Source organism: Globicephala melas, chromosome 12 (assembly GCF_963455315.2).
Source record: "Globicephala melas chromosome 12, mGloMel1.2, whole genome shotgun sequence".
In the NCBI taxonomy this organism is placed as follows: domain Eukaryota; kingdom Metazoa; phylum Chordata; class Mammalia; order Artiodactyla; family Delphinidae; genus Globicephala; species Globicephala melas.
The window spans coordinates 14,976,374-15,078,946 of NC_083325.1; the positions used below are offsets into that span (position 1 = coordinate 14,976,374).

Consider the following 102,573-nt stretch of genomic DNA (forward strand, 5'->3'; position numbering starts at 1 on the left):
GAATCTGCCTGCTAATGCAGGGGACACGGGTTCGAGCCCTGGTCTGGGAGGATCCCACATGCCGCGGAGCAGCTAGGCCCGTGAGCCACAACTACTGAGCCTGCACGTCTGGAGCCTGTGCTCCGCAACAAGAGAGGCCGCGATAGTGAGAGGCCCGCACACCACGATGAAGAGTGGCCCTCGCTTGCCACAACTAGAGAAAGCCCTCACACAGAAATGAAGACCCAACACAGCAAAAATAAATTAATTAATTTTAAAAAATATACAAAAAGGAGGGATCTAAAATGTGGACTGTGGGAGAGTTGGCCATCTTAATTCAGGTGGTCTGGGAGGGCTCACTGAGGAGGTGACATCTGAGCGGAGACCAGAAGGAAATGAGAGAGCCAGCTCCGTGAGTGCTGCGGCGAGAGAATTCCAGGCCAAAAGGACAGCAGTGCACAGGCCTCAGGGCAGGAGCAGGCTGGGGTGTCTGAGGAGCAGCAAGAAGGCCAGCGTGGCGCGAGCAGAGAGGGGGAGGGGCAGGAGGCAAAAGCAGGGAGGTGGCAGTGAGCCAGATGACATGGAGCCTGGTAGGCCGTGGTCAAGACATCAGTGGGTAGGAATATGGCAGCAGGGGCAAGTGGATGTATTGTGGAGGTACAGCCAGGGGGATTTACTGATATATTGACTGTGGAGTGTGAGTAAAAGAAACACATCAAGGGGGCTTCCCTGGTGGTGCAGTGGTTAAGAATCTGCCTGCCAACGCAGGGGACACTGGTTCAAGCCCTGGTCTGGGAAGATCCCACATGCCGCGGAGCAGCTAAGCCCGTGAGCCACAACTACTGAGCCTGCGCATCTGGAGCCTGTGCTCCGCAACAGGAGAGGCCGCGACAGTGAGAGGCCCGCGCACCGTAATCAAGAGGGGCCCCCACTCGCCGCAACTGGAGAAAGCCCTCGCACAGAAATGAAGACCCAACACAGCCAAAAAATAAATAAATAAATTTATTTTTTTAAAAAAAGAAACACATCAAGTCTTAAACTGGTTTTGGTCTGAGCACAAGAAGAATGAAGGTGCCATGTAGCCGTTTTCTGAGCTAGAGAAGGCTGCGGCAGGAGCAGGTTCGGTGGGGAATAGAAGTTTGTTTTTGGAGATTATATTGGCCACGTCTGTCATGGTCATGGCTATGACATCCAGGTCAAGGTCTTGAGTAGGCCGTTGGGTGTTCAAGCCTAGAGTTCAAGGGACAGGCCAGGGCTAAAGATATAAATTTAGGAGCTGTCAGCATAGAGGGATGAACCTTAAATCTCTGGATGAGGTCATCTGGGTGTGAATAAGGACAGAGATGGGTAGAAGAACTGAGTACTGGGCCCTCCAATGTTTAGATGTCAGGAAGGTGAACAGGAACCAGAAAAATATACAGAGAAGGAGGGGCCAGTGATACAGATGGGAAACCATGAAAGAGTGAAGGCCCAGAGGCCAAGTGAGAGCATGTTCACTAGCTGTGAACCCTTGTGATGTAGTTGCTCATATATATATATATATATTTTGCAGTGCGCAGGCCTCTCACTCTTGTGGCCTCTCCCACTGCGGACTACAGGCTCCGGATGCGCAGGCTCAGCGGCCATGGCTCACGGGCCCAGCCGCTCCGCGGCATGTGGGATCTTCCTGGACCAGGGCACGAACCCATGTCCCCTGCATCGGCAGGCGGACTCTCAACCACTGCGCCACCAGGGAAGCCCCTGTTGCTCATACTATTGACAAAGGCCTACTGTATACGTGGGTGATTCTACTAGCACCTTGTAAACAGTTTCTCGGAGGAGTGGTGTCATGGCTAGATGAAAGAAAGGCCACCATTTTTAATGGTCAGTGGTTGAACACACCAATTCCATTCCATTTAATTCAGCAGTCATCCCTTACTCCCAGCCAGGTTCCCCCAGACCTCCCACAGCCATTGTGATGGAAATCCAGAGAGAGGGAAGCACTGGAGGGTGGTGGACTTGGCGGGAGGCCATGGTTGGAATTCCAGGAAGGCAGCTGGGACCTGAGATCCCACAATAGAGCTTTGGTCCCTGGGGAGCCTGGTGAGAATCAGGTGCGATCTGGGCCCAGACCAAGTACCCTGGCCCATCAGGATGGTGACGCCTTGAGCTAGAATGAGGAAGCAGGAAGGGGAGGCAGTTCTCGGAGCAGATGAGTCCTTTTTTTTTTTTTTTTTTTTGTGTGTGTGTGTTACGCGGGCCTCTCACTGCTGCGGCCTCTTCCGTTGCGGAGCACAGGCTCCGGACGCGCAGGCTCAGCGGCCATGGCTCACGGGCCCAGCTACTTCGCGGCATGTGGGATCTTCCCGGACCGGGGCACGAACCTGTGTCCCCTGCATCGGCAGGCGGACTCGCAACCACTGCGCCACCAGGGAAGCCCAGATGAGTCCTTTTGTGAGTACATTGATTTTTAGGTGGAGCCTCCAGATTCCTTCTCTGTGACCCCTGACCTGCCATACCTTGGATTCACCATTTCCTCGCTCATGATTAGGAATCCCCTCTCTGATTCCAGCCCCCTTACCTCCACCTGTCTATCTCCCTCCAGCAGCATGGCCTTCCAATCCTTTTAAGTCAGCAGCCCCTCTGGTCCACGGGCCTCTCTGCCACCCCGCCTCCCAGGAGTCCCTCACTCCGCTGGCGTCCTCACATCCACCCTAGAGCTGAGCCTGAGTTCACAGAATAGCCGTGGCAGATACTGTCTGTTCTCTGAAATAAATAAAGTCTCCCCTTGTTCCTGCTGCATCACTAAACAGGCACAGCTCATACCTTCTGAAGCCACTGTCCCTTCTTTCTGAGCACTGAATCCCTCTGGGCACTCTGTGACCTTCAGAGAGAGACCTGCTTTACCAAAGTGAGCCTTTACATGAAAGACAGACGGGAGGATGGACCAGGGCTCATCCCAGAGAAAGCCCAAGGATCACAGGGGTGGCGTGAGGAGGAATCGGGAGAGATGATCACAAAGGAAGTCACCTGTCTCCGGCAGGAGAAATGTACGTTGCATTTCACGGAGGGACAGTCTCTTTTTGTCCTCCAGTTGTAATCTGTAACACTCTGTACAGTTCATGGGCAGGGAACAGAACATTTTGTCTCAGGATGATTCCACCCCTGGGGAGCCAGCCCACGGCCTTGGCCTTGTGAGCAGGGGCATTAACTGAGCCAACTGTGTAAGAGAAAAGTCAGGAGGCCCGGGGCCTGTGGGGCAGGGAGAGTGGCGGGCAGGGATGTGTGTGTGTCCAGGTACAGACGTCATGGCCTTGGGGGGCCCCTGCAGGAACACCACACCCTCTGCCTCTCTCACTTGATTCAGGTAACATTGTTGGCAGTTGCTGAGAGCACGCAGGGCCCAGCTCGGAGTCCAGCTTGGAGGGCAGAAGAAGAGTCTTCGCCCCTGCCCTTGGGACGTCCATGGTCTAGTTGTGACAATGAGATATTCAGGCACTCAGGGTTGCTTGCAAGACAAAGGGAAGATGTTAGGGAGGTGGGGTGATGGTAGAGGAAAACTGGGGTGCCCCGGATTTGCTGCATGACCTTGAGTCTCCTGAACATCTGGGCCCTTCAGCTTCCCTCTCTAAGAAACAAGGCCAAGCCCGTCTGCCCTTCTTCACCTCTGCCTTGGGCATCCACGAGGTACGGGTGGAGGGTGGAGAAGGGGAGACAGCTGGAACGTGAGTCCCTGTGGAAGTTTCTCTCTGGTCACCTCCTGTCTTGTTCTCAAGGACTGTTCAAAGCAGAGGAGTTGACATACTCTGTAATGACCTATCTGGGAACAGAAGCTAAAAAACAGTGGAGGGGAATTCCCTGGTGGTCCAGTGGTTAGGACTCGATGCTTTCACTGCCATGGCCCAGGTTCAATCCCTGGTCAGGGAACTAAGATCCCACAAGCCAAAAATATAAATAAAATAAAAATAAAAAGGAGTAGATATATGTATAACTGATTCACTTTGCCGTACAGCAGAAACTAACACAACATTGTATACAACAACTATACTCCAATAAAAATTAATTAAAAAAAAAAAGCCGGGAAATTGATCCTTCCTTATCCTAAGTAGAAAAGTTCAGCAAGATGTGACCTTGCAGGGTGAGCTCCGATAATCAAATATCCAATGGGTAATCTAGCCTATCTCCAGAAAGATACATAAAGAACTGGTAACACTGCTTTTTCTTCTGGGGAGAACAAGGCAGCTGAGTAAAAGGGGTGGGAGGACCTTGTTTTTCTCTGGATTATACCCCTCTATGCTGTTTTCATGTAATACCAAGTGATTGTAATATCTAATAAAAGATAAATATACTTCAGACTTGAAAGTGATTGTCGCGGTTCCAGGAATTGGTTCGAGGTTGGGGCAGAACCAGGAGCTGGCTTTGCGTGTGGTTTTCTCCTTTAGCTCCCCCTTCTCTGCCCACGAGGGGTGGGTGAAGGGATGGGACAGCAGACAAATGGAGAGCCCTGCAGGCCAGGTCTCAGGTGGCCCCTGGAACCGGGTGTCTCATCGCTGAAGCCTTCCACCAAGAAGGGCATACATCCTCCCTCTTCCCCTCCGGCTTCATCACAGATCTGAGTCCGGGAGAGACAGGTGCGGTTGGCACAGGCTGTCCTCCAGCTCAGGACACTCTGTGCTCACCGCCCGCCAACTGCGCAGCCTGAGTGCACCGGCCTCAGAAGTTCTGTCAGCAGCAAGAGCTACCAGGAGGGTGGGGAGGGTCATGAAGCTGTGTGTGTGTGTGTGTGGCCACCCAGGGAGGTCAGGCATGGCTGAGGGGAGAGCGCAGGCCAAGGTAGGAGGGGGCAGATGACAAAGACAGCTTCATTCAACCCTGGCATCAACAGGGAAGCTGGAGATGGCCACTGCCACTGCTCCTGGGCCAAACCTGGAGGGCCTGGTCCAGCATCCCCAGCCCAGCAGGTGCCCGAGGCCAGCGTGGCCGGTGAGCCTCGGTCTGAGTGAGCCGCTGAGGCACAGGAACTGCAACTCCCATGTTGCCCTCCCCGCAGAGGGAGGTCTCCAGGCCCTTCCCAGGCAAGCCTGGCCCCAGCGTGCCTCTACCCCAGACCCACAAGCCCTGTTCTCCCAGCCTCCCCATCTGCTCTTCCTTTACCTGAAAATAGTCCCTCTGTCTAAACTGGGTCTCCAGTGACAAGCAAGCCTGCTTCCTGATCGGGGGCACGCCCGGGTGACAGGACCAAGGCAGCACGAGGATGTGGGGAGACCCTGTGGGCGTGGCTCCTGGCTCTGCCACATAACTCTCTAGGCCTCAGCTTCTTCAGTTCAGGCCTTCCTACGTCACAGCATCGTCACCAGGATCCCTTGAGGCACTAATTCGTCCTGAAAGCACTTTGTAAAACGAGGCCTGCATGTCATCCGTTATTACGCGCTAGGTTATCGCACATCGGGTGATTGTCACCACGCTCGTAGCAAATGGGTGCTCGTCCTAAATGGACGCTGAAGGAAGCCTCACCCTGAGCTGATGATGCCGCGAGGGTCCCTGAGAGGGTGGCAGGGCCCCGGCGTTCCTCCCGTGGGCCTGGGCACTGAAAGTGAGAGATGACAGCAGGAAGGGGAGAGTCCACCCTTCTAAAGGGATAAGGGACTTCCCTGGCGGTCCACTGGTTAAGACTCCACGCTTCCACTACAGGTGACAGGGGTTCGATCCCTGCTAGGGGAAGTTCCGCATGCCACGTGGTGCGGCCACAAAGAAAACCAAAAAAACCCCAAAACCCATAAAGGGATCAGGAGGTCTGGAGACAAAGTGGGCTGGCATGGACAGAACCTGAGGACCAAGGGGTGCCCAGGCCCTCTCTTCCCACTGGGCAGCTCCATGGGAGGCAGGGCTCCGGGTCCCAGCACTGTTCACAGATCGCCCATGCAGGGGAGCAGGGCTGACTCAGAAATGCTTAGCGCTACCCTAGCCCCGGGCAGGGCCTGCTCCCAGATCCTTAGGTGGTCCTGCTCTGCTGGCAGAAGAAGGGAGCTGGAGACCTAGGAGGGCTAGAGCAGGGGGAAACGAACGGGTGTGTTTTCTAGGGAGGGGTGGGGCACAGGAAGCTCCACGTGCCAGGAACAGGCTGAGCTCACTCACCCCTGGCCTTGCATCAGCTGCAGAGCTGGCAGCCAGGCCCTGGGAATTAGGCAGGAGGCTCCCAGGAGCCTCCTGGCCTTGCCTTTTGCTCTCAGGGAGAGGGTGACAAGGAGGAACAGGCAGCCTGGGTCTCCTCAGGCCCTCCGCTTCCAGGTCACCCAGCTGCCCCAGCTCCCAGCTTCCCGGGCCAAGAACGGCCCATGTGATCAAGGGCGGGCACAGTTCAGGGCCCTAGGGGCTCTCCCTGCCTGCCCAAGGTCTCCTTGCTGGAAGGCTTCCTAGAGTTGGTGGCATCTCCCAAGTAGATCTGGGGACTTTGGGGCTGGTTCCTCTCTGGCCTCTGACATCACCACGTTAAAAATGACCCTCTACCAACAGCAGCAGGTGCTACAGACAAGGTCAGGATATGTGTATTTCAGTGTGGCCTTCCACCTCGCGCTTGATCTGTTAATGATTCATCTCAGGTTGAATGAGACAGGAATTTCACAGAGGGACTCCTGGTTCTGTTGTTCTCCCCAGGCCCAGCCACAGTGTTTGGGATTTAAAGCATCCCTGACAGCTGCTGACACCTCTTCTGTCCCTGGATTCTCTTGGGGTGCAAAAGTGTACTGGGGGATGGGGGGCGGAGTCTGGTTTTTTTTTTTATTTTTTTGGCCACACCACCTGGCTTGTGGGATCTTAGTTCCCCCGACCAGGGATTGAACCTGTACTCCCTGCAGTGAAAGCACAGAGTCCTACCCACTGGACCGCCAGGGAAGTCCCAGGAGTCTGTTCTAAATGTAAGTGCAATGACAGCTCCACTTCACCTCCCCGATTCCCAGAGCTTCTCAATAAGGGCCTGTGGAGTTTAGGGGTCCTCCTGAGGGTCCTCATCAGCTCTCCAGCTCTCCTACTAGCCTCCTGCTCCTAGCCCATCTGGGGCTGATGTCTGGGGTGTCCAGAGAGCTGAGCTGAGGGCTGTGGACAAAGGAAAGGTGACTTGTGAAGGGGGCCAGAGCAGAGTGACAGACCAGAGCAGGAACATAAGGGCTTGTGGGGGACCTGGATCAGCCCTAACTTAGCGCTTCTGGCCTCCTGTGGACTTGGTTTCTAAGTCTCTCTCCCTCAGTGCCTTTCCATCTCCAGGCCTTATCCCCAGCTGAGGTGGTGCTAGAGAAAAAAATGTACATGCCTGCCCCTGCCACCCCCCGTCCCCCCAATCACAGACCTCTCTGCCCTCCCTGGGCCTTAATCTCATCTACAGCATGAGGACACAGGACAAGATGGCTCCCCAGCTCAGGGGTCCTAGGAGTCTATGACATCAGCCTGCAGCCAGAACTTGGTCTGCTTTCGTGTTTTCCCCCTGCTCAGCCCCTGCATCGGTGCTTGTTCTTGAGTTTTTGCTCCTCAGCAATGACCTTCTGTCCTTCTAGCTTCCAGGTCTGCTTGGAGGCTGGGCTTGATCCCCTCATTATCTCGGGACAAACGTTTGGCTCTTCGAGACCCACGTTTGCCTTTTATAAATTGTATCTCCTGGGTTATCATTTAGTCGAGTGCACTGCAGCCTGGGCACTTCTCCCCAAGGGGCACAAGGAGAGCTCAGCGGGACGGCGAACCTTGTGGGGCTGAGCAGGGAGGGGCTGGCGGGGAGCTGCGCAGGGGGAGATAGAGAGGAGTGGGGAGGCAGCCCAGGTGGTGACAGAGACACGATCCCAGGCAGTGTGTACATGGCCCTGGGCCCTGGAGAGCTCGGGTGACTGGACAAGCCCTGGGAGGTTACCTAGGCCAAACACCCTGTTTCTCCCACCCCATTTTATTTATTTTATTTATTTTTGCAGTACGCGAGCCTCTCACTGTTGCGGCCTCCCCCGTTGCGGAGCACAGGCTCTGGACGCGCAGGCTCAGCGGCCATGGCTCACGGGCCTAGCCGCTCCGCGGCATGCGGGATCCTCCCAGACCGGGGCACGAACCCGCATACCTTGCATCGGCAGGCGGACTCTCAACCACTGCATCACCAGGGAAGCCCTCCCACCCCATTTTAAAGATGAGGCCCAGCAAAATCTAGTGAACTGAAAGAAAATATAATTTAATCCCCCAAAGAAGGAGGAACTTGGTTTCTCTTTAAAGGATGGCCCATTAAATGGAATCATTTTGCTTCAGGAAGAGCTCACTTCTCAGGTGGTGTTTTTCTCCTTTTGTGTCACCGACGGGTGACATCCGCATTGTGGTCCATGGCTGTCTGAAGACCAGACTCTACGTCCCTGAAATCCTTCTGCTCCCAACGCCCCTCTCTCCCCTTAACTAGATTTGCACAGTAAGGAAACATCTGGGACAACTGAGATTACAAGCACTTCAAGGGCCTCCCTGGTGGCTCACCCTCATAACGGAGGCCTCCTGGTGTCATCCGGACCCAGCGCCCCTCCACCAACTTCTCCAGCCTTCTCTCTTACCGCTGTCCCTCACACTCAGGAAGGCAAGAGACAACAACAGTACAGCCGTGCCTGTATGTGGCTATTTGAATTTAAATTAATTGAAAATTGATGACATTATTGTTAAAAATTCAGTTCCTTGGTCACACTAGTCACATTTCAAGTGCCCTTGGGGCTAATGGCTACTGTACTGAACGATGCAGATGCAGAACGTTCCTATCATCACAGAACGTTCTATTGGGAAGCACTGGGTTTGATTTTTCTCTTACAAAGGAAGCCCTGATCAAGGAACGCTATGAGTTTTAGAGGGATCCAGGGTAGACTTGACCTATTCAGTGACTCTTCCAAGAAATATTGGCACCTACTCTATTCCAGGCCCTGGATACACAATAGTGGGCAGTTGTAGCAGTTGGTCCTTTGGAGTGAAAAAGCAACTGCTCTCAGATGTGTTAAGTGCCTGAGCCCAGGCTGGGGCAGTCGGGAAGGTTTCCTGGAGAAGGGGACATGTAAGCACAGACCTGCAGTCTGAGGAGGCACTAGTGAGGCTGAGTTGCTCTCCAGACCATGTTCTTTTTGGCCCTCTGGGTCCCTCATCACAGACTGTCCCCACTGCCTGGACGACTCCTCTCTTTTTTCGCCAGGGAGGGAAGGCATGAGACTAGTCCCCTTAAAGTCAGTCCCCCAGCTGGGACTAAGCAGAGTCCCTGTTGAGCCACTAACTCCCGAGCTCTGCGCTGTGGCCTCTACTTCACCTCCCACAGGCCACGTGGCTTCAGCGCTACATAAATTCAGTACTCGGTAAAAACAGGCTCTAGGGTGGAGGGCTCCTCCAGAGAAGTCGAACCTCGACGTCTGGTGGGGGATGCAGGAGTCTGACTGTCTGCATTACCAAACTCAGGTTCTGCGGCTCACCGCTCAAAAGCCAATAATTTGAGAGGCAGGCGTCAGTAGAAAGGAAAGTTACTTTAATTAGAAAAGCCGGCAATCTGGGGAGAAGGTGGATTCATGTCCAGAGACCAACTCTAAAGATTCTGCTCAGCCATGACATTTTTTAACGGGAAAAATGAGGGGGAAGAATCTCAGTGAATCATCGAGGCAGGAGGTTGGGTTCTGCATCATTCTCCATTGAGTGCAGACTGGCTGACTCTTCAGGTGTCATCTTGCCTGTGTGATCTGCCTGCAGGATTGCTAAGGGGGCAATTGTGGATAGACAGTCATTTTCTAACTGCTTAATTCTCTATTCTTACTTCTTTTAATTTAGAAAAAGAATCAACAAGTTAGACAAGGCATGGTGTGCATTCAGGAGAGATCAGAAGTTCGTTTCAACTGCTTAGTGATCTCATTCCTATAATTAGGTTGTTTTAAGGTTAGAGGGGAACAGAAATGGGCAAACAGGAAAGGGACGAAAGAGCTACTTTCAATTCCCCACTGTCAAATATCATTCCATTTCTACGGGACTACGGGCGACGGTCTATCTTCTGTAACTTCTTCACGCTGACAGAGGGCACAGTATTCTCAAAATGGAAGATGTCAGCCTGGGTCTGAAGCATCTCTTTGCTGACAGTTTTACTTGCCCGCTTACATATACGGGCAGAGCAAGCTACAATCATTTTGACGCCCACAAAGATATAGAACATTATGAGCAATAATGTTAATCCTGTTCTCTTGAGGCCAGTTCTTGGAATTGTACTAGCCATAGATTCAGTACTGCTCAAGACGGAGCAGCTTATGTCATGGCTACAGTATGGTCATCATACAGTTAGCATTCTTCCTCTGGTGGCAGTTACAGTATCTGTAAAACAACTCAGGAATGTGCATCCAACACTGAGTCTATGACACTATTGTCCTAATCATTAACTGCTTGGTTTAGTACTGGGTTGCAGGGAGAACTGTAGGGTTCTAATCAATTCCATATGTACCCTGAGGCCCTCCCCAAGGTGGCCCCCCCCACATTCTCCAGCCCTGAGTTCCTACCTGAGTCAGCCTGGGGAAAGTGTAGAGTGGCCACTCTCATCCACCGCCTAGAGGGAGCCAGGGCTGGCTAACCGAGCAGAGGGAGGCTGTCTTGGGGCCCCATCCCCACATACGGTGCACAGCAGTGCCCACCCTGCTCTTCCTCCTGGTGCCCTGCTGTGTGAACACTGAAAGCGGCAGTTCGTTGACTGGAATTCACATGCATGTTCATTTGGGAAAGAAGGACCAGAGTGCAGCCCATTAGGCCCTGCACTGTCCTCCCCTTCCACATGGACGGCTTCACTCAAGCTTCCCAACCATAGGATAACTCATAGGGACAATTATCTTCACCTCTGTTACAGGAATTAAGGTCGGGAGAGGGTAATTTGCCAGAGCCGGCAGTGGTGAAGGCAACCATCAACGCTCTCACCCCAGCCTGGACCCCATAGCGTCCACCCAGCCTCGTGTTTGCATTGTGTCACCGCTTGTCCGCGGGGCCACCCTCCCTCACCACCTCCCCGGGGCTCCCTTGCTCCCACCCCGGCGCCCAGGGCCTCAGGGGGATCGGGAGCCTCCCCGCCCGGCCTGGGCGCGCAGGATCTGTCGGGGCAGAGCCGGGACCCCGGCCAGGGGCAGGAGTCCGAACCCTCCGTGCCAGCCCGAGCGCCGGCAGCCGCTGAGCCGCCCTTTGTTTCGCGACTTCTGCGGAGTCACGGTCACATGCGCTTCCGGCACGGGGTGTTCCGGGCGCCGCGCCAGGGCCCGGGGACGCCCCCGCCCCTCGGCCCAGCCCGCGCGGGGCCGCCCTCCTCCGCTCTCCCGCCTGCCCCGCCCGCCCCGCCCGCCCGCGGGCCAGCGGCCTATCTCCGAGCCCCCAGCCCTGGAGCCTCCCTCCCCGGCCGCGCCGGTCGCGCAGCTGTGCTCCGATGGCCTCTCGTCTTCTCTGAACTCCGCGTGGAGCCTTCCATAGCGGCCTGGCGCGTTCAATACCCAGATATTAACGGGGGTCCGCCCGTCTTCCCTACTCCAGACACCAAGGGCGCAAAATCAGGCGCCTCTCTCCCCGATGGATCGCTGTGCGGTAAATGGGTGGTGGTCAAGTACCGAACTCCATTCTTGTCGTTTCATGGGGTGGCCGTGCAACACCAAGCCTCTCTCCTCCCCCACCCCGATTCCCACAAACAGAAGGAAACAAAACTGAGCCACCCGGGGCGGCCACAACAGACCATCTAAGGGCCAAGGCCCCAGTCAGGGGCAGAAATGGGGCTGGCTCCTCTGTCCTGGCCTGGCCACCACTGCTCCGGCGCTCCCGGGCCCAGGCTGTGCCCTGGGGCACTTGCGAACCTTGGCGCCTCATGGAGGCCATCTCTGCTTCACTCAACGGAATTCAAGAATTCATTCAACAGATACTTATTGAAAGCAAACTTATGTTCAGGGCGACCAAGTTCCTTCCAGATGCCAGCCCCGTGTTAAGCCTCCTCCAGAATGTGAGAGGATTCCCTCTGTGTAGCAGCAGTGCCCTTACTATCCCCCTGAGGCTCAGCTTCCCAGAGGAGGCCTTTGTTCAGAGCAGCTCGGGAGGCCATGCCTGGGGGCCGGGAATGGAGGCCCTGCCTGTCCCGTGCTTCCCAGTCTTGGAGGTGCAGCAGGGAGTGGCAGTGCCAGGCTCTGGGTGAGCATGGGGTGGGATCTAAGGGACCCCTTCTGTCTCTGGGCGACCCTTCCCAATGCCTCTCAGGGAGGCCTGCAGGGAGGGACTGGGGCACGGGATGGGGGGGCGGGGGCTGGCGGGGTGGAGACCTGGGAGAGGAGAGGGAGACAGCCCGAGGAGCAAACTGTGGAACCGGAGGCCGGGGTGCACGTGCGCTGTGGCGTCAGGGCTTGGTGGGGAAGAGCAGGCAGGTGAGCTGCCGGCTGCCGCTGTGTCTGTCCACGAGTGGTAGGGGGTGCTGCAGGTAGTGCTGGACGAGGCGGCCACGGAGGAGAAGAGCTGCACGGGGAAGCAGGGCATCCATGAGCCTCATGCAGGGAGAAACTTCCTGAGGGAGCTGGGGGGCTCTGGCGAGGGAGCTTGTTGACATTTTTCTAAATATTTTCCTTCCTGTTTGCCCCATGAAGCCCCACTGCATTTTGTTGCCCAATTCCAGGCCTTTCCTGGGATGGCGCCCGTGCGCATGTTGTTGGCCGGACTCCTATTTCCCAGGCCAGATGAAATAACTTTGAGGCCTCTGCCCGGGGCCTTCCGTGTGGGGAGCTGAGTGGTGACTGTCTCTAGTTTGCAGCCTAGCAAGTGCTGGGTGCAAAGTTGAGTCCTTGGTACAGACACGAATCTGGACTACCTGGGCCCTGCCCTCCTCCCAGCTGGGTTCATACAAATGCCCCCACCTGGGCCCCATGCAGGCCGGGCTCTTCAGGAGGGGGTGTCTCCCCCAGAGCAGACTGGGCCTCTTCTCAAAATGCCGGCTTCTGGGAAGGAGTTCTGGGCGCTGGCCACTGAGATTTCCACCCACTCCAGAAAAAGGCAAAAAAAGGGGGTCTTCCCCAGGGCAGTGTTCCCGGCTGGGCCCAGGGGCTGCTCTGCTGTGTCTTGCCCTTCAGCCCCTACCTCTTGCAGTACCCACCTCCTCGTGGTTCCTGCCTTCCTGGCCCAGGGCGTAGTGGCGCCCGCCATCCAGCCGGCGGATGGGAATGTTGAAGACCCGGCCGTGGAGAAGTACTGCCAGGGTGAAGGGCTGAGAACCACGAGGGCCTGAGCTGGGGCGCACGGTGTAGGCCCCGTTCTGGGGAGGAGAGCCCATCGTCAACCTCACCTTCCAGCTATAGCCCTGACTCCGACCCCTGCCCAGCTGCTCCTGCCGGCTCAGCCAGCCTCAGTCCCTGGGCAGAAACGGTTTCCCAAGAAGGCGCAGGGGGCCTGAGGTGCCCCACCTTTTGGCGTCGCAGCAGGGCACTCTCAACAGCATGGCGGTCACAGTTCCCTGAGTACCAAGGCTGGCCCAGCAGATCGCCTTCCTGTACATACACACACAGCGGCTCAGCGATGTGCCAGGGCACCGGATCGGGGGTGGGAAGCAGAGAACCCCCGGGTTGCAGTTATTCGTGCTCACGGCCACTCGAGCAGAACAAAGATGTGTCCGCGCCTGGAGCTGCACACACGTGTTCAGTGGTGGACACCCACCCGAGAGGGCTTCTGGGTAGGGACTTGCGCTCTGCTCCCATGGGCCTCCCCCACCAGCCCTCTCCCAGCCCCTCCTCACCTCAGCAGCTGAGGCATTCTGGGTGGCAGCTACAGAGCAAAGAGAGGCTATCCTTCCTGCCGGAAGAAGCAGATTATAGCCCTGGGGCTGAGAGGGGATTAGGCCAAGGAGGCTTGGGGCCCAGCTGCGAAGGTTGGGGAGGTCACAGAGGGCGTGCAAAGGCCTGAAGCCCAAAGCTGGACACCCAGTGCTTCACTCCCCCGCCCCAGGGCTCTGGTAGGACCCACCGGCTAGGCCACGCGTGACCTCCAAGTGAGGAGTGATTTTAAGGTACAGGTTGGGAGCTTCCTGATTTGGTGCAGATCCTGCAGAATGCCCAGGGGGTCCTCTGAGACCTGCTCTCCGCTGGAGTCAGAGCTGCAGGGACCCCCTCAGTGAAGCGGGATGTGGGGGGCTGGGAGGCAGTCTGAGGCCCGCAGGGGAGGCCCTGCCAGAGGGCTTGGGTTCATGCTGACAATGGCGGTACTCACCTTTAGAGGTGGCATTCGACGCTCCCTGGCACACAGGATGCTGGGTCAGAAGAGCTTGGCCCTGCAGGCCTGCTCCTTTGGGCTGGAAGTCCTACCCTGAGCCTCCCTCTCTCCCTCCCCGCTCAGCCCACCACCAGCCCAAACCCCCAGCCTCTTACATTCCGAGCTTCCTGGGGGGCTGTGCTGGGCCTGTGGGGAGCGAATTGGGGAACAGAGCTCAGGGGCTTTACCTCCTTCAAAAGAAAAAGTCCAGTGACCCGATCCTGGAGATCCCAGGGTCAGGGCTGGGAAGCCTGGGTAGGCCCTTCAGGCCCCCAGCACACACCTGCGGCACTCACCTGGGCCCCACTGATGTCCTTGGTAGAGGGACTGGGGGCCTCAGGACTTGGGAGCTCAGAGTCTGAGGCAAGGCCGGGACTAAAACAGAGAGGGCAGGCTGAGCTGAGCACCAAGCGGGGAAATCCGGGTGACCGGGGCGGGGCAGGGGACAGCTTCTCTGCAGCCTGACTTTTGGGGAGCCCTTCCAACCAGGCAGAGCACTGTCCTGGCTGCAACAGCTGGGAAGCGCCCCCCCACCCCCCAACCAAGCCCTTGCTCTAAGGGGGTCCCCTCCTTGTCAGGCACTGTGTGGGGCAGCCCGGACCAGAGGCGTCCATGTGGGTGTCTGAAGGCAGATGTGTGATGGTAGGGGTGCTGAGAGAGGACAAGGGCAGGAGATGGAGCCAGGAGACTGCATCGTGCTGCCTCTGGGCAGCAGAGGGCCTCAGGGCAGGACGGGGCGGGGTGGACGGAGGGAGGGAGGGGTTCACCTGGACTGGGCTCACAATCTAGGTAAATGTCCTCCTCGGGCTTCTTTGCTGGGCCCGGCACCTAGGGTAGGAAGGGGCGTATGAGACCCAGGGTTTGACCAGTGAGTGGGAGGGAGGACGAAGCCATCACTTGGGGGAGCTACTGGCACCTCACCCCCCACCCCCACGGCACCGCCCACAAGGTGGACCTGGAATGATTGAAAATGCTCCTTTGCCCGGAAGGGGGCGCCCATGAGCACCTCCCCCGTCCTGTGCTCAGAGAGAGTGAGCACCCAAGGGGAGCTCTGAGCGAGGCCCTCCCCAGAAGGACACTAGCGGACGCCCTGCCAGGGCCTGTGGCAGAGGGGGAGAGGCTCGGCTTCGGGCCTTTTCCCTGGATTTAGGGATATTTCCTGGCCCTTCCAGCTCACCCATCACCACCACCACCAACAACAACAACTTCCTAGCCAGAATCCTAGAGTGAGGGGCCACTCACTGCCCGGTCTGGTGCACCCAGCTCTGGGAGGAAAAGGAGAGACCCACCAGCCAGCAGCAGCAGGGAGAAGGAAATTCAGTGAAACTTAGGCTGGAAGAGTGGTGTATCCTTGGAACTTCTCTGAGGGGATCCTCAGAGCCAGCTGTGAAGTCCCAGGAGAAAGCCATCCTCACCCCCGATCGCCTTACTTCACACCCCCGGGGTGCCCCCTGCCTGACCCAGAGACCTCAGCAGGTGCAGAAGGGGCCCCGGAGTCAGGGACTCTGTGACTTCAGGCAAAGCATTACGTGTCTCGGGGCCTCAGTCTCCTCCCCAACTGCTTGCCTGGCGGTGGGGGGGGGGGGATTGGCAGGTAAAAATGAGGAACAGCTGTGGCGGATGCAGCGACCGGACAAAGCATGAGATCAATGTAAGGCCAGCTCAACTTTCCCCCAGCCCCGACCTCATGGAGGTCAGGATTCCCCTTCTCGGGGTGGGGAGTAGGTGGGCCTCGGAAGGAGAGAGGACATCCTCATTACCTCGCCTCCCAAAGGGCCAGCTCTGCTTTGTGGCCTCCGGCGGGCTCCATGCTGCCTTGGGCTGTGGGCCCAATGCGGTGGCGTGAGGGAAAATCGGGTGGGGGGCTATGGAGGGGAGCTGCGGCATTGGGAGGGCAAGGCTGGCCGGGGTGGGAGGCAAAGGGGCTACGTATATCTGTGCAGCTTGAAAAACACAACACAAGCGTTAATGTGCAAAGGAGGCGACTCTCCTCTTTGCCTCTATTCTGTGGCTCTTTCTTTGGTGTGAATCTCTCCCAGTTTTACTTTTTATTCCAATAAAATATACGATGAAAGTGGTAGCTCTCAAAGCCCACAAACGGGATCCTGGCGGGGGTGAGAGCTGGCAGCGGCTGGCAGCTGAGTGAGGGGTTTCTCCCCTCTGTAGGCAGGGAGGGCTGCACAGGCTTTAGGGTCTGGGAGGGGCAGCGGAGCTTCAACCCCCCCTCACCCCCACCCCAGCCCCGCTCCCCTCTCCCGGCTCAGGCGAGAAGGGTGAGTCTTTGGTGATGCTGATGGGGAGGGTGCAAGGACCAGGCCAGGCAGGTGGGAGGAGCGACTGTTAACAGGGCTCTGGCTTCTGACGCAGCTAATTTTTCAGGGGCCTCCTGAATGCAGACGTGGGGGAATCTTGCAAATGAGATGCCTCTTAGATTTACTCACTGGGAAATGGTAGCCTGGGGTGGGGCAGGTGGGGAGGTTGTTCATCATCTCGGGCTGGGGCTGCGGTGGCGGTGGTGGCGGTGGTGGTGGTGACATGGGAGGGCCCAGGGGGCCAGAGTGATCAGGAAAAGACCCCTGAGCATTGTGACCCGGTGGGCTCCTCCCACGTAGGTTCCAAATTTCCTCCTGCCCCCCACCCAGCCTCTGTTCCCTCCTCCCTCCCTCACTCCCCTCTGTGCTCTCTGGCTTCCCGACAGCCCCGTCTCCATGGCAACTGGAGGCGGCCAGCTTCCCTGCCCCCACCTGGCCGAGCCTGGGAGCTGTCGGGGTGGGATGCCAGCAGCAGCCGGGGCTCTCCTGGCATCCCTACCCTTGCTCCGAGCTGTGCTAGGATCTCAGAGGGGGAACGCCAGGCCCCAGGGACCCTGTCAGGCCTCCTGCTTTCCCATTGTTGCCTTGGTTACACTGCCCCTCCAGGCTCCTCTCCCCTTCCCACTCATCCTCCTTCCCTTCTCCCCTCCCTCCCTCCCTCCCTCCCTCCCTTCCTCCATCCCTCTCTCTCTGCCCAGCCAAGAGGCCTCAGTGACTGCCAGCTGAGGCCTCCCCTCGCTGCCCCAGGCCAGACAGAGGGAGATGAGGCAAGGCCTGGGCCCTCTTCCCTTGTGGGGACCCTCCCATCCTGCCTGACCACCTGACCTCCCTGCCTCAACTTCCCAGCCCTCACCCAAGTACAAAGAGTCCTCCTGAGTGCCAGGAAGGTGGGCGGGGGCTGGGTGGCGGAGCACAGCCTCACAGGGGAGCAGCTCATATTTATCCTCCTCTTCTTCCTCCTCCTCCTGGGCTTCTGGGAAGGGATGCTGAGCACAGGGAGGACGGAAGAGATGCAGGAGCCGTGGTGGCCGCTGCCTCCCCCCACCCCCACCCCAGCTCCGCAGCTGAACTTACCCTGCGTCTCCTGGTCCCTAAGGCAGACAGAGGAGATGGGCAGGGGTCATCTTTTCTCCAAGCAGGGGAGTCTGGATGGGAGACTGGTGAGACTGTCCTCATATCCTCATGGCCCAGTCCCTCTCTAGCACAATGACTTACTCTCTCTCCAAAATATAATAAACCATCTGCACTCTTACAGTGGCCTCAAAGGAACCATTCACGGTGGGCCTTTCCAACACTGCAGCAAGACCAGTGAGGCGTTTTGGAGATAGGGGGGTCTCACAGCCTGTTCCACCTATGCCAGTCCCCTACCCCATGCATCCCTAATTCTGACCGAGACAGGTGGAAGAGCTAGGGCCCAGTGACTTAGCAGCACCGGACTATAATGGGCAGGAGGTGTCCAGAGTCCTCAGGGGAGACTCGACTTGCAGGGGCTCCTACGCATCTGGGGGTTGGTCACTTACCTGCACATCTTGGGGGTGGAAGGTGTGGCCCCAACCTGCAATCAGACTCCAGTCAGCTCTGCCCAAGGGGCCCTGCATTTGTGTCAGCCAGACCATGCACAACCCTGGGACGTTCACATCCATGACGGTATGAATGGCGTCCCTGGAATTGTGACGGCAGCCTGGGACCAGGGCAGCAGGAGGAAGCGTCTGGGGGCAGAGCTAGTGCCTGTGGGAAGCTGGCAGTGGGGGGCCCTAGTGTTTCCAGGGGGTGGAGGTGCATGAATAGTCTCACTGGGCATGGAGGGCCCAGGCAGAACCAGCACCGCTCTAAGGATGCTTGTGCCCAGGAAAGGGACAGCGAGGTGGAAACAAGAGAGGAGGGCAGAGGAAAGAGAGGAGCCCAAGGACTCACCTGGCCTTGCTCCTGCTGAGCTTGTCCTGGAAAGAGTCAGGGAGGAAAATAAGGGGGTGGTCAGTTCAGGTGGGATGTCTCTCCCTGCCCGGAGTCCTGGGCCCCAGGGGTGGGCAGGTCTGTGCACCTGGGGCTGCCCCCAGAACCAAGTCTCACCATGGCCAAGGTAAAGGAGCTATGCCTCCCCAGGGTCCAGGTTCTGCCACAAATGGCCTGGGGACAGGGGCCCTATTGTTCCCATCATTTGCATCGTGCAAGCACCAGGAAGGTGGGCCTGCTGTGGCCTCCAGCCCCAGACCAACTTCGTCCATGCCACTCCCAGGGCCCAGCCCTAGCTCCCCCACCACTGCATCCCACAGCTGCAGCTCCTGCCCCCTGCCCCACGGGAGGAAGAGCTCCCTCCTCAATGCCCAGGCCCGCAAGGCTGGACCAAGGGCCCCAAAGCTGCCTGGTCAATGTCGCCTCCTCCCAGAGACTCAGACTCTACTCAGGATGAGCCAGACCAAGCCCTTTCCCAGTTCACAGAAGACAGGGTATTAATGGCAGATCCAATTAAAAACAGGAGACCATCCCTGCAGACACTTTTCTTAAATCCTTTGTGCCTGCTGTTATTTGCTGGTGAGTGATGATCAATGATCAAGGAGATGGAGGTTAGTGAAAAGCTCAGAAATACACACTTATATTGAGTCTGACAGCTTCCTTTCTTGGTGGATGTAGTTCAGTAGGTAGTTATTGAACATCCACTATACACCAGGCACTGTTCCAGGTGCTGAAGGTGCTGTAGGAAAGTTAAACAGGCAGGCATTACACATGAATTTCCTCACTGGATTCTCACAATAGCTTCATGATGCAGGTCCTAATTTTATCCCTGCTTTGCAGACGAGGAGAATGAATGTATTAGTCAGCTCAGGCTGCCATCACAGAGTACCACAGGCTGGGTGGCTTAAACAACAGAAATTTATTTTCTCACTGCTCTGGAGGCTAGAAGTCCAAAATCAAGGTGCTGTCAGGGCTGGTTTCTGGCGAGAGCTCTCTTGCTGGCCTGCAGATGGTCAGCTCCTTGCTGTGTCCTCATATGGCCTTTCTTCTGTGCATGCAGGGAGAGAGAGAATTCTGGAGAGAGAGAGATTTCTGATCTCTTCTAATAAGGACACCAGTCCTATTGAATCAGGGCCCCACCCTCATGACTTCATTTAACCTTAATTACCTTCTTAAAGGCCCCATCTCCAAATATAGTCACACTGGGGGCTAGGGCTTCAACATATGAATTTGGAGGGAGACACAATTCAGTCCAGAGCACTGAGACTCTGAGAAATGGAGTGACTTTCCCAAGGTCATACAATTAGTAAGTGTTGGAGGTGGAATTCAATCCAAGGTTTGCACAAACCCACAGCCTGTGCACTAACCACTGAGCTTCCTGTACCTCATCTAGGATTGGGTCCTGACCCTCCTTTCCTGTGATGGAATTAGAAACATCAGTAATCACTGGTTTCCTTAGGGAGCCCATAACTTCCCGGTGCTCTGTTAGCCGGGTGAATTTTGGAACTCTGACTTCTGAGAAGTGTTGAGGCAAAAAGAAAGGGCAGGGCCTGGTGTCTGACTCTGTTTAGACCAGGGAATGAGGGAACACAGAAGAGGATCATGAATATAAGATCCTTCCAGGACACTGTAACTTTCCTGTGGTTATCATTTTGGTGATGTCCTGGCTGTTGGCACAAAGGAAGAATGAAGGCCATGAACTTGCATCTTTGGAGGCCATGGGGCTGGGGGAACTGGGGACAGGGTCCAGGGTTGGAGCTGGCCACAGTCTTCAAAGGCCACATGATTCCTGAGACCTGCAGGCAAACGGACACTTAAGAAGCTATGAACTCAGCCATAAAAAAAAAAAAGAATGTCATTTACAGCAATGAGGATGGACCTAGAGATTATCATATTAAGTGAAGTAAGTCAGACAGAGAAAGACAAATATCATATAATGTCATTTATATGTGGAATCTAAAAAATAGTACAAATTGGGAGTTCCCTGGCGGCCTAGTGGTTAGGATTCCGGGCTTTCACTGCTGTGGCCTGGGTTCAATCGTGGCATGGCCAAAAACAGAAACAGAAAAAAATCTTTAAATAAATAAATAAAACTTAAAAATACTATAAATGGGGCTTCCCTGGTGGCGCAGTGGTTGGGAATCCGCCTGCCAATGCAGGGGACGTGGGTTTGTGCCCTGGTCCGGGAAGATCCCACATGCTGTGGAGCAGCTGGGCCCGTGAGCCATGGCCACTGAGCCTGCGCGTCCGGAGCCTGTGCTCTGCAACGGGAGAGGCTACAACAGTGAGAGTACAAGTGAACTTATTTACAAAACAAAAACAGAGTCATAGACATAGAAAACAAACTTATGATTACCAAAAGGGAAAGAGGGGAGAGGGATAAATTGGGAGTATGGGATTAACATATACACACTACCATATATAAGAGAAACAACAAGAATTTACTGTATAGCACAAGGAACTATATTCGATATCTTGTAATAAACTATAATGGAAAAGAATCCCCTAAAAACTATATATACATACATGCACACACATATATATGGCCAAATCACTTTGCTGTACACCTGAAACTAACACAATATTGTAAATCAACTATATTTCAATAAAAAAGAAGCTATGGGGACTTCTCTGGTGGCAAAGTGGTTAAGAATCCACCTGCCAATGCAGGGAACACAGGTTCGAGCCCTGGTCCGGGAAGATCCCACATGCCACGGAGCAACTAAACCCGTGCGCCACAGCTACTGAGCCCACGTGTCACAACTACTGAAGCCCGCGCGCCTAGAGCCCATGCTCCGCAACAAGAGAAGCCACTGCAATGAGAAGCCTGCGCACCGCAACGAAGAGTAGCCCCCACTCACAGCAACTAGAGAAAGACCGCGCACAGCAACAAAGACCCAAAACAGCCAAAAATAAATAAATAAATTTATTAAAAAAAAAAAAAAGAAGCTATGAAAAGTCATTGGGGTGGCTTAAGGGGGGCCCATTTGGTGTCATGGGAAAAACTGTGCAAAGAAAAACAAAGAATCCAGGCTTGGCGTCAGGGACAAGAATCTCCTCCCGACCTCCACTCCCCAGCTGACCTTTGTTCCACATTTGGGCCATAAGGCAGGGGGCAACTTCCCTCACCAAGGGGACCTGCTGTCAAAGTCAGCAAGATGCTCTAGACACCACCCCGCTGCAAACTCCAAACTGAGTGGGTTTCCCAGTCCAGACTGCCCTTGCCACAGCCACCTCCTCCTTCTGTTCAGGGCTTTGCATAGGTAAATGCCAGGGCCTGGGTGAGGGAAAGAGCCCCAGGCAGAGGGTGGAATCCATGCCTTCTGGGTGGGGGCACTGACCTGGGCAGATCAGGGAGAAGGGGATGGAAGGAGGCTTCCTCACAGCTTTGTGTCACCGCAGCCAGCCCTGTAGCACCGTGCTTCCTGCTGATGGCACAGGCAGATTTGGACAACCTCTTTCTCCATCTTTGGCACAGGACTGTTTTCTGTACAATCATAGCTATTCCCTCGGGATGAATTCCTAGAAATGGAATTACTGGAAACTCACATTTCAAAGGTTCCATTGCCCCATTGTCTGGCAGCACCTGAGTGCCAGTTTTATGGTCCTTCCATAGCACACAGTGATTCTCCACATTTTCCAGAGCTCAGCTGCTGATCTCCAGTAAGAACAGGCCATCGTTTTCAGGCCCAACATAGTCTAAACCCACCCTAAGAAAACAAACAGCTCTCTAGAGCAGTGTTCCCCCACTTGCATGATCACAAGAATCAACTGGAGGGCTTGTTAAAAGTCTTAGACTCCCAGACCCTCCCTGAGAGCTTAAGAATGGGATGTTCCAGGAGGGAAGTGGGAATCTATGTTACTTTAAACAAGCATCCTAGATCAATCTTATGATCAGTCAAGTTTGAGAAACGCTGCTCTAAGGGAAACGTTCTGAGAAGATGCGACTCCTAGGACATCTTTAGAATCACACTCAGCCTTTAGCTCATGGGGAACATGGGGGTGGCCAGCAGAGAAGAAACATGACACAGACCCTACGCTCCAGGGGACCCTCCGAGTGATGGAGAGGCCCCAGGAGACATTCAATCTCTCTGTGCTGCAGTCTCCCCCTGTGTAAGTGGGGGTGGGAACAAGGCACTCCTTGCGGTGGAGGCGCTTCTGTTGAATGAGATGAAACACGTGAAACACACAGCACATGTGTGGTAAATATCAGCTCTTCCTGAGTAGGTGGTACCACGGTCCATGGAGTTGCTGCCAGCAGACAGGGAAGGTGGCCAAGGCTGGCGGGGGTCCCCGGTGTGAGCGACGTGGGAAGCATTGTGAACAGGAGGGGGTGATTTCTGAGGACCTGATGGAGGACAGGTAAGCAGGCTGTGGCCAGAGGTCTCAGAGGTGAGAGAGTGCAGGCTGCGGAGCAGGGGATGCTGAGGTGTGGTGGCTGGACCCCTAGAGGCTGAAGGTCTGCCATTCCCACTGGCTGTGGATCACTTCCTGTGTTTGGGGCCACTTCCACCGTATGAATCCTTGCCTCCATTCACAGAAGCCAGATGAGGCCTTCCCAGCCTCTCTTACGGCTGGGGTGCAGGCATTCTGCCAGTCAGATGCCCCCATGCTGGGCTTTGTATCCAAAGCAGGCACCAAGAGGCATCCATCCGGGACTTCCCTCGTGGCGCAGTGGTTAAGAATCCGCCTATCAATGCAGGGAACACGGTTCGATCCCTGGTCCGGGAAGATCCCACATGCTGCAGAGCAAATAAGCCCGTGCGCCACAACTACTGAGCCTGCATGCCACAACTACTGAAGCCCACGTGCCTAGAGCCCGTGCTCCGCAACAAGGGAAGCCACCGCAATGAGAAGCCCATGCACCGCAACAAAGAGTGGCCCCCACTCGCCGCAACTAGAGAAAGCCCGTGCGTAGCAACGAAGAACCAAAGCAGCCAAAAATTAAATAAATAAAATAAAATAAATACATTTATTTTTAAAAAAAGATGAAGAGACTCTGTCTCTTATTAAAAAAAAAAAAAGAGGCATCCACTCTAGGGAGGAGGTGACAGCTATATCCTGTTTCCAGAGGCCAGGGAGGCTGAGATCCCAAGTGGTACCACCCAGGGCCAGGATCAATAGTGTTGGCCTAGAGGTGCCTCCACTAGGCCAGCTTGGCTGTGGCCTTTGAGACATTGTTCCTGGCTGGTTCTCTGGTTCTCCTGGAGATGTGGCGAGCTACAGAATATTTTTAATAAATTATTTTCCAGCCTAAACTAGCTAAGGTTGGTTTCTCTTACTTTCAGTGAAGAAATCTAACTTAGGGACACAGCATCAGTGGGATCATCACATGGATACCAAGAAGGCCAAACTGTGAGGCCAGGTACAGGTGTCTCATGGGAAAGTGGGACCAGGTAGAAATGAGTATCATAGCTTTACATTTCTATACTCTTGGGCCTTTTATATGACGAGCATTAATTAATTTTATAATTTAAAAATATCAGTCAGTACAGATTAAAAGATAAAAAGAAGAAGGAAAGAAGAGAAAGAAGGAGGGATGACCTGGATTTCAACCACGAGGAAGCGCCAAGAGAAGGACAGCCTGGGAGAAGGTAGGGCCCTGGGAGTGGGGGTCAGGGCCAAGGGGAGTTCCGGGGTGTGGGCTGGGGCCACCACAGGACAGCCAGGTCCCCTAAGCCAGGGAAGTAGGGGGAAGAGTGGGGGGAAAAAAAGAAGCATGCTGTTAAGACAAGGCTTCTTCTCCGGGGAGAATGGGAATCCATCGGGGCAAGTGGCAGGGGTGGGGTCGAAAGAGGGAAGGAGAACTTTCTGACCATGAGTTCAGGCCTCAGAGGATGGGGAGGGGAGAGCAGGTCCTGTGAGGGATGAGGGAGAATGAATGAGTCCTCAGGCTATTTTGACCTGAGCAAGTAGTCAAGTTGGAGGCCCAAGAAGCTCCTCGGGAGGGGCCTGAGGCCAACCGAACTGTCTGTGACTGGCTTAAATTTAAAGTCGAGGACCATCTTGAAGGAAGGTGGTTGAGAGGAGGGAGAGAAGGGGTCCCCCAGTGCTGAGAAGCGGAGGGCAATGTTGGGGCTGCTTTAGCGCAAGCTGGCAGAGGTCCCTCCTCCTCCCCGCCGCCGCTGCCCTCGCAGGCCTGCTGACTCAGCTTACTCTGGTGGCAGCTGTGACACGCGACGGAGGGCTGAAGCATGGACGACACAGACCAGCCTCCTAAGAGGGGTCTCTGGCCCCTGTCCCCCCTGGTGCACGATCATGGATTGCTGCAGCTTCAGAGGTTTGTGACAGGCTCTCCTTCCATCTCTCTGAAAGCAGATACAAAACTTGGTGTGTGGTTTGTGTTTTTCTGGGGGGCAGTGCACGAGATTTCTACAGATTCGCCAAGGGTTAGGGTCGAGGCTGAGGCTGGTTTTCCCTGGCCTCTAGGGTACAGTGCACAAGCCGGCACTGCCCTGGTCCCCTCTGCCCCTGCTGGGGTGCTCCGTCTCTGTCCCACACAGCCTGCCCTTCCCTGTTCGGGAACTTGCTCACAACAGGTTTGTTCAAGATGTAGCTCTGCCTGGAATCCTTGCGTGGCCCTCCCCACCATGGCTCCTTGAATGGAGACAAAGGCTTCTTGTTGCCTGGTAAGATCAGCCCTACCTACCTCTCCAGCCCCAGCCCTTCCATTTTCTCCCCACAGACTCACTCACACTCACCTTCTCTCTGTGGTTCCACCATGACTAGGCCCAGTTGGCCCATTCTGCACTCTGTTGACTTAAGGAAATTTCAGGTGGAAGGAATTTAGATATTTATTGTCCTTACAGAATATGACAGAGAGAAAGCACTCTTAAGTATAGCAAAACACAGAAATTCCCTGGTGGTCCAGTGGTTAGGACTCTGCACTCTCACTGCTGAGGGCCTGGGTTCAATCCCTGGTCGGGGAACTAAAATCCTACAAGCCACGTGGTACAGCCAAAAAAAAGAGAAAAGTATAGCAAAACACAGTAAAAAAAAAAAAAAAAAGAGAGAGAAGAAAAGAAAGAAAAAAGGACTCTCTCATAGGTATGTTATACTTTAAGATTTTTTTTTTTTTTTGGCGGTACGCGGGCCTCTCACTGCTGTGGTCTCTCCCGTTGCGGAGCACAGGCTCCGGACGCGCAGGCTCAGTGGCCATGGCTCACGGGCCCAGCTGCTCCACAGCATGTGGGATCCTCCCGGACCGGGGCACAAACCCGTGTTCCCTGCATCGGCAGGCGGACTCTCAACCACTGCGCCACCAGGGAAGCCCTACTTTAAGAATTTTAACCAACCCCCACGAAGTCCACTCTCATCGACTCTGCAACTGGCAATCTTCACAGATGGTGCAAGCACCTTGTCCCCCCCCAGACCCCAGCCCTCTCCCTCCACCTCAACTCCTTATCTTGCAGATCACCAGAGCTCCTTTAGGTGTCTTTAAACGTGATGCATCAGCCCACTGCTGAGATTCTGCCCTTGGGAGAACCCAACAGATGTCCCAGTAGCAGGAAGCCTGGGTAAGATGGGGGCAGGATGGCTGCAAACACTTATGATAGTTCCTGGCTCTGTTCATCTCCTTCTAGTCTCAAACAGTCTCCTTACCTGGGGGCTGTGCACTTGCCTTTCTTCTGCAGGAACACTCCCGCCCCTTGCCTCCCTCTTCCTTCAGGCCACAGCTGAAGTCACCCTCAGCAGGGGTCCCAGACCACGGCAGTCTGTCCCCACACACTCTCTGGGCTCCCACCGTAGTTAAATCTATGGGTACATTTCAGGGCTAGACTGTGGACTCCCACTCAGCTGTAAGAGCTCTCAGTGGGTAGCAACTGTGTCTGTCCAGTTCACTGCCAAATCCCAAGTGCCCGGCCCACAGCTTGGCACAGAACAGGCTCTCGAAAAATATTTGCTGTAGCTGCACATTCAAACCTTACTCATTCTTCACCGCCTGCTCAAAGACCCCACCTCCCGCCGAACAGCCTCCGTCTCTCTCCTCTGAAAGGCCCATGGCTGGCTCCTAACCCCCCGCGCCTAGGCTGAGCAGTGTCCTGAGGCCCTTTCCCTGTTTATCTGCTTCTCTAAATGCAAATGGTTACCAAGGACTCTCCTCTGGGTACCTTTGACCCTGCCCTCACTCTACTGGATCCTTTCCTCTATTTACCTTAATGAGTGGAGTGGGGGGCATCTATTCTTCCCCCCCACTCTCCCTGCACTCCACCCCACCCCACCGCGCCCCCCCCTTGGCCAGATGTAGTATGGCCCTGCTTAGGCTTCTTCCTTCTTCAGCTCATATCCGGAGAGCCAGGCATCCCCTGTTGCCATTGCTTCCTTGTTCCTTTCTCTCAGGACTGATGAGCAGAAAGAGTATGGACAACTGGCCTGCCTTCTACCCTCCCCCTAGGAGAGACCTGGCGCTGCCACTCACGGATGTGTCTTCATCTGCACATCCTTCCTTGATAGGTGTGGAGAGCCCTGAGATCACCCTCCCCACCTTTACCAACGGAAAAGCTGAGACCAGAGTGGAGGTGGATGCTGGGCCTTGGGCCAGAGCCATCTAATTATGTACACAAGACCAAAGCCCTCAGTGCGTCCCACCCCGTCGTCCCGGCGGCTCTACGGACCTGAGCGGTTGTTCCATCGCAAAGGGCGGCCCCTGGTGGTGAGAAGAAGCGTGGTGGCCTGTCCCTCACCCCCTAGACTGGCTGCCAGAGGAAAGGGTGTGGCCTGCAGGACCACCGGCAAGGGCTTCATCCAGTTGTCGGTGCAAGAAAAAATCAGCAGAAATCTGTGAAGTCCTACGCAAATGAAAGATTAGAAAAATATGTACAAACAGTATTCAAAACCTTAAAGATAACTTCAACTATAATTCCACTATAGGTGGAAGGGGTTACTAAAACAATGAATTTGTTTATGGTTTTTAAATGCCAGTTTAAACAAACTTTTATTGAAAGCATTCGTGCGCTAAGGCTATCTCTCCCCAAATGGGAATCTTGCTGTTGCCTCAGGATGTGTAACCAGTATAGGTGCAGGTACTTTCAAGTATAGAATATGTATGTTCCTGAGTTGCTCCCAAGGCCCTGAGGGGGAAAGAACCCAACTTTTGGGGCACCTTACCCTTAGACACATTTTCCGTCATGACTTCATAACACTGCCCTGTTACTTTAACTGCACCCTGCTGGCTGGATCTTCAGGAAGCAGGGATAGGCATTAAATGGCTTTGGCATATCCTTGGGCAAGTCACACAGGCTCTTACTGATTCAAGAGTCTGGTGCTAAGTCCTGGAATGCAGGAGAGAATGGGCTCTTATAAAGACTGCACTGATGGGGCAAGGGCTGTCTCCAAGTTTCTATGGTAACTATCTCTCGTCTCTAGGGGCAGAGGGGCTACTTAACAAAAAGCTGGTTGTCTAGTTACTGAACCCAGGTTTGGCTGCTCCCTATTCAGAAGCCAATAATTTGAGAGGCAAGTGTCAGTAGAAAGGAAAGGTGCTTTAACCAGAAGAGTGGGCAATCTGGGGAGAAGGTGGATTCATGTCCAGAGACCAACTCCAAAGATTCTGCTCAGTCATGACAGTTTTTAAAGGGAAAAATGAGGGGGAAGAATCTCAGTGAATCATCGAGGCAGGAGGTTGGGTTCTGCATCATTCTCCATTGAGTGCAGACTGGCTGACTCTTCAGGTGTGATCTTGCCTGTGTGATCTGCCTGCAGGATTGCTAAGGGGGCAATTGTGGAGAGAGAGCTAGTCATTTTTTAACTGCTTAATTTTTTATTCTTCTTTTTATCTAGGAAAAGACTCAACAGGTTAGAGCATAAGTCAGGAGTTAGTTTCAATTGCCTAGTGAACTCACTCCTGTAATTAGGTTCTTTTAAGGAACAGAAATGGGCAAACAGGAAAGGGGCAAAAATGCTTTCAGTCTTTTTTTTTTAAATTTTAATTTAATATTGGAGTATAGTTGATTAACAATGTTGTATTAATTTCAGGTACAGCAAAGTGATTCAGTTATACATATACATGTATCTGTTCCTTTTCAAATTCTTTTCCTATTTAGATTATTACAGACTATAGAGCAGAGTTCCCTGTGCTCTACAGTAGGTCCTTGTTGGTTATCTATTTTATATAGACCAGTGTGTACATGTCAATCTCAATCTCCCAATCTGTCCCCCCAACCACCCTTCCCCACTGTTTTCAGTCTTAACAGAAATACTTGGAAAACCAAGCCTTTGAGAACTTCCCAGGCAGCAATGGACATGCTTAGAGACCACCTAACCAGTACATATGACCCCTACTCCAGTTACCAAAGGGAAATCTGGGCGTTCTACTTTGAATATCCTTTCTAGAGTTGTTTCTAATTTTTCCAAGATTAAATTTAGGAATATGTCTAGGAAGCAGCTGGTCTCCACCCAACTACAGAAGAAGAAACTCTCACTGACATTACAGGGTCGTGGCTATACCGTCATAAACTAAGTATTTTCCTATCTACCTTGATGATCAGGGTCACAGCAGTATATGGCCAGATCAGAAAGTGTAAACTCTGAAAATGGGGTTGGAGACGGAAAGGCCACTGTGTTGCTGGCCACTGTGGTGTCACTGCTCCTGATACAGGTGTAACCTGAATCCTCACTTGGGAGCCAGAAATCAGCTGAGAAGAGGCTTCAGGAGAGAGACTGCCCTGGCCCCGGAAGGTGGGTGAAGTGGGGCCTCAGCACTGCTCATCCCACCAGACAGGCTGGACCCTTGAGCTCCTGACTGGCACTGAAGGGCTTGGGTAAGTCCCTGCTGTACTGTCTCAGTGGATACTTACGCGACCCGGGAAGTTAGGACAAGAGTCCTGGCGCTCGACGCTGAGGTGTGAGCACTTTGGGAGCCAGCATACTGAATGAGAGTGCCCTGGTTATTACTTCCGGTCGGCGCCTCACTGTTACCTGCCTCTGCCATATAAAGCTGATGCCTGGGCGCAGGGCGCTGAGAGCGGTCACACAGCGTGGACCGAACATCCTGACCTATACCCCAGAACTCGAAGGACCCTGGCCTTCCCTGGGCTTCTCCAGGAGACCTGCAGGCCACACAGAGACCCCAACAGTCTTAGTCCTGCCTCAAGGTCCGGGCTGCTCCTCGCTCCAGGAAAAGGGAGTTCGCTCCAGGCGATGGAGGAGAGGGTCAAGGAGGCAGACTCTGCGTCCCTCCAAGGCAGCTGGCCCAAGCGTCCACCGGCCATCCCCTTCCCCGGCAGTCCCAGCCTGGTAGGGAGGGCGGGGCTCTGGATCGCTGAGAAGTGCTCGGGCCGGCGACCCCACGGTGGAGCAGTGTGTGCGGGGGCGGGGAGCCAGGCTGCGGGGAGAGAAGGGCCCTCTTCCCCACAGCAGGGGAGCCCACATCCCGCACCGGTAAGCCCACCTCGCCAGACGCTGACTTCCGGTCGTGAGCGCCACCCTCCCCGAAGCCCCGCCCCGCACCCACTGCCTGCTGGGATCTGTAGTTCGTGGGGGAGGGACCAACGCGGCCGGTGCGCGCGTTTGTGTCTGTGTGTTTGTGTGTCTGTGAGTGTGTTTCGAGGTCCGCTGTGGCGTCTCTGTCCTCCTGATCTCTCCCCCGAGGACCCACTGGTCCCGGGCTTGGCGCAGGGATCGCAGGCCACCGCTCCCGAGGTCCCGCCCCGCGGCCCACTCTTGCTGGGATTTGTAGTTTGGGCCTGGGTGGGGCCGCAGGTCGGGGGTCCCACCTGGGCCCGGCGTGGTACCATCCTTATTCCTGCTTTTTCCCGCGTGCCCTGGATCTGGACAGTAGACATGGCGCGGTGTCACAACTCCAGCCGAGCTCCCCCTGGCCCTTCCCCCGGTCCGCCGCCCCCGCGATGTACATGCCGGCGCCTGGAGGACAAGACGCTAGATGCTAAACTGAGGCACGAAGATGGGCGCGCTCTGGCCGGGTAGGAAGGTAGGGAAAGCCAGAGTGAGGACTTGGCCTGGGAGGCCCAGCCCAGGCCTGCTGGGCAAGACTGGACTAGGCGACAGTCCAGGGCCCTTTCAGTTCTTAAGAGTCTGCGATCAATGGTGTCTCAAAATGATGACCAGACCCGCCCAGGACCGGCTGGACACATTAGAGATGATTACCCTATAGAGCTGACAGATAACATTTTTGTCAAATTTAGCAACCCTACAGAAGGAGGCCAGGGAGGGAAAAGGACTCTTTTGACCACGAAAACCAAGAAATGGAGCGACACTGGCCCACGGGTTTGCTTTGAGGATCAAGTTGGGGGGTAGGGGCTGTGTGTGGAGGGGGTGTTTTGTAAACTGTAAAGCCCCGGGCATGGGTGAGGTGTTATCTGAACTCTGAAGCACTGGAGAAAAGGTGCTGGGCCTTCAGGAGCCACACTTTAAAGGAGAAGTTACACTTACTGTAGTTAAGTAAGATGTCCCATTAGGAGAAGCTGGGTCGTAGGTACGTGGAACCTTTCTATACAATTTTTTTAAGTGGGGTGCAAATGGGTCGAGCCAGGACGTAACCATTTATAGGTTACAGAGCCCTTTCATTTGTTGACAGCCTTATTGAATGTGCAATTCAGTGTTTTTAAATATATTCTCAGTTGTGCAATTGTCACCACAAACTAATTTGAGAACATTTTCATCACCCCCAAAAGAAACCTGTACTGATTAGCAGTCACCCCCTAAAGTCCTCATCCCCTCGGACCCTAGGCAACCACTAATCTACATCCTGTTTCTACAGATTTGCCTATTCTGGACATTTCACATAAATGAAATCATATATGTGGTCTTTTGTGTCTGGCTTCTTTCACTTAGCATGGTATTTAAAAAATTCAGGTTGTAGCATGTATCAGTACTCTGTACTACTTTTTTTTTTTTTTTTTTTGCGGTACACAGGCCTCTCACCTCTGTGGCCTCTCCCATTGTGGAGCACAGGCTCCGGACGCGCAGCCCCAGCGGCCATGGCCCATGGGCCCAGCCGCTCCGCGGCATGTGGGATCTTCCCGGACCAGGGCACGAACCCGTGTCCCCTGCATCGGCAGGCGGACTCTCAACCACTGTGCCACCAGGGAAGCCCTGTACTATTTTTATAAATAAAACTTTTTTTAAAATTTTAAATCCCAGTATCTAGAGGATGAGCAGGGGTAGCCCCTTATGTGTGAAGGACTCAGAGCTGGCACTAGCATTCAACGCCGAGAGCAGGATGGGCCTTGGGAGAGGAGGCGGGAGAGCAGTGATGTACAGTGATAGTTGGGAGGGGAGGCCGGGGGTCCTACCACCTCGCTCTGCATTTACTAAGGGAGTCCCGGAGCACGTTATTTTGACCCCACTTGGCCTCCATTTTCTCATCTGTAAAATGAGGATAATAAGAGGGCAAATGGGAGGATTAAATGAGAAAATCATATGAAGGACAGTGCCTGGCATACAGTGCCAACACTCAAGAGCGTTAGCTCTTATCATGAACTTACAATGCCGTGAGGACCCAATGTGACCCTGGCCTTGAGGGGGTAAACCTGTCCTCTCGTGTCCTCCCTGGGGACCAGTCCCTCCTGCCCCAGTCACTCGGTACCCTCCCCGCCACCACAATGCTACACCAGAGCTTCTCCTGGCCCGCTCATTCATGCTGTACTGGACAGTCCTATTTTCCCAACAGGTCACCAAGGAATTCTGGGGTGTCACCATCCAGGACGCCTCTGAGCACCCAGCAGTGATTGAAAAGAAACTTTCTAATCATGAGCTTTATTCAGAAAATATGGCCATCCAGACCCCCAACTCTTCCTCAGAGAAGCTGAAATGATTTAGAAAAATTCACTGCAGATCAAATTTAAAGCCTAGCAGTGGGCTCTCCTGGTGGAGCAGTGGTTAAGAATCGGCCTGCTAATGCAGGGGACATGGGTTCAAGCCGTGGTCTGGGAAGATCCCACATGCTGCAGAGCAACTAAGCCCGTGCGCCACAACTACTAAGCCTGCGCTCTAGAGCCCGCGAGCCACGACTACTGAAGCCCGCACACCTAGAGCCCGTGCTCCACACAAGAGAAGCCACCGCAATGAGAAGCCCTTGCGCTGCAACAAAGAGCAGCCCCTGCTCGCCACAACTAGAGAAAGCCTGCGCACAGCTACGAAGACCCAATGGAGCCAAGAATAAATGAAATAAAATAAAATAAATTCATTAAAAAAAAAAAAAGACTCGCAGCATCCTGAGTTAGTGCCTTCAAAGGAATATTCTGGGGGAGCTGTGATATTGGAATTTTCAGGTATTGCAACAGATCCCTGCCATCCCGCCACTGCCCCGCCCCGCCCAGGCTGAGGAAATGCAACAGGTCAGCCTGATCTGCCCCTCTGGACTGGAGTCAGAGGAGCCAGAAGGGACTCCTCGTCTAGTGCTGCATTTTACAGATGGGAAGCAGGCTCAGAGAGGGCCATATGGCAGGGTAGTTAGAGAAGCCAGGTTGGGAACTCACTTAGGGAGAATCCTTTGCAATTTCAGGAAATGCTTAGCCCCGGAAATCAGTCCATAGCCTGGGTCTATGGGCACAGAACCAGAAAGCTGGCCATCTTGGGCGGCTGCAGACCTTGGCCAGAGCCCAAGTAGCCAAAGCCTGGAAGTCAGTCTCCGATGCCTTCCTCTCCTGGTTTATTTTAGCCAGATGTTTGTTTTAGAAGTAGGAGTTTATTAATCATAATGGCAGGCTGCACGTGTCTAGGCCTTTATTCTTTTCAAAGAGGCTCCCATAGGTCATCTCATTGGATCCCCACAAGCCCTCAAGGTAGGAGGGCTGGGGTAATTGTCCTTGCTTCACACGTGAGGAACCTGTGGTTCAGAAGGTTTAAGTGACTTTCCCAAGGTGACAGAGGTTAGGGCACTGTTAGAATTTGAGGAGTTTGCTCTCTGTTAATTCAGTAAAAAAAAAAGAAAAAATTTTTTTTGGAGTGTCTCTTACCTGCTGAATGCTCTGCTGGGTGCTGGGGTCACAAGGATGACCTGATATGGCCCCTGGGCTGGAGGAGCTAACAGTGTGATGGGGAAGGCACACATGGCAGATGAGAGAAAGGGGTGGTGAGGGGACTTTCTGGTGTGGTAGAAGTGTTTTATATCTCGGTAGGGATGTGGGTTGCATGGGTGTTTGCATATGTGAAGACTCATTCAAATGCACACTTACGAGTTGTGATTTTCACTGTAAATTTTACCTTAAAAATGCAGAAAGTGGAAGTGCTCTGCCTAGCATAGCAGAGCAGAGCATACACTATGCCTAGTAGGGTCCTGGTGGGGCTCAGCTGTCCAGAAGCGGGCCAGGGGTTGACTAGGTGGCCCATGGATATAATTCCATCTTTGCTCCCAGGGTATGGCTGAAAAGTTTTCCCACGGAGTCTGAAGACTCAGATGGCCCAGTGGCCTGATGCCCAGAGCACCCAGGGAGGACTAAGGAGGAGGTCAGGGATTACTGCACATTTCGAGGAGGGATATTTAGGCTGAGTCTGTAGGTGACCAGTTGGTCAGAGGAGGGTGGACACGTGGGGCGGTTTCTAAGCATTACTCAGGAATGGAGTGTAGTCGCTCAGGGTTGTCCAGGTGGAAAGGAGTAGAACCAGGCTTTGAATTGCTTCCCTTACCCCAGGCCCCATCAGTGGGCCTTGGAGAAAGTCATGCTGGTTGGAATTTTCCAAGCTGCTTCCCAAGAAAGGAAAAGTCCTCTTACCACTGCATCAAGGGGCCACGTCCTAATCCTGATGCCTCTTGTCAGCTGACATTTGCCGGGGTTTGCCTCCTGTGCAGGGCTCTCTGCATTCAGAAGCAAAAATGGAAGTGTGGACCACTTGCTGTCCTCACTTCCGGAAGGCCTAGCCTCTGGGCGGAGACACTGGCTGGCCTGTTTTCCTCTGAATAAAGACAAGAAGGGTGGGACTTCCTTGGTGGCGCAGTGGTTAAGAATCCGCCTGCCAATGCAGGGGACATGGGTTTGATCCCTGGTCTGGGAAGATCCCACATGCCGCGGAGCAACTAAGCCCGTGCGCCACAACTACTGAAGCCCGCACGCCTGGAGCCCGTACTCCGCAACAAGAGAAACCACTGCAGTGAGAAGCATGTGCACCGCAAGGAAGAGTAGCCCCTGCTCGCCACAGCTACTGCTCACCACAACTAGAGAAAGCCGGTGTGCAGCAACGAAGACCCAATGCAGCCAAAAAAAATTAAAAATAAAGAATAATAATAAAAAAACCGAGAAGGGTGAGGAGTTCCAGTTCTAGCACCGGCTTTGAGGCCAGACCAGCCTAGATTAGAATCCTGGTTCTGCTACTGAACTAGCAGTGTGACCCTGGACAAGTTACCTACCCTCTCTGAGCCTCCGGGAGACTTCATCTATTAAGCGGCATAATGACAAATAGTTGTGAAGACTGAACGAGGTCACGTTTACAACACTGAGTACATAGTAAGCACTCAAGGAAGAGTAGCTGTTACAGCTTAATCCAGGCCAAAAATCCTAACAGTTGAGTGGGTTGTGAACGCTGCCTTGCTCTCGCCAAGTTTTCTGCAGAGTACTGTTGTTAGTTTCCCGAATACCCGCCCCACTTCCAGGTTCGTTTCAGAGCCGAGTCTCCACCATGGCGGGGGTGGTGGGGGGAGGGGGAGACGACTATTGCGAGGGGCGGGCTCAGCAGCGGCCCCAGCCAGCTCGGGCCCCTCCCTCTGATTCACTCTGGGCGGCTTTTAGCCGTTCACGTCGGGGGCAGGAGCGGGGAGGGGAGGCAGGGCAGGGCAGGGCGGCAGAGACAGTGGCCGGAGCAAGTCAGCAGGGCGCAGGCAGGCAAGTAGCGCTTGGGGTCTGACCACTCGGCGCCTGGGCTCCCCCTGTAGGGGTCGGAGGGGCTCAGCTGGTCGCGGGCCCCCTCGTCTGCGCGCCCGGCTCCCCCTTCTTCTCTTAGGGGCGCAGCCGCGTGTCTAGTCAGGTCTCCTCGTTTCCCGTAAGGAAGGGCGGGAGGGGGTGAGTCAGTGCTAAAGAGATGCTTTATCTTCCTCCATTTGGGACAAATTGGGCGTACCTGCTGGGGAGACCGGAGAGGGAGGAAAAATGAGCCTGTTAAAAAACAACTTTTAGAGTCTGGTTACCAGATAATGTGATTAATAACGTTAGTTATTGTTAGAGTTCCAAGGCGCTAGAGAGTCCTAGACTCTTTTAACTGACCTGCTCTTCTGTTTCGCTGTTAGTTTGCAAACGTCTCCCCCGCCCCCCCGTACCCACCCCGTGGTGATGGGGACACCTTTTTAGCCAGGTGAGGCTCCAGTGTGGAGAGAGAGCAGTGACTCCCATTCATGCTTGTGCCCTGCGGAGTCCAGAGCCCTAGAGCCACCCGGGTTTTGCCCCAGTGCAGACCAGAGTCGACGAACCTCGCTGGGGCGGGGTGGGGCAGGGCGAGGGCGGGGCGCGGAGAGATGATCTGGGGTTTAACTTTCCATCCCTTCCCTCTGCTAAACCGTGAAGGGAGAGAGAATTCAGGCATTGCTTCGGGAGGTGCTGGGGTCCCATGGTAAATTCAGTGTTGGCAAGAGAAATCCATCTAGGTTTATTGAGCGTCTATAATTTGCTCATTAATTATACCATTTCATTTAATCTTCACTTTTGTCTTCATGCCCCTTTTACAGTTAGGGCACAGGGAGGCTCCAGGAAGTTAAGTCACTTGCAGGAGGAAGCAGAGCCAGTAAGTAGCCAAACTGTCCAACTCTTTCCATTCTGCCACGTTATCTGCCCAACCAATGGCTCTCGTGAGGACAAGACCCTCTTTTTAAGGCCATGGAGACACTCAGGTGCCAGCTAGCGTTTGTGTTCTTTGAAGAAGACATTCAACTTATCTTGTTCTGGTCCAGAAGTTCTAACACATGCATTGATTCGGTTCCACTGCTGCCCCCTGGGTGGGGCCTGACCCTGAAGGCTGAGCCTTGTCTCTAACTAGCCTGTTGATCAACCCTGGGCCAGGCCTGGCCTGTGTCCAGAACAGGTGGGACAGATTTCTGGACTCCGCTGCATCCTCTTGCACAGATTCCACAGGGCGTGGAAGCTTCCCGGGCTCTGTCTCGTGCTCCCTGTGTAATCACAGGCAAGTCACTTGTGCTCTCAGGGCCTCCATATTCTCCTCTGGAAAGCGGACAAACGAGTTGGACCAGACTAGCTCCAGGGCCTTACGACGTGATGGAGGCAAGATGGCCCCTGGGTTGAGCCAGAACCAGGCTTATTTTTATTGCTGTCCCTCAGAGCACCCTGGGCCGAGACTGTGTGACAGTCAACATCTGGTGAGTGAGAAGCTGAGCAAGGGTAGATTTGAGAGGCATCCAGCATGCGGGACACAGCAAAGAGTGTTTTCCCGGCCTCAGCCACTCCCCGGGAACAGAACTTTAACAACGGCAACAAAAAAAATCAAATGTATGCATTCAGGCGAGGAGAAAGGCAAGTCGAGAAGGAGGAAAAAGTGGTTCAGAGCCAGTGACCCTACCCAGGAAATGTGACTAACCCAGCAGAGGCTGGGGCCAGGCAGACGTGCCTGCCTCAGGCCGGCGAGCGGGGAACGTAGGCAGTCTTGGCTTTCCTGTGGTTTCCCTCGCAGGTCCCAGACTCAGAGCTGCCAGCCCTGGCTTGCAGCCGGTGGAGGCCACTGTGATGGGCCTCCAAGCTGGCGTCGCCTCCACCTCCCTATGGGGGTGTCTGAGGAGCCAGCCTGGCCGCACTCCCTGCTAGTCCCCTATGTCGATCTCCTCCGTCAGGGACTGCCTGCCCGCCCAGCACAGTCTACCCTTTCCTGCCCTAGGCACCAGCTGGGGAAGGAGCCCAGGGGTGGGGTCGATGGGTGGGAATATCAAGAGATAGCAGAGGGAAGGGAGAGGCTGTGGTGTGTGTGTGGGGGGGGGGGCTGGCTGGAAGGAAGCAGAGCCTGAAAAGCAGAAGTGGGAGGAAGCAGAGCTGCGCGCAGAGGTGAAAGTGGAGGGAGGCTCGGCGGGGGATGAGCTGGCCGGGACTCTCGTAGGTGGGCAGGCGAGGGCAGAAACAGAGGCTCACGTTTCTGGAAGCCACTTTGTCCAGGACTGGTGTACCCCACCTGCCGTCCTTTCCAGTCACTGGAGCCTCAACTGCCCGGGCATACGGATAAGGAACTCCTGGGCCGGGGCTTGTCCTGGCTTGTGGTGCCCAACCTCCTGACAGAGGCCACCGCACTGAGTGACCAGACACCTGAAGGTCCTCAGCCAGCCTGGAGGTGCATTCAGATTTGAGGATACTTGTTCCTAAGACAGGATGGTGGCGTGATGGTAGATAGGTGGGCTGGAATGGCTGGGGTGGGGGTGGGCAGGCCTCACATTTGAATTTAAACTGTGTGGCACGGTCCGTTTTTTTTTTCTGACCAGGATCGAAGCCGTGCCCTGTGCAGTGGAAGCGTGGAGTCTTAACCACTGGTGGCACGGTCCATTATTTTGCAAATTCAAGAAGACCCCAGCCCACGGTCCAGCCAGCTGCCTGGGGTAGGGTAGGGGTGGGTGCAGGAGCGAAGGTGGAGCCAGGAAAGGGTAGGAGTCCTGCTTGGTGTCAAGGGAGAGAACACTGGCCGAAGAGCTTCCAGGCAAGGCCTCTGGACCCAGCAGCTCCTGCAGATGTCCGGGTTCCAGGCTGGGAGGAGCTGGTGTGATTTCAAGTGCTGACACTCACCCCTATCTCTTTCTAGGGGAGAAGGGTAGGGGTTGTTGCATTTCACACCTAAGGGCAAACCGGGACTGTGCGGTGAAGGGACCTGTTGGGAATCAGTGGACTCGGGATCTGAGGAAGGCACAGATAGCGGGGAGGACCTGTCATTCTGACAGCTGGCAAACACTGCCGCAAAGGTCTGCATAACTGACCCCCCCACTTCACAGTGTGTCCTCAAAGCCCGGCTCCTTCCTGAGTCAGGACCTTGGGACAGCCAGCAGGGCAAACATCCTGCCCCTACCCCTAGCCTCTGCTTTCTGCCTCCAGGGCTGCTCCTGCCTGTTGATTTTCCTGTGCTATCTTTTTTTTTTAAATTTATTTATTTATATTTATTATTTTCTTGGCTGCATTGGGTCTTCGTTGCAGCACACAGGCTTTCTCTAGTTGCGGTGAGCAGGGCTACTCTTCGTTGCGGTGGGCAGGCTTCTCATTGCAGTGGCTTCTCTTGTTGCGGAGCACGGGCTCTAGGCGCGCAGGCTTCAGAAGTTGTGGCACGTGGGCTCAGTAGTTGTGGCTCGCAGACTCTAGAGCTCAGGCTCAGTAGTTGTGGTGCACTGGCTTAGCGGCTCCACGGCATGTGGGATCTTCCCGGACCAGGACTCGAACCTGTGTCCCCTGCGCTGGCAGGCGGATTCTTAACCACTGCGCCACCAGGGAAGCCCCGAGAGTCTGGTTTTTTTTTTTTTTTTTTTTTTTTTTTTGAGAGTCTGGTTTTAACTGGCCTTGGCGTTGGGATTTTTTTTAAAGCCCCCAGATGACTCTGATATACAGGCAGGTGTGAGATGCTGGTCTGGACAGTTAACTGGCAGCATAAGAACCACCTAGAACATAGTTCAAAATGCAGATGCCCATCCTCACTCCAGACCCGTGGAATCAAAATCTTCAGGCTTGGGCCTCGATGTTTTTATAAGATCCCAAGGTAATTCTAACCAGCGGCCGGGCTGGAAAGCCAAAGTGATGAGGGCCAGGCCGCCAACCCCTCTCACCTAAACACTGCACTGGTTCTTGGAGGCCTGTAGCCCCGCAAGTGGGCTGCCTGCTTTTGAGTTATGGCCTGAGCTCTCAGGTCGGGACACAGAACAAAAAAATATGGGAATCCTCTGGCAGTCCAGTGGTTAGGACGCCACGCTTCCACTGCAGGGGCGCGGTTCGATCGGTGGATGGGGAACTAAGATCCTGCATGCCGTGTGACACGGCAAAAAAAAAAAAAAAACGGTAGACAGCTGACAGTTGGCCCACTTGTTCACGCCATCTCTGTCCACGAGCTCTCCTCACTGGCTTGGTCTTGGGGGTGGCCACGTCACCACTTCAGGCCTGAGTCGCAGGCTGAGCTGTCCGTTACAGGGGATGTGGGCACAGCATGTGACCCTATGTGGGATGGAGAACCATTAAAGTTTCCCTCCTCCAAGCCTCCGCCTCGCTGCCTCCCCTCTACCTTGGGGAAGTGTGGTTCCAAAAAATGCCTTCAGCTATGTTTTAAGTTAGGAAGGAAAAGGAAAGTCAGTTTCACCTGGTATTTTACACCCATGGCCACTGCTCCTGTTTCCCCCTCTGTTTCCTACTCAGACTCAACATCCTCTTCTCTCCCGTCCATCCCCCAAAGATCGCCCTTTGCCCTTCCTGCTTCCCCAACCCCCAAGAGTCTCCTAATGGTGCCTTTTAACCCTGAAGTTCCCCAGGTCCTTCCCTTGCACCACGGGGGCTCCCTGTTAGCGGCACAGCATGAACTGGGTGGCAGTGCTTGCTGGTGTGGGCTCTGCATTTGCAGCCAAAGAAAGAAACCCTCTAGTCATGGGAACGTAGGAAAGAGAGTGAGTGAAGCTATGGCTACTACACCTGTGAAATTTTTTAAAAGATAGTATTTTTTTAAAATGCTTGCCTTTAGCACTTTGTTTTTTCCCTGAATAACTTCTGTCTAAAAAAGGTTGCTCTTACTGACCTACAGAATAAAGATGATATTCATCATCCTGGCATTTGAGGGGAGCTGGGCATACAGAAGTGATACCTGAGACACAGACGTAGAGAACAAACGTAGGGACACCAAGGGGGAAGGGGGGGTGAGATGAATTGGGAGATGGACGTATATACACTATTGATACTATGTATAAAATAACTAATGAGAACCTACTGTAGAGCACAGGGAACCCTGCTCAATGCTCTGTGGTAACGTAAACGGGAAGGAAATCCAAGAAAGAGGGGATATGTGTATACGAATAGCTGATTTCACTTTGCTGTACAGTAGTTACTAACACAACATTGTAAAGCAACTATATGCCAGTACGAATTAATCAAAAAAAAAAAAAAGAAGTGATAGCTGATGCCTGGGAATGGGGGGCGGGGGTGGAAATTCCCTAGGGAGGGAGTTTAGTATTAGAGAAGGCACTAAGTCTAATGATAGCTGTAGCTTTTTTGGTTTTTCTGAGATTTTTTTGTTTGCTTTTGGTAGATGCCTTTTATCAGGTTAAGGAAGTTCCCTTCTATTCCTAGTTTGCTAAAAGCTTTTTTTTTTTTTAATCAAAAATGGATATAGAATTTTTCTAAATAATTTTTCTGTATCTACTGAGATGATTTTATGTTTGTTCATATGGCTTGATAATAGGGTGGATTACATTGATTTTCAGATGTTAAACCAACTTTGCATTCCTGGAGTAAACCCTGTTTAGTCATGATGTTTTATCTTTTTATATATTTCTGAACTCCATATGCTAAAATTTTGTTAATATTTTTTTCCTGTGTTCATGAGGGATCTTGGTCTAATTTTCTTTTCTATAATATATTTATCTGGTTTTGTTATATCAGGAAAATGGTGGCAGCATGGGATGAGTTGGGAAGTGCTCTCTTGTTTTCTAGAAGAGTTTGTGTAGAATTGGTATTATGCCTTCCTTAAGTTTTTGGTAGAATTTATCTGGACTTGGAATTGTTTGGAGGCGGGGGAGTTTTTAAGTACAATTTCAATTTCTTTAATAGATATTAGATGGTCATCTCTTTTGTTTCTGTATTGGAAATTTGCATCTTTTCTTAATCAGTTTGTCTAAAGGGTCATCAATTTTATTGATTTGTCCAAAAACCAGCTTCACTGATTTTCTCTGTTGTTTTGGTTTTTGGTTTATTGATTTTAAGTCATTGACTTTAGACTTTTCAAATATAAGCAGTTATTGCTTAGAGAGATGTATCCCAGCCTCATGCAATGCCCAGAGTTAGGAGTCTGGAAGCAGGAGAGGTCACAGCAAGGGGAAGACACTGGCCCAGGGCCAGAGACTCCTAGTGCTTTTTACTAGTCACTGCATGATTTGGGACTTAGACTCTCTGAGCCTGAGTTTCTTTGCCCGCATAATGGAGCCAGGGATAACCTCCTCTTGAGCTCTTGGAGATGAATTAGTTGAGTATGAAAGTTGGCCACCCGGAAGGACCTCCCCAGACCAGTGTGAAGGCTGGTTGTCATGGGGCTTCCCTGGTGGCGCAGTGGTTGAGAGTCCGCCTGCCGATGCGGGGGACACGGGTTCGTGCCCCGGTCCGGGAAGATCCCACATGCCGCGGAGCGGCTGGGCCTGTGAGCCATGGCCGCTGAGCCTGTGCGTCCGGAGCCTGTGCTCCGCCAACGGGAGAGGCCGCAACAGTGAGAGGCCCGTGTACCGCAAAAAAAAAAAAAAGAAAGGCTGGTTGTCATGACATTTGTAATAATAATGGCTTCTTCTGTCTTTCCAGATCCGGAGACAGCATGTACTCACCCATCCCCCAGAGGTAGGCTATGCACCCCGTTCCCTTCACCCCTCCCCTCTTCTCTTCCGAGGGCTGCCCCTCCTCACCCCCACACCGCAGTCCCCAGGCCTGCCCAGGTCTCTCTGCTCGTCTCCTCCACCACTTGTGGGCCTCGGCCACCACCAACCCTCCCCCCTCCCGCAGTGGCTCTCCGTTCCCAGCCTCGGTGCAGGATCCCGGCCTGCACGTATGGCGGGTGGAGAAGCTGAAGCCGGTGCCCGTGGCCCCTGAGAACCAGGGCATCTTCTTCTCGGGAGACTCCTACCTAGTGCTGCACAATGGCCCGGAAGAGCTCTCCCACCTGCACCTGTGGATAGGTAAGTAAGAGAGGGCTGGGAGGACTGGTGGGGGGACTGGCCCGGGCAGGGGTCGGGGCTGGCAAGGGTCTCACGGGCTGTGCCCTGCCACCTCCCACTCGCCCCAGGCCAGCAGTCGTCCCGGGATGAGCAGGGGGCCTGCGCCGTGCTGGCCGTGCACCTCAACACCCTGCTTGGGGAGCGGCCTGTGCAGCACCGAGAGGTACAGGGTAATGAGTCCGACCTCTTCATGAGCTACTTCCCACGTGGCCTCAAGTACCAGGTTAGAGCCCACCTCCCGTACCCCAACCTGCGGCTGCTCTCAGAGTCGGGACCCCTTCCAGCTGGTCCTTACCTTGCAAAAGTCCCAGACCCACACGGGGCTGGGTCCTCCCCACCTTTCTGCCTGCCTCCCAGTGGGATGGGGTGTGGAGTGCTCGGGCCTCCATTCAGGCTGGCCATCTGGGCTGCAGGAAGGTGGTGTGGAGTCAGCATTTCACAAGACGTCGCCAGGGGCCACCCCAGCTGCCATCAGGAAACTCTACCAGGTGAAGGGCAAGAAGAACATCCGTGCCACCGAGCGGGCACTGAGCTGGGACAGCTTCAACACAGGGGACTGTTTCATCCTGGACCTGGGCCAGGTGGGTAGGCAGGGTTGACTAAGCACCCACCTGTGTTGGCACTGTGTGTGTGTGTGTGTGTGTGCGCGCGCGTGTGTGTGTGCGCGTGTGTGTTTTGGCCGTGTCTTGAGGCTTCTGGGATCTTAGTTCCCCAACCAGGATTGAACCTGGGGCCACAGCAGTGAAAGCGCTGAGTCCTAACCACTGGACCCCCAGGGAACTCCCTGGCATTGTGGGGTTTTTTTTTTTAGGCAGAGGTCTTCTTAGAAGCCCATATGATTTAAATTTATTTATTTATTTATTTATGGCTGTGTTGGGTCTTCGTTTCTGTGCGAGGGCTTTCTCTAGTTGCGGCGAGCGGGGGCCACTCTTCATCGCCGTGCACGGGCCTCTCACTGTCATGGCCTCTCTTGTTGTGGAGCACAGGCTCCAGACGTGCAGGCTCAGTAGTTGTGGCTCACGGGCCTAGCTGCTGCACTGCATGTGGGATCCTCCCAGACCAGGGCTTGAACCCGTGTTCCCTGTATTGGCAGGCAGATTCTCAACCACTGTGCCACCAGGGAAGCCCCAGCATTGTGTTTTAAAAGGTCAGGGACCAGGAGGCCAGGGCAAAGGGAGAGGGGCTGAGAAGCTATAAGCCCATTCCAAGTGGGGTCACTGCAGCCATTACAAGACATCCCTGTATTTCTTAGGACAGAAACCTCCCTCTGCTGTCTGGCCATCGCCTCTAACACTGGAGCCTACTCTCTCCTACTCCTGGAGCCTTGTAGCTCCGAGTTAAGCCGCCTCCCAGCCCATGCGTTAATCACTTCGCTCATCCCTTCCCTCCGTGAATCTATGTGTCTGCTCTGAGCCAGCACGGGGACCACAAATTGCTCACCCAGGGCAGGCAGCCAAGACGGGCCTGTCACTGGCTGTAACCCATGGCAGGAGATGATGAGGGCCCTCTTAGGAGCAGTGGCCTGTGCTGGGGGCAGGGAGAGGCCTTCTAGCCCAAGCCCAAGCCGTTGTCCCAGGGAGGCGCCATTTGACTGGACCCTCACGGAGGGGAAATGCCCTTCCAGGCGAAGATGATGGGTAAGCCGAGGCACTGAGACAGATAAGGGTGCAGACATGCATGTGGACAGCAGGGAAGGATGTAGCCTGACCGGGACCCAGGGTGGGAACAGGAGCGGCGGGAGTGGAAATTGCTAAGGAGCTGAGATCCAGGGCGGGAGGAGATTGATTCTCTGAGGGTCTGGACCGCATCTGTCGTGCTAAAGATTTGGGACAGGAAGAGCAACCCAGATGCTCTTTGGAAGGAGGACTGGAAGCAGTGAGATATAGAGGCAGGGGACCCGCTCAGGAGGGGTGATGAGGGCCGTGCCTGGCGGGGGTGCAGAGGTGTGTGAGATACTGGGCCCAGGGATGTCATTCACCCATTCATTCATTCAATAAGTGTTTATTGTAGGCCTAAAGATGTGCCCATTTCTGTTTTGGCACTGGGCATACAGCAGTGGGCCAAGCCAAACAAAACAAAACACTCATGCCCTAAGGAGGCTTACTTTCTAGTCAGGGAAGATAGATTATAAACAAGATAAAGATGTTTCAATATATGACCCAAGTAATGTGGAGAAAGATGCGGGGCAGAGAATCGCTCTTGCCAAAGACTGTCATTCCCGTGCCCGGAGAGGCCTTGGTTCCCCTCTGCCTTCCTTTTTTTTTTTTTTTTTGTGGTACGCGGACCTCTCACCGTTGTGGCCTCTCCCGTTGCGGAGCACAGGCTCCGGACGCGCAGGCCCAGCGGCCATGGCTCACGGGCCCAGCCGCTCTGCAGCATGTGGGATCTTCCCGGACTGGGGCACGAACCCGTGTCCCCTGCACTGGCAGGCGGACTCTCAACCACTGCGCCACCAGGGAAGCCCCCCCTCTGCCTTCTTGATTGTCTTCGATCGTCTTGCCTCAGAGGGCAGTTCTGCGGACCCTGTGAAGGGCAGGATGCAGGCAGTTGGCTCTAACCCGTGCCTCCCCACTTCCCTCCAGAACATCTTCACCTGGTGTGGTGCAAAGTCCAACATCCTGGAGCGTAACAAGGCACGGGACCTGGCGCTGGCCATTCGGGACAGCGAGCGGCAGGGCAAGGCCCAGGTGGAGATCGTCACCGATGGAGAGGAGCCTGTCGACATGATCCAGGTTGAGAGATGTGGGGAGGGTAGCTCTGCTTGGAAGCCACCGAGAGGGGCAGTGATCAGCTGGGGGCACGAGGGTGATGGGTGGAGGGCTGTGAGGGCATCTGCGGTGCTGCTCAGGGCTTGGCTAACTCATCGGGTGCCTTGGTGGGATTCAGAGTCAAGTACCCCTCGGGACGGAGGGACTGGTGGCCAGGCAGGAGGACCTAGCCCTCCCGACCTCTGCCCGGCGCTCTTGTGCAGACAGAGTTTGTCCCACTGGGGCGGTGGCCCTGGCTGTGATGGGTTGGGAAGGTCCAGGCTGAGTGCCCAGGAATCCTTGGAAACGTGGCCTGCCCTGACCCCTGCAGGTCCTGGGCCCCAAGCCCGCTCTGAAGGAGGGCAACCCTGAGGAAGACCTCACAGCTGACCAGACAAACGCCCAGGCTGCGGCTCTGTATAAGGTGGGCGCCCCGGGCCTGCCCTAGGACCAGGCGGGGTACGAGCCTGGGTGCTTGTGGGGCTGAAAGGAGGGGAGAAAGCAGTGGGAGGCTGGGCCAGGCACCAGGGTGGTTTATCCAGGGCTTGGAGCGAGGGTAGGATGGGAAGTGAACGGATGCTGGAGGAGATGAATGCCACTTTGCTTCCGGCCCGCTCTTGGAGAAGGAGGTTTGAAACAAGCCCACGCTGAGCTTTACTTTGTGGGATTCTTTACCTTCGCTCGTAATTGGGAGTCTACTTAACTTCCATGAATTCTGGGGCACTGTGAGGCGGTGGTTGCGCCTGAAGTAGGGCTGGGGGTCGCCCAGGATTTGCCTGTTGTGTTTCCTCCACCTCCGGTCTGCTGCGTGGCCTGGGGCAGTGGGTGGAGCCGCAGCGGGGAGGAGGTGACACGGCACTGCCCATCCTCCCCCAGGTCTCTGATGCCACTGGACAGATGAGCCTGACCAAGGTGGCCGACTCCAGCCCCTTTGCCCTCGAGATGCTGATACCCGACGACTGCTTTGTGCTGGACAACGGGCTCTGCAGCAAGATCTACATCTGGAAGGGTACGTGTGGCTTCTGCAGCCCAGCCTGAGACCCCTGCAGCCGCTGACCGGGCAAGGCTTCCCGCGGGAGGGCTCAGCCGACCCAGAGACGGCTGACTCAGGGAGCCTCCGCGGCTGTGGGTTTTCTCAGGGTTTCCTGCGCCCAGCCCAGGCAAGGGTTCTGCACTTTTAGCCTGCCTCCGAATCACCTGAGGGCCTGTTAACACCCATAGCTGGAAGCCACCCCTGAGATTTTGATGCACGAGGTCTGTACCAGAGCCTGAGAATTCGCACGTCTAACCAGCTCCCAGGCCTTGCTGCTGGTCCAGGACTGCGCGTTGAGGGCCACTGTCACAGAGCTCTCCTAGGCCTTTGGCTGCTGGGACCCCAGATCCTGCCATTCTGCCTTGGGGTGTGAGAGATCGATTTTAGATATGAAATCCCACCTTATGCAGTGGGTAGAGAACTGGTAGAACTTGTTTTTCCAAGAGATTGGGTTGGCTGGGAATGAAATACTGTTGTGTGGAAGCCTGTTTGCTAGATCCAACTCTGAAAATGTAACAAACCTCTGAGTCTCTGAGCGGTACCGGGAGCCTCCTCACTTCTCTGTGCTTGTCTTTTTTCTTGAACGTGTCTCACCTCCCTGCCCACATTATAAAGCTCTTGAAAGCAGGAACCATATGGTCTCGAGTGTCCTGACGAGATAGCATGTGCTCAAGAAATATTTGTGGGGTCAACCAAGGCCAAGAGAAGTTCCCAGCCAGGAGGATGGAGAAACGTTAGGTGTTCTAACTTCGCAGCTACAAGGCAGGAACACTCTTGCCTCAGGGAAGGGCCAGGAGTGGCAGGCAGTAGGGCAGCTTTCTAAGAAGTAAGGCGGTCGGGTGGGGGAGCATTGTGCTTCTGGGGCTGACTTTTCCTTCCTGCCTCTGGGTACCTTCCCACAGACCCAATGGGGTGGGCGTGGTGCTCCCAGATGCCCACGGAAGTGTATTTAACCCCAAGCAAAGAACCAAGACACCGGGACTTCCCTGGTGGTCCGGTGGCTAAGGCTCCGCGCTCCCAATGCAGGGGACCCAGGTTCGCTCCTTGGGCAGGGAACTAGATCCCGCATGCGCAACTACAGAGCCCGCACGCAGCAACGAAGATATCCAGCCAAACAAATGCATATTTAAAAAAAAAAAAAAGAACCAAGAAACCAGTGGAGAAACAGGAAACTTGGGAGCAAGGAAGAGAAGTATTTCGTAATCACAAAGGAAGGATACAGCACATTAATTTCAGACACGTTGTCGCTAACTAGATTTTCATAGCCTGGCTGGAGAGCCAGCCACAGTTCACAACATTGTCTCTTTGGAAAAGCACCTCCAGCTGGAGCGCAGTTTGGTTAAAGGGACTGCCTGCAGGCAGGAAGGGAGGACGCTGCTCTCCCTTTTTATCGGCTCTTAGTTGGCATAACTATTAGGCCGATGTTGGCATCTGGCTTTGTGGGAGTAAGATTACAGTCAATCACATCCTTTTTTTTGTCCAGTTGCATTTTGCAAAACAACAGTTGATAACAGTGCAGTTGACAGACTCAAAAGGCGAGGGGCCCTGGAGTGGGAGAGAGGGGCCTGAGAGTCTGATGCCCGGGAAACATTAGTTCTCCCTGAATATCCCTAGGGCCCTGGCCCTAGCAGAAGGCTTTGATGATTGGAGCGGGCAGAGGGCAGTTTTCATCTGGAGCTGCCAGGTTGGGAGGGGCTAACCTCCCCCCTCCAAAGAGCCCCGTGAATGTTCTTAGTGCCTCCTGGTCCATTTATTTTAAAAGGAGCCAGCTATTCTCTGAACCCCCTTAAGTCTCCTTGAGAGAAGTGGGGTGTGGGCTAGAGAGGGTACCTTCTCTTTTACAAAATCTCCTCCTGGGAATTCACTGGTGGTCCCGTGGTTAGGATTCTGGGCTTTCACTGCTGGGGGCCCTAGTTCGATCCCTGGCCAGGGAACTTAAGATCCTGCAAGCCTTGCGGAGCGGCCAAGAAATAAAAAAAGGTCTCCTCCCTACGATCCAGGGCGCAAAGCTAACGAGAAGGAACGGCAGGCGGCCCTGCAAGTGGCTGAGGACTTCATCGCCCGCATGCGGTATGCCCCAAACACTCAGGTGAGGAGCCTCCCTTCCCCCCAACGCCCTCCTCCTGGGGCTCTTCCCTGGCCTCCTGCCTCTCAGACTGGACAAGAAGGGCGGGAAAGCCTGGGGCACAGTCAGAAGCAGTCAGGCCTCCCTCCCAGACCCACCCAGTGGGAAAGCCCTTCTCAATCCTTCCAAGCTTTACATACATGATATTTTCTAAGAGGGTGTTTGGGCAATGCTCCCCTGGGAGCCCAGCAAGTCAGGTGCACCTCTGGGGCTTGTGCATCTCCTCTGGGCCGAGGTCCCTAGCTGGTTCTGCCCCTGCTCATCCCAGCACGGCGACACCACAGGTCAACCTGATGGGACCTGATAAGGCTCATGTATAATTGGTGCCTCTGTGAAACCGCACCTGAGTCCTCGAAGCAATCTGTTTTCTCAGCCCGCGTCCCTGTAATCTTTCTCGTCTCCTGGCTTATCTGGGGAAGCTTCCCTGGCCTGGATGGCATATGGACTTGGGCCTGGTGCCCATCACCCTCCTCCCTGGCTCCGGCCCTCCCCGGCAGAGGCAGAGGTGGCAACCTTGTGAGCCCGACTCCTCCCCTGCTGATCCCACAGGTGGAGATCCTGCCTCAGGGCCGCGAGAGTCCCATCTTCAAGCAATTCTTCAAGGACTGGAAATGAGGGCGGGCGTCTCCCTGCCCCCACCTGCTGCCCGCTTGCTTCTCCTCCAGCTTCCTGGTCAGTGCCGAGGTGCCCCCGCGGATGATCAATAAAGGAGACCAGTGCCCTCTGCCTGCACTGCCTGCCTTGGGCTAATTCTTCCTGCTCCACCTAGTCATGCTGGGCGGAGTAGGGCCCAGGGGACAATTCCACCACCCGTGAGAGGCCAGAGCTGGCTTTGCGTGACGAGGCAGAGGGGCCAGGAGTCCCAGTGGGCCTGGCAGGCACTGCTGTGAACCCAATAGGGAGGTGGCACAGGGCCAGGGCTCAGGATCACTTTCCGCCCGAGGTTCGGTTCAGTCTCACATTCCCGACGGGGAGAAGGTTGTGGCGGCGGCTATGGGATTCATCTCCATTCAAGCCAGTATTTCCTCAGGGGCCCCAATAATCCGCTGCAAGGCAGCTTCCAAAGGATGTGTGCTCACCAAGCAAGAGCCCAGCTCTGCACCTCTGTGCGGGAGGCTGGCTTGTCACGTCGTTGCGTCGGGCATTCGGCTGATGAGCTCAGGGCCACGTGGGGCCGTGGGAAAAGCACCCGACTAGTGTCCGAGGGTCATGGGGTCTGGTTCTCACCTGCCTCTGTTTGAGCCTGGGCAAGTTGCTTTTCCTCCTCTGGGCCCTAGTTCATTCTCCTGTGTAACGGGGTAGTGGCTGGAAAAGCAGAGAGGCTAGGTAGCTAAATAGGCAGAGAATGGAGTAGCCCCAAAGCAGTCCCACCCTGGGGGACATGACCTGGCCGGGGTGGGGGGCGTGGTATGAGCAAGGCGGGAGCTGCGTAAGCCCAGACCAGAAGGACCGGAGTCCACGAGGCCTGGCAGGGTTGCAGCCGTCCTGACCCACTCTCACCCCGGGCCCTCCAGGCTAAGTGGCTTCTGAGCTCTGACATGCTGGATCTTCCGTCCCAAACAGAAATTCTGATCAAGTTCATCTCAGTGATTTTTGTGCTGAGAAGCATAGAGAAATCAGCTCCCCGTGCATCCCCCTGCTGTTTTCTCCACACAGAGATATCCCGGGAGTCCACTGGACAGCCTCTGCAAAGAGCGTGTTCCAGGGATGACTTTGAAAAGGGGAAAGAGTAAGGGTTGTGCCAAATCCATGGTTCTGACCTTTTTAGGGTTGTGAAGCATTTTAAGTCTCTCATGAAAGGCCTTGGAAGGCCTTTCCCAAGAAAAATGCATAGATTAAGATTTTTGCATCTACTTTCGGAGCATTTAGACGTCCCCCCCAGCCAATCCATCAACAGAACTGCAACTTAATCCCTGGACTGTTATTGCGAATGTTCCCAGGTCCGAAGTTGTCCGGAGAGCATCCCACCAAGAGTGATGTGGGACAGGCTTCTGCAGAGGCCATTGGCCTCCCCTCCAGCTAGAGGCCCACGAATGCTGGTCCCGACTGTGCTGTGGGCTGAGCACTCACGGTCGAGGTCTGCTGAGCTGGCCTCAAGGTCTGAGCGAGGGAAAGGAATCTGCAGGAAAGGAACCGTTGAACTTGACATTCTGAAGTGGAGTCTGGGCTGCGTTCTAACCCCACCAGGCCCAGTAATCTTGCTGCCATCTCTGCTGGTCAGCTAAGCGCCTCGTCAGGACGAAGGAGGTAGAGGATTAGTTTAGGTCAAAGACGGCACAAGGCAAGCAGCAGGGTCCACTACCAGCCCCGCCCCTGAGGCCTCCTGCTGACAGGAGCCCCTTGCATACTTGGGTGGCCATCTGTCGTCTCTATCTCTGCGATGGGCCTCCCCCTGCGTGGGGCGGACTTGGAGAGGCCTGCGGGGCTGGACAGTTGTCTTCCGTGACTCCACTTGAGGGAGGTCAGAGGACGGGAGAGCAGCCCAGTGGGGCTCTCACCTGCCCCCTGTTCCCCAGCGCCAAAGCCCTGGAGGCCCTTTTGTGAGTGAAGCGACAACAGCTAGCTTCCCCAGAAGCAAATATAGGACAAACACCAGCCAACTTTAACAAGAGCCAGGGCCGCCTTGCCCACTGGTTAGAGCGTGCAGAGACTCCGGGTCTGTAAGTGCAGCAGGGTGAGGCTGGACAGTGTATGAACTTGGCGGGAGTGTGGCCAGGGCACAGCAGCCTCTCCTGGGCCCGTGACCAGCACCAGAGACAACCAGGACGTCACCCGGCCGAGTGCCTGGCTCTAAAGGGGACCCTGGGATAACAGGGCCACAGGAAGGCACAAAGCTTGTCTGGAAGGAAAACACTTGAGACTCTTAACCCAGAAGAATTCTTTTATTTAAAAACTGCTGGTACGTGAATTTCCTCCTTCCTTCGCCCAGGCCAGAGAACCATCCCTGATGGGACCTGCACAGCCTCCACGGGGGTAGCCCAGCTGGTGGGCGGTTAGGATGGGCGGCAGCAGACACCTAGCCCAGTGCCTGGCTCTGTGTCACAAGCAGTGGGGAGGAGGGATGGGGAGAGGTGAGGGTGGGATAAGTGCAAGGCCAGAGACCTCAGGGGATGGAGAGGAAGGCAGGCCCGTGTGCACTCTCTGGTTCATGCTGCCCCCTGTCAGCTGCTGCCACCGCTACCATCTCCCTTCACATTCTAACTACTCAGCCCACGTCTGGTCCCTGTCCCGTGGACCCGAGGCCTGAAAGCCCCGCTGCCAGGAGTCAGAACTCCGGCACCTCTCCTCGGGAATACCTTTGATGTAGGGCTGTGTGGAACACCCAGACGGGGTCTCCCACCTCATGATCTGTCACTGAAATGACCTGGAACCCAACTCTGGAAGCTGTAGCCCAACTAAGATTATGGCAAAGTGTTCCTTGCTCTGGAGGCAGGTCTGCGGGGAGTGGGTCAAATTTAACAGCCCCTAATGTCTCATGCAGGTGAGGGTCCTTGGCTCCCCAAACAGGCTTCCTACATCCCTTCTGCTAGGACTGCAAGGGGCAGAACGGCGCCAGGGCACACCCTCCGAAAGCCCCTTCAAGGCTTTTGATCCGGTGGCCGCTCACTGGGGTTGGTCAGATCAGCCATGTGCCTTCAGAGGAGTGTGGTGGCAGGTCACACACTCCTGTGAAAGTGAGATCCTTGGAGGGAGGGGCTTGTGGCCCAGCACACTTCCGCGCCCCCAACAGGGAGGCCTGTCCCTTTGACACTCCAGCCAAGTAGATCTCCAGGGTCTTGAGCAGCCGTCTGGGGCTCTTCTTGGCCAACACCTCCAAGTCTGGAACAGAGAGGATTGGGGAGCAGAAGGCTTGTGGGGGCTGTGGAATGCACAACCCAGAGGCTCTGGAGAGGAGGGTGAAGGAGTCGTCTAAGATGGAGAGCTCACCAGAGAGGGAGACCCAGGAACCAGATTCGGCCACAGGGACCACACGCTCTACCCTGTCCAGGACAGTCTCAACTTTGAATAGCCAGTCCAACTGCTGGGCCCAGCTTTTGATTCAGAAAATATAGTCACCGGATGTACAGGGCCAGGAAGGGAGAAGAGTGGCGGCAGAGGAAGGAGAGTGGCAGGCTCTTGAGGGTGGGATTGGAGGCCCGGGGAAGCTGGAACTTGAGAAGCCGTGAATGGGGGGTGGGGGGAAAGGAAGGCACCCCAAACCAGTCCAGCAGCCACCCTGGGGTCCCTGAACCCGGGGACGCCAGGAGTGCAGGAGCTAGGCCTCCCCAGAAGAGCGAGCACACCTCTGAGGACAAAGCCCGAGTCAGAGATGGTCTTGTGCTGCGTCCTCCAGACGTGCGCGAGGCGGAGGAAAGTGGCGGCGTAGAAGCTGTTCACCACCGGGACCACCTTCTGCTGCCGGTTACACTCCCTGCAGGACGAGGGAGGTCACCCGCTCAGCAGTGGACAGAGGCTGACACCTGGGGCCCTCCCGCCCTGTCCCCAAGGAGCCTTCACATCTGAGGTCAGGGTTGGGGAGGAGAGATGGGCTGCGAGGCTGGTGCACGGGGATCTCTCCAGGTACCCCAGAACCAGCAGGTGAGGGAGAGCTGGGAGGATGAGGCACGGGGGGGTGGGGGGTGGGAGGGAACCAGGCTCTGCTGGCCGGGGAGGGCAGGGTGACCAGCGTGGGGACTCACCTGGAGAGACATCCCTCCCTTAAGGCCTGGATGGTGATGCGGGTGATGTTCACGGACATCAAACAGAAGGGGAATTGCTGGAATGGAGTGGGTACTGGGTCAGTGGCAATCTAGGCTCTCACCTTCTGTGCTTCCCGTCACCCACAACCCGACCTGGCCCGCAGGAGATAACAATCACAGCCAGAGGCAAGCAGCTGGTAATACTGATGCTTACATTTAATTTTCACAATAATCTTCCCATTTTACAGAGGAGGAAACTGAGGGTCAGTGACCTTAAGTAACTTTCCTAAGGTGTTGGAACCAAGACTCCTACTGAGGTCGATTCACTCCGAAGCTGGTGCACAAACCCCTGTGCTAGTTCTCCAGCCTCTTCAACATCCGACGCATCAGCTCTCCGTGGCCTTCACCAGGCCCGCCCCGTGTGCTGCCTGTGGACCACATCACCCCCTGGGGTTGGATGGACACAAGAGGAGTGAGGCTCAGTTATCTAACCAATTCTATAGGTTCTTAAAATCTCTTCTCCCCTTCTCTGGGCTTCTGGTTATTTGCTCATAAGCTCTTCACCCAAAAGCAGACAGAGAAGGTACAAGTAGGTAGAAAGTCAGCATTGACTTAGGGCGCACCCCATCTCTTAGTAACACAGAAGCCTGAGAATGGGCTGTGCAGGTCCCACTCCCGAGCGGGGCAGACTGGGTCCAGCAGGGCTGCTTTACCAGGAGGGGCCTCCAAATTCCCTATAGCATCCACCTGAATGCTTTCTTTTTGGAGGGGCCAGTTCCTTCCTATTCTTTAACAACAAAAACCCAAGCAAATGAAAAGAGGCTTTCCCCAGGGGATCTGCAAATACTGCATGTTAGTTTCCGCTCTTGAACCCACACAAGGACATCGGCTGAGAGGGACACATAGACCAGTGCGTTCCTTAGCTTAGAACAAGAGCCAAAGTCTATTTATCCCATCTGCTTCCTTGAGAAGAAAAATCCCTTACATTGTGATGGAGAACTGTGCTGTCCAGTACTCTAGCAACTAGCCAGGTGTAGCTATTTAAATTTTAATTAATTGAAAATTAAGTAAAATTAGAAATTCAACTCCTTAGTCATACCAGCCGTATTTCCTGTGCTCTATAGCCACTCTTGCTTAAGAGCTGCTACACTGGACAGTGCAGATAGAGAACATTTCCTTCACTGCAAAAAGTTCCAGTGGCCAGCACTGAACTGTAGAAGGTCTTCTGGCTCCACAAGGATTTTTCTCAGGGCCTTCCATGACACCTGGATTCCAGGTCTTGGCCTGGCCACCTGCCAGCTGTGTATACTTAGGAAGGCCACCCGAACTCTGTGAGACTCGGCTCTCCTGTCTCTCAAGACCAAAAAGGAAATAAATTTTAAGTGCTGTGCAGAAAAGAGTGAACACATCTGAAGAACCTAGGGGCAGGGCAGGAGTAAAGACGCTGACATAGAGAATGGACTTGAGGACACGGGGAGGCGGAAGGGTAAGGTGGGACGAAGTGAGAGAGTGGCATGGACGTATGTACACTACCACATGTAAAATAGCTAGTGGGAAGCAGCCGCATAGCACGGGGAGATCACCTCGGTGCTTTGTGACCAGAGGGGTGGGATAGGGAGAGTGGGAGGGAGATGCAAGAGGGAGGGGATATGGGGATATATGTATATGTATAGCTGATTCACCTTGTTATAAAGCAGAAACTAACACACCATTGTAAAGCAGTTATACTCCAATAAAGATGTTAAACAACAAAATGAACACAGCAGGCCTGAGATTGCCGTCCTTAGAAAGGCCTGCTTATAAGGCTGGCATCTGGGAACTTGGATTTTGAGAGGGTTCCCACCATCCCCTCAGGCTGACTATTGTACCCAAACTGTGCAAACCATACGGTTTATGCTGAACACCTGCCTTCGCTCTGATTCTGGAATTTTGGTACGTGCTGGACAGATGGTGCTGCGTGACCAGCCCCCAGTAAAAACCTCGGATACTGAATCTCTGATGAGCCCCCTGGTTGGCAACATTCCACGTGTTACGCAATTCGATGCTGGAGGAATTAAGTGCGTCCCGTGTGACTCTACTGGGAGAGGACTCCTGGAAGCCCGCACCTGGTTTCCTATGGATGTTGTCCATGCACTTCTTCCCTTTGCTGATTTTGCTTTTGCTGCAGTAAATCACAGCTGAGAGTACAACTATACACCAAATCCTGGGAGTCCTCCCAGTGGTCCTGGGGACCCCCACACAAGGGCCATGCTCAGTGGAGTCAATTCGCTAATCCTTACAAAAACTCTCCAGGGTAGCTTTTATTTTATTTTATTTATTTATTCTTTTTTTTGCGGTATGCGGGCCTCTCACTGTTGTGGCCTCTCCCATTGCGGAGCACAGGCTCCGGACGTGCAGGCTCAGCGGCCATGGCTCACGGGCTCAGCCGCTCTGCGGCATGTGGGATCTTCCCGGACCGGGGCACAAACCCACGTCCCCTGCATCGGCAGGCGGACTCTCAACCACTGCGCCACCAGGGTAGCTTTTACTATCCACAGTCTACATTTTCTATTATCCCACAACCTACCTCACAGAGCTGCTCTAAGGAGTAATTTAGATCACATGTGCAAAATGCTAAGTGCAGCACTGGCCTGAGGAGGTGCTAACAAACGTTCATAATTATTATCTGCGCCTCAGTGGGTAGCTGAGGTCAGCAGCAATGCATCTCTACCTTCGGGTATTGCCTATTTAATTATAATATTTGTATAATATCATCCCTTCCCTTGCTTCCTTTCAGTCTAAAAATAAATATGGGAACAAGAACATGGTAGCAACATAATTAACAGAGGATCCGAACTTAGTGTTCATTCATTCTCAGGAATATTTTTATAAAAGCCTACTTACTAAAAAGCAGTGAAAACTGGAATTCAGATAGAAATATCTCCTTTCCTTCATCCCCCCAGGTGACTCTGAGGCGGGCTGCTGGCTGTAAGGAGCCCACGGCTGGGCGAGCTGTCAGGTGATGGGGGTCCTCGCCCCAGCTTCACCACTTAGTAGCTGCCCAGTTTTGTATATGCCCAGGAGTGGGATTGCTGGGTCATACGGTAACTCTATTTTTAAGGAACCTCCATACTGTTCTCCACAGTGGCTGTATCAATTTACATTCCCACCAACAGGGCAAGAGGGTTCCTTTTTCTCCACACCCTCTCCAGCATTCGTTGCTTGTAGATTTTCTCATGATGCCCATTCTAACTGGTGTGAGGTGATACCTCAGTGTAGTTTTGATTTGCATTTCTCTAATAACTGGTGACGCTGAGCAGCTCTTCGTGTGCCTCTTGGCCATCTGTATGTCTTCTTTGGAGAAATGGCTATTTAGGTCTTCTGCTCATTTTTTGATTGGGTTGTTTTTTTAATATTGAGCTGCATGAGCTGTTTATATATTTTGGAGATTAATCCTTTGTCCATTGATTCGTTTGCAAATATTTTCTCCCATTCTGAAGGTTGTCTTTTCATTTTGTTTGTAGTTTCCTTTGCTTGGCAAAAGCTGTTAAGTTTCATTAGGTCCCATTTGTTTACTTTTGTTTTTATTTCCATTACTCTAGGAGGTGGATCGATAAAGATCTTGCTGTGATTTATGTCAGAGAGTGTTCTTCCTATGTTTTCCTCTAAGAGTTTTATAGTGTCCAGTCTTACATTTAGGTCTCTAATCCATTTTGAGTTTCTTTTTGTGTATGGTGTTAGGGAGTGTTCTAATTTCATTCTTTTACATGTAGCTGTCCAGTTTTCCCAGCACCACTTATTGAAGAGACTGTCTATTCTCTATTGTATATCCTTGCCTCCTTTGTCATAGATTACTTAACCATAGGTGCGTGCGTTCATCTCTGGGCTTTCTATCCTGTTCCACTGATCTATATTTCTGTTTTTGTGCCCATTCCATATTGTCTTGATTATTGTAGCTTTGTAGTATAGTCTGAAGTCAGGGAGTCTGATTCCTCCAGCTCTGTTTATTTCTCTCAAGACTGCTTTGGCTATTCGGGGTCTTTTGTGTCTCCATACAAATTTTAAGATTTTTTTGTTCTAGTTCTGTAAAAAATGCCATTGGTAATTTGATAGGGATTGCATTGAATCTGTACATTGCTTTGGGTAGCATAGTCATTTTCACAATAGTGATTCTTCCAATCCAAGAACATGGTATATCTCTCCATCTGTTTGTATCATCTTTAATTTCTTTCATCAGTGTCTTACAGTTTTCTGCATACAGGTCTTTTTGTCTCCCTAGGTAGGTTTATTCCTAGGTATTTTATTCTTTTTGTTACAATGGTAAATGGGAGTGTCTCCTTAATTTCTCTTTCAGATTTCTCATCATTAGTGTATAGGAATGCAACAGATTTCTGTGCATTAATTTTGCATCCTGCAACTTTACCAAATTCATTGATTAGCTCTAGTAGTTTTCTGGGGCATCTTTAGGATTCTCTATGTATAGTATCATGTCATCTGCAAACAGTGACACTTTTACTTCTTCTTTTCCAATTTGTATTCCTTTTATTTCTTTTTCTTCTCTGATTGCCGTGGCTAGGACTTCCAAAACTATGTTGAATAATAGTGGCGAGAGTGGACATCCTTGTCTTGTTCCTGATCTTAGAGGAAATGCTTTCAGGTTTTCACCATTGAGAATGATGTTTGCTGTGGGTTTGTTGTATATGCCCTTTATTATGTTGAGGTAGGTTCCCTGTATGCCCACTTTCTGGAGAGTTTTTATCATAGAGGGGTGTTGAATTTTGTCAAAAGCTTTTTCTGCATCTACTGAGATGATCACATGGTTTTTCTCCTTCAATTTGTTAATATGGTGTATCACACTGATTGATTTACATATATTGAAGAATCCTTGCATCCCTGGGATAAATCCCACTTGATCATGGTGTAGGATCCTTCTAACGTGTTGTTGGATTCTGTTTGCTAGTGTTTTGTTGAGGATCTTTTCATCTATATTCATCAGCGATATTGGTCTGTAGTATCTTCATGTTCCTTTGCCAGGAAATGAAGATTTACAAGGATCATCTCTGCCCTACCTTTATGCAGGCTTGTCATGTTGATGGGATGAAATAACAGACGGAAATTGCAAGGAAAGCTAAACAAATTGTTGTCTGTTTGTAACTACTGTTGCGAGGGGCTTTCCTTCCTGCCAGCAATCAGCCAGATGCGGCCTGTGTCTCGGCATCTGAACTGTTAGCACTCCTCCTCCTCAGGACAGCGTGGGCCATGCACTTTCATGGAGTCCTGGGTTCCCCCAGCATCTGTACTTTCTGGCCAATTCCCCTTTAGTAGGATGTACCACAGGTACCTGAGACCTCAGCTCTCTCCTTAGAAAAGAGACAGGACTGGCTTCTGGCAGGTCTGAGTCCCCCAACTGTTACTCTGGTCTCCTACGTGCCTCCTGGAAAACTGTATTTTCAAGATCCATAAGGGCTTGAGGTGAAGTTTTCCTTTAAACTTTGGAGTTACTTAAGAGTTCAAGGAATCATAAAGCCGGAAGGGACCTTAGAATCTTTTAGGCCAAATCTCTTATTTCATAAAACAGCAAAGGGAGGCCCAGAGAGGCTAGGTGACTTGCCTCAAATCATAGCTAAGTAATGATACTGCAGATGGAACTAGGATCTAGCTTCCTGACACCTACACCAGCCCTCTTATTTTATTATTTTAAGCTGCTATTCCTTCTTATTGTCTGACATGCATGTTGTGGAGTAAGTATAAATCCACAATAAATTCCACAGAGGCCAGCAGGTGAAGGGATGAGAAACAGATTGGTCAAAGTGGCCAGGCTGGTCTGGACCCAGATCAAGTACCCAGGGCTTCCTCTCTCGTCTTGCTCTTCCCTCTGCCTGGGACATTCCTCCCTCAGATATCCAATGACCTACCCCCTCACCTCAGTCAAGCCTGTCCTTGAAAACGAATGAGGGATGCTGAATTGGCACTAACCCTCTACCCTGGCTTCCATATTTCTGCAGGAAGATCTTACAAGAGAGCCTTCAAAACCCACAAGAAAGGGAGGCACTGAGGTCAGAGATGATTTCTAGGAAATACTCATTAGCTGGGGGACCTTGGGCAAGCCATTTCCCCTCTCTGGGTCTTCACTGTCTCTACAACAAGGGGCTGGCCCAGTGACTGCTAAGATATGCCTCAACCTCTGGGCCTCCTATAACAAAGCAGCGTCGCTACAAGAGACTGCACTGTTTCACAGGCTAACTGGTCCGGTTCTCAAACCTGACCTAGACATTACCTCCCCGCATCGTGAAGAGCACAGAATACGCCCACAGTCTCAACTCATGGGTCCTGATATACCTCAAGACCAGATCCTCACGAGGTCCCCTCTTGCCTCCTCCAGTGTCTCCTGGAAGAGATGGGCGTATGTGAAACCGTCAGGTTTAATGGGTACTTTTCCTCAAAAGGTAACAGAGATATGCAGTGAACGAAATGAAAAACTGCCCAGGTGGCAGGAACTGTGTGACTATTTGTTTTGTAGTCAAGAAGTTTTAGATTCAAAATGGATCTATCTTACCTTACAATGGCTGTGTGTATATGTGTGGATGTATGTGTTGTGTCTGTGTGTGCAGGCGCGAGCGCAGATATGATTTTGAAAACACCACATATATTTACGTATGCGTGTATTATCTATAAGATGTATATAAAATGTATTTTTGCTCACAGAAATCGAAAGTTACTTTGATAACTAACACTCCTTGAATGACTAATGTGCTTAGCACTTTACACGGTTTTTCTCCAACTCAGAATAAGTCTACGGAGTTGGGATTATTTTCTCATGTTACAAAGGAAGAAGCTGAGGTTCTGAGAATTAACTAATATGACCAACAACACAGTTACTGGAACAGTCTGTTTTTGCAGTGCAGGCCGGCCTGACTCCAGCTTGAAGACAAAATGATCTGAAGAAAATGCTGCAAGTCTGACCTTCAGCCACTCATTCTCAGCTCCTCTCCCTCAAGCAGCATCACACCCCCCTTCCTGTTCTCTGTGAAGTGCTGCTGGCCCCTGGGCAGGTCTGCTCACCACTGGAGGCCACTCCTTTCAGAGTCAGGAGGGAATCAGTGACACATACATATTTTCCAAGCTCTGGACACTGAGAGGGCCTAGAAGCAGTGAGATCCTAATACCAGTGAGAACACCCAGCACTCAGATCTTGGTTTCCAAATATCATTCTCCAACTAAAGAACAAGAGCTCTTTGGAGAAGTGGTTGATCTCAGGGCTGGGAATCATGCAGGGAAAATACAAGAGCCTAGAGCATCTTTAGGGTCCAGAAAGTAGAAAAGTGCTAAAAAAAGGACAGGGCATGGTGAAAGGGCACAGGTACCACCTGAAAGAGCTTTTTTTGTTTTTGAAAGAGCTCTTAAAATGGTCGACATGGGACCTAGAGGGGTGGGATAGGGAGGGTGAGAGGGAGGGAGACGCAAGAGGGAAGAGATATGGGAACATATGTATATGTATAACTGATTCACTCTGTTATAAAGCAGAAACTAAAACACCATTGTAAAGCAATTATACTCCAATAAAGATGTAAAACAAAAAAAAAATGGTCGACATGGGAACAATTTTAGCAACAAAATAAATAATAAAAGTGTTGGGTTATATCCCATAGAATAAAATAAAAATCTGAGTCCATGTGGATATAAAAAGTACCTGAATCAATAAATAGCAAAGACAATTCTTTCTTACAGAAGAATTCCAATTAATAAATTTAAAAATTAATAAATGTAGGAGGAATGAGGGAAACAAAATCACTATTAGAACCAAGTTTGAGGAAAACCAGGATATTTGCATAGCTTCAAAGTATCTTCCTCCAAGACAGTGATTAATTACAAAGGGAAAAATAGTAACTTTACAGCGTAGAAACCTGGCTGATATCCCCTTAACCATGTGCCCAAGGTTAACTTCACCAGTAATAAGACACGTTGACATGGGTGCGCTCCTGACATGAGGTACATCACTTCCGTAGTTGTCAAAAACGCATAACCTGGGGCTTCCCTGGTGGCACAGTGGTTAAGAATCCGCCTGCCAATGCAGGGGACACAGGTTCAAGCCCTGGTCCAGGAAGATCCCACATGCTGCGGAGCAACTAAGCCCATGCACCACAGCTACTGAGCCTGTGCTCTAGAGCCCGTGCGCCACAACTGCTGAGCCTACATGTCACAACTACTGAAGCCTGTGCGCCTAGAGCCCGTGTTCCGCAACAAGTGAAGCCACTGCAGTGAGAAGCCCGCGCACCACAAGGAAGAGTAGCCCTCACTCGCTGCTACTAGCGAAAGCCTGCGTGCAGCAACGAAGACCTAACGCAGCCAAAAATAAATAAATAAATAAGTAAATTTATGAAACAAACAAACGCATAACCTCAGTCTAAAATTTATATGGCAGATGGAACCACCCCCACCCTTGCTCTTTCTTTTCCATTTCAGTTGGTGGCCACTCTGTCTTTCCAGCTGCTCAGGCTAAAAATCACCATTGATGCCTCTTTTTCTTACACCTGTACCCAATCCATTCGAAAAATATGCTGGCTCTATTCTCTACAGCCCATACGCTCAAGATTCTACATCCAGAATCGGATCACTTCACAACGCCTCCTCTGAAAATACCCTGGTCCAGATCACCATCATCTCTAACTTGATTACAAAAGCCCTCACCAGAGACTACTCTCAACCCAACGGCTGGCAGGATCCATTTAAGAATGTAAGTTGGATCGTGTCACTCCAGGCTGCTCAAAACCCTCATTTGACTCAGAGTAAAAGCAAACATCCTCATCATAGCCTACCGGGCCCGACACCGTCTGGTCCCCGTTACCCCATCACCTCCTTCCTACTGCCCTCCCTGCCCCTTCTGCTCCAGCTGGCCTCCCTGCCATTCCTGCACATGCCAGACATACACCTCCTTTGGGACGTTTGCTCTAGCTGCCCGCTCTGTGCGGAATGCTCTTCCTCCAAATACAAGCTTGGCTAACATCCTCACCTCCTTCAAGGCTTGGTTTAAGTCTCACCCTCTCGTGAGAGCTACCCTAATACCCCATAAAACTGTAATCCTCCCACATTCTCCTAACCGTGCCTACGTAGCACTTACCACCTTTAACATACTCTATAATTTATTTATGTATTAGGCTTACTGTCTTGTCCTCTCTGCTAGAAGGATCTTTGTCTGTTTTGCTCACTGATGTTGCCCAAACACCAAGAACAATAACTAGCACAGGGAATCCTAAATAAATACCTGTTTAGTACATGAGTGAATTCCAGGCCCCATGAATCTGGGAGAGATGAGTGGCAGGAAACAGGTCAAGTATGTTTTCTAAATGGGGGGACCACCACCTTTTACTACAGGGGAAAACCATCAAACCAACCCTGGAGAGCAGGCCTGAACAGAACCTGAGGGCTACGGGAGCCACTTCTGGCCTTCCAGCAAGTCCATGTGTTACCTGACACTTCGAGGCAAACCTTCTTCTCTGGGCAAATAAAGGCTGACCCCCCTCCTCCAGGGTCAGGAGAACCTGCCAATACTGGGAGGGCAGTGAGCTGAGACGCTGGTACCACAGTTGTGTCTAGCGCTTTTGTACATTACCTCATTTAATTTTCCCAACTATCCAGCTGACGTTTCCAAGATTTCCTCTTTATGGATGAGGAAACCAAGGCCCTGAAGAGTTGAGGCACTTGCTTGAGACACACACTAATGAGTGCTGGAGCTCAGATTCCAGCCAGGTCAGGGTGACAGGGATGCCCATGCCCAGTTTGCCTCAGCTGTCCCGAGGGCCCTCAGCAATTGGAGATCTACCTGCGAAGCTGTCACGGTTACTCAGGAGAGCCCTGTGCCCAGGTCCTAGCCCCTACAGCCCTCTCTGCTGGCTTCCCACCAAAGCCCCACCTGGATATGGTGACGAGACAGGCGGAAGATCTCCTGGGCCATCAGCAAGGTCTTTGAGTCCATCACCAGGTACAGGAGATGCAGGAGGGCAAGGAAGCCTGCTCCTCTCAAGTCTGTGGCTGGATTTGTTCCTAAAACAAAAACCAAGAGGAAATTCAGGGTGCTTAATGAAATCCCTGCTCTGTGAGATTCAATGACTTGGTTACCTTGATCACTGCCCAAGTGGACAGCCTAGACTTCCCCTGCCTGACTGTAACAAGGCAGTCAAAGAAGCAGGGAGCTGGGACTTTTATCCTTCTCTAGTGCTAAGGAGCCCACCACACCCTTCGTGACATCAGTGGAGGCTACATGGGAACAGCAATGAGGCACCCCTGCCCCACCCAGCCAGTGGTATTAGTGGAGGTCAGGTGGGATACCTGGATTTCTATCCCCACCTGGCAGTAATGAGGTGACATCACCCTTCCCCCACTGCCCAGTGTCAGAGGAGGCCTGCTAAAATAGAAGATTTAAAGATGATCAACACTGTCATTACATAATACCCACAATATCTAGGACACAATAAAAAATCACTCATTACACCAAGAACTAGGAAAACCTCAATTTGAATGAGAAAAGACAATCAACAGATAGCAACACTGAGATCACACATATGTTGGAATTACCTGATAAGGAAGGAATTTATAGCAGCTGTCCTAGGCAGAATAACTGGCACCTCCAGAGATAGCCACGTCCTAATCCCCAGAACCTACAAGTACGTTCTGTTGCACAGCAAGGGGGAATCAAGGTTGCAGTTAGAACGGAGGTTGCTAATCAGGACAGGGAGATTATCCCGGATTATCTGGCTGGGCCCAATGTAGTCAGAAGAATCCTTAAAAGTGAGAGAGGGAGGTAGAAGCACAGAGTCAGAAAGAGAGATGTGAGGACAGAATCAGCTCAGAGAGATGCTGCGTTCCTGGCTCTGAAGGATGAGGCACGTGGGTGGACTCTAGAAGGTGGAAAAGGCACAGAAATAGATTTCCTCCCAGAGCCTCCAAAAAGGAATGCAGCCCTGCTGCCACCTTGATCTTGCCCCAGTGAGACTGTGTCAGACTTCTGAACTACAGAACTAGAAGATAATAAATCTGTGTTGATTGAAGCCACTAAATTTGTGGTAATTTTCTGCAGCAACAATGGGAAACTACTATAGCAGCTATCATAAAAATGCCTTTGATAAGCAATTACAAACATGTGAAAAAAATGAAAAAACAGAAAGTCTCAGTAAAGAAATATCAGATGTAAAGAACCAAACAGAAACTTCAGAAAAATATAATACCTAAAATTAAAAACTCACTGGATGGGCTCAACAGCAGAATAGAGACCAAAGAGGAAAGAACCAGTGAACTTGAAGATGGAACAATATAAACTGCCCAATCTGATCAATAGAGAAAAAACAAAACAAAATAAACAGAGCCTTGAAGACCTCTGAGCTATACAGAGATCCCCCTAAAATGAACAGAGCCTCTGGGACCTGTGGAACAGTAACAGAAGATCTAGCATCTGTGTCATCAGAGTTGTACAAGGGAGGAGAAAGAGCAGGGCTGAAAAAAGTACTCAAAGTAATAACGGCTGAAATTTTTACCAAATTTGCCAAAGACATAAACCTACAGATTCAAGAAGCTGAGCAAACCCTTAATAAGATAAGCCCAAAGAAATCCCCACTAAGACATATCAGAGTCAAACTCCTGCAAACAAAAGAAAAAAAACAAACAAAAGAGATCTTGAAAGCAGAGAGAGAAACAACTTCTTATCTAACAAGGAGGAATAATTCAAGTGACAGCAGATTTCTCATCAGAAACCATGGAGGCCAAAAGGAAGTAGCACATTTATTTTCAAGCGCTGAAAGAAAAGACCTGTCAACCTGGAATTCTACATTCAGAGAAATTATCCTTCAGGAGTGAAGGGGAAATCAAGACATTCTCAGATGAAGGAAAGCTAAAGAATCTATTGCCAGCAGACCTACTTTAGAAAATGGCTAAAGGAAGTTCCTGAAACAGAAAGGAAGTGATAAAAGAAGGAATCTTAGAATATCAGAAGAAAGAACAATGGAGAGAGTAAATATATGGGTAAATACAACAGACCTTGCTTCTCCTCTTGAGTTATTTTAATTAATGGTTGAAACAAAAATCATAACACTGATGTCATTCTCAATGTACACAGAGGGAATATTTAGGACAATTATATTATAGATGAAGGAAGGTAAAGGGACTTAAACACATTGTCAGTACCAACAGAGCACCAATTAATTATGAGTATATAAAGTTTCCTTTTTAAATTAAGATATTTTCCTATTCTATACAAATGTAATTTGATAGGATTTTGAAAAAATAGTACAGTCCCAAAACAGGTGAAATCATTTTGTTTCACTCAAAAAAATGAAATAATATAAAAAAAAATTGTCATCGACAGTAAAAGAAAAGAATAAAAAGAAAACACTGGATTCTAAATCCTATCACTCCCATGCTTGCCATCTCACTTAGAGTAAATATTTCACACTGGCCTGCAAGGCCCCGAGCGAACTATTCTCCTTGTCCACTTCAGCCACACTCCTTGCTATTTCTCAGAAAGAGGTACACACGTTTCACCTCAGGGCCTTTGCATTTGCTGTACCCTCTTCCTGAAATGCTCTGCCCCAGATATCCTGTCTCATGGTGCTGACATGACAGGAAGAGGACTGCCTGGGTTCTCACGCTAGTCCTGGAATAAGGAGTCAGGGAGAAGACGAACCATTCCTCTCTCTTACCCTGAAAGCCCAGATCTTCCCAGTGGTCTCCGTGGAGGGCACAGTCAAACTTGGAGCCGGTCAGCTTCTTATAGATGGTCTGGAGGACTCGGCCATGCATTGGGTCTTGGCTATCCAGGCCACCTGCCCCAAAACACACCCATGCTCTGTTGGATTGGCCCTCACAGGAGGACTGAGTGCTTCCCAGAGAACGGTACAGCCCAGACAGAGCTGGCCGGTGCTCCAGACACTCTGCTCTCCCCCCAGCATGGTAAATGCAGGAGCCCTGGCTTAGTCTCAGCAACCGGGTAGGCAAACTGTGCTCTCTGCCTGACCACTCACGCGGCGCCTGCCTTGGGGCAGCCCCCGTGCACTCACACTGAGCGATGGTCAGGACCAAGTCCCTTTCTTCACGGAGGCCCTGGTGGAGCTTGGGAGGCCCGAAGAGGCAGTGCCGGAGGGCAGCAAGCCCGGTCCTTCGGATCGTTGGCTGGATTCTTTTCTGGGGAGGAAGGTGCAGGCAATAGGCAGAGTGCTGTGATCATTTGCTTTAATGAACTTACCATCAGGCTCAGTACAGGACCGGTCTTGCAGAAAGGAGTGGCTCTCCCACTAACTGGCTGGCCTCTGGGCCAGGGAAATGGGGCAGAAGCTGTGAAGCATCTGCGAATCTCTGGAGACAGGCTCTTCCAGCTCGTAGGCTCTTTGTAAGTAGAGAGAGATGTCCCCGAGCACAGGCATTATCATCCGGTTGTCTACATTTGGTCCTCTGGGCTTTTCCAGAAATAGCTATGTCACTGACTACCAAGGAAGCTAGAGGTGGCTGGCTATGGGGGCTGGCATCTCACAGATGCCAGGCCAAGTTTCCCAGCAGGGCTGCTTCTACCCTTTGTATGTCTGTCTCTGTCTCTCTCTGTAAAGGACATAAATATAAAGTCTAACAGCTCTCTCAGCTTCCAAGATAAGACAGTCAGTGGGGGGGGGGGGGGACTTCTCTGGCAGTCCAGTGGTTAAGATTGCACGCTTGCAATGCAAGGGGCGCTCGTTCAATCCCTGGTCGGGGAACTAAGATCCCGCATGCCATGTGGCACGGCCAAACCAACAAACAAAAAGACAGTCAGTGGGCACTTTTTTGGAGCAGGATACCCCTGCGGGGAGCTGGCGCCTTCTGTCCACACCACAGCAGCAGTGCCTAAACCAGCTCCTGCTGACCTCTCCTTGTTCACAGCCATTGCCGCAGGGCTTAGGATACTCTGATTTCGGCAGCCTCTGGATCTCTGGGTCCTACAAGCCAATCTGATTCCTATCTTTTTAGCCTCGCTCCTTGAGCCAGGCTTTAGGTTGAAGATCTGAGATCACAGTTCTCTAAACTTACTACTGGTCACCAAGATTCCCCAGAAAGCTTGTCAGCTTTTACTCTCCTTCATATTCTTTCTTTTTCCAACCCCACATATTTTTTAAATTCCCAAATAACTTCTTGTTCCTCTAGGGGATGGAAGATTTTCCTGCGGTGGCAGTGAATTACTCAGCTCTCTGGACAGGCTGCCCTGCTTCCCCAAGGAACTCCCTAGCATCTGATTGCAGACCTCCCCATCCCTAGGAGGAGAAAGCAGGGAGCAGCTCCACGGGCCCCTATAAGACAGGGCCACTAGAGTTCTGGGGGCACAGTCCCTGAAAGGCCGCCAGGGCCCACATGACATGTGGGTCCTTGGCCACTTGTGATCCTGCGCCCCGAGATTTCTTAGTCGAGACAGAGCCCTCGCCTGGAAAGTTCCATCTTGCTTGCCCAGTGCCCTATCCTGGTGGGGAAGAAACCTGGCTCCTGGGAAGAAAGTGCTTTGCTTGAGACCCCCAAACCTCCCTACTGTCATACCTTGAAGGAAGAGAGGTCCACGGTCTGGAAATGCTGGAGGGCCTCAATGAAAGAGATTAGCTGCCCAGGCTGGTCTGAGCTGGCCCGGCTCCCTGTGGCAAAAGGGAAGACACTCTGGCACTTGTAACAGTAGTCATTCTATCAGCAGACATTTACTGAGGACCGCCGGTTGCCACCTCTAAGCCCAGCGCTGACTTTCAGCTGTAAACGTCAGACACCTACAGTTACAACCAAGCCTCCTCTGTCAAGGGGGTGGCGTTATCTGCTGGGCTGACTCCCTTTCGGACCCGGCTGTGCAGAGGCTGAAGTGAGTGGAGATAGATCTGCAGGGGCCCCTAATGTCCACTCATCTGTGAGCGGGGGCAAGTCACTGCCTGGAGGAGGTACCCACGCAGGAGCATGCTACAGGTTTGTTTAGGGGCCTTTCCTATCTTCTACTTTGCCCCTTCTCATGCCCTGGATACGAATGATCCCCTATCCAGCCTTCGCCACAGGGTACTGACTCATCAGTCCGCAATACAGGTGATGGCTGATACAGTCCACTCTAACATCTCTTCAGGAGCTCAAGTGGGGTTCAGGCTAGATTTGGGTCCCAGTTCTCCCCTCCCGCAGCTCCATCCAAACCTCCTGAAAGGCACGAGAGACAGAGGCTTCCAGCAGATGGCTTCAGCCCCCAGTTCCAGGGACTTGCTTGTATAGTGAACAGCCTGCTCGACCTGACACAGGGGTCCTGGCTGCCTGCCTCCATCCTCTGCCTGACCTCATCACCCTGCAGACGTTGACCCTGATGAAGGTCCTCCCTGTCTTCTCTCACGGCTGGCAGCCCTCTCCCCAAGGCATTCATCCCCATTCCCTCCAGAGGTCGATGGCATCACCTCTGAATTGGGAAAAGAGATTTTATCCTATGTCACGTATTGGAAATGAGAAGACCCAGGAATTCTGTATCCTAATCCCAGAGGCACAGAACATTAGCCGCACGGGTGGCTCGTGTGCTTAGCAGCAGCGGGCTGTGAGGAGGCAGTTACCTGTCTCTGGCTGGATACTGTCCACAGCTTCCCATTCTTCTTGGGCTCGGAGCACCTCTGTATTCATAACTGCAATAGTGAGAAAAGGAGACCGTCTGAGATCGAGGTGTGTCCGGATTGCTGTCGTAGCCCCTGGCCTTCCCTGCCTGCCTTGGGCCTTGTTGCTACCCTCTGACATACCAGAGTGAGCTTTCAAAAAGGCAGATCTGACGGCAGCCTGCTGCTCAGAACCCTCCAGGGCGTCTCCATAATTCTCAAGATGAAACCCCAACTCTTCACAATCGGGAGACTCCTTACCTCTCTGGCTCTGTCCTGGGGCATCCAGAAGTACCTGAAGTCTCTCAACAGCCCCCTTGGGTGCCTCTGCACACCCCGCTCTCCCACCTTCAGTTCCAGCCCCTTCTAGCGCAGTTCCATCTCATCCTTCAGCCAATTCCGGCATCACCCTCACCTGGCGCCTTCTTTAGCCTCTGTAATCTGCGTTAGGAGCTGCTCCATGAGAGACCCCGACACCCCATGCTTACCACCATGTTGCAAACTGTCTTGCCCACTGCACTGGGCGCCACAGGAAGGTAGGGTTCTGAGCGCCTGACACATGACAGGTGCACAATGAATGTTTTTGTTGTTGTTTGTTTGTTTGTTTTGTTTCTGGCTGTACCTCGCAGCATGCAGGATCTTAGCTCCCCAACCAGGGATCAAACCCGTGCCCCCTGCAGTGGAAGTGCAGAGTCCTAATCACTAGACTGCCAGGGAAGTCCCCACAATGAATGTGTGATGAATGAATGAAAGCACAACAAAAGTGAGGGAAACAGAAGAAAAAAGCAGCAGGACAGGCGCTCTATAACCACCACACAGCCCTCTTCTCCACACCACAGCTGCCACTCTCTGGGCCAAACTGCTGGCAGCATGGCCCATCACTGGCTTTTCCCATTTGCTACGGAGGACACTGGCCGACAGTGGGCAGGATGGAGAGACCTCTGTTTGACACCCAAACTCGTGAGCCTTCTAGCCTGGGTGGTGAAAGCAGGTTAGGACAGCTCCCCTCTGCCTCGCAATCCGGGCTGAGGACGTTCACGTGACAGTGAACTGTTTTGTAAGTATACTTGCAAATTAAAGAAAAAGGTACCCCAAAATCAAAACACTAAAGGATAACGAGGACAAGGAGGCTGCTGGGGAGCCGGAGGGCTCAGCTGGCAAAGCACAGCGCAGAGCCAAACTGCTTGTCAACTTTCCATCTCTGTCCCTCACGAGCTGCGCTTCTTCGGGCAGGTCACTTAACCATTGGTAATCACTCTTCCAACTATTGTGAGGAGGACGTAACTCTTCAGATTCTAGGGGAGTGCGTGGCCCAAAGGCCACTCGCTCAATAAACATCAGCTAGTATCACTGACGCAGTTGTGGGCTCGGGTCTAGCAGGGATGTGGACGGTGGGAGCAGATGAGATGGGTCCGGGGTCCTGAATCCTGGACTTCTAGGACATTCAATCTTGCCAGCCCCAGCCCGGGGTAGCAGACTACACCAGGGCTTCCAAACTAGGTAACTTCAACAGAATACAGAACACTCAACCTGGGACAGTGAAGAAAACAAAACTTACTTCCAGCATGCTGAACCCTTGGGAGATGAAAAAGAGGGACAAAGTGGCTAAACAAGAAGAGCGGAGCAGCAGCCATGGATCTCATCACGACGCTGAGAAGCTCCCCACCCTTCACCCCTCATCCACATCCAGCTTCACTGACTTCATGACTTCAGATCATTATGAGCAACTCGATCCATCTTTCACCCCCCACACCTTCACCTGCAAACGGGTTGATCAAAGGTTGTGAGCCAGGAGCACAAACCTCACAGGCAAGGGTGTGGGAGCTTACTGTGACAGCAAGGTAGTCAAGAGAAAGTCCGAGGTCTCAAGCAGCAACGCAATCTGGTGCCCAAACTGGAGACAAACATCCAACCCGTGTAAGAGCATCTCTCTCCTTTCCTGGTTCCTTTAGGACTCCCACCTCTGAAGATGATCCTGACATAAATACTATTTTTCCCCTAAACTGACAGAAGAACGAGGAGCCACAGCACGAATCTCCAGGACAACAAACCCAGGTCCCGTTAGTACGGCTCTTTATCGTTTTTCCTTTTGTCAACTGCCTCCTTTATTTAGGCCCTCTTCTACTTATTCGCATAGTAAACGGCACAGCTGATCTAGTCGGCCTATTAGTTTAAATTTGCTGAGAGCAATCTGGGGAAAAAATTGTAGTTATTTAGTATGATTAAGAATATCTGGGGCTTCCTTGGTGGTGCAGTGGTTGAGAGTCCGCCTGCCGATGCAGGGGACACGGGTTTGTGCCCCGGTCCGGGAAGATCCCACATGCCGCAGAGCGGCTGGGCCCGTGAGCCGTGACTGCTGAGCCTGCGCTCCACAATGGGAGAGGCCACAACAGTGAGAGGCCCGTGCACCACAAAAAAAAAAAAGGAATATCTGGCACATAAATGCCAGTTGCACTGCAATAGAAAATACTTTAGCATTTAAGGCAACATCTCTAATAAATGTTAGGTTTGTCACCACATGGTAAAGACAAAATTCAATTAAAAGATACTTTACAGACCTCCATATAGTTTTTCTACATTGGAATATTTTTAACAGACCCCATATTCTTAGAGATTACATTTTCAGTTTACAGAATTTAAAGACAACAACGCACACCAATGAGCGTTCACTATGATTTACATTCTGTGTGCTAAGCACTTTACACTACCTCATTTAATCCTTACACAACTCCTATCATACAGGTTCTGATATAATCCCTGTTTTATAGATGAGGAAAGTGAGAGTCAGAAAGATTAAGTTACTTGCTCAAGGTCATAGGGCTGATGGGTGAAAGAGGCAGGACTTAAGCCAGAGATATCTGGCTCCAGAACTGGTTCTTCTGAATTGGTGAGTGTGCTTTTCTGTGTAATAAATTAGCAAGTGGAATGAGCTTTAAATATAGTATGGGAAGAGCCATGTCAAGCAGATAAAACAGGATAACTTTTCAAAGGCTTTTCACCCACTCTGTCTCATTTCATTATCACAACATCCCTTTGAGGACAAAGGAGGTACTAATATTTCCACTGTAGACACAGAGATTATATGATTTGCCCAAAGGCGCACAGTAAGCTACCAGCAGGGCTTGTGGGGCCAAATTAGAACTCAGGTCTCTAACTTCCCTTGAAGGATGATAACTCTATGAAGTGCTACAGGAGGGGCGTCCCTGGTGGCACAGTGGTTAAGAATCTGCCCGCCAATGCAGGGGACACGAGTTCGAGTCCTGGTCCGGAAAGATCCCACATGCCGCGGAGCAGCTGAGCCTGTGTGCCACAACTACTGAGGCTGCACTCTAGAGCCCGCGAGCCACAACTACTGAGCCCGCATGCCACTACTGAAGCCCGCGCGCCTAGAGCCCGTGCTCTGCAACAAGAGAAGCCACCGCAATGAGAAGCCCGCGTACCGCAACGAAGAGTGGACCCCGCTCACTGCTACTAGAGAAAGCCCACGCGCAGCAATGATGACCCAACGCAGCCAAAAATAAATAAATAAATGTACATATATATATATATATATATATATATATATAAAATTCTACAGGAAAAGTAGTGAGAGAAATTCAAATGAGGAAAAGCAGACCCACAGGGAGCTCCGCCTTGAGTCCCACCCAGGCTCCGAGGGGGACTTACCAGCCGGCTCCCAGCCATTATTCGCTTCTGCCGTCAGGGCCCGGAGGATGCCGTGGTTCTTCAACTCTGAGATCTGTAGGGGCAGCTGACCCTTAGTGCGAGGGCAGAGTCCACGTCCCCCCACCCACACAAACAAGTCCCACCCGCTGTACTGAGTGTCCTCGAAACTGGAGGCCAGAAGAATCTAGTCTTCCCACATGGGTTGGTTAAAACCAATCTTAAAGAGAAGCACCCGGAAAATGCCAACTATGACGGAGCAGTTGAGTGACGTGAGGACATGAATATATGCTCTCCTTGGAGAGCAAACAGACAAAAATCCACTCAACTCAACTGAGACAGAGGTGTGCTTGCGGTATTCCCGCTGCATTCTATGTTCTGCCTCATTATAACAAGTATCTTATCAGATAGAGGTTGTCTTGCATGCCTGTGCCTTCCCCACACCCCCATCCAAAGTGTGAGCTACTGGAGGGCAGGGTCTGTGCCCTCCTGTGTCCCGGTGCCTGGCACCATATAGCAGCAAGTAACACAAGCTTCTGCCGACAGGAAGCACTGAGGTGTGGGTGATACATACAGGAATTCCCCTGAAAGCCAGAAGAGCACTGTTGTCCTTGTCACATGGTGGAGGGTACCCAGCAGACACACCTTCAACCTGCAAGACAAACCAAAGTCAGTCTCCTGGGCACGTAGTAGTCCCTCAAAGATGACAGCTTAAACGTCATACCTTTTTCCAATAACACACACACACAAAATGGATGAACTCCTGAGAAGTCAACTACAAGGAATACTTGTAAGGGAAAACTCCTGTTTAATCAGTCTTAAGAAAAACCACGAAAAGCTTAATGTTAATATAATCTTTAAAAAAAAAATTTTTAAATATATTTAATTTATTTATTTTTGGCTGTGTTGGGTCTTCACTGCTGTGTGCGGGCTTTCTCTACTCATGGCGAGCGGGGTCTACTCTTCGTTGTGGTGTGCGGGCTTCTCGTTGCGGTGGCTTCTCTTGTTGCGGAGCACGGGCTGTAGGTGTGCAGGTTTCAGCAGTTGTGGCACGTGGGCTCAGTAGTTGTGGCTCGCGGCTCTACAGTGCAGGCTCAGTAGTTGTGGCGCATGGGCTTAGTTGCTCCGCGGCCTGTGGGGTCTTCCAGGACCAGGGATCGAACCCGTGTCCCCTGCATTGGCAGGCGGATTCTTAACCACTGCACCACCAGGGAAGCCCAATGTTAATATAACATTATACAGATTTCCTTGCTCCGTTCAAGGTCTCAAGGCTCTGAGTAAGTAAAGTTGAGTGTAGCACTTTCCTCACTTTTGGCCTTTCTGCTCAGCCAAACCTTCCCCCTACTGGAGCTTAAAAAACCATCTGACCAACTTTTTGCAACTCATATCACCAATACAGGGCTAATTTTCCTAATATGTTAAAAAAAAAAAAAAGATCCTACAAATCAGTAAGGAAAAGAAACAACCCAGTAGAAAAACTGGCATGGATATGATTTACATAAAAGGAAGCACAAATAGTTCTTAAACGTGAAGAAATGCTCAACCTTACTCATAACAAGAGAAATGTCAAATAAAACTACTCTGAGATAATGTTTTTCACTTATCCTATTATCCAAGATCAAGAAGTGTGTTAACACTGTGCTGGCTAGACGACCAAGAGTTATAAGACACTGGAGAGTGAATTGGTACCACCTCTCTGGCTTGACAATATCTGACGAAATCACATATGCTGTGCACATTTGGGGCCTGCAATTTCATTCTAGGAATTTATCTAACACATATAGTCATCCATGTACAAATGACATGCTGACAGTGTCATTCATGGTAGTACTGTTTATAAAAACAAAAAGCTAGAAAAACCCTGACTGTCCACTAATGGACTTTTAATTTTATTTTATTATACTTTATATTTTCCCCGCAGTTTTACTGAGATATAACTGACATACAGCACTGTATGAGTTTAAGGTGTACAGCATAACGATCTGACTTATATACATCATGAAATGATGACTACAATAGGTTTAGTGAACATCCATCATCTCCTATAGATACATCAACAAATAGAAAAAAACACTTTTTTTCCTTGCGATGAGAACTCTTAGGATTTACTCTTAATAACTTTCATTTATAATATACAGCAGTGTTATCTTTATCATGTTGTACATTACATTCCTAGTACTTATTTTCTTATAACTGGAAGTTTGTACCTTCTGACCACCTTCATCCAATTCCACCCCCACCTCTAGTAGCCACAAATCTGATTTCTTTTTCTATGAGTTCCTTTGTTTGTTTTTGATTTTTTTATTTTTGGCTGCGTTGGTCTTTGTTGCTGCGCATGGTGTTTCTCTAGTTGTGGCGAGCGAGGGCTGCTCTTCGTTGCAGTGTGCGGGCTTCTCACTGTGGTGGCTCCTCGTTGCAGAGCACGGTCTCTAGGCACGCAGGCTTCAGTAGTTGTGGCTCGCTGGCTCTAGAGCACAGGCTCAGTAGTTGTGGTGCACGGACTTAGTTGCTCCGCGGCATGTGGGATCTTCCCGGGCCAGGGATTGAACCCGTGTCCCCTGCATTGGCAGGCGGATTCTTAACCACTGTGCCACCAGAGAAGTCCCTATTTGTTTGTTTTTGAAGTATAATTGACCTACAACACATTGTTAGTTCCTGGTGCACAACACAGTGATTTGATATTTCTATACATTTCAAAATGATCGCCATGATAAATCTAGTTGTCACTAATGGACTAATTTTAAACAAATTAAAGCATATCCACTCAATGAGATCCTATACAGCCATAAAAAAGAGTAAGAAAGTACTTTATGGACAATTTGCAACAATCTTCATGATATATTAAGTGAAACACAAAGCGCAGAGTATATACACTATTTTGCCATTTGAATTTCTAAAAAACACATAAATATATTTGCGTGTCTTTACAGAGACTATTTCCAGAATTATATCCAAGGAAGTAGTAACTTTGCCTCCATCAGGAAAATTGGGTAGCTGGGGGACAAGGGTGGAAGGTAGTTTTTTCACTATATGTACATCCTCTGTACTTTTGGATTTTGAACCATCTGCAGAATTATTTTCTCTAAAATAAATAAAAGAAAAAATAATAATTAAAGGAATCATTGCTTATGTCAAGGACCGAGAATCTCAGATTGTCCTGTTACTCTAATCCCTTCCACATATTTTTGCCAACTAACACTCCTTAAACACAGCTTTGACTTTTTTGATTTCTTTTTGCCTGGGACACAAGAATGGACACTAAACACACCACAGCTGAGCTAACTCCTCCATAACTGGCCTCACGATGCCTAAGCACTATTGTCTCCCAATTTGATCCAATGAACATATGTGCTGCAGTTCCTCTCACCTCCAACCCCTGGGTCATGTGATTTTCCTCCAGAATCCGCCCCCACCTCCACCTTCTCAGTGTTTTCTGGTCCCTTCAAGATCAGTTCCACCTCCTCGGGGAGGCCGACCTTACCAACTGGGGCTACAATGGTCCCTCACGTCTCTAAGTCCTATAGCCCCTCTGTATGCGGCACAAGGACCTCTGCAAAAGACCCATCTCCCCAGTCAGACTGCCGCTTTGAGTGCAGGGACCTTCTCGTATACTTGTTTTATATTTCTTAGACCATTTGCACAGCACTAGGCTCGAGATACATTCTCAAAAATATCTGGTAATTCATCGTGCTGAACAGCTCCCTGGAGAAGTCTGTGTGCTCAGGACTCATCGCATCCTTCCTTTCCCTCTCCGATTCAGTCCTCTCTAGTGTCCAAAGATGGATGTTCTCTGGAAGAACAGTTCATCTATCTTAGAACAGTGACAAAAACCTCCCTGGACTCCCAAAGCACAGGCTTTGTCCCCATTCTGGCCACTGAATCCCACAGGCTCCATTTAAGACTATTTCTGGGCAAGGTGGTGAAAAAAGGTAAGGAATGCAGGGTAAGCCACCAGGCTAACACGAAGACATAGCACATTGGGGGACTTCCCTGGTGGTCTGGTGGGTAAGACTCTGTGCTCCCAATGCAGGGGGCCTGGCTTCGATCCCTGGTCAGGGAACTAGATCCTGCAGGCTGCAACTAAGACCCAGTGCAGCCGAAAAGAAAAAAGAAAAGACACAGCACATTGATTCAGGGGTCCTGACAATAACCAGGCCAAAACACGCACTGGAGACAGAAAGGGCCAGTAAGGTAAGCAACCCAAATTGATGAAATACACATTTCTTGGGGGATTCTGCCTGAAATTCTCTTCCCACCCAAGCAAATCCAGACCCAAATCCCATAGCCCACTTAGAAAATAAGCTGTCAGGAAAGGCAATGGACCCAGAAGTGACTAGAAGCTTCTTCTAGTAGAACAAAGAGAACTAGAGTGAGGATTCTTCCTACACATTTCTGAAGGTCCACGTCCTCTTGAGGTACGCTCTGTCTTATTACCATTAACAACGTAACCCAAACCAACGCCTTCTTTCCCAAACAGAAGTGCTTGCTTACCTGTCCCCCTCTTAATTCTTTCTCATTATGGAAAGAGCAAGGGTTTTCATTCATGACTCAAAATCATTTGTTCAAGTGAACTCTGTCCTTGGGCTCAGAAAGGAGTTTAATAAGGTCTGAGACTGAGATTAGAAGCTCTGGGGAGAGCCCTAGATCCGACTGTTCTACCTCTGCCTTCCTTCTTGGCAACCACTTAGACTAAGAACAAGAAAACAGTCCCTGTGTGCCATCACCGGGGTGCAGGTTTCTGTGAGTCCCTGAGGTTTCCGGAGCATCAGCCCTGAAAAAAAAAAAAAAAAAATTAAAGAATAAAACTGGTTTCATCATTCAATTATGCCTCTGTTAAGAACTGACTTGAGGGCTTCCCTGGTGGCGCAGTGGTTGGGAGTCCGCCTGCCGATGCGGGGGACGCGGGTTCGTGCCCCGGTCCGGGAAGATCCCACATGCCGCGGAGCGGCTGGGCCCGTGAGCCATGGCCGCTGAGCCTGCGCGTCAGGAGCCTGTGCTCCGCAGCGGGAGAGGCCACAACAGTGAGAGGCCCGCGTACCGCAAAAAAAAAAAAAAAGAACTGACTTTAAAAATCTTCAAGCAGCTGTAAACATATTCTGAATAAACAGTCTTCTTTGGCCAAATGCCTGCCTCTTACTATCCATGTCACTGGATGGAAAGAAGGGGTCCCTGCAGGAGTCCGAGAGCTGGACCATCAGTACCCAGGAGGCAGCACCAGTGTAAGTGGTGGGGATCTGTTTCTGACGATGAAGTTACTGAGATCTGGGGCAGCATCTCAAAGGGGTGAGGCTGATTTAGAGTGACACGTCGGTGCACGGTCTTAGCTTAAGTGCTCAGGCTTTGCTTAGGTCTCAGACGCAGGTTGGGCCTAATACCAGATTCGGTTCCTACGACGGTAGAAACTCAAAATGCAACACTGTGCCTACCCTTCCTCAGTTAGCACCAACATTGTACATGTGGCAGCTGCCTAGCCAGTGTGGCTAGCTCGAAGCCCTTCCTCCCATGAGTCCACCCTAGGAAGAGGGCTGGACAGGCCCACACCTCATCATGGGGGAAGTGGACACCACGGATGTCTGTCACAACAAGAATGTGGATAAGTATGCAGATGACTGGCAGTCGTACCTCACAAACTTGGTTGACTTTTTTTTTTTGGCACGCTGCACAGCTTGCAGGATCTTAGTTCCCTGACCAGGGGTTGAACCCAGGCCCTTGGCAGTGAAAGCGTGAAGTCCTAACCACTGGACCACCAGGGAAGTACCCAGACTTGGCTGACTAAGGACGGAGGGTGGCACTGCCCTGAGGTCAGCCCTCCAGAGAATATGATCTGGGTTCCCTACAAACTGGCTGCCAGTAACAAGATGGACTCTTTGTCAGGGGGCAGGACGCACTGACTGATTCCTAACACCAAGAGCAGGAACACCCCCCGACTCTAGGGCTAGACATTTGGCTCACTGTAACTGAGGGGGAGGGCAGTGCTCCTCAGGAACTAGCTCTCTCTGGGGTCTCAGCATCTGCCTCCCTTTCCTTTCCCTCCCCCTTGACCTCCATGACAGCATATGACCAAACACTCACACACTGGCCAACCTTGCGAAGGTGACAGGCAAGTATGGTGACGGCAATCTCAGGAAGGCTCTTCTGTTACTGGGCTTGAAATGTATCAAGCAGCAGAGATGCATGACCAACTTTACATGCCTGCTGGCGCCTCAGTTCTGGCTGCCGCCCTGCTGGGGGCTTCAATAGGGACAGTTACTATCTGTAAGAGAGAAAGAAAAGAGCAGAAACTGTCAAACAAGCAAGTACTGGAAATCACAAAGTCACTCCTACCAATATTAGGCAAGTTCCTCATGGCTGGGCCTGAAGAAATGGCCATCCTATAAAGATGGATCCTTTCCAAATTCAGTATTTATGGTGCACCCACTTTACTTTTTTTTTTTTTTTTTTTTGCGGTACGCGCCCCTCTCACTGTTGTGGCCTCTTCCGTTGCGGAGCACAGGCTCCGGACGGGCAGGCTCAGCGGCCATGGCTCACGGGCCCAGCCGCTCTGCGGCATGTGGGATCTTCCCGGACCGGGGCACGAACCCGTGTCCCCCGCATCGACAGGCGGACTCTCAACCATTGCGCCATCAGGGAAGCCCACCCACTTTACTTTTTTAATTAAAAAAAATTTTTTTTAATTGAAGTAGAGTTGATTTTCAATGTCATGTTAGTTTCAGATGTACAGCACAGTGATTCAATTATATATATAATATATATCTGAATACAGATATTCTTTTTCGAATAGCTTTCCATTATAGGTTATTACAAGATATTGAATATAGTTCCCTGTGCTATACAGTAGGTCCTTGTTTATTTTTATGGTGCACCCACTTTAGGCAATGAGCTACATTAAGGGCAATGATTTTAAGTTTAAGCTTGCTGGAGCTTAAACTCTCTGAATAGGTATTTAATCTAGAAATTGGGTCCACACCTTAAATAAAAACGCGCACACAGGTGTGCCACTTCCTTCATCGGCCTTGTCGCTGGGGCCTCCCCGGCCCTTCCAGCCCCGACCAGGCCTCCGCCGCAGGCATCACCATCCCAGGGGGGCGCCGCAGCCAAAACTACTGGCCAATTTGGGGTCACAAATCCCGGTGCTCGCCGGCTGGGATACGCGTATGTTAACAGAGATCTCAGTCCATCGAGACACCCAGCCAGAGAGGGTGGGACTCCGGACAGCAACTTTCTCGGTGGGGAAAACAGGAAAGCAACTTGCCTCAGGTCATCCAGCGAGACCAAAACCGATGTCTCCGGTCTGCCAGTAAGGAGTCTCTCTCTGTTCTGCAACTCTCAGCCTTGTCTCGCCCCAGAGCGACCATTTCCGCCCCACATTCCTTCTCCTTGGACCCCCGGGTCTCGCCCGCTGAGCCCCCGAGTTCCCAGCGCTTTCGCGATTGGGGTGCCTCAGCCCCTCCGGGCCTCCTCCGCGCATGCGCACGGGCCTCCTCCGCGCATGCGCACGGCCCTCCGCGCCTCCAGAGACGTGAGTATGAAGAGCCGCAACGGTCAATCTCCGCCGGAGACTTGGCTTCTGGCCAAAAAGGGCCTGGCTGAGCAGTGGCCAAAGTTGGCAGTGCCTTCCGGGTGCGAGGATAAGCTAACTGGGCAGAGCCGCGGCCGCAGAGCCCGGGCGCAGTCGGAGCGGACAGGTTCCGACGCCAGCGCGATGTGGCTGTTGCTGCTGCCGCTGGCTGCGCTGCTGCTGCTGGCCGTCCTCGGCAAAGTTTGCAAGGGGTTGTTCTCCAGCAGCTCCCCGAACCCCTTCTCCGAGGATGTCAAGCGGCCACCCGCGCCCCTGGTGACCGACAACGAGGCCAGGAAGAAGGTTCTCAAGCAAGGTGAGCGGGAGGGACCCCGGGGTCTGAGGCTGCGCCTGGACATCCTCGCGGGTTAGCGTTCCCCAGATGCAGAGTGATGGGAGGGCTTCTTTGCACGTGGAGGCACCCGCTTTAGAGTCCGCCACTGGCGAGAGCCTTGGTCCCCGCAGGCCCGGGGAATCGTGGCCACACGGGCGCGGGCATCGTCCTCGGCGAGCCAAGTTTTTGGCATAGCCACGCTCAGGCCCTGCCACTTAGTATAGCGGTGGCTAACCGGATAAACAAGAGGTGGCTAACCGGATAAACAAGAGACCCTTCCCCTACTTTGCTTTAAGACCTTAACGTTTTCACTTATCTTCCCCATGGTTTCAGGGACTTGGGAGAGCTGCACAGAAACCTTTATAGGAAATTGCATTTGGCCCATCAAGTGATTTGACTGGTTATGCCTGCTCCCATCTCTTGTTGAAACGAGACTCAACAGGGTGACTCAGGCTCAGAGCTGCTCTTCCATTGACCTGCACTGTCATCTTTAAAAAGTATTTGCGAATTTCCTCTAAGGTTTTAAAGAAAGAGTTCTACTGCTTAAAAAAGAAAAAAGAAAAAAAGAATAACCTGTAAAGAGAATAATCTGTTGATATCCGAGATCTCTCTCACCTGTTCACTTGTAAATTTTAGTATTCTGTGCAACAAGTCTTGCTACACAGTTGGAGACAGTATTGTTCTAAGTGGAAGGGCTATTAGTTTGAACTTCTGAGATCAGAGTTTTAATTGGACTCTGTCACTAATCTGCTGCGAAAACATTAGCAAGTCACTCCATTTATCTGGATTGGTCTAAAAATGAGATGACTAGTTTAACTGTTGCAACTAACAGTTTAAATGACAGTAGAATGGAAAATATCAGAGTGCATAATACATGGTTCTGGTAAGTATTGTGAAACTTCTGTTTCAGGTATTTATATTATATACTAACATATGTTCTGGGATGTGAATATGAAATATATTTTTCACTATAGGTCTTTTAAAAAACATTTGAAAAGTTGAAAGTTTACTGAGTTCCCTAGCAGCTTGAAAAATTCCAAATCTCAGTTCTTCAGGAGTGATCTTTTGTTTAAAAAATATATTTATTTATTTATTCATGGCGATGTTAGGTCTTCGTTAGGTGCATGGGCTTCTCATTGTGGTGGCTTCTCTTGTGGAGCACAGCCTCTAGATGTGTGGGCTTCAGTAGTTGTGGCACGTGGGCTCAGTAGTTGTGGCACATGGGCTCAGTAGTTGTGGCACGTGGGCTCAGTAGTTGTGGCTTGTGGGCTCTAGAGCACAGGCTCAGTACTTGTGGTGCACAGGCTTGGTTGCTCCGCAGCGTGTGGGACCTTCCCGGACCAGGGCTTGAACCCGTGTCCCCTGAATTGGCAGGTGGATTCTTAACCCCTGCGCCACCAGTTAGGAGTGATCTTGAGAGAACAGATCTTGTGTAGGAAGTGCCCATACAGCACCACGGGCTGTCCAGTTTTGTCTTGTTTAGGTGCTTCCTCCTCAACCCCACCTCCACGATTTCTCAGAGCAGCTCTGTCCTGCCTCTGCATCAGGATGTTGAAGAACCATCATCCGACTGGGCTGCTCCACTGCTAACTGCAGACCCTGCATTTTCCAAAGATAACCTGCTTGTGAATGGACCAGTCCATGAGCCAGCAGCCTGCACTGGCCCCGTCCCCCTCCTTGTTTCCTTTCTTCCCTAGCTCGCTCTCTGTCTGCACTTAGGTTTCTCAGCCTGTATTGCAGCATTGTTTTGTTCCTATGATAGTTTGTGGATTTTTTACTTTCTTTGCAAGTAGGAAACATCCCCAGCTACATAGTGGCTTTTCTTAAATCAGTTCAGATCAAACCAAATCACTTTGTTTACCCTGCCTGGCTGGTCCTGAATATTTCCCAGGTAAAATGTTTGAGACATTTTAGTCAGGAGCTCCTTGCCAAACTGCTCTAGAGTTTTCTGGCGTTGTACAGGCTAGAGAATTCTGCCTTGGTTTCCACATCACTGCTCTTTCACTGCCCCCCAAGAAGCCCCCACCTCCATCTCCTCCATCTGCTGCAGCTTTCTCAGCCAGCCGAGTGCCAGAGAAGCTGGATGTGGTGGTCATAGGCAGTGGCTTTGGGGGCCTGGCGGCAGCGGCGATCCTGACCAAAGCTGGCAAGCGAGTTCTGGTGCTGGAACAACATACCAAGGCGGGAGGCTGTTGTCATACGTTTGGACAGAATGGCCTTGAATTTGACACGGGTAAGGCTTCTGTGGAAAAGGGCTGGGAGCTGGTGGTTTGGAGCAGCCATGGTGGGACGATCCTGGGCATTTCTGTGATTTTGGAGGCCCCGTCTTCTCCCTGGGCACCGCTTTCCTTGTCTGACAGCTGTACCCGCCGGCAGCCAAACTGGGCAGGGATTTGGTGGTTTCTGCTGCAACCCCCCTCTACAGAAAGGGTGGGTACCCGCTCTGGGCACAGACTCAGCCCTGCAGGACAACCTCTTTCACCTTGCTTCCTTGTTGGAGCTTTTCCAGGGCTCGATCCCCATATCCCTATGACACTTTGTTTTTCTGTCTCCCAACAGGAATCCATTATATCGGGCGCATGCAGGAGGGCAGCTTTGGCCGTTTTATCTTGGACCAGATCACTGAGGGGCAGTTGGACTGGGCTCCCACGGCCTCTCCCTTTGACATCATGGTACTAGAAGGGCCCAATGGCCGAAAGGAGTTTCCCATGTACAGTGGGGAGAAAGCCTACGTACAGGGCCTCAAGGAGAAGTTTCCCCAGGAGGAAGCTGCCATCGACAAGTATATAAGGCTGGTTAAGGTAACACGGACATGCTGAGGACCCCCTGCTTATTCCCAGCAAGGCTGACCTTCCTCATTAGCGGAGTGATGGGTAAGGGAGGCAGGAAGGAGGAACAGGCCTGTCTGTCTGGAGCTCAGCCTCCACTGGAGTTGGCCTCTGTGCCCCGGGGGCCCTCTGTCTCTGGAGCCTGGGCTCCGCAGCTGCCACTCTCACTCTGGCCTCTGGGGGGCGCTCAGCTCTCCTCCCTGACCACGCTGGCCTCCCTGACCACGCTGGCCTCCCTGACCCACTGGCCTCCCTGTGGTCGTATCACCACTTTTTCACTTCATCTGATTGGGATTATTCACAAGGAATTTGGGCTGGAAACTGAGAAGCAAAAAAGGACTCACCTGAGGGTAGAATGGGAAAAATTCACAGAGTATGGAGTTTTTTGTTTTTTTGTTTATAAATTTATTTACTTTTTTATATTTGGCTGCTTTGGGTCTTCATTGCTGCGCGCGGGCTTTCTCTAGTTGCAGCGAGTTGGGGCTACTCATTGCGGTGCGCGGGCTTCTCATTGCAGTGGCTTCTCTCATTGCGGAGCACGGGCTCTACGCAAGTGGGCTTCAGTAGTTGTGGCATGCGGGCTCAGTAGCTGTGGCTCCCGGGCTTAGTTGCTCCGTGGCATGTGGGATCTTCCCGGACCAGGGATCGAACCCATGTTCCCTAAACTGGCAGGTGGATTCTTAACCACTTTGCCACCAGGGAAGTCCCAAGTACAGAGTTTTTGTTTGTTTGTTTGTTTGTTTGTTTGTTTTCCCAAGTACAGAGTTTTAAAATGCAAATTCAGCCAAGTTCAGCCGGGGCTAAGTGTTGCTGGCCCTCGGGCTATGCAGGCTGTTGGAAAGGTGAGTCAGGAGATGAGATCTGTTCCTCCCTGCTCATTCCCTTCCCCAGGTGGTATCCAGAGGAGTCAGTCATGCCATCTTGTTGAAGATCCTCCCGCTGCTCATGGTTCAGGTCCTCAACAAGTATGGGCTGCTCACCCATTTCTCTTCGTTCCTCCATGCATCCACCCAGAGCCTGGCCGAGGTCCTGCGGGAGCTGCCAGCCTCCCCGGAGCTCCAGGCCGTGCTCAGCTACATCTTTCCCACTTATGGTGGGTACTGGCCTTGGGCCCCAGGCAGCTCCTGGCTCTCAGTCTTCCTTCCTGAGCCTGCTTGGCTGACTGAAATGGAAGAGCACACACCCTCTGGAGCTTATGGAGGAGATGTCTGTCCGCCTCCCTACTGGACACACTGATAAAAATTCCCTTCACCCACGCCCTGGATGACTTTCCTTTCCAACCAAAACTGTCCTCCCTGGCAGCATGACAGTTTGCAGGGAGGACATTCCCAGTGGCCCCAAGACCTGTAAGGTTCCCCGTTCCCCACATTTGGATGGAAACAGGCCCTCTGGCTGCCCTGAGCCCCGGGGATCACTTGGATCCTGGGATGCATAGCCTCAGACCGCGTGTTTTCCTTTTTTTTTTTGGCCATGCCTCACGGCTTGCGGGATCTTAGTTCCCCAACCAGGGATTGAACCCGGGCCCCTGGCAGTGAAAGCACCGAGTCCTAACCCACTGGACCGCCAGGGAATTCCCAAAGGCTGCGTGTTTTCTGATGGGAACCCGTATTCCTTTCTGAACGAAGGTACCGCTGCCCCTCCTGCCTCATCACCCCTTCCTTCCTTCTGTAGGCGTGACCGCCAGCCACACCACCTTTGCCATGCATGCTCTGCTGGTTGACCACTACATAAAAGGGGCCTTTTATCCCCGAGGGGGTTCCAGTGAAATCGCTTTCCACACCATCCCTGTGATTCAGCGGGCCGGGGGTGCTGTCTTGACGAGGGCCCCTGTGCAGAGCATCTTGCTGGACTCAGCTGGGAAAGCCTGCGGTAAGAGCCCTGCATTGTCTTCACAGTCCCTGGCTGGGGTGGGAGAGACCTGGGGTCTCTGGGTGCAGAGCAAAGAAAGCACTGAGGGCAGAAGGTGTAGAAGAACTGACCTCCAAGTCGGGGGTTAAAGCCTGGAATCTGTCCCAGTCTGGGGCTGCCCGGGGATAGCGATTGGCCTGGAAGCAAAAAGGACACGGGAAGGTTAAAGGGTGGCATGGTTCCCAGAGAACAGTATTTCATCATTTATTCAATGGATAAAAATAGTTATCTGGTAATCTAGGACCTCCTGAGTGTAGGGACTGTGTCTTTTTAATCTTTATGTCTATAGACTTTAGCACATAATAGAGTCCAGTAACTGTTTGTTCAGTGACTGATGGAGTGAGTACGTAACCTGGGTGCTCGTAGGGTGGTGTGGAGGCCGGCAGGATGCCCTGCCTTCAATCTGTAAATGGCAGAGTGGGACCCAGACTCTACCCTGGCTCAGGTGTTTGCTGTCACCTGCACAGAGCGTCAAAATCCCACCGTGGATGAACTCTGTGAGGAGAGGCTCTATGCAAGGAAGGACTCTGGTAGACAGAACAGGCCATCCCGGCTGCGGGTGCTTCAGAAGCATCAGCTAAGGGGGCAGAGAGAGGCCTGGGGAAAACAGAGCTGGTGTGACAGTAAATTCACCAGAGGAATCTTTCAAGGAGGAGGTGGTGAGTGGGTAGCCCAGGGCACGCAAAAATCAAGGGAGAAAAGACCGTCAGCGGTCTCCAAGGGCATGTGTGTAGAGGAGACTGGGAAGTTCCCGGTGGTGAGAGGGGGGTGGCTGTCTGATGTGTGAGACTTTCTCTCATGTTCATGAGCAAGTTCTTCCAGCCGTCAGGGGGTCTGTGGACCAAGGTGGGTTTATCAGTTCAATTAAATTCAGTGGTGGATATATTTATTTGTGTTTTTCACGTGCTAGGTGATAAAAGATAAGTAAATCCTAATCTGTAACTCAAGAAGTTTCCAGTCTCACAGGGAAGATGACTGCGCTATAATTAAAGTGCCACATAGAGGCGGGCACCAAGGATGGAGGTGACACAGAGGGTGGTGGAACAGGGAAGGCCTCAGAGGGAGGTCATGAAGGGTGAGAGGAAGCTAGCCAGAGGGGAGGGGTGGTTATTCCAGGCAAGGGGAACAGAATGTGCAGAGGCACAGAGGTATGAAAGAGCTGAGTATTTTTAGGCATCTGAAAATGTTAGGTTGAATCATAAGAGACTGCCACATATATAGGTTAAAAAAACGGTTGACTATCAGCTATTTCATACAGTCCTACCTAATAGTTTAGTGAGAATGGCCAGAGATGAGGCTGGACGCACGAAAGGGACCACATCAGGGAAGGCTGAGACAAGACCTTGGAGTTTAAGTAGAGGTTGAGGTGTCTTTGGAGGATTTTGAAAAGAGCAAGTTGGGACGGGAAGTCTGGCAGCTGTGAAGAAGGGTCTAGGATTCCAGTGAAGGCCTTCAGCCCATGGGCTCTTTCGGGGTTCGTGTGAAGGTTGGTGGGTTGCTCAAGAGAAGCGTGCCCACGCAGGGTGGGGAGAGAGGTAGGAAGCCAGGGCGGGGACCGTGAGCCAAGAGGGCAGCGCTTCAGGATGGTTCCCTCACTTTGCAGTTTGGCCTGGGGCCTGCCCGCTCGGGGTCAATGTGGGAGAGATCTGGGGGGTGGGGAATAGGGACCTTTCTCATCCTCCTGGAGCTTACAGAACCTCAGCCAAGCTCTTGTGCCTGCAGGTGTCACTGTGAAGAAGGGTCAGGAGCTGGTGAGCATCTATTGCCCTGTCGTGATCTCCAACGCAGGATTATTCAACACCTATGAGTACCTGTTGCCAGAGAAGGCCCGCTGTCTGCCAGGTAAACGACTGGGCTGCATCACTGTCCTCCAGGTGCCCCAGGCCTGCCCTCTGCAACCAGCTGGCTCAGCCTGGCTGATGCTTCCCCCAGCATTAGCACTGCCCTTTGACCCTCCATAGGCAGAAAAGGTGAGCACACCGGTTTCTAACATCCGTTCCCAGAAGGCCTCTGTTTAGGGGGTGGCATCAACTTCCTTTGTATCACATCCTCCCCAAAGACCCTTTGGTCCTTATCTCTCATTTCATTCTTGGCATATTTGCTCCCTTTCCCCTTATCACCTCAACCATGTTTCCCTTTCCTCTTTCAAGTCTCCAGTCCTAGTTGCCCATTTCCAGTTTCCCTAGATCTTAGATCATCTCTCTGCTAGTCCATGATGGTGGGTTGAGTCCTAAAGGAACGTTTCTTGGACTTTCACTGAGTTTGCCCTATGAATCCTGCTTCCTTCCTTAGTTTCTCACTTATTTTGAGTGGGGAAGCCTGATCTGACATTGTTGGTAAGGGGAGCCAAGGCTGGCGTGGAGAAGAAGGCCTTGATAATATTGTTGTGGGCCTGCCTCTTCAGGAAGCAGCTCTGTATTGGTGCCGAGGCTGCAGGAGTATCCTCCGCTCCGTGAGCCCTGAACTCAAAATAAGCCTCAGTCTAGTCATCTCCACTGATACGCCGCGTCCAAAACGAAAAGCCTGTTTTTGTTCTTGCCTTGATCCTTGGCCACTGGGTAGAGGGCTCGTCACCCTAATGGTGATGGCTGGGGAAACAGAGGCACACAGGTGAATAACTGCCCAAGGCCACCCAGCTGGAGGTGGCCAAGCTGAGAGGAGAAGGCTGGTGTGTCTGACTCCTAAGCCTGGGCTGCTGGCCTGCTCTGGGCTGGGAAGCATGGGGCTTCCAGAGCGAAGGCCTCACTTGAAGGGGCAGGAGAGCAGGTCGGCCCACAAGGAACAGAGTGGCTGAGCCAAGGTTAGCTGAGACGTCACCATTTGGAAATGTAGCTGGCAGCTCCCCATGTGATTGAGGGGAGGAGGCCGCTGGCTGGGAGGGGACCGGCGATCCTGGAGGGTGAGGCAGAGGCATCTGCGTAAAGGCCTCTGGCTGGGGTGGGGAGTAGGGAGCCACTCACGATGAGTTTGGGGTGGAAACCCCGGACTTCACTGGTGCCCGGGGAGGAGCGCTGTGGAAAGAGCGCTCCGCCCCAGAGGGCGGGCCCAGGGATGTGGGTTCAGTAGAAAAGTGAGGCCTTGGATTTCCTGGTGGGGGAGAGGGTGGGTGGCCGTCATGATTGTCTCTGAGGTACAGGCCATGTGCTCCTGGGAACTGGCCTCCTCAGCCCTCTGCCTCACTTAGCTGGGCCTCGGCCGGCACCTGCTGCCAGCAGGGGCCTCCCCTCTCTCAGGCCGGGTGAGCTGAGTGGGGTGGGGCAGAGACCGCCCGGTGGCCTTTGGTACTTCGTGCCTCCCTCTCTCCCAGGACCTCTGAACCCTGACACTGTCCCCTGACGGGCCCAGTGTTCCCCCAGGCCCGCCTTCTCTCCAGGCAGCCATGCCACAGACTTAGCTGCCGAGCTTGCCTCCCTTCACTGGCGGAAGCAGCTTCCACTGCTCTTACGTATCCCAGCCCTGAAGACAGTCTCATGTGCCAGCCCCTACCTGCCTGAAGGACCAGCTGCCTCTCTCGAGCGGGAGCTGCATGAATCCCAGTTTGAGAGCATTTCAGACAGTGGCAGCAGTGATGCTTAACTCAGAGACCCCAGGTGCTGGGATTCCTACGTTTCCAGCTGTTTGGGGGTAGAGATTCTCACAGTTCTGTCTCCCTCTCAGAGATGGGAACGGGATATCTGGTGGCCTTGGGGACAGGCAGTGCTAGTTGGGGTCGAGGGTGGAGGTGGGGTGGTCAGGCAGGGGGAGCCTTTGTGAACAGGAGTGCCTTTCTTAAATTCCACGGCTGAGCTTTGAGGAGGGTAGTTTGGAGAGGAGGTGTTTTGAGTAGGGAAGACTAGTTTGACAAAATCAGTAGGGGAGCTAAGGCTGGTGTGGAGAAGCAGGGCTTGGTCTCATCGTCGTGTGCCTGATTTGAGACCCAAGGTTCTGTTTTTCTGCCAGGTGGGTGGCTCCTGGACCCCTTCCTTCTAGCTGGGGAAAGGGACAGGAGGGGCTGGGTGGAGGTGATGGCTGTGCTAAGGGGCTTCTGAAGACCTGGGGGTATCACTCCTGGGCCCCTGGTTCTCTCTGTGCCCACCCTGCCCCACCTGGAAAGGGGGTGCCCACAGCTGTGGTTCCCCAACGATGCTGGGACCCAGGGGAGAAGGTGCTCCTGACTTTCCAGGGCAATTACTACTACTCACCACATCCCCTGCCCCGCCTCGGCACTCCCACAGCTGGGCGGCTCGGCTCTCCCACAGCTGGGTGTCATATGCCCGTTGTCCTACTGTAATTGTTACAACGCCCCCTTGACTCTCAGAAGTGGCCTGTTCTGGATGATAAGTTTTATGGTCACCCTCCCCGTAGCACTCAGGTCTTCGCAGCCTCTAATAGGAGAGCCAGCTTCTTCAGGAAAGTGGACAGTGGACAGGCATCACGTCCGATTCCTTGCAGTGTTCCCAAGGCCTCGCAGAGGATCCAGCGCATTTCAGGTCCTCAACAAATATTTGTTACATGAATTAAGCAGAGCAGCCAGTGGCGACTTATCCCTCAGGCAGAGGCTGGAAATGGTCCTGGCAATGGGAACAAAGGATAAGACTCCGGGGCTTCCCTGGTGGCGCAGTGGTTGAGAGTCCGCCTGCCGATGCAGGGGACACGGGTTCGTGTCCCGGTCCGGGAAGATCCCACATGCCGCGGAGCAGCTGGACCCGTGAGCCATGGCCGCTGAGCCTGCGCGTCCGGAGCCTGTGCTCCGCAACGGGAGAGGCCACAGCAGTGAGAGGCCCGCGTACCGCCAAAAAAAAAAAAAAAAAAAAAAGGATAAGACTCTGTGGGAGCAACTTCCAGAAAACTGGTCTGGGCTCAGCTGTTGAGAGGTGGGAATGCCCAGTGGCTTCGGTCCAGGGGACCAGAGGCTCCCACGGTGCCTGGTGCCTTCCTCCTCAGTGCTGTTCTTCCCTCCTCCCCAGATGAACCCTGAAATGCCAAGTGCCAGTGATGCCATTTGCATCTGTTCATCTGCATCACTTACCATTTTAAGGCCTTGTGCTGACTGTTCAGCACAGGAGGAATTATGCATATTCAGTCATTAGATGGTTTGTATTCAACTTAATACCGAAGCCAAGGCTTACAACCAAATACTGTTCCTAGCCGTGGTCTTTGTAGTGCAGAGCCCGTCATCCGCTCATAGCTGAGACATTAAGGGGACGATGGGAGGCACTGAGCAGCTCAGAGAGCCAGGCGTCACTCACTGCTCCTCAAGGCGCTCAGAGCAGAAGTCTGAGGCCGTGGCCTCCACAGGCAGGAGACCAAAGAGCAGGCCCCTGCCAGGTCGAGTTGTCCAAACGTCTGAGGCTGCAGATGAGGTGAGTGGGCGTCCGCAGGCTCCCGGGGCAGGGGCAGCAGTTGGTGGCCTTGTTCACGCGGCCCTGCCGCCTCTGCAGGTGTGAAGCGGCAGCTGGGGATGGTGCGGCCCGGCTTGAGCATGTTCTCTGTCTTCATCTGCCTCCGAGGCACCAAGAAGGACCTGGGGCTGCCGTCTACCAACTACTACGTTTATTTTGATACAGACATGGACATGGCGTAAGGCGTGGGTGTGCGTGTGTGGGGAGGGTGCCCTCCCCTGATGCTGGGGGAGAAGCAGCAGGATGCAGGATGGGAGGAAATGGGCAAGAATCTACTCCCAAAGGGCTTTTCCCTACCTAGGCTGTGCCTTGGCCTCATCCCTTCGGGGATACCTGGGGGTGACCTACCCTCGGGGTGGTGCTGTTGGCTGCAGGGAACAAGGCCGGGACCGACAGCCCCTCTCCTCCCCCAGGATGGAGCACTACCTCTCTCTGCCTGCGGACAAGGCTGTAGAGCACATGCCCGTTCTCTTCATTACTTTCCCGTCGGCCAAGGACCCGTCGTGGGAGGACCGGTTTTCAGGTGGGGCTTGAGGTTCGGGGGCGGGGGCTTGGGCGGGGCAGGGGCAGCAGTAGTGACCCCGCCCTGCATCCCCAGGCCGCTCCACAGGGGTCGTGCTGGTGCCCACCTCCTATGAGTGGTTCGAGGAGTGGCGGGACGAGCCCCAGGGAAAGCGGAGCAGCGGCTACGAGACCCTCAAGAGCTCCTTTGTTGAAGCCGCTCTGTTGGTCGTCCTGAAGCTCTTCCCACAGCTGGAGGGGAAGGTAGGAGGACAGACTTCTGTGGCTGGTGCATCTCTACCCTTTCTTTGGGGCAGGGGAACCAGGCCTGGGCTGACTGAGCTCCAGGAAAGGATAGGGAGCCCGTGCCGGCAGGCAGCTCGTGCAGGGGCAGGAAAGGAGGTGAGGGTCTCACAAGGTCCCACTCCCACTCTTCGGCTGCCTCTTTTGCCTCCTCAGGTGGACAGTGTGACTGGAGGGTCCCCGTTGACAAATCAGTTCTACCTGGCAGCTCCCCGGGGGGCCTGCTACGGGGCTGACCACGACCTGGGCCGCCTGCATCCTGGTGCGATGGCCTCCATGAGGGCCCAGAGCCCCATCCCCAACCTCTACCTGACAGGTACACTCACTGCTGCATTTTGCCAGGACCTGAGACCCTGGGCTTCCCTGTCACCCAGAGTCCTCCATTCTTGCCCTCAGATCCTGCTGCCCCCTGCAGCCTCCCACACCCTGAGCTGGGCTGCCTCGGCAGCTGTGGACCCTGGTCCTGGTCCTGGTCTGAAGCCATCTCTGGGCGGCCCTGGCCCAGGGGCTCTTGTCCATCCCTGTCCCCCACTTGGGGGGGGGCAGCAGTGCACACGGGCCTCTGCTTTTGTCTCCTAGGCCAGGATGTCTTCACCTGTGGGTTGATGGGAGCCCTGCAAGGGGCCCTGCTGTGCAGCAGCGCCATCCTGAAGCGGAACCTGTACTCAGATCTTCAGAAGCTTGGCTCAAGGGTCCAGGCACAGAAGAAGAAGAAGTAGTTTGGTCAGGGATGAGTCAGAGGAAATTTGGCCAGTGCTCCGGCACAGCCCCTGACTTACCCATGTCTTTCTGATCACGTAAAGTACTCGTTTTTAATTTCTGAATAAGAGTCCGACGCAGAAGTGTAGCATAGATGGCGCTTTTTTTTTTTTTTTTGGCTGTGCTGCACAGCATGTGGGATCTTACCCCGACCAGGGATTGAAGTCCGTGCCCTCTGCAGTGGGAGTGCAGACTCTTAACCACTGGACTGTCAGGGAAGTCCCTAGATGGTGATTCTTAAACTGAAGCTCTTCCAGCCAGGCAGGTGGTGATCCTTCATACCTTTTTTTTTTTTTTTTGCGGTACGCGGGCCTCTCACTGTTGTGGCCTCTCCCGTTGCGGAGCACAGGCTCGGGACGCGCAGGCTCAGCGGCCATGGCTCACGGGCCCAGCCGTTCCGCAGCATGTGGGATCTTCCCGGACCGGGGCAGGAACCCGTGTCCCCTGCATCGGCAGGCGGACTCTCAACCACTGAGCCACCAGGGAAGCCCCTTTCATACCTTTTATAACATGCTGTCTCTACAAAAGGCCCAGCGTGGGTTACTGACTTGGGTGACTTTAATGGTTCATCAGGCAGCGCTCTGCATCCCGCACCCACACCTCCTAACTCAGAGCCATCAAACCAAATATTCTTTGGTCAGGTGGCCAGAACCCTTGAGAGTGTGGGGCGGCTGAAGCAGGGTGGTCCCACTGGCCCGAGGCTTCTCTTCCCATTCCCCCTTAGTGCCTCTCCGCGGGCGTCCTACACAGCGGAGGGAGGGTGCCTGATGAGCACGGTTTGGGTTGTAGTTCCATAGGTTGAGGCTTCAGATCCCATTTTTCTGGCTCCACTGGCTTTCAGCGGGTGGGGAACCGCCTGTGATAGGGTCCATGTGGACGTGGGGGCAGGGGGCTGACAGGACGCATTAGTTAGCAAGGTGTATGTTACAGAAGAACATCCAATGCGCATGCAGCCAGGGCCTGGGCTCGTCTTCCTTATGATCGGGGTTAAATTGGGTTCTCACCATGCCAGCATCAAGGTACCCTCCCAGACCTCAGGGCCTGAGCCTCGAGACTTAGCTTCCTAAAATACACAGCGAGACGGGGGCGTTCGCTGTCAGGGCAGAGGCCTGGAAAGACAACTTCACTGGGGTTGATGCAGGTGGAGAGAGCTTTCAAGCCAAGGGTACAGCAAAGGACGAGCCCTAAGAGGTAACGAGTGTATTATGACAAGAAGCCCAGCTACTCCCAACCTAGGACAAGGGCTGCCTGGTGAGGAGGAGGAGGTTGGCAGGCAGTCAATCAGAACATGGAAAATTACAGACCACGTGCAAAGCTTGGGAATGCGTTTCCGGTATATTGGTTCTTACGTGGGGATTGGGTGGGAAGGTGAGTGAAGGCTAAAGGTTTAAAAAAAAAATGACCTTCCACTTACGTTAGGCCTTATTTTAATCAATTTCAATACAGTACTAATAAATTTATTAAGGGGGATTAAGAGGTACAATATAATCAATAATACTGAAATAACTTTGTATGGTGACAGATGGTTACTAGACTTACTGTGTTCAATTTGCAATGTATACAGATATCGAATCACTATGTTGTACACCTGAAACTAATATAATGTCGTATATCGACTGCTTTTTAAAAAATAAGGAGAAAAATTAAATTTAATGATTTTAGAGCTTTAACATTTGAAATTTATTTTGGTTTCTGTGCAGAGATACATAACTACGTGGTGACGGCATTCATAAAAGCTAGGTAAAACATTATATGTGGAAAAATACTTGTCATTAGACCAAATAGGCTTTTTTTTAAAAAAAATATTTATTTATTTATTTGGCTGTGCCAGGTCTTAGTTGCAACATGCAGGACCTTCACTGCCTCGTATGGGATCTTTGTTGCGGCATGCTGGATCTTTTTAGTTGTGGCACGTGGGAACTTCAGTTGCGGCATGCGAACTCTTAGTTGCGGCATGTGGGATCTAGTTCCCTAACCAGGGATCGAACCCAGGCCCCCTGCATTGGGAGCGTGGAGCCTTAGCCACTGGACCACCAGGGAAGTCCCCAAATAAGCTTTAAAGAAATAAAATTAAGTGATTATCATTAAGTTACAAGGTGGAAATACAAAACATTGCAAAACAGTAGTATCCTGCTAATTGGGTAAACAAAAAAAGAAGGGAAACAATTTCAACAATCAACCATTTATTGAACATGTTAGACTTCTGAATTAAAAGGATATCGACAAGTGTGACTTGTTGGCAGCTTGAAACACTATACAGCTCAGACCCAATGCCTTTACAGAGGAGTTTCTAGATCGGGATATTTAGGAAATTCACACGTGACTTAAGAAACTGAGGTGAGATTCAGCCTTGGTTCTGGATGTATAGTTCAATTAAACTTGAGAATCTCTTCTCAGGATTCTTTCTTAAGCAAGACAATGCCAAACGCAACTGTCCCAGCGAGAGTTTTTACAAAACAGCTGGCAGAAGTACAGGGTCTGGTGTATGGCATACTCGTCTTCCCTGTTCAAATGATTCAGAACATGTGCAAAGCGTGCTAGCTTTCATCACACATGCAGCATTACATAACAAGTTACCCTGCAAAAATGAGGGGCAGGCTTTTGAATTAAATGACATGAAATGGGAGAAGAAAATGAGAATCATTATCGGGAATTTTAGAGGTTTAGAGTTCGTCACCAAAAGTTTCATTGAAAGCCATTATGTGAAAAGAAATGTCAGTGTGTACATAGCTAGTTGTCAGGTCTTTCTGAGTTATCTTAGCCTTTCTAGGTAGACTAGCCTTCCACTCCCACAGAGTCCAGAGGTAGACTCTTCAAATAATTCTGAAGCACAGATTCCTCCAAATAGAAACCACCCTGCCACCAAAAACTGGGGCCAGGAAAGGAAGCACAGAGCCATCTGGATAGGGCACCTCTCATGCCCGCCTCCCCGCGCCCCCCCCCCACAGCTGGAGAGATCCTCCCCTCCCCCACCAGGCCACCCTCATCTGCACAATCTCTAGGAAAACATGCTTCAAAGAGTCTATCTTCAAAAAGACAACTACCCAGAAAACAACTTTTCCTTTGTTGTGGGAGATTTCTTTCAGTGCAATTTCTAAAGTGAAACTTAAATTCTTTTGTACTCTTTCACACAAGAAACCTACTTCTCAGAGGCTCAAGAAGTGAAGCTTTGCAGACGCTACAACAATACTTAGGCGTCCACTTGGTGCCAACCGACTTGGGGCCTGAAACCAACCTTGCTTTCTGCTCTCCTCCTTACTATCAATGTCCATCAGTGAGGGACAGCAACCAGTAGCCAGAAAGAGCCGTGTGAGACCTAAGTCACAGCCAGATGTCCTGAACAAAGAACATGTCTCCTTTGCAAGAAGAAACTGAACTCAAGTCCCCGGGGACTGTCCCGTGTTAGGCAGATACGCAGGTGGCGCCCTGGGTGCTCCTGAAGGAGCTTCATTTTCTTGGGGAGACCAGACAGAGATGGCAGATACCGGCTGCCCTGTTTTGCTCAAGTTCCAAAATGTGTGAGTGGCATTACCAGGAGCTATTATAGTAAAATGGAAAGAGCCAATCACGCGGGGCAGGGGAGTCAGGAAGGTGCATGGGCAAACGTGAGCTGGGCCCTGAGGAAACAGGTTTCGGGGAGGCAAGGGAAAGAAGAGAAGGTGGGGGGACGCGCCCTAACTGGAAAACAGCCACCGGAAGCCAGGGACTGGAGGACGCAGCAAGGACGAAAAGGCACAGAGGCCTGGACGGGCCCGACAAGAGGGACCTTTGGCCCAGCGAGGATGCAGGGAAAGACAGGCAGGACAGTGCCGGCCTGCGGAGCCCTGAACACCAGAGTCCACGAACTTGATTCTCGAAGCCACGAGACACGCTTCAGATCACGGCAAGTACTCTGGAAAGATCACTCTGCTCTCTTCGCATACACAAAAAATGGACAGAAGACCAATTAAGGTGGCTCTTGGGAAAAAAAAAAATCTAGGAGAGAAGTGGAATGGGTGGCAGTGTGGGTGGGGCAGGGAAACAAGGAAAATGGAGACTGTAGCTGGAGATGGTTCTCTAAAAATGGGTAGGACTTTCGTGACAAGACATAAAAACGGCACAAGTCTGCAGTTTGGAGTTGAGGTGATTAAAGAGATTGGGCAGTTGAGAGGGGCAGCTTAAGGGGCAGAAGAGAGAAATTCCGTTTCAGTGACAATAGGATGACCAAGCTGAAATATTCAGCACACGGCAGGACTGGGTTCTTTGGGAACTAGGCCAAGGATAAAAACTTGGGAGTCACTCACTCAGAGGATAAAGAATGGATGAGTTTCTAGGGAAACAAAGGAAAAGACAAAGACCTGTCTTGGAGGGCCTTCTCCTCCACCAGCACAGGGTAAGACAAAGGAGTTCTCAGAAGCCAGGACAGAGAGACCAGAAGAGGGGAAGTTTGATTTGATGGTCTAAGTGTCCAATTCTATCAGGGACAAGACTGAGCTTTGAGAACAAGCCACTGGATCTGGGGATCTGAACCTCTGGGAAACCATTATTAGCAGGAAGACAAGGACCAAAGTGACTCTGTAAAGGTTATGAGGAAGATACACGGCAAGGGAATGGAAGCTGGACCACAAATAGGATGAATGGGATTGGGGAATCTGGGCATGCACGAAGACGGAAGGAAAGGGGTGAGTGGAGACAGGAAGAAAGAGAAAACATTAGAGGGGAGGAAGAAAGGCAGGGAAAGGGGAGACAGAAAAGGGAATAAATAACCATGGTCTTAGGGGATGATGCCAAGAAGAGTCCTCATTCCTTACCTCTACAGATGTTACCTGCAGAGAATGAAAGTCTCAACTCAAAGTCACGGGCTGTTTTAAGCGAGGTGGAAGATACCATGACAAACAGGATGGCCCCTTCTTCCTCCAGACTTCTTCGATGGCCTACAATTCATCCCGTTCCTCTCACTTCCCACATTCTTTGCATTTCCCTGAGATCAGCTATTCTCTTTCAGTTTTTTTTTTTTCCCCCCCAGAAACAACTCTCTTTAGGCTCTTGATAATAGGGTAGCACAACTAGAACAGATTTAAATAAAACAATAAGCTGATCCAAAACACTACCCTCCGTTATGTCAGGGGAACTCTCTGAGTTTCTTTTTTTTTTTTTTTTTAATATTTATTCATTTATTTGGCTGCACTGGGTCTTAGTTGCAGAATGCGGGATCTAGTTCCCCAACCAGGGATCGAACCCGGGCCCCCTGCATTGGGAGCAAGGAGTCTTAACCACTGGACCACCAGGGAAGTCCCCTGAGTTTCTTAAATTTTAATAATCCCTGACATGGGACAGAAGGAGAATTTTTACTAATTAGCCTTGGCGTTTTTTATCAGATAAGAGGACCATTAACTAGATTCAGGTAAAGGAGGGAGTATAGTCAGTTTGTAAATGTAAGTCTATTTTAGGCAACAAAGGCAAAATAGAGTTTGTGGGAAACGTGTTTCATAAAAGCCCTTCGAAATTTTTAGACCCAAACCAAACAGTCCTTGCTTTCTTCCCCAAGGCATGAACTCACCCTCCTTCAAAAAGTTTCTGTAATGATGGTGAGTAGGGATGAACACAATGTTTCAATAATCGTAACTGTGATTTTTAAAACATCTGTGATGGGCATAGTGGCTTTACAGCTTTCCTCCCAGAACCCCCAAGTTCAGTTTTCTGCTCAGTACAACTAAATGGAAGTGGCTTCACTTCGTCTTAAATAATATGAAAATGTCAGAAGAACGTGAAGAGCTTGCACTAGGCAGGCTGGACTCGCAGGCAGTAAAGCATGTTTTTTAGCTGCAGTTTTGGTTTGCTGCTGAAGCCTTTGAAGAGAATCGTGTTCAAAGGAGCCCTTTGCCCATCAGCATTCACTACATTCTACATCTTTTGTAGGGCACATCCCCGCAAAGGGAGAGGCCTTGGTAGAAACAGACTACAGCCTGTAGTTTTCTCCTAGGTCCGCGAAGGTAAGTAGTGGCGAGTGCAATGCTGTTTTCAAGGGCTAACTTTACGACAGGGCCAAGACCCGAGGGAGGGCAGTCAGCAGCAGTCACCTGCCCAGGGCTGAGGTCTCCCTTTGGTCACAGCTGGAAACGCCCACATGCTTCCCTACTCACACTCAGGGGGACAGGCTGGAAGACACCAGCATAAATAACGGGAACACAGGAGGACAAGTTCGCCAAAGTGCAGGTGCAAAACCCAAAGCAATCCCCCCTGCCTCTGCCAGCCCCGACTTGTCACCAAACCCTAGAGGAGGGGGTGTGTCTCTTAGGTCACAGTAGTTTTCTCTTCATTTTTCTTGATTTAGAAACAAATCAGCAGGGAGGACAAGGTTCTCAAGAACAGAAAAATCAAATCTGAAACAAGAGCAATACAATCTATTGGTAACATTCATCTTTTTCCAAAGGAATATACCTCACTGCTATGACCTTGGGGTGGGAGGTGGCGGGGGCAAGATCTTATGGGAGTTGAAGTTCAGGAGAAAAATTCAAAATTAAGACAAACTGACCCTCCACCATACAAACAGCAACTGATAAAACAATAGCACATAAAATTATTTTAAAAGTCAGTTTGAAATAAAACAAACACTAGGAAGATACATACTTGGTGGAGGGCATATGGGAATCTTGGGCGTCTACTGTGCACCATCCTATATTGTTTTGAATTGTTTACATGCACTTTTTTTTTAATCAGAAAAAAATTATAACAAAGGGGAAAAGAAATCCTTGAAGTCAATTATCTGAGAAGGTTCTAGGCCAGAGTTATATTGTGCAGCTGACCTACTGGGCTAGCAAACAAAGAGATTCTGAGCTGCGCGGCTTATTTTGTAACTGGTATGCGGACTGTGTTCCCTGTGGGAAGTCGGGCACCAACCACTCTTTACCAGTGTCCTGGCTGTGGCTGCACAGAGGGAGGGCGGGCGCATGCCGGCAGCAAGGCAGTGTGTCCCCACGCAGGCAGGCTGCCTCTGGGGTGGAAGGAGGGCTTTGCTTTCTGGCAGAGGCCTGGGCTGGCCGCACTCAGGAAGTCTATTTGCAGGGCTGATCTAGGGAGCTGGAAGCTCCCAGATCCTACATTTCTGGATTTGTTTGCTTCCAGGGCGTGTGGCCTAGTGCTTTACGACCCGGAGTGTGGATCCAGCAGCCTGTGGTGTCACCTGGAAACTCCCTAGAAATGAAGAAACATAGGCTCACCCCATACAGAGTTTGCTTTTTTTTTTTAATCACAATTCCTAGGGTGAGTCACATGCCTATGAAAATTTGCGAAGTGCTGATAGAGTGTGAAAAGTACAGGCTGGGAGCCAAGGGAGTTGCCCTCAGGTCTTCCCTCATTTCTCACAGGAACTTGTAGTGGGAACTTAGGGGAAAAAATCATAATGTTTCTGGGCCTGAGCTTCCTCATCTGTTGAAGGAAGAAGCTGTTGCAGAGGCCTTGAGAATCTCTTCTAGCTCGAACATCACAGACATGTTCACATGAATGTCTATATGTTGTGGTCTGAAAAGGGCGGGGCAGTGGCAACAGCACCCCAGAATCAGCTGCTGCTGCCGCCATGCCAAACACAAGCCCACTGCTGGGCCCATGTGAGACTGCATATCCCTCCTTCCTTCCTTACCTTTTGGTCCAAACGCTGGTAGTCACTGGCCTTTGGCCGCCGTGTAACTTTGGACCTTTTTCCTTCCAGGACGAAAGCAATAATCTGGGGAAAGGAACAAGTCAGAGATTAACAAGTGACTCTCTAATGACATATTTCAGTCTCTGAAATCAGAGGTAATCACGTGGTGGCCCTAATGACCCTGACAGTAAAAAGAGCAGGACATCCACAGAAAGGCCCTATTAACAATTATAAGGAGGACAGGGCCTAGTTACATCAGAATCCTTTATACTGCTAAACAGGAAATGAGAGATGCAGGAGGGCTCTTCTGGGCTCTAGCTTGTGGTGGTCTGTATGATTTACTCAAGAGCACTTGGTGAAAAGAACCGCCAGCTCCTCCCCAACTTAGCCTCCTCCAGGCTGACCCATCCACCCTCCTTTTATTTTAATATTAAGCAATAATTAATGTGCAGATAAGATAATTAACTTATCTGCAAATGTACTCTTTCACCCCACACTTTGCTTCATCTTAACCTTACCACTCTCATTTCATACCTAAGGTTACTCTCCATGAGGAGCACTTGGATGTAGAATAAGGAACGTACCACTTTTTTGTGTATGTGTGGCCGTGTTGTGAGGCATGCAGGATCTTAGTTCCCTGACCAGGGATCAAACCCATGCCCCCTGCAGTGAAAGTGCAGCGCCTTAAGCGCTGGACTTCCAGGGAATTCCCAGGAATTCCCACTTTTACTAAATGTCTTCCCTCATTTCTCACAGCCCTAGGCCTTATGGCTATCATGAATTGGATCCTTCAATTTTAACCAGCTTACAGAAACTACTAAATTCTTAGGGCTGAATAAGAAATGAAATCATTTTGGGAAAAGAATCTGAAAATGAATATATATACATATAACTGAATCACTGTGCTGTACACCTGAAACTAGCACGACATTGTAAATCAACTACACTTCAATTAAAAAAAAAAAAGGAATGCAATCATTTTGTCCTTAGAGTGGTTACTAAGCAACACAACAAACCCTGCTGAAGTAAATGATGAGTGTATCCATGCAATTTCTGGCCTTTCGTCTAATCAGAAACTCAACTGACTGCAGAAAATATAGTCCCTGGGCTCTCTGCTGTTGGTGTTGAAGACTATGTAACCATTCTTTCTGCCACTGCACATGGAAAACAAAAGCTTGGGAAAGGAAGCTAGAAATAATAAGACAGGAAGCACTGTCTTTTTGAGAGGGGAAACAGGAAGATAAGGGCTCTAACTACTTACAGACTGTCAGGTACTCGGGTCCTCTCAGGCTGTGACAGATTGTAAGTTCCAAGATAACGGGAGGAGACCCTAATTTGGGTCAGAGCATAATAACGTCCTAAACTTGGCACCTGACGCAACAACAGAAGGCACTCAGAGGAAACAGACATGAAAATATATGATTTCTGAAAGAAGAATAAAGAACCCTAGCAGGGTCTCAGAAAAAACTGAAGTTTGTTTTTAAATTCCTAGTGCTTACAGGCAGATGAGTGATGGATACCCACACTCCAAGCTTTCAGGATGGAGGAAATCCCATCCCTCCTCTTTTTTTTCTTTTTTTTTTTTTTTTTTGCAGTAGGCGGGCCTCTCACTGTTGTGGCCTCTCCCGCTGCGGAGCACAGGCTCCGGACGCGCAGGCTCAGCGGCCATGGCTCATGGGCCCAGCCGCTCCGCGGCATGTGGGATCTTCCCGGACCGGGGCACGAACCCGTGTCCCCTGCATCGGCAGGCGGACTCTCAGCCACTGCGCCACCAGGGAAGCCCCCATTCCTCCTCTTAAAGCAACTCTTGACTTACCTTCCGCTTATTGTGGTAGGCAATATAGAGGACAGCAACGAGAATGGCTGCTGTCACCAGATATGCAAAGAAGTGGCTGCTCTCTGCACTGGAACTTCCAAGATTATCCTTATAACGGTCACCCTTCTCCCTACTCCGGGAATTCAAAACTGTGCTTCCACGGTTCTCACTGGAGGCAGGGCCAGGCATTTCTTTCTCGTCTTTGGGCGGTGCACCCTCTTCAGGCTCTGTATCCCCTTCCTCAGTCTCCTTGGGCTCCTCATCTTCAGGTGGTTCTAAAGACTTACCTCCTTCCTCCTGCTGGGTAGAAGAGCGGTCAGAGTCTAGCAATACTTTTCCCCCAGATTCAGTTCTGGAAGGCTGCAGAGCTTTGTCAGTTACTGTGTTTAAATCGGACTTGGTGGGCTCCTTGTTATCAGAAGAGGGGCTGGAGACCGACTTGGTGGACTGGTCTCTGGAGGAATTGCCAAGGCGGCCATTCTTGTGCTGCAGCTCGGGTTCCGAACTGCCAGGGACGTCTTTCGTGGCACTCCGATTCAGAGGGGGTCTGTCATTGTGTCCTTGCTCAGGCTGCAGGTTCAACGTGAGCTTGGAGTCTCTTGTAGAAGCCGGACTTGTCCTCGGAGCGACTGCTGAGGAGACTGGCAAAGAAGTGGGCTGCGTGGAGCCTGAAACAGAGAAACCGTCTGGCTGAAGAGAGGCAGGCGGAGAGGAAGGAAACCTCAGAACGTTGCAACGGGCAAACAGAGGAAGGGGCTGATGGCGAGCGGAGGGGTGGCGAGGGTCGGGCAGGGAAGAAGTGAGGTCAGGTGGCGACCGGCCACGGTGCGTATTGGTGGGCCTGGCGGCGTGACTGGGATTAGTGGAGGTGGGTCGAGGAGTTGTTGTGGGAGGCGGGGTGGGGGGGGCCTTACCCGCCGCTGCGAAGCTCAGCAAGACGAACACAACCCGTAAACTCATCCTGCACAGACTGCGCTTCCGCCCTCTACTGCTCTCGCGAGATCAGCGCGCGGGCTCAGCGCTCATGCCCCACCCCTTCCTGCGTGCGTCTCCCGCAGCCATACCCGGTCGAGGGGCGGGGCTTGGGAAAAGGCCTGGGTGTGTGTGGTTAAGCTGTTTTCTCCGGGATGATACTTCTTTTTTTTGGTGTCGGCGCCGTGTTGTCCCCTGTGGAAGGTGTATCCACCTTTTTCTGGTTTCTTTGCTACGTAGCAGCCGCTACAGACCGTTACTCCCCCTTTTCTTCTTTGCCCTTATACTTATGAGACAATATAGGCAGAGCAGGAGCTCCCTGGCCCGCGGACGATCCCACGGGAGTGAAATCGCTGTGGCCCAGCGCCTCTTCGCCCCATCTTCTGCCTACATTTCTACCTTCTCCCTCTCTCGTGGTTCTTTCCCTGCCGTACACAAATGCGTGGAAATCTGGAAACGGAAACCCA

The 102,573-nt window shown here is 52.1% G+C and overlaps 5 protein-coding genes across 14 annotated transcripts; 2 read left to right on the top strand and 3 right to left on the bottom strand.

Moving 5' to 3' along the window:
- Positions 1-12,201: 12,201 nt before the first annotated feature.
- On the bottom strand, positions 12,202-29,906 carry SH2D6 (SH2 domain containing 6). Its single transcript, XM_060309516.1, is given in 17 exon segments — positions 12,202-12,423; positions 12,426-12,444; positions 13,076-13,234; positions 13,383-13,466; positions 13,712-13,767; positions 13,939-14,016; positions 14,182-14,206; positions 14,340-14,370; positions 14,520-14,598; positions 14,991-15,051; positions 17,389-17,521; positions 17,610-17,626; positions 18,056-18,090; positions 18,450-18,475; positions 24,645-24,796; positions 27,104-27,277; positions 29,285-29,906. Coding segments are annotated over 15 exon segments (1,002 nt in total). The 5' UTR covers positions 24,749-24,796; positions 27,104-27,277; positions 29,285-29,906; the 3' UTR covers positions 12,202-12,328.
- Positions 28,439-53,534, top strand: CAPG (capping actin protein, gelsolin like). 5 transcript variants are annotated; one of them, XR_011377928.1, is made up of 11 exons: positions 36,100-36,158; positions 41,891-41,926; positions 42,089-42,261; positions 42,369-42,523; positions 42,714-42,881; positions 44,883-45,032; positions 45,379-45,471; positions 45,924-46,056; positions 48,081-48,169; positions 48,755-48,877; positions 53,133-53,534. XR_011377928.1 is itself a non-coding variant. In XM_060309514.2 (10 exons), the coding sequence occupies exons 2-10, from the start codon at positions 41,904-41,906 to the stop codon at positions 48,818-48,820; spliced, it is 1,050 nt and encodes a 349-aa protein (XP_060165497.1). In that variant the 5' UTR covers positions 28,439-29,248; positions 41,891-41,903; the 3' UTR covers positions 48,821-48,921. The 5 variants fall into 5 exon arrangements, 4 of the variants coding, with proteins under 4 accessions (XP_060165497.1, XP_030693378.1, XP_060165495.1 ...); XM_060309514.2 differs by lacking the exons at positions 36,100-36,158; positions 53,133-53,534 and adding an exon at positions 28,439-29,248 and having other exon boundaries at positions 48,755-48,921; XM_030837518.3 differs by lacking the exons at positions 36,100-36,158; positions 53,133-53,534 and adding an exon at positions 35,202-35,266 and having other exon boundaries at positions 48,755-48,921.
- ELMOD3 (ELMO domain containing 3) lies at positions 51,075-79,590 on the bottom strand. 5 transcript variants are annotated; one of them, XM_070046914.1, is made up of 13 exons: positions 79,381-79,590; positions 78,213-78,381; positions 76,620-76,899; positions 72,703-72,780; positions 72,132-72,204; positions 68,430-68,498; positions 67,405-67,496; positions 65,910-66,033; positions 65,553-65,675; positions 62,774-62,904; positions 52,885-52,961; positions 52,489-52,616; positions 51,075-52,024 (listed from the first exon to the last, which is right to left on the bottom strand). In XM_070046914.1, the coding sequence occupies exons 3-13, from the start codon at positions 76,671-76,673 to the stop codon at positions 51,822-51,824; spliced, it is 1,152 nt and encodes a 383-aa protein (XP_069903015.1). In that variant the 5' UTR covers positions 76,674-76,899; positions 78,213-78,381; positions 79,381-79,590; the 3' UTR covers positions 51,075-51,821. The 5 variants fall into 5 exon arrangements, with proteins under 5 accessions (XP_069903015.1, XP_069903012.1, XP_069903014.1 ...); XM_070046912.1 differs by having other exon boundaries at positions 51,894-52,024; positions 52,133-52,616; XM_070046911.1 differs by having other exon boundaries at positions 51,882-52,616.
- A 42-nt stretch (positions 79,591-79,632) lies between these two features.
- RETSAT (retinol saturase) lies at positions 79,633-93,370 on the top strand. Its single transcript, XM_030837510.2, has 11 exons — positions 79,633-80,002; positions 82,071-82,253; positions 82,580-82,821; positions 83,740-83,941; positions 84,520-84,717; positions 86,479-86,598; positions 90,177-90,315; positions 90,551-90,660; positions 90,736-90,902; positions 91,098-91,257; positions 91,521-93,370. The coding sequence occupies exons 1-11, from the start codon at positions 79,654-79,656 to the stop codon at positions 91,658-91,660; spliced, it is 2,010 nt and encodes a 669-aa protein (XP_030693370.2). The 5' UTR covers positions 79,633-79,653; the 3' UTR covers positions 91,661-93,370.
- On the bottom strand, positions 83,291-102,127 carry TGOLN2 (trans-golgi network protein 2). Of its 2 annotated transcripts, XM_060309298.2 has the most exons (5): positions 102,049-102,127; positions 101,135-101,802; positions 99,319-99,402; positions 84,828-84,893; positions 83,291-84,010 (listed from the first exon to the last, which is right to left on the bottom strand). In XM_060309298.2, the coding sequence occupies exons 1-5, from the start codon at positions 102,092-102,094 to the stop codon at positions 83,918-83,920; spliced, it is 957 nt and encodes a 318-aa protein (XP_060165281.1). In that variant the 5' UTR covers positions 102,095-102,127; the 3' UTR covers positions 83,291-83,917. The 2 variants fall into 2 exon arrangements, with proteins under 2 accessions (XP_060165281.1, XP_030693382.1); XM_030837522.2 differs by lacking the exons at positions 83,291-84,010; positions 84,828-84,893 and adding an exon at positions 96,674-98,062.
- Between the last annotated feature and the right edge of the window lie 446 nt (positions 102,128-102,573).

Coding starts and splice junctions, on each gene's coding strand:
- ELMOD3 (XM_070046911.1), bottom strand. CDS start 76,673: ATGAATGAAAACCCTTGCTCTTTCCATAATGAGAAAGAATTAAGAGGG. Junction 66,034..67,404: donor TGGACCTCTCTTCCTTCAAG/GTATGACAGTAG, acceptor CTTCCTCCCCAG/AAAAGAATCCAGCCAACGAT. Junction 52,617..52,884: donor AGGGAGGGATGTCTCTCCAG/GTGAGTCCCCAC, acceptor CTCGTCCTGCAG/GGAGTGTAACCGGCAGCAGA.
- RETSAT (XM_030837510.2), top strand. CDS start 79,654: ATGAAGAGCCGCAACGGTCAATCTCCGCCGGAGACTTGGCTTCTGGCC. Junction 82,254..82,579: donor TGGCCTTGAATTTGACACGG/GTAAGGCTTCTG, acceptor GTCTCCCAACAG/GAATCCATTATATCGGGCGC. Junction 91,258..91,520: donor CCCCAACCTCTACCTGACAG/GTACACTCACTG, acceptor TTTGTCTCCTAG/GCCAGGATGTCTTCACCTGT.
- TGOLN2 (XM_060309298.2), bottom strand. CDS start 102,094: ATGAGTTTACGGGTTGTGTTCGTCTTGCTGAGCTTCGCAGCGGCGG. Junction 84,894..99,318: donor ACCAGCGTTTGGACCAAAAG/GTAAGGAAGGAA, acceptor TTTTGCTTCCAG/GCCAATCGCTATCCCCGGGC. Junction 84,011..84,827: donor CTTTAACCCCCGACTTGGAG/GTCAGTTCTTCT, acceptor CTTCCATTTCAG/TCAGCCAAGCAGGCTCAGGA.
- CAPG (XM_060309514.2), top strand. CDS start 41,904: ATGTACTCACCCATCCCCCAGAG. Junction 42,262..42,368: donor CCACCTGCACCTGTGGATAG/GTAAGTAAGAGA, acceptor CACTCGCCCCAG/GCCAGCAGTCGTCCCGGGAT. Junction 42,524..42,713: donor CACGTGGCCTCAAGTACCAG/GTTAGAGCCCAC, acceptor TCTGGGCTGCAG/GAAGGTGGTGTGGAGTCAGC.